Source organism: Diceros bicornis, chromosome 35 (assembly GCF_020826845.1).
Source record: "Diceros bicornis minor isolate mBicDic1 chromosome 35, mDicBic1.mat.cur, whole genome shotgun sequence".
In the NCBI taxonomy this organism is placed as follows: domain Eukaryota; kingdom Metazoa; phylum Chordata; class Mammalia; order Perissodactyla; family Rhinocerotidae; genus Diceros; species Diceros bicornis.
In genome coordinates, this window is record NC_080774.1 from 18,501,774 (window position 1) to 18,607,527 (window position 105,754).

Here is a 105,754-nt window from a genome sequence, read left to right on the forward strand (position 1 = left end):
AGGAAGGGCTGGCGCTGTGTCTCAGCAGACAGCATCCACCTCCAGGATTTGGTTCACATGATCCTTTTCCCCATCACGAAGGCAGGGAACCCAGGGAAGCAGGGAGGAAGCTGCCGGAGCCCAGAGAAGGCCAGAGAAGACTGACCCTCTGCTTGAAGTAAACATGGCGAGGAAGCCAAATGTCTACGTTCATCTCTTATTAAAACATATTGGTGATGGACATTGCAAGGGTCCAAGTTTGTTCATTGGTCGCAAAGTCCTAGTGACAGTTCAGTGTAATGGTCTTGCCAACTTTGTCCAGCCAGGGTGATCTCAATGCTTTAATGTGCTTTAACATGATCATCTTTCCAATGAGGGGGAAAAGTTGCACAGTTGGCTTCCAACATCATGCCTTTGAGTCTGTTGGAGACAACACTTTCTTCTCATGGTGTGGAGGTCACAATGGGTGACTTCAGGCTCAGGTCCTAGATTGACTGCAAACAGTCCCATGTCCCTGAAATAAGGTCTGCAGCCCCTTCGGCCCGGGCAGTCCTAGGGGAGGCGGCTTGGCAGATCTGCCTCTCCCTGACACCCACACTTCCTTGAAGCCTGAGTGGCTGTGGTTCTAATTATTTCTGGTCTGCTGAGCTCTCCTGGGTAACACAGAATCTTTGCTGTCTTTTTTGCCTTCCAGCTGGCCAGACACTGCTGGATGAGCACATCCACTCCCTTTACCCTCAAATAACCTGGGGGAGCTGGGGGCTGCGGTGGGGAAGGAGTGCTCGGTGGGCAGAAATGTTTTCCAGGGGCTGGGGTAAAGGGGCTCACTGTTGAGGGCTTTCTCTTCTTGAGATAATGGAAGTTATAAACTCTTTGCTTTTTAAATTGCCTGCCCTTTTAAAAAAGTCAATATTATTGGGGCCGGCATGGTGGCGCAAGTGGTTAAGTGCGCTTGCTCCACTGCGGTGGCCCAGGGTTCGCCGGTTCAGATCCCGGGCGCGCACCCACGCACTGCTTGTCGAGCCGTGCTGTGGCGGCGTCCCATATAAAGTAGAGGAAGATGGGCACGGATGTTAGCCCAGGGCCAGTCTTCCTCAGAAAAAAGAGGAGGATTGGCAGATGTTAGCTCAGGGCTGATCTTCCTCACACACAAAAAAATCAATATTATTGAATGATACGAGAGCTGCCACGAAAGTTGCCGAAGCCTCTGAAATACACAGGGCCTTTAGCCGAGGACGTTCGTGTCTAATTTTGAACTATCCAAAAGCTCCTGTTTCTGTTAATAGAAATGTCATCTGTTTCTCCCAGTGTCAGGAAAAATTTCAGAGAATGGCAAAAGATGTTCAATGTAGCCGGGGTTCTCGGGGTTCTTTCTTTCCCTTACTTCAAGTATTCTCAGGAAGACATAAATGGGATGTGTTGGCAATGAGATGAAAGAATACCTTAGGGATGGACTTTGAAATGAAAATGGATATTCATTATTTTTAAATAATGTTAAGCAACAGAGAGCCTTGGAGGATGAGTTCAAGAGTCTCCTTTGGTTACTACTAATAAACATCAAAGGACTGGGATACCTGGAGGCTACCTGGAGGATTAATAATGCCAGTATTAATCCTGGGATTAATCCTGGATTTGCAAGCGGCAGCAAAACCAGTCAATAGTAGCTTAAACCATTAGAATATTAATTTTTCATTTAACAACAAGCCCAGAGTCAGGCAGTTCCAGGGAAGGTTCAGCAGCTCAACGATGTCATCAAGAATGCAGCTCCTTTTTGCCTTTCCTCTCTGCCATCCTCTGTATGTTGGCCATTTGACTCTATGCGTGAAACCTCATGGTTGCAAAATGGCTGCTGAAGTGCCGAGCATCATATTATTTTCAAAGGAGGTAGAATGGGGAAGGAGCAGTCACAAAAGGTTTTCTTTCTAAAGGGTCTGCTGTTTTTGGTTGGGAAGAGAAGTCTTCCAGCAGATTTACCATTGCTTCACATTGGTCAGACCTGGGTCAAATGCCCATCCCAGCAGAGTCCTCCCTAGGGCTGGGGAAAGAAAGGCCTACATCCCACAGGATCAAGGGATACCCACAGCCTCTTGAACACGAAATTGGGATTCTGTTAGCATGAAGAAGGAAAGTGATGGTTGTTGGATGGGGGATGGTTGAGAGGAGCCTGGCCACAGAGTTCTCATCAAGGCTGTTTTAGTTGCAAGGAACAGAAATTGTACTCGGACTAATTCAAATGAAGAAGTACTGCTTTATTATAAGACTGGGGTAGGTAGTTATTTCATACGGGGGCAGCCAGGGAACACAAGTGAGTGAAACAGAGGTGTAAGGAAACGTAGGAAGAGAGGAGGACTGTGCTAGAGTAAGAAGCATAGGCCCTGTCCAGAGCGGGGTGGGCTAGTACTCAGCTCGAGCTGATTTTGTGGCACCGTGGGATCTCCTGATTTTCAAGACAGCAAGCTGGATTTTTATATGAAATCTCCAAATTTTGGTATGTTGGATCAAAAATGTTTAAATGATGTGTGAGCCAAATAAAATTCATCTGCAGGCCAGGTTTGGTTGATGGGCTGCCAGTTTGCAGCATCTGATAGGTGAGAAAGATCTCATAGAAGTCAAGTCCAGCCCGGCCTACTACTTCGGGATGGGGAAATGGAGAGCCACCAGGGCCCGAGGCAGCCCCTCTCTGGATCTGTGGCTCTCTTGTTCAGCCCCTCTCTGCAGACTGGATTCCTTCTGCCTCCTCGTGGCTGCTGCATATCCCTGACCGTGCATGTGGCTTCCGCTCACCCTGGCTCCCTGGCCTTATAACTCAGCTCTGCAAACATATCTGACTCTGCTGTTTGGTGTCCCGCTTCCAAATTCTCAAGAGGAGAAGCTGATTGGTCCAGTTGGTTCCGTTCCCGGTCCAATTAAGTTGGGTCATGGAGGGGTGGGATCAAGAGGTACAGACATGGCAGCTTCGGCCTGCCCCTTTCAGCAGGGTGGCACAGACGATTACTGGCTTGTCTGCAGCCCACAGCCACACATATGTAAACCCTCAAGCCTATTCATCATAACTCTCTATCGTGGATCACGTCATGACATGTGGTCAGAATGCATGGAGTATCCACCATGTATCAGGCAGGATATTCAACACTGAGGATGCAAAAAAGAATAAGACAGGGTCCTTATGTTGATATACCCACAGTGTGGTCAGGGGGACAGTCATAAACAGATCATTGCCATGCAGTGCAGATAATGGCGGATGCAGAGTCTTGTGGGAGGCACAGGGGACACCAGTCCTGAAGCTCTAGAACATCCTGAAGCCCCTTTTTGACTCCTCAAAGATTCAGCGGTTTCAGTCAGACTTTAGTCACTGGTGGTACCTTACTGTATTCTGATTCTTTGACATTTGAACATCCAGAGACCTCACCTAGAATCATTCTCGATTAATCACGAGTATTTGATGATGAGCCACTTCAATACCCCTACCCCCACCATGCCAGAGAATACAGCGCTTTCTAAATTCATCAACAAGAAAACAATCCCACTCACAATAGCATCAAAAAGAATAAAACACTTAGGAATAAATTTAACAAAGGGAGTGCAAGACGTTTACAAACTACAAAACATTGCTTAAAGAAATTGAAGATATAAATAAATGGAGAAACCTTTCATGAGCATGGATCAGAAGACTTACTATTGTTAAGGTGTCAATCAATATTCCCTAAGTTGATCTATAAATTCAACACAATCCCTCTCAATGTCCCAGCTGGCTGTTTGTGCAGAAATTGGCAAGCTGATTGTAAAATTTGTAGGGGAATGCAAATGACCCAGAATAGCCAAAAAAAGAAATCTTGAAAAAGAAGAAGAAAGTTGGAGGACTTACACTTCCTGATTTTAAACTTATTACAAAGCTACGGTAATCAAGGCAGTGTGGTATTAGCATAAGGATAGATAATACAGGTCAGTAGAATAGAATTGGGAGTCCAAAAATTTATACATTTATGGTCAATTGATTTTTGACAAAAGTGCCAAGACAATATAATGAGAAAAAATAACCTCTTCTAAATTCAGCAAACTGCCAAGAATTCATTGACAATACGGTTGTAGATCACCTTCAGGGAAGCGGCAGGAATGTTAGGCAAACGGAACATGTGCCATGTGGGGAATTTCCATGCTTCTTCTATTGTGAATTTCAGGACAGAATCAAAAAGAAGCCACATTGCAAAGTTCCTTACCATCTACAAAAAGAACAGGAGGGTCACTTTGGGTCTGAATGTGGACTTTCCTGGCCCCATATATTTTTGTGAGTCCACTGTGTTCTGAATCCCATAGGGTTCCGGCTGACGACTAACCTTGACCGGTAGGGGTTGCTCTCCCTGGGAAGTTTTAGGTTGGGTAAAGTCAGCACTTTTGTCAAAAACTAAATGCTGTGTTCCATTCTGAGCACCAGGAAGTGTCCCCCCAATCTTGTGAGAGTCCCCCAGTCTTGGCCCAAAGGTGCCAGTGAGGAGGAGAGAGCTAGCTCCTTTTCGATGTGTTTGCAGAGCTAGTTGGGGAAGATCCCAACCGATTCCTTCATAACTGTATATTTTCCCTGCAACCTGGCATTCAGTGCTGTGCAGTGGTTGAAAGTGGTTGAAAGAGGCCCTGAAATCCCATAATTTCTGGCCCTGAATCTCCATTCTACTGCTTCCTAGCTGTTGACCTTGAACTATCTCTCTGTGCCTTGGTCTTCCCACCTGTGAAATGGGAATAATAGCTACTTCATAGGGAGGTGGGGGTTGTGAGGATTAAATGAGTAATGTGTGCAAGACTTGAGCACTGGTACCCAGTTAGAATGCAACAAATTTTAGCTATAATAATAATTACTGAATATTATTATTATTAGGACAGGAAGTCTAACGGATCTTGGCTCTCTCACCCTACTTAGCTTAGGGCCAGCCAAAATCATGGTAGGTGCTTCATGAAGAACCCACCAGGTGAAATGGCATGGGACGGAACAGATAGTAATGGCATGGAAATGGACATGAACATGGCATGGGCCGGTGAGAGACCTCCTCATACCACATAGGGTGCCACTGGTCCCAGATACATGAAGACTTCTAGGCTCTGGTCTCTCACAAAAACCCAGACAGATGAAAATTCAATCTCAGAGCCTGAGGCAGATAATTAGGGATGAAGATGCTAAAGTGCCTTCTAGGCTCATTCAAGGCTTTCAAAAACATCTGGAAGCCTGTTTGCCATCTCAGAGGATGCCAGCCAGAAGATAAGACACATTAAACCTGTCCCCTAAACAAGGAGTGTGCCTGGTGAGTTTAATTCTCTATGAAGGGGTTCCCTGTGGGAGGATCCCTCATCCCACCCCAGTGGTCCCTCCTCAAGAGTCCTAGTGCCCCAGGGGCCACTCAGTGGGCAGCTGATGCCATCTGGAATCCTGGACGTGGAATGGGCATCCTGTGTCGCTAGTTCAATGTCTTGCCTCTCCTGCCTCCTCCACACTCCACACTCCACGCTGTACCCGTCTTCCAGTTCTAAATATAACTTCCTGCAACAAAATTTATCACAGCGATCCCTCACATGCGTTCTGTGGCATTGGTGCTCTGGGCAAAAGGATTCCATAGCCAGACAGGTTTGGGAAGACTGGGTTAAACGACATCAGATGGGTGTCTTTGCTGTAGGACTTTTCAGAACCTTTAACATGTTAGAATAACTCGTCATCAAGTTATTTAAGCTCAACTGTCCTCAATTTTCCGCTTGTCCCTTTGGTTTTCTGAGCTTTCCTTTCTTCTGAGGACTCGTGGAACAACAGCCCCCAGCTGTCTCCATCACATCGGCCCAGAGAGGGCAGAGAGACCTCAGCGACCAGAGGGGCCCAGGTGGGGCCGGATTCACCTCCAGGAATTGACTTGGTGGTTTCTTCTCACATGAGCTCGTGCTTCTTATAGAAAGGAGTCGGGGGCGTGGGGGGCGAGCGACGGCTTGGAGAGGAGCGTGCTGATTAGCTGGCCGAGGGCAGCGGGGGTCCCGGCGGGGGAGGCGGTGGCCACTGGCGTCCTCAGAGGTGGGAAGGAAGCAGCAGCTTCCTTTCTGCCAGGACTTCCCCAAAGAGCTTGGCCGCCTCCAGGGCACAGCCCCAGTGGACGGTGAGCCCATAGCCTCCGTGGCCGTAGTTGTGGATGACCTGGCAGAGGCAGGAGAGAAGGTGCCGGGTCTGCCCTGGAAGACGCAGGAGCTTCCTGAAGGGTCCTGGGCAAAGCACTGAGCTCGTCTCAGCACACCGGCTGGGTGGGGCCCCGGGAACAGCACTAAGGGGGATGGTTTGAGGAGCTGGAGGATGACACCCTAGACTCCTCTTCTGCTTAGGAGATGGACCTGCTTTATGCACTCAGCACAGGAGAAGTAGAATCATCTAGAACTTGAGGTCAGAGATTCCCACCACCCCACATCAAATTGTTTGAAGTTCCCTAAATCACCTTCCTCTTTCACAGCCTGCTCCGGACTGCTGAGCCTCCTGTGTTAACAGACTCTTCTACCCACCTCTGGAGGAAAGAAAAGTAGGGTACCATCTGGGTGGACTCTGGATAATGTGTTAATTCATCCTGCGGACAGAGGCGAGACCCCTGGGGCCTTTTTCAAAGCTAGAACCATCAGCAGGGAATTAAACTCTGTATGTGACTCTCCCTTCTACACACACACATATGACTTTCTACACACAATCCTCTACATACACACATCACACACACACACATGACCTCTCTACACACAAACACACAACCCTCTATACACACACACACACCCCATGCCCAGTTTAAGGGAGGGAGGGTGACCTAGTTAGGGAGATTACTTTCCTGGTGGGATCCCAGCCACCACCTACTCAGATCAGTTCCTTCAGCCCAGGACAACTGCCCAGTAAACCCAGTTCCTACCCCAAGAGAGAGGAGGACATGAGAGGCGACCCCAGAGAGATGATGGGCAGCCACAAAACAGACATCTGGGAAATGGCTCTGGAGTCAAAATCAAACCACATCCCAGCCTTGCCCCTCACCAGTGGTCTGATTTAAGCAAGTCACATCTCCTCTTAGAGCCCCAGTTTGCTCATCCAAAGCATGGGGAGAACAGTTCTTATCCCAGAGAGCCATAGGAGAGATTCAATAAGTCAAGTCATGTGCACAAAGTAGATGTTCACTAAGCACCTATTTCCTTCTTCTCGCCCACAGGCTTTAGCAAATCTCTCTGTAAATGTCCTCTGTGTAACCTTGAGCAGATCTTTTACCATCACGGAGCCTCAGTTTCCCTGTTTATAGAGGAGGGGATATTAGCACCACTGTCTCTGCCTGCCAGGAGGCTGTGTGGAGCTGGATGTCAGGCAAGACTCTTCCCTGGAAATGCCAGCGCCCTCTTAGGAGCAGGGGAGGGCATGGCTTTGCTTGCCAGGGGAGCATACCTCCGTGTTTGAAGGTCCAAAGCGAAGCTGTTCTCTTTCTAGCCGAACCTGGGGGCGTACAGGCCGGAAGCCAGTCCATTCACCAACAATTGCTGCATTCTGGAAATAAAAGTGTTAGTAATTCATCTCTGGATTTTTTTTTTCTGCTGCCATTTTTAGGTGATAGAGAGTTAACTTTTGGAACCTCGTTACCATTACCACCACCACTGACACATCACCGTCACTCTTATTAATCACAGCTACCATCATCACCACATTTATCAGCCACCAGCATCATTACCATCACTACCACCAGCTCACCACCAGTTCTATCAACTGCCCCATCTTTATCAACCAGCACCACCAGCAGTCACCACCATGATAGTCTCAATAGTCACCACCTCATCACCATCATTATCACCATCCTCAGCGTTTTCATCACCATCAACACCAACCACAACTTTTACCCTCTGTTGGAGGAGGTCCACAAGAAGACAGGACTCCCTGTTTGACCCATGAGCTGGACCTGGGCAATTGGAGGCTCCTCACCCCCTCCCCTGTCTTTGGAATGTGCATTCCACTTGCCTTCCCCCCACTCCCTGAAGCTGTCCCAAGGATACAGCCTTGAGATAATGTGGTGATGAGACCATCTGGGCCGTACACGTGACTGAACCCAGATAAGGCCTCTATATAAACTTTTAAGATTCTGTTGGGTAGGTGCAGAGATCTACCCATCTTGCAGCTGCCCAAAACAAGCCTCGTAAGTTCCCTTGCTTATTAAAACTGTTACCTACCGATCTGGAGCGGTCTGCCTCTTTCTCGTTCTCTCCCTGCACTCTGTGTGCAGGGGGGCCAGTTTCAGATTATACCCAGGAAACTCCCGAGGAGGTCGCAAACCATCACCCCCACCCTCATCACCATCACTATCGTCATTGCCACTAGCAGGCAAATGTGAAAACTGAGATCTCTGCAAAAAAATACATCCGCTCTTTGTGAAGACAGACTAAGGTGTTTTAGATATGTCACCTCAAGAGAGAGCAACTCTTAGCCATGGCCATATAAGTTTCGTCAGCCCACAGCAGGACTTCCTTGCACATTATCAAATTCTGGTGTATTCCACAGACCCTTGCTGGAATTAATTTGCCCAATTATCCCCGTGGTGGTATCTTCCCATCCTCGAATGTCCTCATGACCCAGCTGCCAGGACTCTGGTCCAGGGCACTGATACCCCTCCCCCACCGTACCTTCAGCGTGGGCTCCAGTCTGCAGCAGCCCTCCCAGATGGTGTTGTGGTCTTGGATATTGTTGACTTCACTCCAGTTGCCCAGCTGGAAGATGCCTCCAAGAGTCACTGCCTGGATCCTAGATGAAGTGAGGAGGGTCAAGGATGAAGGAAAATGAAACCTTTGAGATGAATGGGGTCATCTCCACGCTCACCCTGACCATCATGTCTACTTAAATCACTACTACCATTACCATTGTCATCCCTGCTAACAACACCGTCAACACCACTGCAATTGCCTCAACAACATCAACCACCATCTCTACCACCATCGTTAACATCACTGTCAACATTGTCATCTCTTCTAATATACAGGATGGTGACTACAGCTAACAATACTGTATTATGTACTTGAAAGTTGCTGAGAGGAGATCTTAAATGTTCTCACCACACACAAAAAAATTGGAATTATGTGAGGTGAAGGATGTGTTAACTAATCTTATTGTGGTAATTGTTTCACAATAAATGCGTATATCAAATCATGATGTTGTACATCTTAAGTGTATACAATGTTATATGCCAATTATATCTCAATAAAGCTGGAAAAAATATTATCTCCATCAACAACATCATCTTCACTCCTGCCTCCCTTGCTACCATTAATATGTCACCACCGTCAACCCTATTCACCATTTCCTCAACCACCATTAACATCATCATTGATATTGTCATCATTGCCACCTCACTAGCATCGCCATCAAGACAGTCAGCACAGGCACACTATTAACATTGCCTTTGAGACTGTCATCTCTGCCACACTATTAACATCATCATTGATGGTGTCATTTCCATTAGCAACAACTACCGCCTCCACTCCCAATCACCACCATCATCAACATTGATCTCATCATCAACACCACACCTCCTCCACTAAAGTCACAACTCCACCATCCTTGTCTCAATCACCACCCCCAGCAACAGAGGCTTCCTGGGGCTGGCCCGGTGGCATAGTGGTTAAGTTCACACATTCTGCTTTGTCACCTGGGCTTCACGAGTTCCCGGGCGTGGACCTACACACCACTCATCAAGCCATGCTGTGGTGGCGTTCCACATACAAAATAGAGGAAGATTGGCACAGATATTAGCTCAGGGCCAATCTTCCTCACACACACAAAAAACAGAGACTTCCTCATCAATGACAATACTATCTCTAATACCACTATTCCACTATCAACAATATTGTCATCCCATCAACACCACCACCATCTTCACCACTACCATTAATATCATCATCACCACCAACCCCATCACTACTCCCATTAGTGCCATTCACATCACCTCTAGTGTCACTGCCATCACATCCACTACTTTTGTCTCCAGTATCACCACTACTGTCACCCAAAGGGATGTTCATGGTAGAGCCCAATCCAGGCTGAGTCCTGCCTTCCTGTTTAATGGCTCAATCTCACTTAAAAACACTGGAAGAAAAAACCTGCAGCGACTAAGCCGAGGTCCTGGAGCAGGCAGCAGGGGCATAAAGAGGGCATAGAAGTGCCTCCTCTTCTGCCCTAGGATGTCAGATTTTTACCCTGGGATGATGTACGGGGACTTGTAGATGCCTCTCTCTGGGTCATGGGTGATAATGAAGTGCTTCATCCAAGGGGCATCCACCTGTTGATGGAGGATGGAGAAGTCTCGTCAGGGGAGCTGGACCAGTGGGCTCCCCTGTCCTGCTCCCCTCTATGACCAGATGTTCTGACGAGAGTGGCAAGGTGGGTTCCTTAGCCCTCCCATGACCCCTCTGCCACAAGTCTGCACCTGACTGCTTGCTGTTGGTTGAGAGCCACCCCCACTTCCTGACACATTGCACAGAAAAGCCCCACATATCTGTAAATGCACACACACATTAGCCTACATCAGGAACACACACGCCTATGAATGCACACGTGTACACACACACAGGCACACACACGCACATAAGCCCGCAAATAGGCACGCTTCACACACATGCACACATACACAGTGAGAGGCGGTGTACACACCGCCTTTAGGAGCTTACACACCCAGGCTCCTAAACCAGGTTGCCTGGGTTCTAATCCCAATTCCTCCACTTACTACTGTGTGAACTTGTGCATGTTACTTAATTCCTCCGTGCCTCAGTTTCCCCATGTGTAAATGGTAATAGTGATATGATAGACCCCATCTCAAAGGGTTGTGGACAGGATTGAATTAATTAACACAATGAAGTGCTCAGGCTTAGTAAACACTCCATAAATGTGTGCTCTTTTTATTACATTATGGGCATATGCAGCTCCCATACATGTACAAACATATACACACATGCTTTGCTATTAAGAAGAAATTCCAAAAGAGAATGTTTAGGAGGGTCGTGTCGGTTCTTCTTGTTTGTCTAACATGTCAATTCCCTGAAGTCTGGGGTGCTTTTCTAACAGATGTCCCCGACGTGTCCTCTGTCTTTGGAGACGAAATAAGCAGGCAGCTACAATCTTCCTAGCGACAAAAGCAGGAGGTCTCATCCCTCACCTTCACACTCACCTTAATGATCTGCCCCCGGCCGGGCTGCAGCAGGGGGTCTGGTTGCAGCGCCCCCGCCCACACCCCCGTGCAGTTGATAATCACGTCAGCGCCTCCTCTTGCCACCTGGCAGCAACCAACAGGGCAGGTGGGGTGGGAGGGGGTGAGGACCCTGGTATCCCTGGCCCTTCCCTACCCCCTCCTCCCACCCTGCAGCTCTCTGTTCCCTGTGGAACAACAGGGAGGGGGCTCAACGAGGAACTCATGGCCTGGCTCCAAATCTCCATTCTGCCGTTTACCCGCTGTGTGACCTCAGAAATGTCCTGTCACCTCCTCAAGGCTCAGCTGTCTTAGCTGTAAAATGGGGCTGGTTATATCAGTTCATAGGCTGCTGTGAGGATCCAGCGCAACTCTGGACATAAAAGTGCTTGGAAAGGAGTACTGTGGAAGGGGGGAACCTTCTTGGAACCTTCCAGAAGAAGTCAGAAAGGACGCAGAGATAGTTCTCTTCCTCCTTCTGACTCCTTTTTATTTCATTCTCTTGCTTCTGCTCTGCCAAGACATCTGCAGAAGGCACGTTGGAGCCCCTAGCCCTGTGCTTGTGGGATACTCGACAGCTCAAGGATGTAGCGTGATGGGCACCCAAACTCCCAGCCCAGCCCCACAAACTGCCCTCACAGGTCAGTGATGGGACACACACATCACAAGGCATTGCTGTTGTTCATGAGCCAGGGTTTGCTACACTGGACTGTGAGCCCCTGGGGAATAAGGGCTGTGTCTGAGTCAACTAAGTATCCCAAGTGCCCATCAGGGCTTGACCCAGAGCAGATTCTCATTATATATGTTAGTAGTAGCATGTACCAAGAAACTTCCCTGTGCCAAACACTGTTCCAGATGCCGAGATTGAGTGAAGTCGTATAGCAAAGCTCCTGGTACATAGCTAGTGCCTGTTGGTGGTAGTTGCTACTATCATTATTATTGATGATGGTGTTACTCTGGAGGTGAGTCAGCTGAGGGCCTTGACTTTGTAGAAACATCAACCCAGATGTCAGTAGGAAGCAACCAAATGTCTGGAACTTGAAGGTGGGGTGCAGCTGATACTGGGAAGAAGCAGCCGGCTCCCTGGCCCTAAAACTCACTGAGGCTCAGATATAGATTAGCCCCTAATGGCCACCATGATCCCTCTGTCCCTTTGCTCCTGCCACCAACATCAAGGCAGAATGAGTCCTTCTGAGAGTGAGAAAAGGCCTAGAGTCTAGCATAGGCCTCAAGGGGATCCCAGAAGGCTGAGAAGGGGAACCCAACCCAGCAACAGGAAGCAGAGGCCCCCTCTGTTCTCCCTCCCACACCCAGCCCCTTCTGGCCCTGCAGCTCACCTCCTCAAAAGATTCCACCTTCCTCTGGAAGAATTTCACTCCCCTCTCAGTTAACCTGGGATGATTAGACACATCAAAAAGCCCAGTGTTCAGTTCTCCATCCCATCCCTCCAAGAGGATGGCATGAAGGATGTTTCCCAAAGAACTTCTGCAGATGTTAGCCCCACAGATGCTCCTTGAGAAATGGCTGTGTAGTCATACCAGTTCTTGAGCCCCCTGATGGACTAGTGATTCATGAACTGTCCCTTGGGAAACCTGAGGTGGTCCAAGCCCCTCATCGGGCAAAGGGAGATGGGGAAAGGCCTTGCTGAAGTTCATACGGTGAGTCAATGGTGGTATTAGGACTCAAACTGAGGGATCTTAGTTCGAAATGCTTCCTACTACCACCACATTGCTTTGTGTCATCAAAAGGGATGAGATGTGAGGTGGAAGAGGGTCAGGGTTGGACCGATGATGAGTGGCCCTTTGTCAGAAGCAGGAGATGAGGAGGGAGGTGGACTGGGGACACCCTCCCCTCCGTCTACATGTCCCAGAGGAAAAATATCTGTCACTATTAGAAATATAGCAAAACCTCAAAAGAATAGGAAGTAAACCCTGTAAAGGCTGAAGCATAGCCTCAGGACTATTTCATCTACATAGTTTCCTCAATATAGAAAAACTGGGAGCATACTTTTCTGGAAGAGGCGGGACAGGAGTCATAAGTGTCCCAAGGTTAAGAGAAATAATCATGTTTTAGTACAATGGTTTCCAAACCTGGCTAATAATTAGAATCACCCAAGGAACTTCTAAAAATACAAATTTCTGAGCCTCACCCCAGAGGATCTGATTCAGTAGATATAAAGTGGGGTCTTGAAATCTATATTTTTAAAAACCTCCCCAGGTCATTCAATAGAAGCCACTATCCATTCCAGAGGTTTTAAAATCTTAATAAATTAGTAGTCTATAGAAAATATATGGAATCTTCCCTAATATGAGTGTATGTGAATACAAATATAAATGTATCTCTCAAGCTAATCATGCTAATTTAGAACACTACAAGATTCCTATTAACATCAGTAACAAGACAGGGACATCCACTATCACCTGTGTTAGTTAACATTGTTCTGGAGATACTGGCCACAGCAGTTAGACAAGAAAAAAATCTGAGGTATAAAAATAAAAGGCAACTTATGTTTTGTAGATGATGTAAATAGATCTCGAAAACTTAAGAGAATCCATTTAAAACTATTACACAAACATTACAGATTTTAGTGAGGTTGATAGTAAATATCACATGTAAAAAGCTACCCAGGTGGTTCTGATGCCCAACCAGGTATGGGAACCACTGTCTTAGGGCACAGAAGTGATCAGGACCAAGGACAGCTCCCACCAAGCCTAAGGTTTTCATCAACATTTGGGGTTGGTCAATACAAAGATGAATACCATGAACAACCATCTACTACAACTCTGGTCCCTGGCAGGCACTTGTCTCAAACTGAAGCTGAAAATCTCACCTTTCAGTCAGCCACTGCAGATACCTCCTCCCCTCCAGAATCAGGCTTGTGTTGAACCAGCCATAGCTAGAGTCACAGCGGGCAAAAGGAGGGAATAAAGGATCAGAATCAGAGCTATATTTGGAGGCTGTCAAGTGGAGGTAGGAGCTATCTCATTCTTTGGGCCCCCAAAGGTGGAGCCAGGACCACTGGGTGAAGTCCAAGGGGGGGGTTGTTTTCAGCTCAATGCAAGGAAAAATTTTCTGTCAGACAAAGCCCTCTCTGACATTGGGATGTGCAAGTGCAGACTGGGCATTTGTAGAGGGGATTCAGACATGGGATGGGGTAAGGAGAGACCCAGAGAGGCATCAGGCTCTAGAGAAAAGAATGAAGGGGTTTGGAATCACACAGACTAGGTTGGAATCTCATTTTGGCAACTTGGCTGTGTGACCTGGGGAAGTGACTTAGCGCCTCTGAAGTTCAGTTTCCTCCTCTACAAAATAAGATAGTGATATAGAGCTTATGGACTTGAGATCTGTGATTCTATATCCCCCACCTCCCTAGCCCAAGGCCCAGTTTGAGTGGGCAGATTTTCTGAAGGAGCTGGACAGAGCACCAGGAGACCAGGGTACCAGGGGCTATAGGCCTGGGATGGGACAGGATATTTGATGCCTCCATCTCCTGTTGCATGAATTGTGGGGCCTCAGCCCCTTTGCCCATGACAATAACCTTACCTGTAATCGGGAAACATGTCCATCTCTCTAGGGGTCAGCTTCCGAAATCCCAGAACTATGTCTTTCCAGGAAGGGTCCTGCAGAGGAAGGAGAGAAGGGGGCACAGGGATGAATGAAAGTCAATAATAAAGATAATGACAAAAACTTACATAATGTTCACTGTGTGTAAGGCCATGTTCCAAGCATTTTACTTATACCAATCCATTTAATCTTCACAACCATCCATTAAGGTAGATACTATTCTTATCCTCATTTTACATATGGACCAATTGAGGCTCAGAGAGGTTAAGTAACTTGTCTAAGGTCACACAACTCACAAATGGTGGAGTGAGATTTGAATCCACAAGTTGGACTTCAGAGCCCATGTTCTGGACCATTATGCTATACTAAGGGTGACAGTAATACTGAAGGTAAGTGATAGGATAAACGTCATAAATAGGGGAGAAAAAAGGGGTGACAGTGAGGGTCACCAAAGAGTGAGAGAGGGAGGCAGCAGAGTGTAGGGTCAGATAACCTGGGTAGAGATTTCGGCCTCACCACTGACCACCTTGGACTCTCTGAGACTCAGTTTTCTCATCTGTATAATGGAGTTAATAATCACTCTTGGTCCCACGAAGGTGACAGACAATGTGGGTAATGCCCTTAGCATGGTGCTAAACATTACAAAAACCCTGGAGAGCTGGCTTGGGGTTCTGGATGCCCCACCAGACCACCCCTGCAAGCAACCTGAGAACATCCCCCAAGGCTGTGTCCTTCTTAACACACTGGCGCCATGTGGTCACAGCCTGCCTGGGTTCAAATCCCAGCTCTGCCATTTAAAGCTTTGTGAGCTCAGGTAAGTTACTCATTTCTCTGAGCCTCTATTTTCTCATCCGCAAAGAAGGATGATGACAGCACTTACTTCCAGGTTATTGTGAGAATTAAATGAGTCACTGTTTGTAAAGTAGTTAGGACAATGCCTGGCACATGGTAAGTGCTTTAGAAGTCTATGTCATGATGAGCGTTTTAACCCATCTTGATGAAAAGCCCTGGGCCTTCCAGGGGCTCATGAAACCTTTCGGCTTCGGCACCAAGTGCCACCACTATGGGACGTGTCTGAGTTTTCCCCATACCAATCGAAGTCTGGTCCCCCCCGTTCATCAGGAGATTCCTTGCTGTCTGCCAATTTAATAATAAAATTGGAAACAAAAATAATTTTAAAAGCAAAAATAGGATTTAAAGTAAATCCGTTTTGAATGCAAGAGTCTGTCGCCTACGAGGCTCAAAGTACTCCCCAGACTCGGGGCCCCAGCCCTGGTCTGTGATGGAGGCTCTGCCCACAGTCAAGGACTCCTCACTCACCGGAACAGCTTCACGGAAGAGGTTGTAGCCTGAGATTAGGGCCAGGCCCATGTCTGCAGCGTGGGGAGAATGGAGGTGGCTCAGGAGATAGTCGAAGGTCTGCTGGTTCCAGTGCCTGGAAGGAGCCCCCACAGTCTCGTCACCTAATACCCTGAGCTGGGCAAGAGAGCTCCGAGGGTCGGCTCGCACGGGGCTGTGATCAGGCCGGTGGTGATGTGTCCGAATCCAGAAATTCCCCATGTTCGCTCCTGCAACTCCTCCCCAAATGCCTACAGGTCCTCCCCCTCCCCAGACTTCCCAGTATTTCCTCATTAATAGGATAGAGAAGAGAGGGAACAAAGGTTGCTCCATCAGAACCATTTGGAGCCTAACTCCAGCTTGAGGTCACATAGCTGCTGGGTTTAAATGAAGGCTTTGACCTGCTTTGGGACTGTGAGCCACACGGTTCAGCTCACTCTGGTCACCCCCCATTGGCTGGTGGCAGACAATGGCTCACTGCTCCCAAATACTTTCCTCTTCCTCCTGGGCACATAGCTCAACTACATTTCCCAGACTCCCTTGCAGCTAGGTGTGACCAAGTGACTGCGTTCTGGCCAACGGACCCAAAGAATCTGCACACATGCTCCTCATGCTGTGCTCCTCCCACAGGCGCCGGCCCATGAGAATGGCAATGTCGGAAGCCACGAGGAGGATGGCGGAGCCATGAGATGGAAGCAGCCTGGGCCTCTGAATTGCTACCCACTAATCAGGAACATTCGTTTGGGAATTTACAGGAGTGAGAATGAAACTTTTGTTCAAGCTGTTATTCATTTGAGGGTTCCTTTGTTGAAGGAGCTGGCAGTTTCTAAACTAAGATAACGACCTTTGCAAATTCTTTGCTAAACCTGAGCACTTACCCGCTTAGAAGCATTCCTGATTCACAGATGAACGTGGCATCGACAGCCACCCGGTTTAGGGGAGGAATGGGGACAAAGGCTCTATCTGTCTGGCACACGTTGCTTCTCAGCCTTTTTATTAGATCAAGGGTAGCAACTGTCTGGCACAGAGTAGGGGCTTCGTATTTATTAGTATTTTATTCACACCATGCCAGGCCAGAGCGTCCACAAAGGGCTTTTTCTTGGTGACAGGAACCCTGAGAGGGGGCATCTCCTCTGCAGACTCAGCCCCTCCACCCCCCCGGCCACCCTCTGGGACTGTCACTCACGTCTCCTGCGGGTTGCTGGGGTTGGAGAGGTAGGGCTGCCAGAGGCCAGCAGCCACGTCGGTGTTGGTGAGCGGGGTGAAGCGGTCTGCGTAGACCTTCACCTCCAGCGACTGCAGCGCTGGGCGGTAGCGGTCATGGATACAGAGGGCGGTGGAGAGCCCAACGACCCCCGCTCCGATCACGACCACGCGCATTGTGCCAGCCTGCAGGAAGGAAAAGTTGAGGCGTGCCATCATCACCATCATCTCCATCATCATCACCACCATCGCCACCATCCCCTGAAGGCTTAGGAAGCACCGGGCACTGCCAAGGCCTTTTATACTTGATCCTCTCAGTGACCCTCACGCATGGAAAAACTGAGGCATGGGGAAGCAAAGCGACATGCTCAAGGTCGCACAGCTGGTAAGCGATGCAGCTCTCTCCGGGGACCCTCCCCGAATACCCTGTCCCCAGGCTGGGAATATAAAAAGGGCCTAGCCGAGCACCTGCCCAGCTGGAGGCTGGAGAGTCTAGTGGTTAGGACAATGGGCTCAGATCTCAGCTCTGCCACCTACTGGCCATTGACCTTGGGCAAGATGCTTCAGGAGCCCCAACTTCTTCTGGAAAATGGGAAAAATAACTCATGCCTCAGAGAGTAGATGGAAGATTTACCAAGATGGCAAATGTAAAGAGCCTAACAAGGTGCCTAGTGCAAAAAAAGTGATTTACCGACACTTGTGGTGCCCCTACTGTGTGCCAGCCCCAGTGCTAAGTGCTTTCCATGTACCCTTTCATCTAAGTATCCCAACATTCTAATGAGGTAGGGACTGGTATTACTGGCCCCATTTTACAGATGAGGAAACTGAGGCTCAGAGAGGTGAAACAACTTATCCAAGGTCACACAGCCAGTAAGTGGTGCTGCTGGGACTTAATTTTCAATTCAAGCAAACTCAACACACACTTATTGCACACCTACTGTGTGCCAAGCTGGCAGCTAGTGGATGCAGCTGTGAGAACACTGGATGGAATGTCTGGCCTCAAAACTCAGGTTTCCCAGCACACCCCCTCAGGACCTGCCTTGGGATGCTGGGCTGGCGGGTCCTCAGAAGTTTAGATGGCCCAGCAGCTTTTGACTTTGAAACTGCTTGGACCTGCATGGCAGGGAAATATTCTGCCGGCTCCTGCTGAGGCAGAACAAGGGGACTTTTTGTGCCCAGAAGGGCCAAATTCAACTTTCCCTCCTCTCTACTCACAACTCTCCTGCCACAGCCCTTGGCTCCTGGCAACTGGGGCCTGTGGCCCCGCACAGCAGGACATTCTCAATATGGCCTAGTTTTGTGATGGGGGAAATGGCTCCAGCCCACAGAACTGGACTCCGTTGGAGTTTCAGCAGCCAAGTTGAAGATAAAACCGAAAAATGGAAAGGCATCGTTGCTCTCGGCGATCTCCCTCCAGCTGCGAGCCTGGGCTTGGTTGCGGGGGCAGACCCTCTCAGGGACCCCTAGCCTCCGCCCGTCCCTCCTCCCCCATACTTCACCTCAGGAGATGCAATCTTCTCATCTGTAAAATAGGGGTAACCCTGTCCCATGGGGTCATCCTGAAGATTAAATGACTAGCTCGGTGACAGTCCTTGGTATGGTGCCTGGCACAGAGTAGGCCCTCAATACATAGCGGCCTCCTTCTGTCCCCCAGCACCTTGAAAATAACAATGGAAAAGAACATTGGATGTAGAGGAGGAGAGAGAAAGAATGGAGGGTCAGACCTGGCTTTGCTTCTGGCTTGCTGTGTGACTGTGGCCAAGTTACTTCCCCTCTCTGGGCCTTCAGACTGTCTGCGTAACCTCTGGAGAGTTGACCACTTTTGTACATTAACAATAAGAAAGCAGGAACAGGGGCCTTTCCTGTATTTTCCAGTTCCTTGTAATGAATCCGGGAGGTGGCACAGAACAGGGAGGCGGCAGCGACAGCCCACACGGGGGGTCAGACATACCCCGGTTCACAGCCTGGCTCTGGCACACACCAGCTGTGTGACTGAGCGAGAGTTACCAACCTCCCAGATTCCCCAGGACTGAGGGTGTTCCTGGGATGTGGATGTTGAGTGCTAAAACCAGGAGAGTCAGGGAGCAAACTGGGATGAGTTGGTCATCCTAACTGAGCCTCGGTTTCCTCTTCTAGAAAATTCTAAAAGTTAACAAAGCTTAACAAAGCTTCCTGCCTGTTATCTCCCCATCAGAATATCACTCCAGGAGGGGAGAGACTTTTGTCTATTGCTCTATCCCCAGGGCCTAGAATAGTGCCTGGCCCACAGCAGAGACCCATGAACGAATGAATGAATGAACGAATGAATGAATGAATGGAGTTCTTATGAGGATCAAAAGAGAAAACACTCGTAAAGTGCTAGGGAGCTCCTAAATGACAGCAGTGATTGTCATCGTCCCCAGTTTACAGATGAGGGAGCTGATGCTGGAAGAGAGCAAGGCACGTTATTCGAGGTCTTAGCAAGAGTCGGAGGGAGGGCGAGGGTGTGAACCCAGCTCTGCCTTCTCCAAGGCCCTTGCTTTTTCCATTCTCACGCCACCGAGAAAACCAGCAAAGGACTGAGGAAAAATGGAGCTGCTTACATCATAGAAACATGTGAGGTAAGGCAAGGAGAGAGTTTGAAAACCCTTAAGAGATTTCTGGGCAGGGAGAAAGGGGCTTTGGACCGAAGCAGAGCTGTCACAGGGCACATCGTTTCCAGGAACAAGGCTGGTCAGGCATGGCAGAGCCTCTGGTTGGGAGCGGTGGCACATGCCGGAGAGCAGAGCGTGAGGGAGGACCCAGAGAAACTTCTGGAACCAACTGGCCGAGATAAAGAGAGACAAGTAACAGCGTGGGCCTCAGTTTCTCCAGTGTGTAAAATTCTAGAGATAAGCTAGATGTCGTCACACAGATGGCGAAACTGAAGCCCAGAGAAGAGGAGTAACTCAGCCAAAGTCATGTGTTTGTGATAAAAGGGTTTGCGGGTCTTGGGGTTAAAAAGTCTCTGTGAAAGACTGGAATAGGGGCCGGCCCCGTGGCGCAAGCGGTTAAGTGCGCATGCTCCACTGTGGCAGCCCGGGTTCGCCGGTTCGGATCCCGGGCGCGCACCGACGCACTGCTTGTTGAGCCATGCTGTGGCGGCGTCCCTTATAAAGTGGAGGAAGATGGGCACGGATGTTAGCCCAGGGCCGGTCTTCCTCAGAAAAAAAAAAAAAAAAAGAGGAGGATTGGCATCAGATGTTAGCTCAGGGCTGATCTTCCTCACAAAAAAAAAAGAAAAGAAATGCGATCTTTGGGCCGGCCTGGTGGCTTAGCAGTTAAGTGTGCACGCTCAGCTACTGGCAGCCTGGGTTCGGATTCCGGGTGTGCACCGACGCACCGCTTCTCCGGCCATGCTGAGGCCGCGTCCCACATACACCAACTAGAAGGATGTGCAGCTATGACATACAACTATCTACTGGGGCTTTGGGGGAAAAAAAAAGGAGGAGGATTGGCAATAGATGTTAGCTCAGAGCCGGTCTTCCTCAGCAAAAAGAGGAGGATTAGCATGGATGTTAGCTCAGGGCTGATCTTCCTCACAAAAATAAATAAATAAATAAATAAATAAATAAATAAATAAATAAATAACTGTAAAAAAAAAAAGACTGGAATAGATGGAGTCAAGAAAAAGACTGTGGAGGTTACAACAGCAGCTGCTAGTTTTTCAGCTCTTACTATGTGTCAGTCATTGTGCTTAGAACTTTATATACATTATCTAGTTTAATCTTCTAACAACCCTCGGGGTTATCATTATGCCCATTTTACAGATGAGGCAACTGAGGCTCAGACACCCAGCTAGTGAGAAGCAAAGCCCAGGCTGGGCAGACTCGCAAGTCCGTGTGCTTAAACACCATGCCAGGCTGGCAAATCACACGATTTGAAAAATCGGAGGGTCAAGCAGGTGAAGAGAAGCAGCTAGTGTCTCCGAGTCCTGCATTGGAAGAACCGTAAAATACGACTGTAGGAATTTTTAGTGTGTTGGTGATCGGAATAGAACTGAAAAGGAAAGTGTGTGCCCTAAGTCAGTTATCTTAATCAACTCTATGAATCAAATTTGATACTGATTAAAGCAACTGGGCGTGTGTGTTAAAGTGCAATATAAATGCACGAGGCTCTTGTTAGGAGCGGGAGCCAGACTGTAGGAGCTGGCAGACGCAGCCTCAGGTGAAATCATTCATGCGTGTGGGCAATGAACTTCTGGACTCGCCTGTACACAGCTCAGTTATGAAGTCAGCTGTTTTCTCATTTTTACTGATGTTTTTATTACTGATGCAGTTTTATGCCATTACTTCAACCAAGCGCACTGGGAGTGTGCATCCAGAAAGGTGCAAACGGCTGGGGTAATTACATTGGTCTGTGTGTGTGTGTGTGTGTGTGTCATTATAATGTCTGTATAAGAGCAGAGCAGGAAGGGAACCAACACACCCTGCCGTCTGCCACTTGCCAGAATACACATGTCGATGCAGTACAGACATCCTCTTACTTAACCCTCTCAACCGCTCTAGGAGGTTCTACAGATGTGGGACTGAGGTTCAGGGAAAGGACACCACCCTCTCAAAGCCACACAGCCCGCGTGGGGCATCATTCGTATCCGGGCCCAGTTCTATCTGCGCTTTCTGCCCTGTGCCATCAAGCTATTTAGGCAGCCAGTAATGAGTTGGCACCTGACACGTATTCTGCTCGCCTTTTAGTATTGTATTTGCTTGCTTCTAACCTCCCTTTTCCCCAAAAAGAAATTTGAGGCAGCTTATGCCTTTGATTGCTACATAAGCTTAGCAAGGAATAGGAAAGGATTGTTCTAGAAAAACCAAGTCACCGGCGAGGTATTTGAATGAACGTAATCAGCTCTTCTAGGTTGCCTCATACAGTAACTTTTTTTTTTTTTTTTTTTTTAGTGAGGAAGATCAGCCCTGAGCTAACATCCGTGCTAATCCTCCTCTTGTTGCTGAGGAAGACCGGCTCTGAGCTAACATCTATTGTCAATCCTCCTCCTTTTTTTTTTTTTTTTTGCCCCAAAGCCCCAGTAGATAGTTGTAGGTCATAGTTGCACATCCTTCTCGTTGCTACATGTGGGACGCGGCCTCAGCACAGCCGGAGAAGCGATGCGTCGGTGCGCGCCCAGGATCCGAACCCGGGCCGCCAGTATTGGAGCTCGCGCACTTAACTGCTAAGCCACGGGGCCGGCCCATGCGGTTACTTCCTATGAAGCTGATATTTTCAGAGTTTATCTTTAAAATGGAACAAATTCTATAAACACTTGACAACCAGGATCCCAGCTCCCCGCCCCCAAAATAATAATAATTACCATTGACTGAGTACTTGCTGTGTGCCCAGTTCTGTGCTAAGCTCTTTACATTCATCACCTCTTTTCACACTCAGGTAGACCCTGTGAGTCGTGATCCCCATCTTCCAGATGAGGAAGGTGAAGGTGCTTACCTGCGGTCCCTGCCCAACTCCAAGGCTGTCACTTGCCTCAAGCTCTGGCGTGGAGCCGTCTCTGTTGACACTGGGAAGATGCTGGGTTCTGCTGCGCACTTCTCTCTGCACACACACACCTGGTGAGCCTAACTTCTGGAGTCAAGCAGAAGCTGCTGTGGATGCAGGGTCCTGTCTCCTGATGGCAGGCTCCTGATTCTGGGGTGTCCTGTCCTCGCTCTCTGCCCACCAGCCGGACTGGAGCTCAGGGTCAAAGTCTGGAGTACAGACAGGGCACAGCGAGGGGTGGGGCTCAGCGTTGTGCTGCTCACAGGGGCTGAACCCGGGCCAGGCCAAGAGACCTCACTTCCCCTCGCTTTGGTCCCTGAAAAGTTGCCTGACTTTTCTGGCTGAACTAAAGCCCCTGACAGGCCTCGGGGGAGGGAGGGAGCGACAGCGGGGGTTCTTGGAGGGCTGATGGGCACAAGGCGGTCTGTCTCCTGGGCCAGCTGGAGAGGATCCTCTTTCTTCCCTCTTCCTGCTGCCGCCCTGGGGGAGGGGAGGGTCATTCCCTGAACAACTGTGGGCCTGCAGAGTGGGGGTCGTCAGCCTGGCAGCTCCCGAGGGGAGGCCAGAGGTACAGGACAGGGGCTTGGGGGCCAGCTGACCAGACGAATGCCATTCTGGGACGCTGGGTGGATGAGGCCAAGGAGAGGCTCAAGGCGACGCCTGTTTGGACCATAAGGATGCGTGGCTCTTTGCTCCCGTATCCCAGAGACACAAGGGGCAGGACTCCAGGGCTCTCCTCTGCCAGGGCTCGACCTGGAGCTGTGATTATTCAAGCCCAGAGATCACCAAGCGCCTCGCTGATGGGGAGGCGGAGGCCCAGAGAGAGGGACCAACCAGCCCTGGGTGAGGCATCTTTTGGGTCAGTTTTGAAGGTCTGGCTTCCACTTCTCCACCTTCAGCATCGTTAAATAAAAAGGTGAAGATGAAATGAGAAAATGCGTGTAAAATATTTGATGCATGGTATTTTTCTTTTTTTCTTTTTCCATGTCGTAAGGAATTTATTATCAGGTTTAGAACAATTTATCTATGAGAGAGCGTGTAAATGATAAAGCAAATAAAGTAAAATTGTAACAATAGGTAAATTTGGGGAAAGGGTAGATGACTATTTTTTGTATTATTTTTATTCTTGCAATTTTTCCATGAATTTTAAATTATTTCTGACCCCCCTCCTCCCAAATACTAAATTGTCTAGAGACCCTTACACAGTTCTCAACTATGTTTTGAAGTAGATGTGAATATCTCCAGAGCTGGCTTTAGATCTTTTTTTGGGACCAGGGCTTTGTCCCAGTGTGGTTCCCGGTCTTCATTCTCACTGATCTCTTGTTCATTCTATTATTGTTTATAAAGGGAAGTGGAACTACTGTTTCCTCTAGTTCCACCTGGTTCATTTCGAGGGGCAAAATATATCCCTTACTCATCTCTCAAATTCCCAGTGTCTAAAACACAGGTGCTAGCTCAATTCTCATTTACTAACTTGAAAGGGATTGAATGAGCCCAGATTGTTCTAGCATCTGAAGGTTTTGTGTGGCGGTCTGGAGAAAAACTTCTTCAAAGTCGAGGAGAGTATTCTAGTCAGCAGTATCTCCAAGATCTCCCATTCTGGATCTGGTGAAAGTGGTATAAACAGAGCAGGGTGCAGAGTTTAGTGGAAAAAGTGGTTGTGGTAGGCTCAAAATGCCCCCTTCCCTGCAGAGATATCCACATCCTAATCTCTGGAACCTGTGAATGTTACCTTATATGACAAACAAATGACTTTACACATATGATGAAATTAAGGACTTTGAGATGGGGAGATTATCCTGGATCAATGCAGTCACATGTATCCTTATAAGAGGAAGGCAGAGATTTGATACCCACAGAAGAGAAGAAGGCAACATGGCCATGGAGGCAGAGACTGGAGTGATGTGGCTGCAAGCCAAGGAATGCTGGCAGCCACCAGAAGTTGGAAGAGGCAAGGAAAGATTCTTTCCTGAGCCTCCAGAGGGAGTGCAGCCCTGCTAACCCCTTAATTTTGGCCCAGTGAAACAGCTTTCAGCCTTTTGGTCTCCAGAAATCCGAGAGAGTAAACTTCTGCTGTTTTTTTTTTTTTTCTTTTTGTGTGAGGAAGATCAGCCCTGAGCTAACAACTGATGCCAATCCTCCTCTTTTTGCTGAGGAAGATTGGCCCTGAGCTAACACCCGTGCCCATCTTCCTCTACTTTATATGGGACGCTGCCACATAGCTTGACAAGCGGTGTATCGGTGTGCGCCCAGGATCCGAACCTATGAAGCCCGGGCCACAGAAGCGCAGCGCAAGCCCCTAACCACTACGCCACCGGGCCAGCCCAGATTTCTGCTGTTTTAAGCCATCAAGTTTGTGCTAATTTGTTGCTGCAGCCTTAGGAAACTAATACAGTGGTGGAAATGGAAATTTTTTCAACTTCCACCCTCAACCGCAGCTCAGACACATGCTTTCAGGAAGTTATGTTCTCTCTGAGCCTTATTGCTTTTAATTTATAACATAGAAAAATTGAGTATGTAGGGATTCTGTGAGTAAAGGAGCAGAGGTCTGAAAAATACAACCTCTTCATGCAAGCCTTGCCTTTCTCTAATACCTAAAGGTAGGTGGTATTCTTGCCTTCTTTCCCTGATCCATTCAGACATCTCAATGGATGAGATTGATTCAAATCAACTATACGAATAATTCTACCTGTTATCGTTTTCTTTTTTAAATCATTGTTTGGCTGAGAAAGGATCCAATTCAGAGTTTTAAAAGAAAATTCAATTGCATACTGATTAGTCATACTTTCCTTAATTAAATTCAATATACTTAAACTCCTCATCAGTAGTAATAATAATAAAATAGTATAAAATAGTATTATATTATTAGTAATAATATAATGTAATATATAATAGAACATTGGCTAGCTAATATTTATTGACTACTTACAATGGACTGTGCTATGGGCTTTTTTATTCCTTGCCTCATTTAATCCCCATAATGTGGTTAGGCAGATTTATTAATATTGTTTTACCCATGAGGAACCTAAGGATATGACTGTACAGATTGTGACATGTGACTTTCTGATAAGTTACAGCAGGACCGCAATTTTCAGGGGAGTTCTGTGCAAGCAGGGGTACCGTGGCCTGGACACACATTTTGTCCAGCTTACTAGGATGATTAACAAATATGGCAGAAGTTCAGAGATGGTGAATCTCCACGGAGGCAAACTGCAAGTGGACAGGGCTTGTGGAGAGGAATCCAGCGGAGTTTGGGGTCTGCTGAGTCATCATCGCTTCCAACATAACTGCTAGTTTTAAGTGTATCAGTGCTCGAGGGTGTTGGCTCAAAGTTCCAAACATCTCCGGCATCCTGTGGCTTTGAGAGAGTCCAGGACAGGAGTTTTCTCAAATGTAGATCTTTCCAACTTGGCTCTGAAGATTCCAAACCACCTGCACTCTCTACTGGGTAAAGCATAGAATTTCTAACATTTGGATGTGATACTAACCATGTAGCAAAGAACAATTCAAAAATGCATGGATGGCACTCCTGCTTATACTTCAGTCTCAAGTCTAATTGTAATGTTCTGGGGCTGGCCCGGTGGTGCAAGCGGTTAAGTGTGCACGCTCTGCTGCGGTGGCCCTGGGTTCGCCGGTTCGGATCCCGGTGCGCACTGACGCACTGCTTGGCAAGCCATGCTGTGGTGGCGTCCCATATAAAGTGGAGGAAGATGGGCATGGATGTTAGCCCAGGGCCAGTCTTCCTCAGCAAAAAAAGAGGAGGATTAGTGTATGTTAGCACGGGGCTGATCTCCTCACAAAAATAAAAATAAAAAAAAAATAAATAATTGTAATGTTCTGGCTTTCCTCCTTGATGTAAGTAGTTGCTGGTACCATAGAAAGATGATGGGATGGATTCTAAGTAGAATGGAGTGACAGGGTTAGTGCCGAAACTCTTAGGTAAGTCATTGAAACGTTGGATAAATCTGTTTCCTCATCTTTAAAACGGGGTAGTATTTTTCTTCAATTAAAAAAAAAGGGTGGAATGAACTCCACCTTTTATGCTATATACTTCCATTTCATTTGATTTTTTTTTTTTTTTACAATAGTCATGTACCATTTTTATATCATACTACCTTAGGAAAATTCCTTGTGCCTCTAGTTCATCATGGGAACACTTAAGTTAAAAGTTAGCTGGATATCTTCATGGTCCCCCCACTCCCATCTTAGCAATGATTTCTGTTTTGTGAATTTCAATGTGCCAGTTTTAAGTACTTTACCTGGATTATCTCATTTAATCTCACAATAGCCCTATAAACTAGGTGCTGTTATGCTCCTTTCAATTCAAAAACTTGCTCCCAGTATCCACTAAAGCTAAATATGCCTATCCTAAAACCAAGCAACCCTCATCTTATGTACCCACCCAAGAGAAATGAAAACATACATCAACCAAAAGGCTCGTATGAGAACATTTGTAGTCCCAAACTGGAAACAACCCAAATATCTATCAGCTAGAGAATGGATAAACAAATTGTGGTGTTTTCAGACAATTCACACTGTGGAATATTATACAGCAATGAAAAAGACAAATACTGCTACACACGACAACTGGGATGAATCTCAGAGTCATTACGTTAAGCAGAAGAAGCCAGACGGGAAAGAGGCCACACTGCAAGCTTTCATATGTATGGCATTCAGGAAATGTTAATTGACGAAGCTAACTGACAGTTATAGAGAACGCGGGAAGAGTTGTTACCTCTGGGGGTGGCACTGACCAGGAAGTGACATGAGGAAATTTTCTGGGATGCTGGAAATGTGCCCCTTAATTTGGGTGGTGGTTACAGGAGTGTATGCATATGTAAAAAGTCATCAAGCTGCACATTTAAGATTAAGAAGAAAGAAAGAAAGAGAAGGAAGCAAGGAAGGGAAGGAAGGAAGGAAGGGAAGAAAGGGAGGGAGGGAAGGAAGGAAGGGAAGGGAGAGAAGGGAGGGAGGGAAGGAGGGAGGAAGGGAGAGAAGGGAGGCAGAGAGGGAGGAAGGAAGGAAAGAAGGATAGCAACACGGCCTCCTAGCAGCTCTGAAATACACTCAGGCCAGGGCGAGAGGATCATTTACTGGGAGAATTCTCTGCAGGAGGCAGAACTCCAAATGTTAACATAAACACACTTGAGCGACAAAAACGGGATCATGTTATGCATGCTGTTTCATCTCCCGTTCTGTTCACTTATCAATGTGGCGTGGCCTGAACATCTTTCCATATGACTACAGAACAGTAGCATCCATTTCAGGGGATACCGTTGTATCCTGGATGTAACAGTTTTTAAAGTCAGTCCCTATGGGGACTGTTCCTGTAATTTTTTGATATTACAAACAAATATCCTGGACATGTTTCTTGGCACACTTATCTAATTATTTCCTTAGGGCCAATTCCTAAAAATGGAATCATTGTGCCAAAGAGTTTTCGCATTTTAAATACCGATCCATTTTGCCAGATGGCCCTCTGGAAGGGCTCTATCAATTTACAGATTTAAGGAGGCACCCACCCTCAGGTGCCCGCCCTGTACTTGCACCATCCTGCAAGTACAAGCCCCTTTAAATTTGGCACCCCCTTCCCCCACTTGCCTCACCCTAGTTCCAGCCCTGCTAATGAGACCACAAATCTTTTTATACATGGATGGGTCTTTTGGTTTATTTCTTTATAAAGTGCCTGTTTGGGGGCGGGGGGGACATTTTTCTTTTGAAGTGTTGGCTATTTTTTCAATGTCAATGCAAATAATCAATTGCAAAAGGAAAGAGTTTTATTTGAGCCAGAACTGGGGACTATAGCCCAGGAGCTGCAGACTTGGCAAAGGAAGAAAGTACTTAGGAGAAGAGCAATTTTCAGCACAATTTTATACCATTTCTAAACAAAGAGATATACAGCAGGCATGACAGGGACACATTCTTTCAAAGGTTCAAGGAGAAGTTTGTTACAAATTAGTATGTTCACAGCAAGTCAACATGACCCTGGCATCATGGGAAGGGAGATGGAGAGTCACAAGAAAGGAGGCATTAATTCTTATATTCATGAGTACATTCCTTACTTTAAGGTAATGATTAAAGAAGATGTACAATGTCTGTTCAACAGGCCGTAGTCAAGCTTCTTTGGTTCAAATAAAAGTCAGGCCAAATTGAGTTTAAACCAGAATGGCTTTCCCATATACTTGAAAATATAAAAATTTCTTATATAATTTCTCCCTTTTGATCAATAATCTTTCGATAGAAAACACTGATGATCAAAGTATTGTCCCTTGAGGCCAGGGTGATTGCTTCCTGCCCTGGGTCCATCACGTCCTTCAGAGCTGGGTTTTATTTTAATTGACCTCCCTAGTTATCCACACTGGGGGGAAATGGCCAAATATAATTGCCAATCAGAGAGATATGCACTGACAAGGGAAGTGTTTTTATAGGTTATATGTGTTTTATCAATTAAGTCAAATTGTTGCAAAAACATTGTATGTGTGCTTTTGTATGACCCTTTGTGATTACACTGTTTATAACATTTATAGAACAGGTAGAGTAAGGATAATAAGAAACCAATCAATAACATTTGAAGTAGCCAATGAGGAGTAGGCATGGATTTAAAGAGACAAGAGAAGCCAAAGAATCCACCACAGGTATTTTGGTAATTTTGCACTAATTTAAGTATCTGTTTGCCTCCTTTATCCACTGTTATGTGTACTTTATGATAAGTTTGGGCAGACTGATTTAATATAGAAATAAGATCTTCAGTTTGCCACTTGCAATAATTTTTCAAGCCAGTTAGATTCTACTTAAATTAGCACATCTAAAAGCCCTTGTTGAGTTAAAATATATGCTCTTTCTCATTGTTGGGTATGGGCATTTCCTGTCATAATACATTCAGTTTGCTCTAATCATTTTTTTAAATTAATTTATTTTTTGAGGAAGATTGGCCTTGACCTAATATCTGTTGCCAATTTTCCTCTTTTTTTTTTTCTTTTTTCTCCTCAAAGCCCCAGTACATAGCTGTATATCCCAGTTGTAGGTCCTTCTAGTTCTTCTATGTGGGATGCCGCCTCAGCATGGCTTGATGAGCGGTGAGTAGGTCCACACCCAGGATCCCAGCTGGCGGACCCTGGGCCACCGAAGCAGAACACGTAAACTTTACCACTGCACCACCAGGCCAGCCCCTAATCATTTTATTAATGGTAAATTATCAGCCCAAGCAGATGTCCATCTTTTGCCTTCTTCTTGGAATAATAGTCTTTCTTACTTACCTTTTTGTATTACAATTTTTTTTCTTTTGAGTGTCTTTCTTCACTAAAAGGCAAACTCATCCTGTCCAAGAATACCTAGCCCTGATCCTATAGCTCCTAAAGCTCTCTTCCTTCTGGGGCCAGTGCTGATTAATCCACCCAATATGTTGTTGCCATCTCAGGCTAACAGCTTTCTTACAATTCGGATAAAGATTTTGGACCCAAAAGTGTTGAGTTTCTCAGACTAATATGAAATGGGTAGTAGTAAAACCTGAATATAACTTTGTTTGGGTGAGCCATAAAGCTTCCCATAGTCTTCCCGGTCTTATAGTAAGACTGAATTTAGGAAGGGGGATAGACAAGTGTGTCCAATAATATCCAAAATATCAGGAGTAATAAAATGGAGGAAAAGTAAGAATACAGGCCTGCTCCTGAGTCTTGGGAGGAGCTATCTGCCTCAGATGTCGGCAGCTTTTCTTCCCAGTCAATTTGATTTGGAGGTCTCCAGCGTTTGTACAGGACCAGATGTCAGGTGGAGATTTCTTTAGCTGTGAGATGTATCTCCAAGGTTAAATGTCTTCTAGTTCTGCAGCAGTGCCAGTGGTTAAGAACACTTGGTACAGTCCTTTGCAATGGAGCTCAAGGGCTATCTTCTTCTGATGTCACTTCCAGAATCCCCAGTGACCAGGCTCTGGACTGTGACCAACAGGATCCTTTAAATTGGAATCCAGGAAATCTTCTTTAACTTGTTGATGATAGGCTTGAGTATAAGACACTAGAGACTTACAGTAGCTGGTCATACTAGCATAAGACAAGAAGAGATCAGCAGAAGGTTGTGTACCAACAGACACTGATCTGCCGGTGACCATCCCATGTAGGGCTAGCTCATGTTTTCCAAGGAGGGCACTGTGAGCAGTTGGTGAGACCAAAGGCAATACCTTAGGCCAGGGGAGTCCAGTCTACGGGTATAATAATAAATCCCCAAAGACAATTAACTGGACTAGAATCCAACATCTACAAAGGGGTGACATAATTTTTCTCTCCACAATTACCCTCATTTTTGCCAAAGATAATCACTGCAAAACTAATTTGTTTATATTAAAAACTTGGCATGATTATTTATATAAGTGAAAATAAGAATACTCACTGAGAGTTTCTGAATTCTGGAGGGATCAAGTAGGAAGAAAAAGTAAATATTTCATCTTTGTTCACAAAGGTATATCTTACCAAATTGTTGCTAACTTAAGAGAAAAGATTTCTCTAAATCTAGAGAAACATAACATTCGAGCATCCCCTCTGGTTATGTACTTGTATGTAATTAATATTTGATCTTTATCTTCTGTTGGATGTTTTATGAAGCCATCAGTTTCTCCATTAGAGTTCTGTAATTTCTTGCCCAGTTCAGTTTTATGATCTGAAAGTTTATTAGAAACCTGATTTCTAGAGTAAGTGTCAGATGCCTCACCATGAATCTCTCTGAAGATGAAATATACTTGCAAAAGCATCAGAGTAAAACAATAACTATTTATAGATGACAAAAGATTTAACACTATAATGCAATTGACAAGAAAATTGGTTATTTCTGTGACATAACATTTTAAAATAATAATTAGAATCATGACTGATAACCAGGACAGATCGTAATTTTAGGAATGTTATATAATTTTTAAAACACTACATTAATAACATTTACCCACACAGTATAACCTAAGCAGATTTGTCATTGTTTATTTGACAATGCTTCACATACAATTTAACATGCCAACTAAGCCTAATTAGTTTACTATCTCCCTCTTTATATAAAGAGAGAACAAATTCTTTGAGCAGTCCCAAGGTCCTGCTGGAAATTCTCAAAGTTACATTTAGGTCAAAAGAAAGGCTTTATTTTGGATTTGAATTTTTGGAAGTTTGTCAAAAATATCAAAAGGTTTTAGAACACTTGGTCAAATAGGATTATAGGTCACTGTGAATCAATTTTAGTTATCTATTTAACCAAAGTGACAACAGAAGATGTTAAAGGCAAAGAGAGAGTTAAACAGTTAAAAAACAAAACACGAAACAAAAGAAAAAAAACCTTAAATGTCAGCTTTTTAAACATAGGAAATTATTTTGAAAAACATAGAATTTCTGCCTTTTAGGTAGACTTATCCAAAGGTAATGAAAAACCTTTTATAATCTCTTTATCAGGAGCATATTAAAAGTTCAAGAAAATTATCCTTTCAAGACAGAAAAAAGCAAATTTTAATTTTGCACCACCTTACTTTTGATCTTAAAATTCATTTGTTTAATAAAATTCACTTTAATCTTAGCCAACTTGACCATGCAGAAAACTCTTTCCTTGGGGTTCCTCTTCTACAAAACTTTTATAACTTTCTTTTTATATTCAGAATTTGTCTCATGCCTTCCCTCCTTCCTAGTACTTTAGGATAATTTACTTTCTTAACAAACAAACAAAAATATCTCCACTTCTTATACGTTCTGTACTGAAAACATACATCTTACTTTCCTTGTATATAGAAATGTTTCCCTTATTAATTTTTAGTAGCTTTAATCACATATATTAATTAGAATTCTTAACCCTTAGAAGGCTTAATTTTTAGTGAAAACTAAGAAGTAAGCAACTATAGGGCCAGCCCCGTGGCTTAGCAGTTAAGTGCGCGTGCTCCGCTACTGGCGGCCCGGGTTCAGATCCTGGGCGTGCACCGATGTACTGCTTGTCCGGCCATGCTGAGGCCGCGTCCCACATACAGCAACGAGAAGGATGTGCAACTATGACATACAACAATCTACTGGGGCTTCGGGGAGAAAAAGGGGAAAAAAAGGAGGAGGATTGGCAACAGATATTAGCACAGGGCCGGTCCTCCTCAGCAAAAAGAGCAGGATTGGCATGGATGTTAGCTCAGGGCTGATCTTCCTCACAAAAAAAAAAAGAAGTAAGCAACTATGAATTGTCTTTTACATTAGCATTCTGTGGATTGGAAGACTTATAAATACTTTCTAGAAACGTGCTTTTTCATGGAAAATTTTTCAGCATGACACATAACATATTTATTAGTAAAGCCAAATATTTTTCCAGTTTTTCTGAAATAAGAAACCAAAGGTATGGGGCTGGCCCAGTGGCGTAGTGGTTAAGTTGGTGCGCTCTGCTTTGGCAGCTCGGGGTTCATGGGTTCAGATCCCAGGCACAGACCTACACACTGCTCATCAAGCCATGCTCTGGTGGCGTCCTGCATACAAAATAGAGGAAGATGGGCATAGATATTAGCTCAGCAACAGTCTTCCTAGAGCAAAAAGAGGAAGATTGGCAACAGATGTTAGCTCAGGGCTAATCTTCCTCACAAAAAAAAAAAAAAGAGAGAGAAAAAAATGAAACCAAAGGTAGATAAATCTATGTTTAGTAATTAATTCTACTACTTTATCTTATGTGAAAATGACCTAGATACTCAATAAGTTTCTATCATTTAACTTAATTTAGCAAAACTTTAAGGTTTTAAGTTATCAAAAGGTTTTGAAGTTATTTTTAAGTAATTATTGTTAAAAAGTTCACCCCAAAATTTTTGTCTTTTTTACATCTATTTAGTTTACTTGTTCCCAATAATTATGCTTAGATTGTCTACAAAAACTTCATGCGACATTAGACAAAATCAGCTATTATTCTTATTTTTGCTGACAAATTTTGTAACAGAGATAACATGTCTGCATCATATCCAATGTTGATAACTCTGAAAATATGCTTATTTCAATCAAACCAACAAACTCAAATAAGCTTTCATTTACCAAATATTATTTTATATCATGTTAACTTGGAAAACATTTGGGTTCATTTCTATTAACATTTAGAAATAATTTATATAAGTGCTTACTTTAAGCCAGTTAAATAGAGCTCTTTTAGAAATTTTACCATCTGGAGGTAGAAAAATATCACATTTATGTAACACATATCTAGACATACATAGATAAATAGAGAGACACAAGCAGAGACCTTAAATAGTTTTCATTACATTTTTGCTATGAATCAGGTACAATACAAAACTCACCAATTTATAAAAGAATAGTTGGATCCAAACTGTATTTCCAGCAGATAGAATAAGCTAAGGTTATCTGCTTAGGAATTGGTGATGGTCCAGATAACCATTCCCTGAGAGGTCACAAGCTTTTTGAGAAAATATGAGATGTTTTGGGGGTTGGTGAAAGGGAATGGGTGAAGTCAGAACTGCCTTTAGAGCTGCATTTCCAGTTTTGCAAATAGTTGTAAGATAAGGACAGCTGCTCTCAATTCCTCAGAAATTGGATAGTAACTTAAATGACATCAGGTTGATTTACCCATCCACTTACATCATCCCTAATTTGCTTCTTTTCCTCTGGGTACATAGTTTTAGGGAAGAAGGACTACATAAAAAATTCCTGTCAGCTTCCAGTTCAGCCAAATTTCTGATCATAAGTTGCTAAATTCTTTTAAATAGCTTGTCAGGTTTCAGCTGGGACAAAGAGCAAATATCTCTGGGGGTATTAACTCTGTTAACTTTTAATTTTAGTTTCCCCTTGACTGTTTAAAGGAACAAAGTAGCAGTTTCCCAGAAAATTTCCCAGAGTCTCGTTAACTCAGAGAGGGGCTCATACGGGGTCCTTCTTCACAGGTAGCTATAGGGGTGTCTGTAAAGCTGTAACTTAATCGACTTTATGGTCTTTTCTTTTAGGTACCTCTTATATATTAATTTTTCACTAGCTTTTGCAACGAGACTTTCAACAGGACTAAAGGTGATTTTTATTTTCTTCTTTCGATCACCTGTACTTTTTTCAAAATGTTTTACAATGATCTGATTACATGTAAAGGTTATTATTATTATTTTTTTTGGTGAGGAAGATTGGCCCTGAGCTAACCCCTGTTGCCAATCTTCCTCTTTTAGCTTGAAGAAGATTCGCCCTGAGCTAACATCTGTGCCAGTCTTCGTCTATTTTGTATATGGGACGCCACCAAAGCATGGCTTGATGGCCACAAAGCAGTGTGTAGGTCCACACCCGGGATCTGAATCCATGAACCCTGGGCTGCAAAGCGAGAGCATAAACATAACCACTACACCACCGGGCTGGCCCCTTGCCTGTTATTTTAATGTCAAAATGAGTTTATTCAGGAATAGCCAAAAGAATTGCAATTCAGGACGTGCATGCTATGGCAAACCAGAGGCAAGTCCAGAAAACAAAGGAGGAAAGTTGCTTTTATAGAGAAAAAGGGGGAGTAGGGAGGGGCTGTTCTAAATGAAAATCCATTGGGGGAAAGTAACAGTTCAGGGCAACAATGGCTTCTCATTGGCTAAGCTGCAGTGTTCCTCATTGGCTGGGCTGTTGCCAGGTGAAGAGAGAAATCTTCCTTCAGCAGTAAAATAGTTTTACTTCCAGGGGAAGGTGCAAGTCTCACTCTCTCCCTGGTTGGTGTAGTTGACAATGTGTGATACAGCGTGAGAGCTCCCTGTACAGGCTTTCCTGACTCCAATTTAGTCAAGGTTTCTTTTATTAATTTCCACATTGTCACAGAACACAATGCACAGTATATGCCTAATAAATGTGTTAAAAAACAAAATTCAACCGAGTAAAATTTTAAAGGTCTTTTTGGCTTTATTCAATAAGTCATGAACCAGGTGGCATCCAATCTAGCAGATAGAAAGGAGTTCCGGGGGCTATACAAAATGAAAGACTTTTATAGGCAGAAGGGAACAGGAACAAGGAAGTTATACTAGGCAGAAAAGTGAGTTGATTATTACAAGGTTACTTTCCTTTAGGGCATGATGGGCATCTATCAGGCAGATTACCTAACTAGTGCTGATCAGGGGATTCCTGATTGACTGGTTTACGATTCCATTTCTGGGAGAGTCAAAACTATAATTAAGTCTCCGTTTGGTGACATGGGGCTTAGCATAAACAACTCCATTTTGGGCCTGTTGTTTTGTTTTTAACAATTGTTAGCTAGGTCAGTTATCTCTAATCATGGCCCCTTACACCCCCAAAAATCAGGTTGAGATTTTCATTATAATTGCATTTAATTTAATTTAGAGAGATTGATAAATCTATTATATGGGTCTTTCCATCAAAAACAAAGCTTCTCCATTTTTCCATTTATGCCTTCTTTTTTGTTCTTTGGTAGAGTTTTGTAACTCTAAATATTTGATTTCCAAAACTGGATCTTATTGTCATATACTGTTTGGTGGCCTATTTTATTTTTTGCCCTCACTTAATATTTCATGAAAATCTTTCTGCGGTAGTGCATTGTTTTATAACGTATTTCTATATGGCTGCTGTATTAGTTTTCTATTACTGCATTACAAATTACCTCAAAATCTAGCAGCTTAAAACAATAAACACTTATTTTGTCATACATTTTCTGTGGGTCTGGGATCTGGGAACAGCTTAGCTGGGTTGTTCTGGCTCAGTGATTCTCATAAGGTTGCAGTCAGGATATTGGCCATGGCTGCAGTCTCATCTGAAGGCTTGACTGGGGCTGGAGGATCCACTTTCAAGGTGGTTCACTCACACAGCTGGTAGGCTGGTGTCGGCCGTTGGCAGGAGGATCTTTCTCCATAGGGTTGTCGAGTGTCCTCATGACATGGCAGCTCGCTTCCCCCAGAGTGAGTGATCCAAGAAAGCAAGATGGAGGCCTCAGTGCCTTGTATGACCTAGCCTCAGATGTCACATGCTGTCATATCTGTGATATCCTAGTGGTTACACAGGTCAGCCCTATTCATTGTGGAGAGGGCTCCACAGGGCATGAATGCCAGGAGATGGGGATCATTGAGGGCCATCTTATGCACGTACCCAAATTTATCTAACCAATCCCCTCTCGTGGGACATTTAATGACTCCACCTTACAAGCTGAGATTCCAAGGCCCAGCAAGGGTCATTGTGTTGCCTGTGGTCAAACAGCAAGTTAGAGGTAGAGTCAGGCTAGCCCAAGTCCTGTGAGCACACCCACTGGAGAGGTGAGGGGAGGCATGGAGGGAGGCAGAGGCTCCCTACCTACCAGGGAAAACCCACGAGACCAGGTTAAATCAGGGGGTGGGAAGTGGAAGGGACTTTTAGCCAACTCTGCACAGGAATGCGGAGCTCTAGGCTGCCTGGCTGCTGGTGCCCATCGACCTCCCCAGAGAGATGCCTTGGCAGGAGCCCTGGATACCAGTAACTACCAGATCCATCCCTGGACACCATGCCCAGCGGCCAAGGCTTTGAATTCTCAGAACACCATTCCCTGCACAAGGGGGTATATCCAAAGTGTCACCTCTCGGGCTAGAAAGGCTGACAACCTGCACGTGGGTCCTGGGGTCTGGTTCAAATCCTAGCTCTGCTCTGAGCCTCAGTTTCTGCAACCAAGGAAATGATAATATTAGGTATATTCGTTTCCTAGAGCTGCTGTAACAAAGTACCGCAAACTGGCTGGTTTAAACAACAGAAATTTGGTACCTCACAATTCTAGAGGCCAAAAGTCTGAAATCAAGCTGTCAGTAGGGCTGGTTCCCTCTGAGGGCTGTGAGTTTCTGTTCCGTGCTTCTCTCCTAGTTCTGGTGGTTTGCTGGCAATCTTGGGTGTTCCTTGGCTTGTGGGAGCATAACTTCAGTCTTCACATGGTGAGTTCCCTGTGTCTCTGTCTCTGTGTCCAATTTCCTCTTTTCATAAGGACACAGTCATGTCAGACTAGGGGCCACCTTAATAACCTCATCTTAACCTGATCATCTGTATGGACTTTATTTCCAAACAAGGTCACATTCACAGGTCCTGGGGGTCAGGACTTCACATCTTTTGGGCGGACACAATTCAACCCAACACATTAGGTAACGTTCATGAGCAGGATGGTATGCTATGACTTGCATGAACATTATTGTGTTTAACCCTCACACCCAACCCATGAGATGTGTTCTCTTCCTTGTTCTCATTTTACAGAGAAAGCAAGTGAACTTCAGAAAAAGGAAGTGCTTGACCCAGAGCCCCACAGCTTCTAAATCAGGACGCCAGTTTGAATGAGGTGGATCCCAGGGTCTCTACACCTCCCTGGTGTGGTTGTCATGGTGATTCCTCCGTTCAACGCCACCTTGTCCAGAGGTTCCCCTGACCACTTGCCTAAACTACCCCCTCCATCACCCTCTCCCCTTAGCCTGCTTTTTCTCAAGCCCTTTTCACTACTTGACATCATATTTCATTTATTTGACACTTATCTGTGCCTGTCTTGTTCTAAAACCTTGACTAACATTAATTCATTTCAATACAACATATTTAAATATGCACATATTACATGCATATGTTAGCATATATTAAATATATTTGCTTATATGTTGTTTGGCTATATCCCCCACTTGATTGGATGCCCTCCAAACTCAGTGACTCTGTTTCCTTCACTAATGGACCCCAAACTCCTAGGCTAGTGCCCAGCAGAGCATAGGCACTCCATAAATGTTTGTTGAATAAAGTGAGTGAATGAGAAAATGATACAATGTCCAAGAAGTGTCTGGAACATATTGGATTATGACATTGCAATGATTTGTTTTTAACAGTATATGTGTAGGTGGGTTTTTATATTCACTTTCTACGGCCGCTATAACCAATTACCAGAAACTTAGCGATGTAAAACAAAAGGAATTTATCCTCTTGTAGTTCTAGAGATCAGAAATCTAAAATCAAGGTGAGGGCAGGGTGCATTCTTTCTGTAGGCTCTGAGGGAGAATTCATCCCCTTGTTTTTTTCTGCTTTAGAGCCTGCATTCCTCGGCTTGTGGCCTTCCTCGCATCACTCCAGCCTCTTCTGTTGTCACATCTTCTACTCCTCACTCTGATCCTTCTGCCTCCCTCTTATAAGGACCGTTGGGATTATATTGGGTCCATCTGGATAATCCAGGATAATCTCCCCATCTCGACATCCTTAACTTAATAACATCTGCAAAATCCCTTTTACCATGTCAAGTAACATATTCATAGCTTCCAGGGATATAGACATCTTTGGGGGCCACTATTCAGCCTACCAGAGCTTTATTACCTCTGAACTTCGTTTCAAATAGTTAAGGAAGAATTGCAAATTATTTGCTCTAAAAAGGGAACTGTCAGTATAGCTCTCTTCCCTTACCCCCTCCTAGGCTGTCCTGGAAGAACCTGCCTTTTGTCTGAATTCTAAAGTAGAAAAACATGGGTTCAACTACCAGCTTCACCACTCCCTAGCTATGTGACCTTGGGCATGTGACTTAACCACTCTGTGCATCAATTTCCTCATCCATGAAATGAGAATCACAACAGTGTGACAAAAATAGATAAAGAGGCCCAACCCAGCAAGAGGCACAGAGGCTGCAGGAGCACAGATAATGGACACCCAATCTAGCCTCAGGTCAGAGAAGGCTTCCTGGAGGAGGTGACCCTAGAGCAAGAGTGGGGGACATTCACAGATTAATAAACCGTGTCCCCAATACACTTGCAAATCACTTTGTGTAACGCCTAGCAGACAGCAAATAACTCAATAACTTGCTGTTTTTAATAGTTGCAAAACTGAGCTGAGACTACAAGGATGAGATCAAAGATGATTAAATAAATTATCGTGAAAAAAATTGTGATGATACCAAATAGAAACAGCCCTTCTGAAGACAAGAAATCTTCGGAGCTGCGTCTTCCAGTTGGTTCCGCTCTTCCATTCCTGAGGTTCCTTGAGGCCCAGACTGAGGCCAAGGGCCTTTCACTTCTCTTTCCCGCCCTCCCTTACAGGCCTCAGAGTCAAGCCCACAGGTCGTTGTCACAGAAGGGTTTAGAATGACCAAAATTTTAAATAAAGACAGGGTCAAATCAAGGCAGGATCAATAAAAGCGTCTTGCTGTGTCCTACTGAAGCCTGAGGCAAAAGAAAAAATCAAAAACACAGTACCAGTCCTGTCTTTATTTAAAATGCTGATATGTCATTCACTGTGGATTTTTTGCATTAATTTTGATTCTCTAAAATGTTGCATTAAAATATTATTTCTCTTGGTTATGGAGGATTTTTTGTTTGTTGTTTTTTTTTGGTCTCTCCTTAAATTTTGTGCCCTCACCCTGGTCCCAGCCCTGCTCCTGAGGTTTTCCTTAGGAACCATGTGACAAGACAGAGAGATAGTTATGACAATGCGGAGTGACACTCGCTGTGTGTTTAGGGGTAGAAGTGGGGGGGGAGGACTATGGAATCTTGGAAAGAACACTGAATCCAGCCTTGGAGCTTTTGGGAGGTGGTGTCCAGCAAGAGTTAGTTGCGGGAGGGAAAAGAGCCTCTCAGCTCGAGGAGGAAGTGAGGAGGGGAGGCCAGAAAAGTGGGGGAGTGGGTTTAGTGGATTCAGGGTGACAGGATCAGATCTTGGTATAAAAGAGAACGGAAGGAAGACCAGTAAGGAGGCCTAGGCGTTTGTGCAGACAGTGGTTCTCAAACTGTAGTCTCCAGACCTGGACCATCAGCATCACCAGGGAATTTGTGAGAAATGCAAAATTTCCAGCCTCCCCCAAAACTTAGTGCATCGGAAACTCTAGAGGGTGGGACCTAGAAGTATGTGTTTTCCCTAGGGTATTCTGCAACACTTGAATTTGAAAACCGTTGGCCTAAGATTCTCAACTCTAAAAACCCACACCGCTTTTACGAATAGTTTGTAATGATTACTAACCAGAAACAAAATTCACAGACAATAAAGCCCACCTCCACATGTAATCTAAAACCTCCAAACTATAATGCCCTAACATCAAAGAAAAATAAATCATAACATGCATTGGACATGCTTGGGCCCAACTCCCCCAGGGGACATAGGAAAGTCTCAGAAGTGTGTGTCTGCTTTTACTGAATGTGTTCAGATTTGAGAAGTAACATATTCACTATTCAACTGAATATTGTCCATAATTTTGTCTTCTATTTGACGTTTTAAAATAAGGGTTAAATAAGTATGGCCGTATGCCCACCAAGATCGCAGCTGCAAGAGCACGCATGTGGGGTCGACTGCTCTAGTATTAGGAGTGGTGACGCCATCTAGAAACTCCTTTCCCCAAACAGTGAACAACTCCTGACAAAGCTCTCAAATAAAACAAAGTATATTCTTCCCTCTATTCAAACATAGTTGCATTTCTCAAAACTCAATGAAAAATACTTGGTGTTGATACATAAAATGGAGTTAGGTTCTGGCTTCAGATAATTAAGAGCGGGTTTTTCACTTACACAGGAGTCTTGTGGGAATGGAGCAATTCGTCTTTGGGGGGACTGTCCAGTGCATTGCAGGACATTTAGCATTCCTGCCCTCTAAACGCTGGTAGCGCCAGTAGCTCTCCCCACCCCATCTGCGAGACAACCAAAAATATTCCCACAAATTTCCCAAAAAACACTCCATAGGGGCTATAGCGACCCCATTAAGAACCACCTTTGAGATGAATGGTGCTGAGGGCCAGACCCCAAGAATACGCAGGGGGCCCAGTTCCTGGATCTGGGGGAAGCAGGCGGAGGGATCCAGCAGGCCGCCTGGGTTGCTGGTTGGGCACTGAGATGGATGGTGGAGCCCTTCTGTAAGACGGGAGCCGGACTGGACCAGTGCATTCGGGGGTGCTGTGCCATGTGCGCGTGAGACAGAGGTGAGACGGGATTTTGGATGAGAGAGAAGCTTCCTATTACTGAGGCAAGACAGTACCGCCTTCTTGGTATCTTCCTCCACGTCCTTCTCGGCATCTCCCTACTGGTCCCCTCTCCCCAGGACAACAGCAGCAGCCCCGTCCCTGGTCTCCCTTCATCCCTCTGCCCCACAGTCCCTTCTCCACGCAGCAGCCAGAGCTTTCTAGAGCGCACCCTGACTCAGGCCGCTCTCTCCCTCCTCACTCCCTAGGGGCCAGCAGACAACCTGCTTCCAGGAACAACCTCCTTCCAGTTCCTGGGTCTTCGTGCAGCCCCTACCTCCACCTCACTCCAGAGCTGCCTCTTTTCCCTTCACTGGCTAATGCTGTTCCCTGGTCAGGCCTCAGAGCAAATGCCCCTTTCTAGAGAAGCCTTCCCTGACTTCCCAAGGCGTTGGCTGGGTTTCTGGACACACAGAAAGAATTCATATTGAAAGATTAGCAAAACAACTTTTAAAACGTGCCTCCCAATTTGATTTATCTCTGTAAATCCTGAGGGCGGGCTTAATCTATTCTGCTCACTGTTGACTACTGCGTCCTGGCACTCAGTAGGTGCTCAATAAATAGCTCAGGGCAGAGGAATGCGCGCACGGGGCTCACGGCGCAGGGGCCCCGAGGTCTGGCTTCCCCGCCCCGCGCAGTCTTGACCGCGCGGACGCCGGGCCTCAGTCTCCCGCCCGCGGGTCCCCGGGCGGCAAGGCCGCCGCACGAGGACGTGACCGACCAGGGTGGCCTCCGGCCGCCGCTCCGGCCGCCCGCCCCGCGCACGCGCCCCGCCCCCTCCCCGCGCTCAGGCCCGGCGCGCCCCGCCCCCTCCCCGCGCTCAGGCCCGGCGCGCCCCGCCCCCTCCCCGGCTCAGGCCCGGCGCGCCCCGCCCCCTCCCCGGCTCAGGCCCGGCGCGCCGGCGCGGGGGGCGGGGGCGGGGGCGGCGGCCGCGAGGGGGAGGGGCGGGCCCGGCCCGGCTCGGCCCGGCCGCCCGCGCGCGGCTCCTGGAGCGCCCCGGGCCCGGCCCGGGCGGCGGCGGCTCTAGCGCGAGGCCTCGGCGGCCCCCGCGGCTGCGCCGCAGCCATGGCGCTGGTGACCCTGCAGCGCTCGCCCACGCCCAGCGCCGCCTCCTCCTCCGCCAGCAACAGCGAGGTGAGCCCCGGGCCCGCGCCCGCCCCGCCGTGCAGCCCTGCGCCGGGCCCGGGCCGCGAGGGCCGGCGGAGCGCGCCGGGGCCTGCGGGGACCCCGCTGTACGACCCCGCCTGGGCAGCCGGACTGGGGTGACTGCGGGAGACTGTGTGTGCGGGTGTGACCCCCGTCTGGCGGTGACTGTACGTATGTGTGACCCCTGTCTGGGGGTGACTGTGTGCGGGTGTGACCCCTGTCTGGGGGTCACTGTGTGCAGTATGATCCCTGTCTGGGGGTGACACTGTGTACGATGTGACCCCTGTCTGGGGGTGAGTCTGTGGGCAGTATGACCCCTGTCTGGGGGTGGCTGTATGCAGGTGTGACCCTTGTCTGGGGATGACTGTGTGCGGGTGTGACCCCTGTCTGGGGGTGACTCTGCAGTATGACCCCTGTCTGGGAGTGACTCTGTGTGCGATGTGACTCCTGTCTGGGGGTGACTCTGTGGGCAGTATGACCCCTGTCTGGGGGTGACTGTGTGCAGGTGTGACCCCTGTCTGGGGGTGACTGTGCAGTGAAACTTTGACTGTGACCCGTGTCTGGGGGTGACTCTGTGTGCGGTATGACCCCTGTCTGGGGGTGCAGGAAACTGTGTGTGACAGTGGCCCCATCTGGGGGTGACTGCGGGAGACTGGATGTGTGACTGGAACTCCTAATTGGGTGACTGTGCGTGAGACGCTGGTTCTGAGATTTGTGACCCTGTAGCTGGTTTAGGCCCTCTCCCTGTGTGCCTGGCTGTGCGTCTGTGAGACTGTGTGACTTTCCTGTGTCTGACAATGTGGCCTGTTTGCTGGCAACTGCCTGTGTGATGCTGGGAGAGAGGCCGCCCAGGGTGCCCCTGTGAATGTGTGAGATTGTTTCCCCGATGGCACGCCCCTGGAGTGCTGGCTCTTGGTGTGAGTGGCTGTGCCTCTCGCGTGCCCGTGTCACTGTGTGACAGTGACTGAGTGAGCTCAGGGTGCTCTGTGACTGTGTGTCATGTCTTTGTGTGCAGCTGAGTCTGGGTTTTTCCTTTTTGAACTGTTACTCGGGGCTGCGTGTTGATGTGCATCTGGCTGTGTGGCCAACGCCGATTCTGGGGTTTCTGTGGTTGCACGGGTGCATTCTGGGGCTGATAGGGCATGGCCGTACTGCGCGGGTTTCTGTGTGTGACCAGGCCTGTGTTTGGCTGGCTCCTTGCTTTGGGGTCACTCGGGGAATTGGTCCCCTGAGTCTGCAGTTGGGCTGGACTGTGCTGGGCTGGGACCTCAGGCCTCTGAGCCGGCAGCTGCAGAGCCACCCTCTTGTCCCCCACCCTCCCCCACCTTCTCTTGGAGAACCGGTTAAGGCCTCTGGTCTAAACTCATTTCCATGGCAAAGCTGCGTGTTGACCTGAAGACAGAGCAGCTGGAGGAGGAGACAGCGAACTGTTTAGAGAAGGGAGAGAGAAGGCGGGAGGAGGAGCCTGCAGGCCCAGGAAGGGGCCCGCCAGCATCTGTGCGATTCAGGCCCCTTCTCTGGGGGAGGGCATGGAGGAAGTTGACTGATACCATGGAAAGGTCTGTGTGTGTCTGTGAGAGACAGAGACAGACCTGTAGTTGATGTAGCAGCCGTGTCTGCCTCGCCGGCTCCTGGCAGGGTGGCTCTTCGGCCTGTTTTGCTGGGACTGGCAGAACATTCTCAGAGTGGCTGCGAAGTGGAGCCTCACAGCCCTTCCTCTGGAGGAGAGGCCGTGAATGAGTTGTCTTGTCTACAGACAGAAGATTCTAGTAATCCTTCCTCTGCATGCTGAGAAAGAACGTTGGTGGCCAATTGCCTGCAACTGAGAAGTTAGGCTGCTGGCTTCCCTTCTCCCCACAGAGACATCTGTTCTCCTTCATCCTTCCTATTACTGCTGTTTTGCAATTTACAAAGCCCTTCCATGCACTTAATCCCATGTTCCCTTCTCAAAAACTGTGTGGGATGAGCTTCAGGAAGGGGTTATACAGAGGGCCTCTCTGTATACAGAGGGTCTCTGTATACAGAGACCAGGTCTCTGACTCTAAACTGCACATTCTCTGTTACTTAGACCTGGTCTATTCTTGCCTTAGACAGATTTTTTAAAATTTTATTATTATTATTATTTTTTGCTGAGGAAGATTGGCCCTGAGCTCACATCTGCTGCCAATCTTCCTCTTTTTGTATGTGAGCCAGCACTGCAGCATGGCCACTGACGGACGAGTGGTGTAGGTCCGTGCCTGGGAACCGAACCCCAGACCGCTGAATCGGAGCATGGAAACTTAACCACTAGGCCACTGGGGCTGCCCCTGTTATTTTTTAGCTGAGGTATAATTCACATGCCATAAATTCATCATTTTAAAGTGTTCAGTTCAGTGGCTTTTAGTATATTCACAAGGTTCTGCAACCATCACCACTATCTAATTCCAGAACATTTTCATCACCCCAAAAAGAAACCCCACACCCCTTAGCCATCACCCCCCAACCCCTGCCCCACTCTCACTAACTCTAGGCAACCACTAATCTGCTTTCTGTCTCTATGGAGTTGCCTGTTCTGGGCATTTCATATAAGTGGAATCATACACTATGTGGTCTTTTGTGACTGGTTTCTTTCCCTTAGCATGATGTTTTCATGGTTCATCCATGTTGTAGCATGGGTCAGGACTTCGTTCCTTTTTATTGCCAAATAGTATTCCATTGTATGGATGTACCACATTTTGTTGGACGCTTGGGTTGTTCCCACTAGACACATTTTAAGTTATTATATAAAGCTTTATTTTCACAAAGTGCCAGTGACCTGATAAACATAGAATAAAACTCAGCCACCTTTTATTTGACTTGAGTAAATCAACAGCATTCGTCCACCCAGTGAGCGAGCAGAGGCCGAGATGTTCCCTGGAAGGCGAGGCTGTCTTCCAGATGGGGTGAGACGTGAAGAAGCGAGGTGGCACGGAGAGAGCAAGTGCATGCGCACAGAGTCGGAGACGAGGGGCCAGGCCGGCTCTGCCTCGGGCCTGACCTTCCTCGGGTTACTTCCCCTCTCTGGGCCTCAGCCTGTCCTGCTGCTCGGCGTGGGAACTCAGGGAAATCACAGCCTGACCGGCAAAGCAACGCTCTTGATTTTTGTCCCTTTTTTCCCCATCTTTCAATCTCATTTATGTCATTTTACTGTTACCCATATCTCATTCCTTTGTGAGAACAGGCAGAGAGCGCAAGAACAGATAAATCAGTAACTTTCAGGAATGGATCGTAACATTGTTATTTTTGACAGTCGTTTAGTGTGACTGATTTTTATGGGCAGGTTTTCAGTCTCTTCTTCTGGGTTGGATCAGGGTTTCTCAACCTCGGTGCTGCTGACCTGGGGACCAGAACCTTCTCTGCTGTGGGGGGCTGTCTCTGTATTGTAGGATGTTTAGCAGCACAATGTCCTCCACCCACTAGATGCCAGTAGCACCCTCCAGACGGTGCCCTGTGTCCCTTGTTGAGAAAAATTGCCTGGTTGGGAACCACTGGGTTAGACCCAACATTCTCTTCTAAGTTTGTTGTTGTTGTTGTTGTTGTGTGAGTTGTTTTGTGTATGTTTCATTTGGGGACCAAGGCTCATGACTCTGTGGTCAGCAGATCCTTCCCCAGTTTTTCCACTTCTCCTTCAGTGTAGGGCAGGGAGCGTGAGAACTAACTGATTGGCCCCACTGTATGCCTCTGCATGACACTATACATACATTGTCTTAATAAAATTTAGGGACTCCGGGACCCTCTGGTGTACTCATTCCTTGTTGAAATTGCCGCCTCTGGTGTGTGTCCCTTGCTGCCCAGGCCCCCCCCCCACCCCCGCATTAGCTCTGTACCCTTTTCTCATCGCCATTGGCTTCTGTCTGGTTTCTCTCCTCCATCAGCCTTGCCTCTCTCCCAGCTGTCACTGCTTTCCAGGTTTCTCTTACCCATTCACTGGGCTCCTCTGTGTAACACACAAAACACGCCAAGACCCAGGAGTGCAGAGTTATGTGTGTGTGTGTTTTGGGGGGGGGGGGCTGTGTGTATGTTTTCTTCTCATTTCACTTTTCTCCTTGAAAGAAAAAAAGGAAAAATTATAACTGGGCCTTAAGCCATGCTTACTTTTGGAGCCTAACCCTCTTATCTTTTTAACTTTTAGAAAATATTAAATATCCCCTTCTTTCCTTTATGTCAATAAACCAATAGCAGAGGAAGTTTTGTATCAAACATTTAAGGCTCTTTTGAGAACCACTAAGAGCTTTTGAGACCCACAGACAGACAGCCTGATTCTGGCCACCTTCCATCGTGCAAGACTTGCCTGGAATGGTTTTTTTTTTAAACCCGTGTGTCGGGGCTTAAGGTGCCGTTGATCACTCAGCCATTGCCTAGCTTGAAGGAGGAAATGGATTCTCTTAAAACATAGCCCCCCTCCCCTTAAAAAAGAAAAACAGGATAAGATCCTAAACAACCCTGGAAAGTTGAGAGCTGAGAGCCAAACGGGTGTGTTGAGCAACGATGCCAGATAGGAACGTTCAGTTACGGGAATCAATACACAATATTGTGGAAGGCATGTGGGTAAACCTTGGGAAACCTGAAAATTTCCCCCTGGAAGTTACTCAGAGGAACAGCAGAGCAGGATTGGTGAGGAAAGGGTGCGGCCTTTCAGAAATAGCCAGGTTTCCTGGACGTCTGTGTCTTTTTCAGACACCAGAGGCGAGAATGTGAGACTAGTATCTGGGGCTCGTTGCTCGTGGTATCTGTGGTGTGACATTCTCTCTCTTTCTCTCTAGTTGGAGGCTGGCAGTGATGAAGATCGAAAGTTAAACCTCAGGTAAGCAGACTTGTCATTTTCGTTCTTACGGCTTTCTTCCAAGCAGGTAAGAAATACTCTTGTTCCTTTCCAAAAGGGAGAACCCTCAAAAAAGAGTACACCACCTTTGTAGTAGTGCTTTAAAAATTATACATCTCTTTAACTATAAACGGCTTTAATAACGTTATATAACATTTAGAAAGAAGGAAAATAATTACCAGTATTCTGCCACCCTTGCTTTACCAGTATGAGCATCTTTATGAACTTCTTTCCAGATTTTACCTGTGCTTTTTAAAAAACTAATCATTGTAATATGCTCTCACTCTTCCATCCTGCTTTTGGTAAGGTATTCCTTTTGAGGTGAGCACGTTGCTGATTTGAAACAGAATTTCAACCTCCAAGTTTTATGAATTCAAGGTGTTTTTTGTGCTTGTGAGAAATCTTTAGCTATGCTCATTTAAAAAATTCCTTACGCTGGAGCCCTCAGTTGCTATACTCACGAGTGGACACCAGAAGCACTTCTGTTGTTCTTTGCCAAAAATTAAGGCCTTCTCTGTGGGTATTTTGTTGGTTTACAGATTTGGCACTGCATTATATAATGTATCCCTCTGTACCAAGGACCCAGGCTTAAACTCTGACTCTCAAAGTTTAAAAAAGTAAACAGAGTTCAAGGATATTGTTCTTTTAAAAAAAAAAGTCTGTTTCATCTTGTAAGGAGGAGGAAAATTAATTGGAAAAGGAAATATGCGTTCAGAAACTGGGGTCAACCATTCATTCCCCAGAGCAGGACGTTCTCTTGGTTAAACCCACATGCAGAAGTGGTGGAAATATGCCTGGCCCGTCTTTGAAGTTTGTGTGTGTTTGAATGAAGGGAGGGGATATATTCACTTTTATTGTGGCACCCATTATTTCTCAAGATCATGTCTGTGAGGAAATAGTTGCCTGCAAAAATCAAAGGGATGTCTTATTCAATTGCCAGGCCCTCATTTTAATGTTACACCCCAGGAAGAGCCAGCGGCAGTGACAAATTTTCTCTTTCTCCTGGGGTTGTGGGTTGCTCAGGGTCTGGGGCAGGGCTCTAAGGCTGGAATCAGCCGAACTCCAAGTGGGGGCAGTAATGGGCCGTGTTGTAGATCAGACTCGCATTGGGCTGGGTTGGGGGAGTGGAAGTCTGCTCTTTGGAAACTCCGGGGGAGGGAGAGCTGGGAGGAGGGCCTGCTGACCGCTGTGTGGGGCTCTGAGGCCGTGGGCGCCGTCCCCGCGCCTGAGCTTCTCTCCAGCCCCTACCTGGGGATGGAATCTCTTCTTTCTTTCAGGGCTCTTGTCCAGGAGTTAGTGTTTAGCGCTCTCGCCTCGATTGTCTTTGGGGCGAAGAACTATTTTTTTTTTAAATTGCCTTTCATTAGCGGACAGCATAGTGTTTCGAATTGTTTCAATTAATAAAGAACTCAAAAGTAGTGGTGATATGGAAATGTGTATGTACCTTTCTGGCCAATAAAAGGCCCCTTCCTCTGCACACTTGGGGCTGGAGAGGACCTTACAAAGGGACGGGAAGTAAATCACGGCAGCTCTATGGACTGCCGTGTTTAATCCTCACAGCGACCCTATGAGGGGGCATTTCCCAGTTCACAGGTGGTGAACCCGAGGCCCAGGGTGGCATGTGGGACGCATTGTATTCAAAGCGAGACCTCCGTTGCCGCTAACACTCGGGTTATCCCCGCCGCCTCTCAGGAGCCCAGTTTAGTGGTTTAGTTGAATCTGCTGTCTCGCATGCACAGGTGAGGGGACTTGCCTCAGGTTACCCAGGTGTAGAGGCGGCGCCAGAGTTGGAACCGTGGGCCCCCTTGCACTCGTGGTGCTGCCTCCCAGGAGGGCAGATCGCTCTGACCCCTGTGAGCCCCTGCTCACCGCTCGCGGCAGGCCCCCGGCGCCATCGTGCGCACTGGGGGACCCTGGGCTGGAGTTGGGACCTGGCTCTGAGCTTGTCCCCTCGGGTCCCTTTTCAGTCCCTCTTCACTCAGCTGACATTTCACTCCCCTTTTTAGCCAGAAGATACCGTCCTGCTTTCTAGAAGCCGAACAAGAAACATTCTGGTGTCCTGGTTTAGGCTTTGACTGAAACTCATTCACATCCATGGGTTAATTTGCATTTCCAGGCTTTCTCTCTCTAGGCCTCTCCCAGAGAAAAAATGTATGGAATAGTCCGTTGTTTTGCTTGTTGGGGTGGAGGAGAGTTAGGGAGAGATTTCTCTTTGCTTCAAATTGATCCTGAAGGCAAACTGCCGTGATTTAGTGTCTGAGGGGTGCTGGTCGGCATAGAACCTGGGGACAGAGAGTAGTCCTCTCTCCTCCCCTCTCCCCTCTGTCTACCCTTAATTGATGGTTTCGTCTTTCGGGTCATCCAGGAAGTTACCTTTGGCTGACCCGTAGCCAGTCCATTGCTGGAACACATGGACTGGATCTTCTGTGTCACCTGCCTGCTTGTTCCCCAGTCCCCCTGGTGGCACCACCTTCGGGCCCTTGTACTTTCCCTCAGGGAGGTTCCGTCTCGGGGCTACCCACCTGCCCCTCCCTCTACCTCCCTGTCATCCCCACTCTCAGATGGACGCTAGTCTTGAGGTGCCCATGCTTCCTGCTCGCGGTCCCCAGTCTTTCACATCCCGCCTCACCCTTTGTTGCTGGCTGTTCCTCTCCCTCCCTCTTGCTTTTTCCAGCAGGACAGCTCCCTGCTCCCTGACCATGCTCTTTCTCTAAGCCAGTTCCTCTTCAGCTGGCTGCAGTCCTCATGGCCAGCTCAAAGTGCTCCCACCCCAAACGTTTGTGACCCCCTCTTCAGAGGAAGCAGGTGGCTCTTGTTCTCTCCCTCTATACCAGGTACCACACCTGCCTTCCATTGCACTACATGTGCTTTGTCTCCTCCCTAACTGTTGGCGCTTCCCTGAGTGTCACGGCCTTAGTTCTCTGCCTACTTGCAGCATTACAACAGTTTAAATATGTTAACTTTGTTGTGAGCCTGTGGTAAATTGCATACGTGTCCGAGAGAGAGCAAGGTGTAGAGGAGAGAGCGAGGGGTTCAGAGTCGGGCAGACGGAGCTTCAGATTTGGGCTCCTGCACTAGTGGCTGAGTTCCTTTACCTCTGTGGGTTACTGCACCTCTGTGGGTCTCATCTGTAAAACAGAGATAAAACCACCACCTTTGAGGGTTGTCAGGTAGTTTACTTGGGGCTCCTCGCACAGAGTCCGGTCCACGAGGGGCTTGGAGGACACTTGCTACGTTTGGTCTTCGTAAGATGTTGCTCATATCGGTGTTAGTTCACAGTGTAGAATTAGAGGGTTCAACTCCCTGCAGGTGCTGTGTCCACCATGTCATGCTGATCCGGCCGTGAGAGGGGCCGTGGATGCTCTGACTTGGAGCAGCCCACACCCTTACCTGGCTACACCCCTCCACGATGCAGATAGGAAGGCACGCTTTGCAGAATCAGTGTCGTCATTCAGACGGTTTCTCTGAAGACCTTCTGGGGAACGTCTCAAGACCTGACCATCTCCTGCCCAGAATGAAGCCGACTGACGCAGAGCATATAGATCCTGTTCTCTCCCTCCTTTCCCTGCTCTCTGTGTGTGCACGCTGCTGCCGGCCTCCAGCAATGCCCTTTTGGAAGCTGTGCTGTTCAGACTGTGGGAATTGGTGAACAGATGGCCTTGCTGGCAGCAACTCCTGGCTCCATCGCCATCCTGGGAGCCGCCTCAGTCTGGCATGAGAAGTAAGTGGTTGTGTGCCAGGCAGGGCCCCGGGAGAGAATACGGTTGTGTTGTCTCCAGAGTTTGGATCAGGAGTAAATGTTGTTTTTTTCATCCAGCGTTTCCAAGTCAAGAGCATGAAAATGTTTGTTAGCCTTCCTTTAGACTTTTTCTTGCCTGCCCGAGCAAACGTTTGGGCCAGAGCATCAGGATTTTGTCTCCTCTGTTTCACCTGGTTTCAGTGGTAAACTGTAAACTCCCTTACATCTCTGCCTTTCGCTCCACACTCCTTTCCCCTTTTGGTCTTGACCTGGAATTCCCCAGAGGACTCCTTTCTCCTTATCACCTTCTGAAGATGCCTGTGCCTTCCCTCCCTCCCCCACAGCATCAGGGAGGGGTGGGGTTGGCATGTCCTTGCTCTGCAGACCACGCTTCCCCATCTCTATCCAGCACCTCTTCTTTGACTCCTGTCCACTCTTTGGGGTTCCTCTCTGCCTTTCTTGACGATTTCTTAGTCTGGACTCTCTTGTCCCTGTTGAGAGTCTGTCCAGTTAAGTCCTGCCAAGAGGTGTGGAGCACCTGCCGCATCCAGGCTCCGTGCAGTTATCTGTTGTGTGTAATAAGCTTCCACGAACTCGGGTCCAAAACGGCACCCAGTTATTATGTCGCAGTTCCCATGGGTCTGGAGTCCGGACACGGTTTAGCTGGGTCCTCTGCTTGGGGTCTCACCTGGCTGCAGTCAGGGAGTTGGCCAGGGCTGGGGTCTCATCTGAGCATTAGGTCCTCTTCCAAGCTTACAGTGGTTCTTGGCAGAATTCATTTTCTTGCAGCTGTAGGAGTCACGGCAGCTTGCTTCTTCAAGGCCGACAGGAGAATCTGCTGCTATGGAGTCTTGTAACGGAATGCCGTCATGGGAGTCACCATTCATCACTTTCCTGTATAGCATAACCTCATGAGGGGAGCAACTACCCCATCCCGTTCCCTGGCCCCACCACACTCAGGTTAGGGGCTCACCCTGGGCACCTGCGCCTGGGGCTGGGATCTTGGGCCGTCTCAGAATTCTGCCCACCAGGATCAGTGTGTGTGAGTTCTCGCGATGCCCCAGTCTAACGTAGAGAAAACAGACAGGCAAACAAATAGGTTTCCATTTAGTGTTAGAGATGTAGCAGGGGTGCATCACGTACAGGTGATGCCAGCTGAGGGGTGCTCAGTCCTCCTGGGAGGAGGCCCGGAGCACCGGGGAGCCCGCAGGGTTTGAGCACCGTGCCAGTGCATGGCACGTTTTCTCCACTCCACACCCACACGCTTGTTCACACTTCCAGGCTGGCATCTCTTGGATTCGCCCCCACTTTGAATATTCTGCCCTCTGAAATACCACCTCTGTTGACCCTTGCATTTTCTCCCTGAGCCTTGGCCTTAGGGAGGGATGGGCCTGGGTTTGGCTCCCACCTCTGTCACCTCCCTAGGCTGTTATATGACTTTGGACGGGCCTCAGTTCCAGTGGGCATAATCACACGCAATGTGTAGGGTGGTTGTCAGAGTTAAATGTGATACTTACATGAATCTCTTCTCCCATGGGAGACATTCAGCAGATGCCCCTGCCTGCGCCTCCTTCAGGGACCAGCTGCTGTAGGAAGTGGTTTTTGACTCTTCCTTTTTCTTCCCACAGGCATTTTTCTCTCCTTGGGACTTGGGACTTGCTTTGTAGTGTATTTACTTCAGTACGTAAGTGTTTCCTACTAGCATGAGCAAAATGAAAATTGTGGAGCCCCTTGTTAAAAAATGGTTAAGAATTTCAAGATGGCAGCAGCAGAGCATTCCCCAAGCTCGGGCCCTCCTGAGCTTTTGGCCTTAAGCACCTGCATGGGGCGCCTGCCCACAAAGCCGGCCCTGCCCACCTGACTGTGAGCCCACCTGAAGGACAGGGCCTTCCTGGCCTCCACCTTCATGGCTCCTGGTGTGCACTGGATGGGCCGTCGAGGTCTCATAAATTGAGTTCTCTGTGTTCCCTTTCACGTTGAGGAACTCCAAATGGTCTTGGACGACATTCGGGAAACAAAGGGCAGGGAGATTTTTCCTGCAAGTTTGCCCTGCATTTTGGCAGTACAGGCAATGTTAGATCAGTCTTGCTCCTGTCTGTCCTAATCTGTCTGCTTATGCCCCATTCATTCAGCAAATATTTCCTGTGCGCCTGCTGTGTGCCAAGCACTGTTTAGGGGCTCGGACAGAGCAGTGAACAGAACCAACAAACTCGCTGCCCTCACGGCTGCTGGGGGAGACAAGACAGCAGGTCGATACACAGGTGCATTCATAGTGCGTTAGCAGGTGCTTAGGAGAAAACTCCAGCAGGGACAAGGATACGGGAGTGAGCACTCAAACGGGCTCCACTCTGTGAGCCGCCTCACGTGTGTCATTTCTTGTAATCTATGCAAAAGTCCTGTAAGGAAGGGGCCCTTTTTATTCCCATTCTCTGGATGAGAAGACTGAGCCTTGGAGAGGTAACTGGCCTGATTTTATTTAGCAAGAAGTGGTAGAGCCAGGACCCTCACGCTCCATGTCTCTTTGCCTCGAAAACCTGTACTCTTAACCCCAGAATTCAAGAGCTGTCTCTACTAACCCTCCTCTCGGTGGTTCAGATCTCTCACGAGGGGCAGAGTGGATTTGTGGGGAAGAACTGAGGCTTTGCGGTCCCACCATGAGTGTGTGCTTTAGGCAAGTCCTGTTGCATGACCTCCCTGAGCTCTACTCAGAGCAAGAATTACACTGTGTCCCCCTTCCCGTGAGGTCCCCTGGGCAGAGCACCCAGGAATAATAACACTGTCTACTGCCTCTGACTACTGGGTGCCTTTAGTGCAGGCCGTGGGCTTGGACCCGTGTGCACTGATCTCATTTTGTCGTCACCACAAGCCTGCTCCGTGGTGCCTGCCTCATTCCAGGAAACTGCCGGTCAGAGGGGCCCGGAGAGGCCGGAGCCGGGGTTTGCACGAAGGTCCCTGTGACTCAAACCCATCTATGTCCCTTCCTTTCTGCCCCGCTCCCTCACAGGAGACGTGCAAATTTGTGTTCAGCTCGTCCCGTCCTGTCACCACCTCTGTGCCTTTATAGTCAGGGGCGTCCCATTGACTCCCAATTTTAAATATTAGAGTACACAAACGTTTAAAATTCTGGGGCTATTATACTGTTTTGCTGTTCCTTTCGATTTAACTCAGGTATAACTTCTAACGATTTGTTGAAACGTTTGATTTTAAAGTCAGAGTTTACTTTCAGTATGTGTTAATTTTTTGTTGTTGTTGGAAAACTCACCCTACAGTGGGGACAAATGAGGACAGAGGTGAAGAGTTAATTTGATTCTGTTGTAGCTTAATTAATCTTATTGAGGTTAACTCAAAATGGATTTTGCTCAGAGTCTAGTAGGTTTCATTAAACTTTTGAAATACTGGTACTTAGACTTCAGAAGAATGCCTCAGGGCTCTGGTCTCATTCTTCCCATGCACTTAGTACACCAGGGGAGCGTGCGCGCACACCAGGAATGCTCGTGCCAGCTCTTTCTTCATTGGTGACTTCATAGGTCCCAGCGATCACCCTCCTGGTAAATGGAACAAAGTTGTGAGAAGGGGTCAGAAAACCTAGGTTCTATCCCGAGATGTGTCTGCTGTGCAACCGTAGGCAAGTCCCTAAACATCTCTGGACTCCCACTTCCTCCTTTATAAAGTGGAGAGACCAGATGAGATTATGGCTTCCAAATCGAGAAAGAGTGCTCAGAGCCCCGGTCTAGTTCTGTGTTATATTGTACAGGTCATTCGCTGTAGATTTGTAGCAGACTGTTGAGAGTTTCTTCTTTTTTCCTAGGCTGAGAACAGGGTCATACGTTTGTGGGCCGTCTAGCTGGGTCAGGATTATGGTCTGACTCTGAAACGGAAAAAACTAGTGTGGCCATTGAGGGGACCTGGACCCTTTGCCCGGACCCACCTCCCCCTCGGCTGAACGTGGAGCCGGTCACGCTCCGCCCTCAGGAGCGCACACGGCAGTGGCCGTGTAGGAAGAGAGGACTCCCGCCTTTAGAGCCCGCCTTTGGCATATGTTATGCTGCGGTCAGATCTCTGGATTTGGACAGCTTATTAGAAAATTCCTGAAACTGGGGGAATATCCAAATGAGTCCTTCTGCTTCAAGGAAGGCAATAAGAAAGCAGGATCAATCAGAACAGGATCAATCAGAACAGGATTAATCAGAACAAGGAGGAGCCATTTTCGAGGCGTGCTGAGTGATTGGGCTGGGGGTGAGGGCAAGATGCGTGTCTGGCCTGCGGGGCTCCACTGTGGGGGCGTGGCCAGTCCTGGCGCCTGGGGAGGTGGCGCTGGGGAGGTGGCGCCTGGGGAGGTGGCGCTGGGGAGGTGGCGCTGGGGGAGGTGGTGCTGGCCCGCCTCACCGCGTTGGGGTGAGAAGCACAGTGAGATGCGTGACACTGCCGGGTAACTGACAGAGGTGGCGCAGGCCGCCTGTGCCTGGACAGAGCCGGGCCTCCCGAGGGGGTACAGGCCCTGCCACCCAGCCACCTGCGTGACTGTCAGCTTGGGCCCGCCTCCTGCCCCCCCCCGCCACCCCCCCCCCGCCCCGAAACTGAGGAAAGTCTCCTCCCTCTCAGGGCCCTGGTGAGGCTTAGCGAGTCTTGTCCTGTGTGTGGTGCCTGGTGCTGCCGGATGCGGTCCTGTCACCGTCCTTGATGTAGTTGTGAGAGCCCCCCCCCCCCCCCCCCCCCCCCCCCCCGCTGCCCTTCCTGACTGTCTTCCCCTGCAGCGGTGGACCTCAGGCAGTTTCGCCACAGAAGGCCAAAGGTCAACCACGTGCAGCCTAAGAGGAAAAGCAGCCAGTGCCTGACCTCCTTCCCTCCAGTCCCCTGATCCTGTACCCGACTTCTGTCTGGGCACCATCGTGTCTTGTGTGCCTTTATTTTTACAGATTTCTGTTTCTTTACTTTTTATTTGAGTGACTACTTTTGGAGCTATTTTTAAAAAGACTTCTGTTTCAAAGAAGGCGGTCGGAGGCCCTGTGTAAGGAATTGCCTGGTGCTCTCCTGGTTGGGAGCCACCCTGCACTGGCAGAGCTGACTCCCAGTCAAGGCTTGACACATGCTTGCCAAGAGTTCTCAAGGCGTTCTTCCCCACATCTGGGCCCCGTCAGAGTTCCCACAAGGGAGGGGCCTGTTGTGGTTTGGAGAGAGCCAGGCCGGCTGCTGCCTCTGGAAACGACTTGTCACTTCCGGAATGTCCTTGTCACTTCCGGAATGTCCGGGCCTGCCTGTTCCGTGCCAGGCCCGTTGCAGGTGGAAGTTAGGGAGTGGCTCATTAGGTCTGGGGTTGAGATCACTGCCCCCTATGGCGAGAGGGCTCCCTAAGGAGCCTGCCCCCCAGGCCCTGGGCACTCCTGTGCAGACCCCACCATGTGGAGTGGGAGGGAGGTGTCTCTTGTGAGGCAACCTGGTAACGGAGGCAGTTTTTATGTAGAGTTTTTTGCTTTATTTATCAATTCAGCCAGCATTTATTTAGTGCCTGTATATGTATTGAGTTTGATGCTGAATACTGAGGATTCCATGTTACATGAAAAAAGAGAATCCTTACCCTCCAGAGGTAACGTGTGTGCTGTGTCTACCGTAGTTCTGTCTGAAACAGATTTGAAACAGCTTATAAAATTCACAGAAAATAATATAACTTAAAATTGGAAAAATGGGACATGGGGACAGGAGGGGAAAATAAGATGAAGTCAGGGGAAGGTTTGTATGTGGAATGCAGGCATAATGTTGGTACAGTTACCAGAGTTTGGCTGCAGATCTGACTTTGAGCTTCCTAGTAGTCAAAGCAAAGAGAGAAACAAGATCAGTTGCTTGATTCATGGTGTCCTTAAAATACCTCCAGGTCAATTCCTCTGAAGAACTCATCCTGATAGATGTCTGTGGGTGCTCATGAGGAGACCCAGTGTGGTGGGCAGACAAGTAGATTGTCTTAGGTTTGGCCCTGAGGCCCACAGGGAGAGCTGATGCTGTGGGCCCATCCCACCAATTATTGGGTATTTGTGGTCTTGAGAGATGAAGTCAGCGGCAGTGCTTGGTGCCAAAGCTGCAGGCCGCCCCAAACTTTGAAAACAGGATGCTGAGTCACATCCTGCAGGCCTGCAGCATCCTGACTTCGAGTCCCCTTCACAATGGGAGGCTCGCATGGGCAGGTTGGCCCCCCACTGTTTCAAAAGTGTGGTCTCAGAGCAGGAAAATGCTAAAATTAGGTTTTCGTGGTCCAGGGCTATGTGTGTGTGAGGCCCTCAAAATCTGGACACACAGAGACGAGGAGGACCTGAGAGGGCGGAGTTTCCCATCATTCTCCACTGCCTCCTGCTTCCATCCTTGAAGACGCAAAGAGGGAGAAGGGTCCGCAGGCAGGGAGAGGTCTCATAGTTGGTAAGGGTAGTAGCATCCAAAAGACGGAAGGGGAGAGCCGTGAAGACCACCAGAGACAATGACCAGTAAAATGGTCTTACGCTTTTATCACCTGCCAACAAAGAAAAATTACTAGTAGTGTTTTACCAAAATCCATTTAAGTGGGGATTTTTAAAAATAATTTTTTAAATTTGAAACAATTTAAAACTTACAGGCAAGTTGCAAATATACACCACAGAGAACTTTTTTCTGAACTGTTTGAGAGTGAGTTCCCAGCCTGATGCCCTTTGAATACAGGCAAGGGCGTTCTCCCACAGAGCAGACCCTTGACCAGTGACCATTGGCCTTTGACCCTGATACATTACTGCCATCTAATCTGCAGACCCCGTTCAAGGTCCGCCATTTGATTCAATAACGTCCTCTGTAGTGAAAGGGTCCAGCGTAGGATGGCCTGTTGCAGGTAGTTGTCCTGTGTCTTGAGTCTCCTTCAGTCTGGGACATTCCTCAGTCTTTCTTTGACTCTCTTGACCTGGACACTTGAAGGGGACAGGCCCGTCATTTTGTAGAATGTCCCTCAGTTTAGGTTCGTCTGATGTTCTCTCGCGATTAGATTTGTCTCATGTATCTGGCAGGGACAGCACAGGAGCAATGCTGTGTCCTCACTGTATCCACGAGGTGGCACGTGATTTCCGTTTGTCCTGTTACTGGTGATGTCCACTTTGATCACCAAGGTGGGTTTTGTGTGGTTTCTTTACAGTTATTCCTTTCCCCTTTATCATTAAGAAGTATTTCTTGCGGGGATACTTTGAAATTATGTTAATATCCTGTCCCCCGTCAACTGTTCTATTTGTTTATATATGTATGACTCATGTTTGTCTGTTTTATTCAGTGGCTTATGATCTGTTAATTGTATTGTTGACTTTGAAGTTCAGATTGCCCCTGAATTGGCCAGTGGGATCTCATTCAGGCTGGCTTCTGTGTCCCTTGACGTGTCCACATCATCCTTTAAGCGCTTCCTTGCGCTCTGACACCAGATGTTCCAGGCCTCATCTTGTACTTTCCGTACCTCATCTCTGGAGTCAATCATTTCTCCAAGGAGCACTGGTTCCTTTCAGTGGAGAATGGAATTTAGAAGCCGAGGTAGGTGTGCTCATTACGCTGGGGTGTTGCTATCCTCAGGCCCTTTCAGTGGGCAGAATTAGGGACTATGTGTATATACATGCATACACACACACACACACACCTGTATTTATTTCTCTGTTTATTTAAGTATGTTGAAAACCATGCGTTCAAACTGATCCCTTCAGTTCTGATCCAACACCTCAGGGTTCATTCTAGAAACTCCCTTCTCAGACAGTAGGAAACCTGGATCCTGTTGTCCATCAAGTACTTACTTGTTTGATCAACGCCCCATCTGTAACCAACCTCCCATCTCTGCAGCCGCCTCTCCCCTGCGTGGATGCCCTCCTTGCTCACACCAGACACCCCGCTTTAGGGTACCACACCCCCACCCAAACTCAGATGCCTGCCTCGCTCTGCCCACCAGGTGGTTTTACGTCTGAATTGTTGGGGGGACGCTGTGTTTTCCCGAGGTGTCAGTTCAGCAGAGGCACAGGGCTTCGGACTCAGACTCCTGGTTTCCTCTCCTGGCTTCTCCACTTCTCAGCCATGTGAACTTGGGCAAGAGACTTAACCTTTCTGAGCCTCAGTTTAAAATACTCACAGATGAGTGCTGAGGATTAGGTTAGTTAATATATGTAACGTGCTTAGCATGACACTCGACAAAGATGTTACTATTACATTGCGTGCATTGAGTGCATGCTCTGAGGGATCCAGAGACGGAGGAGTCGTAGCCCTGGCTCTCAAGACTCAAAGTGGGATGTGAAGAACTGGGTTGTTGTGTTGTTTGAAGCACTTGGTTATCAAGAGGACCCGACTGCCGGGTGACTGTACCTCCACTCACAGCATTTCTGTCATGAGTCTTATTTGTCCGGTTCGTTCTGGTGTAGCGAGCACCCCATGTTCCAGCTGCTCAGGGATTCCCAAGGTGCGTTAGCCATGCAATGCTTTGAGACTGGAGAGGACGACAGCTTGGTCAGTTCGTGTACGAGTATTTACTTAGAGTCCACTCTGTGTCAGGCAGACAAGGAGATGTAAAAATTACATGTGTTCTGGCCCTCGAGTTGCATTGTGAAGTTAAGATATACTGCCGTAAAGATATCCACCACCAGTTAGAGGGTAGATAGGTCCAGGAACAGTTTGGGAGTCGGGGGCCTTGGGCTCCTATCACTTTCTAAGTATATGACCGTGGACAAGTGACTTAACCTCTACGCTTGTTTCCTCACTTGCAAAATGAGAGAGGGTGCTAGAAGACGTTGAAAGGGCAGAAGCATGGCTTGCAGCTCGGGTGGCGAAGGAAGGCTTTCTGGAGAAGGTGTGAACATTGGAACGTGGGCACGGCGTGGGGAGGCAGGCAGGAGAGAGAAGGCTGTGAAGAGAGACCCTGAGTAGGAGTTTATGAGGACAGTGACGTAGACAGGGATAAAGCAGAGACTACGTGGAGTGTAGGAGAAATAGCATGAGAGGTAATACGAGGAAAGCTTCTATTATAAGGCACTTTTTCTAATTGTATTATAAGCTCCTTGAGGTCATAGGAGTTTATATGAGGTCATAGGAACTTATCTATAGAGTCCACACAAGAAGTATGGACTCTCTAGATAATGTTGCATGCTGGAAAGTTCTGGAGCTGGGAAATAATAGAACAAGACAGTGTTAGGAACTGTGCAGGGTACATAGAGGCCAGGAGTCCCTGCCCTGGTTCTCATTAGGCTGAAAGCCCCCCAAGTGGTGCTGTCCTGTACCTGAGCTGCCAGCCACATGTGGCTCATTAATATTTAATTTAATTATAACTGAATAAAGTGATAGATTCAGTTCATCGGTCACACCGTATTTTAAGTGTTCAGCAGGCGCCTGTGGCTGGTGGCTGCCATACTGGACAGCATGAGTAGCGACCACGTCCATTCTTTGGACAGCACAGCCCTCAGGGACATTGTGAGGACCCAGCATGGAGCCAGGCACACAGTGGGGCCCAGAGCATGTCGCGTGGCTCTCGGGTGAGGAGGGCCAGAGCTGGGGTGGTGACTGAGGGACTGGAAGGAAGGGGCCCCTGGAAGGTTAGGACTTGGCGACCAGTGGATATAGGATGGGGCTGCATACCAAAGAAAGGGCTGAGAACCTGGGACAGTTGAGACAGTCTGTTCTTGGAATTTTTGAGTTGTTTCAAAAACATTTCCTTCGTGTGCCTGTTATTTCTGGCCGGCTGGGTTGCCTTTGCTGCCATTGCGTTTCTCGCACAATGCAGCCTTTATCCCTTCTGCCCTCATTAAGGGGGTACAGATCCCGGTATACCAGGTGTACAGGGGAAGATAGCACTAGCTGTCCACGGACGGGGCTGGAGGGCTCTTGGACGGCCATCAAGGAACTATCCTAAGGTTGTCGAGCCAAGTCAAGGCACATCATTCTCTGTCTTATTTATGGGGGAAAATCCGGCTTTTTCGAGCTTGCTGATATATTCAGCTGCTTGCTGCGACCCATTGGTATGAAGGAGAGCTGTGTAGCTGGCTTCAGAAAATGTCTCTTAGTGTCCGAAATACTTCTGGACATTCCTTCTCTCTGAGAAAAGCCTACGCCTTCTAGCCAAACAATACATGCCCCAGCAGCAGAGACATTTGTAAGGAGCCCTGCCAGCATTTCTTGCCTGTGACCCTGTTCCCTGAGTATAATGCCCTGCAAAGCTGGAATTTCCCTGTTCTCAGCATGATGTGTTCAGGGGAACCATTTGGGCGCTCTCGCTGATAGGTGTGACAGGCGAGTGACTTGTTTTCTTGTGCTCTGAAGAATGGTGTTTGGAACAGCGCCCTGCCAAACTGCACTGCAAAGCACAAAGTAGAAAACGAGTTATCAGTACAACTCGGGGTCTTTGTGAGTTTTGAACATGAGTTCAAAGCAAGGCAAGAACCCGTGGGAGAGCGGCGGAAGGAATTTTCCGTCTTCACCTGTAGTCTTCGTAGCTTACTCTAAATAGTAATCTTCGATCTCTTCCACATCTTGATGAACTTTACTTCGCCAGCAGTGGGGTTCTAAATCTGTCTAAACCATCACCAGCAGTGGTTTCGAGGTAGATCTGTATCCATCCAGCTTTACCTGCCGCCGCGTTGCTGCAGGTCAGACCGTCCTGCCCTCTGACCTAGGGGTTCTGCAGGAAGAGCGCCTCAGAGCCTCTCAGTCCAGTTCTGCCCCTATTACTGTGTGACCACAGACAAGTCATTTATCTTCTCTCTCTCGGTTCTTTCAGCAGAAGGATGAAATGGTAAGAGTCAAGTGGAAAATGTGGGGCAGGCTCTCTGTAGGCCGTAAAGCACCGTTAAGATTGAAGGTATCATTTCCTTATTTAGAACAACACCCCTTGAGTGCCTGTGGCGTACCAGGCGTTCAGGTGCTGAGAACTTGTTAGGTTGACAGCTTGATGGCTCAGCCACAAGCCCAAGGTTTGGTTCTTAGCTTTGCATGTTCTGAAACTTGAATTTATTGGTACACTCAGAGATGATCAAGTTCTGAGAAACCAACTTATGGTAACTAGACTTATAAAGAACTGACTTATAAACCAGAATAGACATTTATGAATTCACAGTGGGGCCTTTAACAACAGAGACCAAGTCCTCTGTTCACTATTATTTATTTGGCGAGGAAGACTAGCCCTGAGCTAACATCCGATGCCAATTCTCCTCTTTTTGCTGAGGAAGATTGGCTCAGGGCTAACATTTGTGCCCATCTTCCTCTACTTTGTATGGGACGCCGCCAGGTCATGGCTTGACAAGCGGTGCGTCGGTGCGTGCCCGGGATCCAAACCTGCGAACCCCGGGCCGCCACAGTGGAGCATGTGCAGTTAACTGCTGCGCCACTGGGCCGGCCCGCACTGTAGAGTAGTTTTAACATAATGTTTTGGCTGACCTGTGCCCTGGTCCTCTCCTCTTTGTGTACTGATTCTTCAAGGCCCAGCTTGGCGCGCTCTCTTCCAGGGAGGTTGCCGTAGACCCCTAGACTGGGCTGGGCATCCCTCCCGTGTGTGTGTGTGCGTGCGTGCGTGCGTGCGCTTCTGCAGCACCCTGTACATTCCTGTGCTGTGGAACCTGCTGCCTTACACTGCAGTTACTGTCCTGTGTCTCTCTGACCCACTAGACTGTAGTGTTGCTCCGGGGCAGGAGCCATGTCTGTCTCATTTCTAAATTCCCAGGGCTTAGCACTGGCCAGGAACAGTGGAGGCACAGAAAATATTTGTTAATCTCAATGGAATTAGTGGAACGTCCTCTTGGGAGTGTTCGTTGGCACTCACCTTTCCTGTGGTGACAATTTTAAATTCATTCCACTTTTTTCCTAGAATTATCGTCAAGTCCACTGGATGAAACACAGTCCACACAGTAATCGCTGTGCAGAGCCGGGTGAAACTGAGGGTTAATTCTATCCATATATAAGTAGTTAGGTTCATTTCCACCAGTCCAGTCATTTCGGGACCTTTTCAGAACCTATATTTTAGGCTCCTATTTTTGCAAGATGTAGCATCAGAAATCCTAAAATCATACCATTTAAATAACTTCCCGTTTCCTCATCATTAAAATGAGCATAATCGTGCCTGCTCAGTCTGCCTCCAGGAGGTCCGTGAAGATAAATGAGTTGACATTAGCCCGGGTGCTTTGTCAGCAGCAGAGCTTGTCAGAGGTCTGATCTGTCATGTTGTCATCGGTGTCGTTTGGCATCCTTGTAATGCAGGGATGCCTTGCAAGGGCAGGGGCACTTGTGACTCTGAAAGTATTTGGTAGAAGATGAGCACGCACATTTATCTGCTAACCTGTTTGGCTGCTTCCAAGGAGGGTATTATTTTGTTTTTTGACCTAGCATGACCTCCCTTCATTGTCCCTAATCGTCCCTCTCCTGAGAGGACCATGCTTTTTGTTGGTGTTATCTTTCACCAGCAGAAAACATTTATCGCGTACCTACTACGTGTAAGGTATTTTTGTGAAGCCCATGGGGGAAGCCAGTTTTCTCTGTCTGTGTTACTGTCACGTTCAGGGGTTCTTAACCCTGGTTATGCTTCAGAAGCACTTCTGGAGCCTTTAAAAAAGCAGATGCCTGGACTTCTGGCAGACTTTTCAAATTAGAATCCGCTGAGGTTAGACCTGGGCATGTATATGTTTTAGAAGTTTCATAGGTTCTTCAGATGTATAGCCAGAGTTGGAAGTCAGGGGCATTAGCATAAATATTCTGTAGTGTGGTGTTTCTATACCTAATAGTTCCATTCTTCAAGGAATTATGTTTCCAGGTGACATGGCACACACCCAGACCACCCAGACACGCACCCATCCCTTAAAGAGGATCATAACCTTTGCCCTGTCGACACTTGGGCAGGCTCAGCTTAGCACTGTACTCGTTTGTCTGCAAATATTTGGCTATTTGAATGAATGACCAGAACCCTGTAAGTGAATATCGGAACGTAGATACAGCAGAACATAAATTAGAGCCCAGAAATATGGATTCCCAGACCACTGCATTTTATCTTCTTAAACTTCGATGTGCACCAGAATCACTAAGGGAGTTTGTTAAAAACGAGGCTGCCCTGGCTGTCCCTGGAGACTATTACAGGAGCTTGACTTCTTCCTTCCTTTGTCACATGAAGAGAATGGTGCCTGCCCGCAGAGCTGTGGGAAATAGAGGCCCCGGCTGAGTGGAGCCCCTGGACGGTCTCTGCCACCCAGCAGGTGCTCAGTGGAGGGCAGGCCGTGCATGAGAAACCTGCCGTGAGAGCAGCTTCTTGGCCAGCGTGGCTGTGCCGCTCACAGAACTCCTCCCCAGGGTTCCTGCTCAGTCCAGGAGGTCCCGTGACCATCATGGTGGCACTGGACAGGGTGGTTACGATGGTTCCCCCAAGCCTTCTGCTTGCCCCCGGGGCTGGTGAAAGAACTCTGACCCCGGGTCTTCTCTTTCAGAGGTCCTGTTGCCCGGAATCGTTCCTTCTCTCTGTTTCCCACACATGAAGCTTTCTCGTGCTGGGAAGAAGACCTGTCCTTCTGATTTCTCTGTGACGCCTGCTTTCGCAGAACCAAAGCCGCGCATTGCAGTTAGCGTCAGGGCAGGGGTGGGCAGAGGTGACGGCAGGGTGACGGCTCTGATTTCACTCTGGACACGTAGGGACGACAGACGTTCCAGGGGTTAAGGTGGGCGTGGGACAGCGAGATTTGGGTCTAGTCCCATCTTGTAAAGATGTATACTCCTGGGGAAGCTGTAGCTTCCTCAACTGCAAAATAAGCATAATTGTAGTGTGTGTTTTGCTTAATCCTTTTGTGAGGATTAATCAGTCATTGTGAGCTGGAGGAAGCTTCCAGACTGAGGCCCTCCCGGAAGTCTCTACTCAGAGCTGCCTCCTTCATGGAGTGTTCCAGAATCCACCAGTTAGATGCTCTCTTATCCCTGTCTAAACCCTCGAGGGGCTCCTTTCTCAGGTACTTATCCCATCCTGCCCTGCGTCATGGTTAGGCGTATGCTTGATTTATTTCACCTGCTAAAAGAAGCACTAAAAACACAGACTGCTCCTGAGTGGCTCCTGCCAGGTGGGTTTTGGGCTCTGTGCTGGGTCCTCAGCTCCTCCTGGGTGTGCACACGCACTTTCCTCTACCTGGAACGGCCCCCTGCCCCCCATCCGCCTCCTCAAGTAGCGATTAGCATAACTGAAGAATTTTCAGAATGTAAAGTGCTTTGAAAATGTGAATAACTGTGGCAGCTGCCCACGGTCACTGTTGGGTGAATGGACGGTGATTTGAAAGAAATAGAAATCCTTCAGTATGTCAATTTTAACAAGAATGGGGTCCTCATCGCTTGGGATTTGTTACTTGGGGGCCAGCTGTTTCCCTTACAATTTCTGATACACACGCTATTGCTTGTTCCTAAGGCCTACAAAAAAGCCGTAGGAGTACAGTGATTAGAGGAACTTTAGCTGTTTTGCTCCCTCTGAATGGCCCTCTTTCATCAGGATATGCAGGGACAAGGGCCTTTTTAAACCCAAATATCAGGGGAAGACAGAGTTCCACAAGGGCCATTTGCTCCCTGGGTGGGACTCACATCCGACTAGGAGGACTGCTCTCTGACGGACTCTAGCCTCTTCCTCATCTTTCATCTTTCTCCAGAGGGAGTGGAAGGCGGGAGCTCGGGGGCAGTTGAAGATGTGACTATGGCAGTCACGAACCTTATTTATTTTACTGACTTCTGCGTCTCCCTTCAGCCAACTCACTACCTCTGCTCTTCGGAGGTCTCCAGCCCAAATTAGTACGTATCACCACCACTGGTTTCTCTCTTCTTACCGGGTACCGGTTTCTGGGTGACACTGGCTGTTTATGCTCTGAGGGCTGGGGGGTTTTGAGGAGCATCGACTGAGGTTTCCATCTGTCTTCAGTGCCTTGTAGAAACTTGAATCTTCTCTTGTAACCAGTGCCTGAGAATGTATTTGTACCATGGAGATAAAAGCGTGGAAGATGGGGGTAGGGAGGGCAGGGGCTGGACTTGTTTTTAATTCCCTGTCAAGATTTTTCTTAAAGTGACAGAGGAAGACAGTTCAGTTTTGTTTGTCTGGGTCAGACCTTCTGGAACTTTAGTCTAGTGTCCTCTTTTGAGGACACCAGCGTGTTTTGGGAGAAGGCTGGTTTTTCTGTAGCTGGGATGGGTGGTTTGTGCGTTGGTTTCCCTGCCCTGAGAACCTAGTAAAGTGCGTGTGCCATCACCGGGATGGGTTTCTTACCGTACATCCCCAACGGGGCGTCTTGAAACTCGGATGAATTTCAAGACGGGTACCATGCCTCTTGGTAGAAGCCTGGCAGAGAGAACCCCACAAAGCCCTGGCCGTGGGCTCTGGTGTTCTCAGCCATGCAGACGGCGGGTGAGGCACTGGGCCTGGAGTGAGCTCAGAACGGAAGACGGAAACGGGGTCATGAAGAATATCTACGTCTTGTTTTCATAAATCCTACGACTGCTCATGCTGTGCGGCCTCCCAGCCCTGAGAGTCGTCTTGTGTGGTTGTCCTTGTGCTGTATTCGTTCAGTCTCCCCAGACGCAGGGCCACCTCACATTATCTCTTGGGATAATGTGTTCTCTGGGCTTCCCTGCAGCTTCAGATCTGGCTCTGGACAGTAAACGCCTGAGATTGATGGCCCTGAGTAGGACAGGGCCGCAGTGCAGACAGCCTCCTGACTTCACGTGTACATGGGGGGCTCTGATTCTCTGTCGATCCCAGGAACACTGAGGAACGACTGGCCTTGTAAGCGATCACGGGATAAAACCAGCCTATTTTGCATTGTTCCCTTTTTTTTCCAAAGGAAATGTAAGGGAAACCAAGGGGAATTTTTGCCCATGATTTCCAAGGCAAAGGTCACTGCTAATGGCTGGCTGTTTCCAGAGTGCTCGGGTTTCTAGTCAGTATGGATTTTTTTTTTTTCTTTTTCTTAAACTCACGAACAAAAGAGGTTGATGTTGACTTGCAAAGGTTTTCCCCAGCTGCGTCGATGACCTGGTTGTTGTTTTAAGGTTCATGGATTTTGGAGTCTCTTGGGCAGCTCTTTCAAATTTTGATGAGAATAACTAGTAAATGATCTGTGTCTAAAACAACATAGTTTTGAAAACAAACGTCCTTATAAAATTTTAAGGAAGGAGAAGGTGACGGGTTTTAGGGGTAGAAAAGTGTTGGGTGATTCTGCAACCTGCTAAAACAAGACAACCCGGGTTTTAAATTGGCCAGATGGGTGCTAAGGAGCTTTTTGCCTCCTGTGGGTGAGAGGGAGACTGGAAAGAAAGGATGCTCCTCATTTCTTCTATTATTTATAATCCTGGGCTGTTCAGTACTTGAAACTTGGAGCACAATTATACAACTGATAGAGTGGAATGGACGACTTGGCAGTACCTTTGTGATAATAGATGAAGTGCTGTACAGATATAACGTATTGGTATTATGAAATGTATAAAACCAGTTGTCAGTAATTCGAAGGCCCAAATAAGAGAGGCAGAACTAACCCTTATTATAGGATATTTGAGCAGTCACTATTTTTAGCGTGAGAATTCAACCAGAAAAACCAACAGTTTTTATTATAGGCTTAATATTATAGAAGATAACCTTTTTCGTGGTTCCAAGAGCTGCTGACTTAAATCCTAGTTCACGTGGTGAGTTTTCTTAACTCCTAGAGTTACATTTAGACTTAGCTGAGTTTTTTATTCCAGGATTAGAATGTTTAACTACTAACATTAGATGTCAGGGGCAAAGGTGATTTGCATTTTTATATTACAAGGAACGTCCTTGTATTTCTATCAGGAATTGATTTACTTTCTATTAAAAAAACGTGCTGCTGGGCCGGCTCCGTGGCTTAGCGGTTAAGTGCGCGCGCTCCGCTACTGGTGGCCCGGGTTCGGATCCCGGGCGCGCACCGACACACTGCTTCTCCGGCCATGCTGAGGCCACATCCCACATGCAGCAACTAGAAGGATGTGCAACTGTGATGTATAACTATCTACTGGGGCTTGGGGGGGGTGGGGGAGTGCTGCTTTTTTGTAGAAATTTTCTCTTCAAATCATTTATGTGTTAATTGGTTGGTCAAGAGAGAATTAATGATTTTTCTAGTTCCCTCTAACTTGAACTGTGATCTTCTTTTACAAAATTAATAAAAATCAAATGGTTTTGCTTTAAAGTATAGTACGTTTTATATTACTTTTTAATAATCACTTTAAAAAGTTAATGTTTGCTCCAAATGGAAAATTTGGAAGTAGAGAGACGATAATTGTAGGTGGTCCAACCGCCCCCCACACCCCCCAAAATAACCACTGTTAATCGTTTTGGTGTATTTTATGGATAATTTTCAGAGTTGACGGTATTTTAGAATAATTAGTGGTAATTAATAGCTAATCCAGTCTATCAATGTATACAGTCTTAATTTCTGCATAAGCTAAAGATTTTGATAGCCAAATCATGAGAGTGAAAATTTCTTTAATTGTAATTTTCTGTTATAGGTTGAATGTAAATGTTACTGCTAGTTAAAATAACAAAGACCAAAGAGTCATCCTGCTGAGAAATTCACTGGGTGAACTTGAGGCTTTCTGCAGGAAGAGTGGACACAGCGGCCTCTGCTAAGTGGGTCAGCAGCCGCCTGCTTTTCTTAAGATGCAGACAAAGAGCGAGCGCCATTTCCTCTTCCTCTGTTCTGTGAAGGGGAGACACCCAGGGTCAGTGAGGTAGTTACAGGTCAGGGAGTTAGAAACAAAGATCACCAGCAAGGGTATGAGAAAGGCACAGAGTCACCGTCCCCTGAGCAGAGAGTTGGTCTCTGTTTTTAGAAGATGCTGTATTACAGTGAGATCCCCTTATAATGTCCTGCAAAAGGGGCTCTTGGCCCCCGGAGAGCCTACAGAGAACCTTGGGTGGTTTAACAGAAGCGTCGTTTCACCATGCAAACTCTCCAGCAGCAAGCTTTTAGCAAAGGTCTGGGAAGAGTACTGCGTGACATTATCACAAAGGCTGTTTTATTCCATTTGCATTTTACATGCCGTTTGTCCGCTGTTAAAGCTTGTCCTCTGCGGCACATCCGTCTCCACTTTCCTCTCTGGACTCCAGCCTGACTGTACTCTGGTTTTATTCTTCCCAGCTTAAGTGAGAGCTTTTTCATGGTGAAAGGAGCAGCCCTCTTCTTACAACAGGGAAGCAGCCCTCAAGGCCAGCGGAGTCTTCAGCATCCCCACAAGCATGCAGGTAAATTGAAGTTCGGACACTGGAACCTATTTTCTGTGCAACAGAGGAACCTTCCATTACTGGTGGTGAGCAGTTTGCAGGTTGTCAAGGCCAGAGAAATAGTGGAACACAGGTTTGTAACTGGTGCAGGTAGAAGCTCTTCCCTCGAGCGGACAGGCTGTGCGTGTTTTCCAGGTGGCACTGGCAGCTGGCGACCCTTTTGAGCACGTGTCTACGTGAGAAGTAAGGTGGTCAGCCACGTTCTGTGTGGATGTAAAGATGTACTGCTGACGGTTTATGAGTTCACTGCAGGTTTTAAGTTCCAGTATGACTTTTTGTTGTTGTTTTTTGTGAGGAAGATCAGCCCTGAGCTAACACCTGCCAATCCTCCTCTTTTTGCTGAGGAAGACTGGCCCTGGGCTAACATCCATGCCCATCTTCCTCCACTTTATATGGGACGCGGCCTCAGCATGGCCTGACAAGCGGTGCGTCGGTGCGCGCCCGGGATCCGAACCCGGGTCGGCAGCAGCAGAGCGCGCACACTTAACCACTACGCCACGGAGCCAGCCCCCAGTATGCCTTTTTAACAAATGCTCTATAACAATATGTTATAGCCACGTTATATGTTATGCCTTAAGCATAACCACCTTGGGGTGCTGTATACCTGGTGTGGGGACTGTTGTCATTTCTCCAAGCGTTTGGAAAACTCACTTGGGGGATTTCTTCACGAGCTTTCGGCACGCACTGGGGTGGGAAGTCTTTATTCTTTGACGGTGGATTTGGTTTTTGGAAGTAGACAAAAGTGATAAAGTGGGGATCAGACCGAGTATTAATTTAGGTCCAAAAGCAGACAAATAAGAAATGCCTTTATATAAAGTAATAAGATTGGTTTTCTTAGGTGACTTGACTCTGAAGCCGAAGGCAGTTTGAAAAGAGGAATTCAGAAAACATTTGCATACAAGTGAATCTTGGTCATAGGTGGACAGCCTCTCCAGGCACTTCTGGGATGGGCCGCCCAGGTCTGAATGTGAGCTGGAATGGCCTCTGGCTCTCAACAGCAACCAGCAATTGGGGCCAGTTTTCTTGTCATTGGGATCATTTTGCTTGTTTAACCTCAAGTCACCCAGCCTCATTTTGGATCTGAGTGCCTTGGTTAAAAGTTCATATCTTACAATTGATAGCAAACCCCAGACTCATTCAATATTTTCACATATTGATATTTGTAATCAAGATTTAGGTCTGTTTTATTTTTTTTATTTTTATTTTTTTTAAAGATTTTATTTATTTATTTTCCCCCCAAAGCCCCAGTAGATAGTTGTATGGCATAGCTGCACATCCTTCTAGTTGCTGTATGTGGGACGCGGCCTCAGCATGGCCGGAGAATCGGTGCGTCGGTGTGCACCCGGGATCCGAACCCGGGCCGCCAGCAGCGGAGCGCACACACTTAACCGCTAAGCAACAGGGCCGGCCCTAGGTCTGTTTTAAAGCTAAGAAAATAGTCATCCTGCACGAGGAGGCAGTGTGGTTTGGGGAAAGAATATTTGCTTGGGAGCCAGTCAGACTGGCTTCTGATCCCAGTTATGCAACTTCCTGTGCTGTCATAGTCGACCTCTGAGCCTCAGTTTCCTTGTCCTTACAATGGGCATCAAATACCAGTACCTCAGACGATACAGAATTTTAAATTTTTGCAAGTAACATGCTTACGTCATAGGTGCTCAGCGTAGGGTAGCTATGATTATTACTACAGTGACTTCTATTACAATAAAACTATAAACAGAACCTTCATTCTTGAATTCGCTAATGGTTCTGCCCTGCTAGGAATTTAACCATTGTTCCTGTCTTAACCATAACACATACAACAAAGTGAATGCTCAGGCTTTGTTCACTGAGTATAAAATATAAAATGCCTCCTCCCTTTAATTCAAACAGTATTTTCATACTGTGTGTGAGCTTGGGGAAGTAAGTGCAACACCATTTTGTAAAAACCCTAAGTCAAGCTGCTTCATGCATCTCTGGAATGTACACGAGAGTAGGAGGAAGCTGCTGGCTTGTTGGCTCTTTCTGCCCCTGAGGTCTGGAATGGCGGGTGAGCTGACAAAGGCAGAGGGACCACAGACTGTCCACGGATGCTCAGTAAATGACCCTGCGGCAGGCACAGACTAGACTGTATGTCACTTCCTTTTTTTCTGGAATTACTGTCCAGTCCCCTGGATGACCCACCGTCCTGTCAGTAATCACCATGCAGAGCTGAGTACAATTGCGGGTTACTTCTGTCCCTGTAAAAGTAATTCCGTTCGTTTCAGCCCGTCCAGTCAATCTGAGACTCTTTCTGGGGCCTATGCTGTAGGCTCGTAGTCTCTGATTGTTTTGCAAGTGCTCTGTGAACGCTTCAAAGACTGCAGATGCTGTGCTGGAGCTGGGGTGTCTGTCTGTCAGCAGTCCCACTGACAGGAGTCTATCTGTGTGGAAAATGTCCTCTTCATTTAGGCATTCATTTCATTAGGCATTCATTCATTCATTCATTTCATTCACACAAGGGGCTTGGTTTTGCTTTCATCTGTGTGCTCCTGTGACTGGGAGTGGATGGTGGTAGGGCCCAGGCAAGCCGAGAACCGGCCGAGGTGGTTGTGTGCTGTCATGGCATAGGTGACACAACAGGGGAGGGCGCTGTTAGGCTGAGGAAGGGGATGGGGAGCTCCATGTCCTTCTTTAAGGTGAACCATTGCCTCCAAAGCTTTCCTTCTAGAAAGCGGTGCCTATGTAGGTTGTTTTACACAGTGAATCCTATAGCGGAGAGAACAGGCAAGGGGCAGGCTTCTAACCACCTGATTCCCCTCTGAGGCAGGAAGTGCAATTTGGACGTCAGTCTGCCCTAAAATTTAAAAGATGCTTCTGCAAAAGGAATGAATCCAATGTATTGATCCTTCTGGGGTTCTAATTGTGATCTATAGGGTAATTTTTTTTTTTTTTTTTTTTGTGAGGAGATCAGCCCTGAGCTAACATCCGCCAATCCTCCTCTTTTTTTTTTTTGCTGAGGAAGACAGCCCTGGGCTAACATCTGTGCCTATCTTCCTCCACTTTATATGGGACGCCGCCACAGCATGGTTTACCAAGCAGTGCGTCGGTGCGCGCCCGGGATCCGAACCAGCGAACCCCGGGCCGCCGCAGCGGAGCGCGCGCACTTAACCGCTTGCGCCACCGGGCCGGCCCCTATAGGGTAATTTTTTTTAAAAGATAATTCTGTTTCTTTGGGGTGTTACACAAATCGAAATTAATACAGATTTTTCCGTGAGTTATTCCTTGCACTTTCTTCTAGACAAGCATCTTTACAGATGCGCCTTTTCTTCAGGAAGAAACCCATGCAAACATTTTAAAAGTACAAGCTAGGAAAAAAGTCGTGGTAGGGTCACACTTGCTACTCACTAATTGTGCAGCCCAGTGAGGCGGCCCCTCTGCCTGGAACGCACAGCCTTTCCTCAGCCAGGTTGATCCTGCATGGCCGTGGGGACTTGCCACCCCTGAGAAACTGTCCTCCCCTTACTCGAGCACAGGACGCCCCCTGGACCCTGGGACCACTCAGAGAGGTTCAAGAGCTGACTCTGGATTGATTACTGCCTCTTGTAAATAACCAAGGGAAAATGAATAATACATAATTTTTAGCAAGAAAAGAGAAAATGACAGATTGCTGTCTACTCAGGTTATTTCTCTGGGCACCTGACACGCACCTGCTGTCTGTAAAGTCACTTAAACATGTCGCCTCCTGGTTATAGAAGTAATATCTGTCTCTTATGGGAGACGCAGAAGAATTTAAAGAGGAAAAATGACACCCAGTCCTTTTTCTGTCAGACCAACTCTTAGCAAATCCCCTACTCCAGCCATGTCTGGTTTCTGCTGCCCCAACCTGCAAAGTAACGTTTGCTTAAATTTCGTAACATTTCTCCTCTAGGTTTGTCTGTTTTCCAAGTTTTGTGTTAAAAAACCCATATTGCAAGTATTTCAGAAAATAAAAGCAACATTTAAGAACAGTAAGCTCTGTCTTAGCCATCATTGTCATACAAGGACGTTCAGGAGTGGAGTAAGAGAACTCGAGACTTGGTGTTTGTGATGTTTCTCCTGTGGTGGAGGTAGAGAGATTTTAACTTCTAAGTCTTCTTCCAGGCCCTTAAAATCAGCCTCTCATAGGATTCTGCCTGGAAAGCAGGTAGGTGACCTTTTAAACATCTTTCATTGGTCCAACAGGTGACTTGCCCCAACATCTTCAAGTAATGATCAACCTTCTGCGTTGTGAAGATAGAATCAAGCTGGTAAGAAGAGACGAGAGTGGCAAGTTTTAATTTTTAATTGTGGAATTTGGTAGGGAATTATCCATGAGCAATGATGGGGTGGGCGTGGTTATGTTATAGTAAATTCTCCCAAATTGCTCACAAAAGCCAAAGCCAGGTTTGCGCCTCAGTCCCCAGAAGGTCCAGAGAAAGGATGTGTCAGGCCTCTGTCAGTCTGGCTAAGTTGGAATATTCATTCTCTGGATTTTATTTGTTCACCCATTGAGCACCCTGCGGGGGTCTCCTCTGAGCCAGGCGTTGTCTCTTGTGCTGGAGATAAAAATGAGACGTGGCTCCTGCTCTTAAGAATCTCTTCTTAATCCCTAAACCCATGGCGGGGGGGGGGGGGGGGGGGGGGGCGGGTAGAGAACAAGAGCCCTTCATCTTGGTTTGGTGAAGGAAGGGCCGCCACCTCGAGAGGCAGGCCGGTGACGGCCTCTTTGCCCATCTAGGCTGTGCGCTTGGAGAGTGCCTGGGTGGAGCGGGTCCGGTACCTGGTGGTGGTGGACAGCAGCGGGCGCCAGGACACGGAGGAGAGCATCCTGCTGGGCGTCGACTTTTCCAGTAAGGAAAGGTGAGTCTGCTGGGACAGTGGGTCCTTCTGCAGTGGGGACAAGAGTTGCTGCTGGAGACAGGTTTCCGTGGTCCGGTATCCACGGGAGATGGCGGTGGGATGCGTGATGGTAGGTGGCAGGATGATCAGGCACTGGGGACAGTAGAGCACGCCATATCAGCTCTTGTGTGCCGGGAGCTTGCTAGATCCAGTGTCTGCTCAGAGAGCTCAGGGTCTGCTGAGAGGGTAGAAAAGTTACACTGTGCTCAGAGGGTGAACACTGGGTCCTGTCGAGGGTGCTCTGGAAGAGGGCACCTTAGCCAGGAGGACTTTCTGAAGGAGGTGACGGCTGTGTGAACACCCAAGGACGGGCAGGAGCCAGCGAAGTGAAGCAGGGAGGACGCCTTCCCGGCGGACGGGCGTGTATAGAAGTATGTGATTGATGGGGGTCGCACCAGGCACCTCATCCAGTATTGATCCCCCATGGATTCCCAGGTGCTTGTTGACAGGTCCTGGGTCAGAGGCTTGAAGAGAGGTTTGGAATTTCCCCATAACTGGAGGCCAAGTTAGTTGTATCACAGGCCCTATTATGTGTGGGAAATGAGGGTGAACGGCTTAATCTAGGATACGTTAATGCAGTGAGATCATTGCAAAACCTGAATTTGTTAAAAGTGGATTAAAGTAGACTCCCTTTCTTCATCATTTGTTGATCTACTCATTCATTAAGCAAACAATCGATTTGCATGTTCTTGCATATGAGGCAGGAGGCTAGGCCCAGGTAAACAAAGCAGCAACAGTACACACAGTTCCCGACCTCAGGGAGCCCCTAAGCTCAGCAAGGAAGAGAGTCAGAACCAGATATGGGGTGATGGGCTCAGTGATGGAGAGACGCGCGGGGGTTGTGGAAACACAGGAGAGGGCTGGACGTAGAGAGGGCAGGCCAGAGGCCTTCTGGAGCACGTGACAGCTAAGCCGAGTCTTAAGGGATGAGTGGGCAGCTGGGCAAGTTCAGGTAGGGGAGAGCAGGGGGTTGCATTTGAAGAGCATTTCAGGCAGAATTGATAGCAGAAAAAAAGAGCCACAGCAGCGATGAATTCCTGTGGGAGAGCTGCTGTTAGTCACACGCTAGTGACCAAGACTTTGTTGCTCGTTACAAGTAAATGACTAAAAAGGGAGGACCTTGCTTTTATGACTTTCTTCCTGGTAGGTAATAGCATGAGAAAGTTTTCTGCGGCATGCTGGGAGATAAGTATGAGCAGGCATCAGAGGCCTTGGGCTGGTTGGGACATCTGGGTCTGGAAGAATATGTAGCAGGACATGTCCTGGGAGTTGAGCTCCGAAGAGCTGCCTCGGAACCTGGAGGGCCCGGTACTTGATGTCGGGGTACCCCCAGGCAGATGCTCTCAGAAAAGGGCAGCCCCATCTTTTGGGCCGTTATCAGTGTGGCTGTGAGGCAGAGAGGCGTGGAGTGTTCGACAGTGTTGCAGGTATATTTTTTCTGCAAGTGATTCTCCAGCCTTTCTGCGTTCTCTAGGGGCAGGGACTTCCCTCACCAGTGTGGTCCATTCCTATAATGCTTTCTGGCCCCGAACTGAAATCTGCCTCCCTCTCGAATGTGCCCATCATCTCAGCCCGAACTGCTGGAGCCTCGTAGAAATCTGACCCCCTCCCAGTCATCTCTGTGGCTTCAGTTGGAGAGCACAGTGCAGTTAACAAAATACCTCAGTAATGTCTCATTTAACCCTTAAATTGCCTTGTGGGGTCGGTCGCCCTACCTCATGTTTTACACATGAGGAGTCAGAAGTTGAAGTGGTTACACCAAGGCCATCCTAGTAGCAGAGCTGGGACTCACAGTCGGGGCTGTGACTGCAGACCTGCAGTGTAGACCCCACGCACTCGTTCCCTCTCATGGACATGCTGTGGTTCTCCATACCCACCATTCATTAATTCATTCATAGACCTGTTAGCGCTTTCTGTGTGCCAGGCACCCTGCCAGGTGCTGAGGCCGTATCCATGAGAGAGACCAACCTGTCCGAGCTCATAGTCTAGAGGTTGTGGACGTGGCATTAGACCGAACACACGCACTCCAAGTTCATTGTTTACCAACCAGAGTAGACAGATCCAGGTGCGCAGTGTCTCCTGCACTCTGAGCCGCCCTGCCCTGCCTTTGCCACCCCCCAGCACCTGCCTTCGGTTCTCCCGGGGCGCCCTCTCCCTGGGGTCCTCTTGCCTCCGCTGCATGCTCTGCTCTGAGGCCAGCGTCCCCTCCACTGTCCGAGCCTGAGCCACCGCCTGCCTGCGGGCGCCAACCCCGAGGCCAGTGCTGGTGTCCTGTGGTTGGGGAGGTGGGTCGAGGAGCTGCAGAGGGTGTGTGGGGCGTCAGGGGAGTGGGAAGTGAGTGGACCTTCCTGCTGGGCCTGATGCAGCTGTCCTCTGCGCCCAGGCGTGTGGGGGCTGGGCCTGGGCGTTCTTCTGCAGCTTCCACACGCCCAGGCTCCAGGGGCTTCTGTTCATCCCTGCCTTGAAAACAAAGCCCTGGTCGTTGCTGAAGCTTTTGGCCTGCTGAGAGCATGATATACTTGTTTTTCTAAATTCCTGCCGAGATTTTGTTTCTTTATTCCAAAAAAAAAAGAAAAGACAGAGAGATGAGCATTGCCCCCGGAGGGCGAGTTCAGTGGCTTCCCGGTGAGAGGGAGCCCAGGTGCGGTGTGAGAGCGCGTGTCAGATGGCCTGGCCGCAACAGGGGCAGGGTTCTCATGTCCATACCTGCTTCCTTGGGAGACCAGAGCAGCCACTCCGCAGGTTCCTTCCTGGATTGATGTATTGTCCGATTCGGAAACACTCTGGGTGCCGCGAGCTGTCCTTTCCGTGTTGGTGTTTTGTGGTCTGTAAAGGACTTCCACGGTGCGTCTCCTGCCTGCACCCCGAGTCCTGACGCACCTTCTCTGTCCCTGCTGTGCCAGCCCCAGGGGCTTGGCACTGCCGTCTTCTCCTAGAGTTGCCCCCACCCACTTGATCCTTCAGGGTCATTCTTCCTCTAGAAGACCCAGCTCCCTGACTGCGTATCCCTTCCCTGCTTCCCATCTGTGTAGACCCACAGGCCCTCCTTCATTGTAGAAATTTCACTGTTAATTGCTACAGGACTAGTAGAGACGCAAAAATACAGATGAGGGGACGGTAGGGAACTTGCAGAGTTGTTACAGTCACGTCGTGCTCCCTGCCCCGTGCTCTATGACTCCGGGGTGAGACCCTGCATGGAAGTCCTCCACGGGCTTCTGCCCGCCGCGTGTGGCACTCAGGCTCTCCCCTGTCCCTGCGATCGGGGAAGCCAGGTTAGATGCGGCCTTTGTTTCATCAGGACAGTTTCGTCTCTGCCCCCTTGGCCTCCGCCTGCCCTGGAAGGACCCCTACTGCCCTGGGCCTTTGGCCGCCCAGTCCTGTGCTCCTTGGAGCTCTCTGTGCCAATTCTTCTCCCCTCTGTCAGTCCCTGGCGTGGGTCCCTGGGCTTCCTGCCTGTCGGTTTGGGGCTCTGAGGGCCCCTCCTTGCCTCTCCCCAGTGCTGACACAGCCGAGTACCTCTGTAGCTCTGAGTCTCAACATGAATCTCATTTTGCAGCTCTACAGAGGAAATGCATCAAGAATGGATAGGAGTGCAGGGTGGGACCTAAGAATTTGCCTAACACAAAAGGCGTCTAATTTGACCCGAAGGGCCTGAAACTACCTTCCTCACAGATACAGAAGCAGAGGGTGGAAAAGAGTCCCACGTGGCTGCATGGCCGCCAGTGCCCTGGAGGAAGAGCTGTTCTCTGAGCCCCAGAGCTCCCGTCTGCCCAGGCACACGCTGGGCAGTTACTCCCTGGGGGGGCTTAGGTGGCGGCAGAGATGTAAGCTCAAGATCCCTGGAGGTTGTCGGAGCTGGCCGTGGCAGTCAAAGCGGTTTCTCACAAGCTGACTCGTTCTTAAGTGCCTGAAGAATTGTCATAATAATCTGAGGAGACCTCCTGATACAGCCCTTTCCTTCCCGCTGTGTTTTTCAGCGGTGCCAGTCTCTAAAGTTAAGTATCATTTCACTGTCAGGATGGGCAAAACAAATAGACTAAGCTAGTTTTTAAAACGGCAGCTGCATGAAAGGTACAGATCCAGAGGTCAGAACTGAACTCCAGTAATGGCCTTGGCACAGTCCCCTCCCCCGTCATCCCAGGACAGGAGCCTGGAGTTGGCTGCCACTACTCACCTGTGTCCCCCAGAGTGCATGCGGTCTGTGCCAGGAGTGCGCCAGCCATCAGCGGCTTTACCCCCTGCTGCAGTGTGGGCGTGTGGTCAGCCAGTTGCGCCTCGTCCCCTGAGAGCCGCAGCTGAGACCTGGTGTTTGTGGAGCTGCTTCCACACCAAATGGTGGGGTCAGAGGACCCTGTGACTGTCTCCAAGTGGAGGTCACTGGTGACTCTCTCTAGTGGCGCCATCCCAGACCCGTCTCTTCTAGAATTCAGTGGTCAGCGGGCCCTAGAGACAGCCTGAGAGCTTCTCTCAGATACTCACTCACCAGCCGGACCCTGGTCAGGTGGTGGTCCCCATTGTGAGCTGGAAGACGCAGGGGGAAGACGGTGCTTGTAAGTGGGTGGACCCTAAATGTAGACTTCTTCTGTCTTCCCTCATAGTAAAAGCTGTACCATTGGGATGGTTCTCCGACTGTGGAGCGACACGAAAATCCACCTTGATGGAGACGGGTGAGCAGATGTCGTTAAAAGATTCTTTTCGGTGTAGACTTTGAAACACCAGTTGGGTTTGGGCGTCGTTGGATAATCATTAGTAACACAGTCACACGTGTGACTTGTGTATTACGTCAGGAGAAAGAAGATTGCCCTCCACTGAGCCACACGAGGAAGGGCACGTTGTGGGCATTCTATAAGGGAATTTGGGTCGCCGAGTATCAGCTTAAGCGTTGTAGGAGATCTGCTGTGTGAAGTTCAGGAACAGCAGTAAACTGGCATTCGTTCATTGACCTTCATTTGTTCAGTGGATATTCACTACCTGCCCTCCGTATGGGGCTGGCCCCTGAAAATTCACAGATGAACATGACACAGCAGGAGCTCGCAGCACTTGGGGGGTGTGGAGAAGGACATGCAAGCGACAGGAACAACAGTGCTTCAGGAGCAAAATGTACATAACAGAACTTTGGGAGCTGCGGTTTGGCCTGGGCAGGTAGACAAGAGACGAAGGGCCATCCAGATTCCACGTGCCTTTGCTTCTGGGGGTTGGAGGAGGCAGGGTACTGCCAAGAGTGGAAAGAAGCAGAAAAGGAAATTGTCCCTCCACTAGGATGCCAACAGTAAAAGTTATGTTGCCTCGTAGCTAGAATTGGGAAGGGAAAATAAAAATTTGATTTATTAAAGATGTTTTGATTTATTGAGATTATGGTCATATTTTTCGTTTTCCATTAGTATATTTCCCATGCAATTATAAAAACACAGATGGGATATATGGGGTGGGAAGTGGCGGGTGGGCTGGGATTGTTGCAGGAACCTAAAAGAGATGGTGTCTCATGCTCTTGGTGCTTTCGCATCTGTTGGGTTTCAGTTTTTGGTAGACCTCGCCTTGCTGGGTTAACAACAAGTCTTCCGGATTTGAGAACATCGTTTTTTTGCTTCTGCCAGTGTCTCTGACACAGCGGGCCTGTGGTCCTTCATCAGACAGCATGAGATACACTCGTCCTTAGGGTGTCCTGCCCCCGTTGTCTCCCGGATGTAGTTACGGGGTCTGATGTCTCCCCACGGGACCTTTCTTTCTGTTTGTCTTTCTCAGCGGATTCAGCGTCAGCACAGCAGGAAGGATGCATGTCTTCAAGCCCGTGTCTGTCCAGGCCATGTGGTAAGTGTGGTTTTAGGGACTTTTAACTCCTTAGAAATGTTTTCCTAGCTGACGGCACGAATAGAAAAACCCCCTTCTACTTAGAAGCTTATTTAGGTGTGTTTATTTTGTGTGTAAGGCAAAATATACATAACAAAATTCGTCATTTTAACCATTTTTAAGTGTATGATTCAGTGGCGTTAAGTATATTCACATTGTTGTGCAACCATCACCACCATCCATCTCCAGAACTTTTGCATCATCCCAAACAGAAACTCTGTCCCCATTAAACACTAACTTCCCATCCCCTCTCCCCGCAGCCCCTGTGAACCTCTGATCTGCTTTCTGTCTCTATGAATTTGCCTATTCTAGGTCCCTCATGTAAATGAATTCATATTTCTCCTCCTGTGTCTGGCTTTTTTCACTCAGCATAATGCTTTCAGGGTTCTTCTGTGTTGTAGCTTGTCAGAATTTTATCCCTTTTTAAGGCTGAATAATATTCCATTATACAGATAGACCAGTTTTTGTTTACCCACTCACCTGTTGATGGACACTTGGGTTGTTCCCCGCTTTTGGCTATTGTGAATAGAGCTGCTATGAACGTTGGTGAGCAAAGTGTCTGACTGCCTGCTTTCAGTGCTTTTGAGTGTATACCTAAAAGTGGAATTGCTAGATCGTATGGTAATTCTGTGTTTAACTTTTTGAGGAACTACCAAGCTGTTTTCCACAGAGGCTGCACCATTTTGCCTGCCCCCCAGCGGTGCACAGGGGTTCCAGTTTCTCCACATCCTAGTCAACGTTTGTTATTTTTCGTGTTTTTTGTGATAGCCAGCTTCATGGATGTGAAGTGGTATCTCGTGATGGTTTTGATTTGCGTTTCTCTCATTACTTAACGCTGAGCATTGCTTTGTGTGCTTGCTGGCCATTTGTGTGTCTGGAGAAATGTCTGTCTTGTCCTTTGGTCACTTAATTGGGTTGATTTTTTGTTGCTGAAGGTGTGTTGTGTTTACATATGTACGGTTCCTCTTGACAATGTCATTCCAGCATAAATTCACTTACTCACTGTACCTGGCACACGGTAGGCATTCAGTTCGCTCCCCGAAGGGGAACAGCACTCTGCTAGGCACTCAGCATCTAGGGAGGCATCAAATGGACGTAATTCCTGTCCTCGTGGGGTTTAAAGTCTTTTGAGGGAGGTGGCCGTAAACACACAAGCAAAGTCACATGTTGGTGACACCGAGGGGAGCTGGGAGGGCGTTCCCACGGGGTGCCAGGCCTGGGATACTCACTGCAGGTGCAGGGGCCTGGGTAGGGGTAGGGCCTCCCTGGACATTCTGCTTTAGGGGTGAGGTAGAGGCTGTATTGGGTGAAATAAGTCACATCCAGAGCTTCTCGAACCCTGGCACACACATTTCAGAGCCTTCCTTGTCCCTGGAGGTTGCACACACCACTCATGCAGCAAACCCAGCACAACAGTCTCTCTCGAATCATCTGGAAAAGACTCAGGAGAAAGCTGGTGGTGTCTGATGAGAAGCATTCTGCCCAGTGTTTCAAAATGATTACTCTTTTCTCTGGAAGAGTGTGAGTTATGCAGAATTCTCCCACGGGCCATGAGTTAATATCATGCTTCATTTTTCCCTCTGTTGCTCCACGCTGCAGTCAACTCAGGATCATTTTGAGCAAAATCATGGAATGAGAATTCTCTAGATGTCCCGGGTGTTTCTTTCTGGCCCTGGATAATTTGGTATCTCTTTCTCTACAGGCGAGTAAAAAATAGGCCCACGTGGTTTTCCAAAACTTCAGAACCAGGACTAAATTTAGTAAACGTTCAGCTCAAGTTTGTTCCCTCAACCAGCCTAGAGAGAGGACAGATATGTACGACGGGGAAAAGTGGAGTGGACGGCAGGTTTTTATACCATTGTTGAGCTGCTCTCTGATAACTCCATCCCAGGCTTCACCGACACCTAATTCACCGAGAAATTTTCAGCCTCTATTTTTGTAAAAAGAAATGAAACAAGGATGACTAAATTGCCCATTACCATGTACTTTTTCTGTATTGTTTCTTCTGACCCACTCGGCCTCCCCAAACCTCTTCTTCATTTAGTTCATCTATTAAAATGAGTTTCTAGAATTCCTTTCCTTAGGAAATCTAAGCACCTGAGCTATTACAGCATTGATGGGAGCAGGTTAGAAAGTAAGTTATTTAAAATGCAGTACAGTGTCTCTGCTGCATGTTGAAGACTCTTTCCTCCTAACTGCTAGGCCTCGTCGTGGTTCCTGCGTTCAAGGTGACCACGTCAGGAGTAAATCTTAATTCTTGGGAGTGAATGGATGGAATGTACAGTGGCATGTGAACCAGCTGGGTGGGAGGGTTGTGAAGTTTTTTGTCTCCTTTTTGGGAGTGGGGAAGGATGTTCTGTCTGCTCTTGGGTTTAGTGCGTATGTCCCGGAGACCAGCTGTGTCACCTAGCAGGCTGCCTTTGTTCCCCCTCATGACTTTTTAGGTAAGACCCTCTCCAGTAGCGAGTCCTTTATGAACTGCCCTTCCCCGCCCTGTTTTAAACCCTTTGTCGAGGGGAAACCCAGCCCTCCTTGTGCATCCCCAGGCCTTGACCGTCTCCCCCTCCTCACCCCAGGTCTGCCCTGCAGGTCCTTCACAAGGCCTGCGAAGTGGCACGAAGGCACAACTACTTCCCCGGGGGCGTGGCTCTCATCTGGGCCACCTACTACGAGAGCTGCATCAGCTCCGAGCAGAGCTGCATCAATGAGTGGAACGCCATGCAGGACCTGGAGTCCACACGGCCCGACTCCCCGGCCCTGTTTGTCGACAAGTAAGTTCGGCACCTCCTCGCCCACACCCGCGCTCGCCCCGTGCCCGCCCCTGCATCTGCACAACATCACACCTTCCCTGTAGCCCTGTGACTGAGGGCGACCTCTCAGAACCAGCATTTCGAGCAGGGGTTCCTAACCTGCAGCCCATGGGTAGTCTTTGGCTGGGGGAAGGGTCTGTGCCCACCACCCCCCTTTAAAAATCGTAGACAAATTTGGGTGTGAATGCCTTTCTGGGGAACAACTCCATACCTTCCATCAGATTCTCAAAGGAATATGTGGCCCACGTACTTCACCAGCTCTTGGGCAGTGCTCTGGGATCTGGCCTTGCCTCTTTGGGTTGCCAAAGACTTAATCTCCAAAGCCTCTTCCTGACCGCTCTTGGGAGCATTATGAACATGACGCCTGGTTCTTTGGATCCCAGAACACAGCTGTACCAACACAGGCCAAGGGCAGTGCAGTGGTGGCCGTAGAGGTAACAACAGTGAATCAAGTGGCCTGTGTCACAGGCTCACCAACAGAGACCCTTCTTCCCCCAGAATGTTTGTTCCTCTGGGACACTGCACTGAATGAGGAGAGGACCAGAAGCCTCAAAGAAATTTATGAGAAGGATGGGGAGGAATGATAGTTGTCTTTGAGTATATGAAGGGGCGTCATGTGGAAGGATTGCCTGGGTCCGTGTGGCCCCTAAAAGTCAAACCAGGGCTGATGGGTAGAAGTTTCAGGGAAATACATACATTTTCCATGTAAGAAGGAGATAATGGGAGCTGGACACAGTTGGGACTAGGGGCTGCCTCTGTACGCAGTGACGTCCTCACGCCCAGACGTGTTCAAGCAGAGACAGAGGGTCCAATGGCATGGTGGTGTTTCACTGGCGGTCCCAGCATCCTGCCCCGAGAGTCTGGTTCCTGCAGGACCTGAAGGAGGAGTGTGCTTCCCAACCGTTGTTTGTCCTCTTGACCTGCTCTCTACTTGATGACTCCTGTGGAGTTCTGGACACAGGGGACTTCTCTGTCCCTGTCCCTGTCCCCTACCCCCAAGAACATGCACACCAACAAGTCAGCTCTCTGAGTCCAAGCCGTGTTGTGTGTAGCCCAGGAGCATCTGGTGTTTGTGTGAACGTTGACCTCAGGCTTCCTGTAGTTCGCGTTCCTGAATGCCATTTCTTTCCAGGCCAACCGAAAGGGAAAGGACCGAGCGCCTCATCAAAGCCAGACTCCGGAGCATCATGATGAGCCAAGACCTAGAGAATGTGACCTCCAAAGAAGTAAGAGAACTCTTCCCCTCTTAGCAGGCCAGAGGCCCCGCGGTGGTCGTTGGTCTTGTTGCCCAAAGAGCAGCAGAGGGCTTAGCGGGAAGAGCGCAGGCCTTAGAGTCAGACTCCAGGTTGGATCCAGTCCTGCTGGGTACCAGCTATGAGGCCTTGAACAAATTTCCTGACTCTGAACCTTTATGAGACCACAGATGCACCGAGAAGCGTCTCTGGTTAGCGCTCTCTCCTCTGCCCCCATCTCCTTGTGTTCTACTTTGGATATAGCAGCCTCTTATTTCTGACAGGATCACAACTTACCAGCAGGTTACTAACCCTGGACCGCCTTCCATCTGCCTTTTAATGTTTTTCCAGATCACTTTTTTTCTTTTTTCAGTTGCTTTTTGTTGAAAAAAATACAATGAATTATAGTAATAGCTTAAAGTAAATAGATCTAAGAAGTTAAAGTGGCCATTTAATTTTTACTAGTTAATACACTTAAAAAATCATATTGTTACCTTCCCAAAGCAAGATGAAACCGATTCTGCGTTTTCACTGTGATGTGTTTGATATTTAATTGTAAAAGTACAGGTGCCTTAAACGCAACAGAAAAGATCCCATGGGAATCAGATTCCTTATTTGGAATGAACTTCCCCAAGTCAGAATTCCTTGGAGGCTGAGTAGCCTGCATTCCCGCCACCCACGCATGTGCGCTGCGTGTGTCTAAATGCATATGTGCTTACTCGTGGTTGAGGGAGTTGGGGAGGGGTGGGAGACACCATTTTGAAAACGGCCACGGGTCGTGTTGTGACTTGACTTCTTTGGAGGAACTATTTAGCAAATCACTTTTCCTAATATTTTCCACTCCACAGATCCGCAATGAATTAGAGAAACAGATGAACTGTAACTTGAAAGAATTCAAAGAATTCATAGACAATGAGATGCTCCTTATTCTGGGACAGATGGACAAGCCCTCCCTTATCTTCGATCATCTTTATCTTGTAAGAGGCACAGCGCATGGCCGCGTCTGGTTTGGGGGACATAAATCAGACCCTGATAGTCTGGAGCTTGCAGCAAGTCATGGGGGAAGGAATCTGAGTTACCACTGCAGCCTCCATCCTGACTATTATGGGAACTCCCCTCTTTGACCCCTTTTGGCCTGCAGCCTACTGGTTTGGAGCCTACTCCAGCCTGCTGGAGACGTGGCTCCCAGCTGAGCTGCAGGGATTGTTTGAAAGCTGTTTGGCACAACTGGGCAACCGTTTTCCGACTCACCGCCTTTTGTCTTCCTCAGTCACCGACACAGGGGCCCCATCCACTTACCTCCAAATGGTTTATGGGCTAAAAACCCCAGTCAGTAACTGCAATTACCCCACGCTCGCCAAGCCCCAGAATCATGCCTAGGCGTCCTGAGACAGGAGAAACGGTAGGGAAGATGGACCAAACACCTGACCGGTGGCTTCGCCTCTGCCTGTGCAGACAGCTGCTCTGTGCACTGCTCCCAGAGCCCATTGAAGGAACAGGCCCTAGTAATACAACTGTGGCGGGTTGTGGGCGTTCCCTTCACCTCCATCTCTTGCTCAGATTTTCTTAAAGCTGTAAATCTCCCTAGAAGGCAACTGGCAAGTTTTCAGTCAGAGAGACTGTAGAGGAAGGCCCGTTACTAAAGTTAGAGAGGCAGCGTGATGTAATGAAACTCATCGCCAGCCAAGTTCCCACTCCCCAGCCTGACCAGCTGTGTGACTGGGAGCAAGTCTCTGCCTCTTTTTGCCTTTATCCTATATCTCCGGGAATGATGACAGGATTAAATAAAATACATGTTTAAAGCACCAAGTGCAGTTTCTATAGGCACTCATCGATGGTATAACCGTCGTTAGAGCAGAAATCACTTCCGGGGAAAGTTGAGGAGGTGTATTTGCTGCTGAAGGCATGAACAATTTTGTTTTCTGCCTGTAGGAAGTAATTAATAATTCTCCAAATGTCATGGTATATATTTAATATATTAAATTAAATATATTTGATATATTAAATATATATTTAATGTATTTATGTGTATCAATCTCTCTCTCTGTTTAATGTGTATGTATTACAATGTATATAAACATGTGGGTTTGAAGCCTGGGATTTGAAGCCTGGGGTCTGTCTTCTCCCTGGGATAGTGACGTTTTGTTTTCCCTGTTGGAAATGAACAGCAGGCACTTGGGCCTGTCTCTCCACTAGGTGGTGATCGTGGCCGGAGGACACTCACAGCTTTAGTGGGGCTTTCTTATTTTTTCAGTGTGGTTTGGTGCTTTATGTCACTTTTTCCATGAGAGATACTAAAGGAATGTTAATGTTTGAGCCTCTCCCTCCAGTGTGAAAATACAGCGAGCACCCACACGTTGCCAGCTCCATTGCGGCCCCTGTAGCCCTGTGTCCTGAGGGGTCTGCCCTCCCGGGAAAGGAAGTGTAGGGGGAGACTAGGACCATCCCTTTGCTCTTTGTGACTCTGTTGTTTGCATTTCCTACAAGCAAAGTGGTAGGTTTTTCTCTGTTTTTTCCCTTCCGTGTCCTTTTCATGCTCAGATATGGAGGGTTTGTTTTTTTAATATCATTTTAAAAGTATTCATTTAAACATGTTATAGGAAATTAGGAAATATAAGTAAGTCTAAAGAAGAAAATTAAAAGCATTCCCAATTTCACAAATCTAGAGGTAGTCACCATTAACATGTTGATTTATTTATTTTTCTATCTCTTGTTTTTTTTAATGCATAGGTATCTTCTTTAAAAAGAAAGAAAGAAAAGGAAAGAAACATACTGTTTATGTTTACATATTTTTGTATCTTTTTAAAATTGTTTTCATTATGTGGTGTTTCCCTGTGTCATTCAATATCCTCCAAAAGTATGATTTATTTTAGTGGCTCCGTCATATGGACCCATCAGCGTTTATTTTACTGATTTCCTCTTGTTGGGCCTTTGGGTTGTTTCCACTGTTTTGTTATTACAAATAACCGTAAATATCTTTGTACATAGATCTCTGTGTGAATTCCGGGTATTTCCTCAGGGTGGCTTTTTGTCAGTGGAATTTCTGGGTCAGAGGGTGGAAACTTTTTAAATACTGCCAAAATACTTCCCAGAAAAGGTAGACTGATTCCTGCTTTACCTAGTGGTGTGTGAAAGTGCCCTTCCCGAGTGGGAGGGTGGAGGTCACTGCCTCTGGTGACAGGACCCTGCTGGCCTCTGAGGAGAGGAAGCTGGGAGAGGGGAGCAGGTTTTCCTGACTTGCTCTTCCCCGGTTCTGCTGACGGTGCCGTGAATGCCTGGGGCGCCTGCTTTGACGTCAGCCTTTCTCAGTTCCCTCTGCTCTCTGAGGCCAGGGGCCGGTGAAGTAGCCATCACTCTCAGGGCCAGCGCACACCACCGGCATCCCGTAAGCAGCTCTGAGGCTGACGTGTGACACTCACGGGGGTTTGTGTGATCTGTCCCCCAGGGCTCTGAATGGAATGCGTCCAATCTGGAGGAGCTGCAGGGCTCAGGGTGAGTCTGCTCCCCTTGTGTTCCCCTGTCCTTCCAGGCAGTGTCGAGGCCCTCTGCGCTGCCCTTGAGGGCGAGCCCTGTGCGGCCGCCTGTCATTGCTGCACCCCGTTTCCAGAGCCGCTGCTGGGCTGATTTGCATAGCTAAACAGCCGTGCTTCAGAATGCCACCTCCTGAATAATTCATGGGCTTTTAGATTTTACTGGGGTTTGTGTGATTGTGTCTGTCAGGGAGAATGATTCTAAATCACAAGTCAAATGGTCTAGGGCAGCCTAGATGCTGACAGGCTCCACGAGCCCCCTCCCACCGCCCACTGCCCAGCAGAGATGCTGCGAGTCTGAGTGTGGACACGTGTTGTTGGGCCAGTGAGCAGCTCTGATCCCCGGGCCACTCCAGGTCTATCGGAGGTTATACTTCTGGGCCTCGTGGGAATCTTGCAGCTAAATACTCGGTGTTGGCCAGAAACATATGCCTGTCTTAGCCTGAGAGATGCTTAGCAGCAGGCATAAAAATGTTTGAATCTAGACCTTCAAGAACAGATGTCTGGACACAGCCACAAAATCACCGTTCTGTGGGTCTGACATGATGGCATTCTTGAATTGCTGCATTTAAAAATCAAGACTAAACAAATCTTAAAATATATCTTGAGAACTACTGGTTAAAGATGTGTTCTTTCAACAGAAGGTATTCTTTTATGTAAGAAAGTATTCTTGGGGCCGGCCCCATGGTCTAGCAGTTAAGTGCGCGTGCTCCACTGCTGACGGCCTGGGTTCGGTTCCCGGGCGTACACCGATGCACCGCTTGTCAGGCCGTGCTGTGGCGGCATCCCACATAAAGTGGAGGAAGATGGGCACGGATGTTAGCTCAGGGCCAGTCTTCCTCAGCAAAAAGAGGAGGATCGGCATGGATCTTAGTTCAGGGCTGATCTTCCTCACAAAAAGAAAAAAAAAAGTATTCTTAAAATGCAGAGTAATACTGACCGTGCTTTCTGCCTTGCAGGGAGTAAATAAATGATTTTAAAGGTATTTTTTAAAGCGTTTATAAATATTCTCTTTATGAAATCTATTTGAGGTGTTTTCAAACTCCTGAAGTTATTTTGGTCTTCCAGGAATATAAGTATTAAGTTTAGAAAACTATAGAACCTGGGTTAGCAGACTGTCTCAACTATTTAGTTATTTATAGCCTGCCTTGTTGCAAAAAGGATTTAAGACAGTTTCCAAGGGCATAAATAATGGACGGATATATTCTGCTTTTTAACTATTTAAAAGTGGAGACTTTGTTTTTTCTAAAGCCTCTGTATGCTCATAATAGTTATGAATTTTAAAACCTGAAGAGAATTTAAAAATGTATCCAAGTAATACATATGTTTACCTTCCAGAATTAACATTGCTTAGCAGTGCTTTGAACTTGCTTATGTTTTTTATAAAGAAATTTGTTTTTTATTATAAATATAATACATTCTCGTTGTATAGAGGGCATTTAGAAAGTACACACACAAAAAATTACTATTAAGGAAAAACAAAAGTCCCACCACAAAAACATACCTTTTATTTCATGTGCATTTCATTTTTTCTCTGCCCAGTTTTTTGTTACTTTGTTTTTTATAGTTGCTCATTCTGAGTCTCCAAATTTGTTCTTTATTTTTTCTCCTTGCAGTGTTGACTACATTTTAAATGTCACTAGAGAAATAGATAATTTTTTTCCTGGCTTATTTGCATATCACAACATCCGAGTCTACGATGAAGAGACAACGGACCTTCTTGCCCACTGGAACGAAGCATACCATTTTATAAACAAAGCCAAGTAAGTGGGTAGGGAAGCCGTAGAAACCGGTCTGAAGAGGAAATTGACCGGCAGGCCCTGGGTGGGCAGACGTTGGTGGCGGTCCCAGACCCAGGTGTCTCCTGGTTTGAGGAGCCTGTGGTGTCTGACAGACCTCTGATTTTAGACCACTGGACCCCACACACCAACAAGGCCAAGTTGTCGATCTTCTCCAGGTGGGGCCCGAAGGAGCTTGTTCTCTCCCACCTATCGTTGATTGTGACATCTGACCCCAGTTTCGTTGACTGTGACATCTGATCCCAGTTTCGTGGTCAACACTGGTTCCAGACAAGGCTCCAGTACCAAGTGGACACTCTTGGGAGCTGTCCCCATGGGGAGTCGCTGAGCCAAAGGAGGGAGGAGAGGGGGCTGGGTCGTTCATGAGCTTAGAGCACTTTTGGGGCTGCTTGTCCAAAGAAACCTACTCCTGCAGATGCCCTGAGCTGTGGCCGCCTTCTCCACCTAAGTCAGTGTGGCTTTCAAGTAGAATGGGACAGACCGTCAGAGGTCCCCCAAGCCTGTCGCTAGTGTCACGCATCTTTTGTCCTCACCTTATTCTGTAGAACAACTCTGTCTTACTGAAGTCAGGAATGGAAAGAGATGACCCTTTGAGATGCTATCAAGAGAGACCCCATCTTCGGATTTGCACCCTTCTGGATCAAAGCTACATAATGTGTCCTGACCAAATCTTAGTTCTCTTGCACTCCCGGCGGGTAGACTTCAGACCAGCAGTCCTCCCCTAAAAAAGCACTGAGACTGGGGGGCGCGTTTAAGGCCTGGGTTATAGGAAACGAGCTGGGTCCCACCTGACAGGCAGGCTGGTGGGCCTACCTCTTGTCCAAATAGAGTTGCATAGGTGCTGCCCTTTCCAGCCTGGTGTTCCCTCCCATTCTCGAGCAGGCAGTACCAGAGAGACACTGTTCCCGGCCTTGCTGTATCTGTTAAATCAGCCACGCCCAGGCCAGCACTGCCTCCTTAGAAACAACCTGCCAGCCCATCTTCTTCCCCTGGCTGCTTTCCATCTTGGCTGAGTTGGGTGCTGCCGTCCTCGCTCTGGCTTCTTGACCTTCCTGTCTGCCAAGTATCTCGCTCTCCCAAGGGCCCTGCAGCTTTCGGGTCACTGACCCCATTTTTCCGCAGTAACCCATTCCTGTCTCCATCTGCTGGAGCAGCTGAGTAGCTTTTGCAGGGAACCCTTTAGCTGCCCACTTGTTTCCCACAAAAGGGGGTTTTGGTCTCCTGGCTGATCTGGCGATGTGGAAAGACTCCCACTTGGTTCCCGAGGGCACCCGATTTGGGAGCCCTCCCTGTAGAACTTGGCAAGGCAAGGACAGGTTTATCTCGATTTCCCATTGTGCACTGATTGATTTTGCAGCGAAGTTATTTCCTTTAGAGGGTGTGTGGCCATCTGCTGCGTAAACATCAGGATATAGGAGGATTTGGGCAAGGAGATCACTGCAGGGTTTAAAACAGTCCGTGGGGTAGAACCTGAGAGAAGGAAGTTGTTTAAGCTCTTTAAACGCCCCCCACCTCCCACCCCGGCCCCTGCAGGAGGAACCATTCCAAGTGCCTGGTACACTGCAAAATGGGCGTCAGCCGGTCCGCGTCCACAGTCATAGCCTACGCGATGAAGGAGTTTGGCTGGCCTCTGGAGAAGGCGTACAGCTATGTGAAGCAGAGGCGCAGCATCACGCGCCCCAACGCGGGCTTCATGAGGCAGCTGTCTGAGTACGAAGGCATCTTGGACGCGAGGTGAGTGACCATCTGCAGGAAAGGAGGCAGAACTGGGCTGGAGAAGCCATGCCGCCAAGCCCGCCGGGGCCCCCGTCCGCAGCCAGGCGTGCTCCCACTCGGTCTTCAGTGGCTTCCACAGCCAAAACCCTGCCCCTCAGGGGGAGCCAGTCTGAGAAAAACAACTATTGTTTGGGGTTTGATTAGTGGTTTCCAGGAGGGATCTGTTTTGATCTTGTTGGCATGCACAGAGAGCTGTTTTGCTGCCGGAGAGAACCATGCACGACTTCTAGTCCAAGGCACAACTGGGCAATGTGGGCACGTGGAGTCCACTTCCTGAGCGTTTGCTCTGGGCCGAGCCCGGAGCCGGACTTCGCGGAGGGCAGTTCCCAGGGCTGCACAGGCAGACTGGGCCCCGCCACTGACGAACTGGCAGCCTAGGGCAGGCTCATCAGTCTCCTGCAGCCTCAGTTGCCTCTTCTGAGTTAAGAATTGACCCACCTGGTAGGGTTGTGAGATTTACATGAGCACCATACACGTTTACCTTATAGATCCGTTGCTAGACCTGGCTCGTGGTAAATCATAACATAGCTTCTTTTTAAATCTCTAACCCCCACCTGGAAAAGGTCTGCACAGTACAGGTCATCTTCCGTTCACAGGGGAATAAGGAATTGACATGGAGGTTAACTTGTCCACGTCACACAGCCAGTGGACGGCAGAAGGGAGCACATGCCCGGGTCTGTCGGGCCGCAAGGCGCTGGTACAGGGAGGCCCCAAGGTTACCCTTCCCCCTAGAGGGCCCAGTGACCCCAGGCAGATCGCAGCTGGGCTCCGGGACTCACTTTCTGCCTGCTCCCTTTCTGTTCCGTCTGCCCGAGGCCTCCCTGCATTATTCTGACTGGCGTTGTGTGGGAGCCGCAGGCTAAGTCCACCGGCCTCTTGGCCACGTTTGGGAAAGCAGGAGTGCCTTGACAGGGCTGATCAGGGTTCCGAGACCAGCTCCGGACATTCTGGACTCCTTCACTGTCAACCAGAGTGTGCTGGACAGATCCCCAGGCAGAGCCCAAGGAGGAGGGGGGCAAGACCCATCCTGCTCTCCCCTCCTTTAGCCCTTTGGTCCCTCGCTGCCGTGAGTGGTTTGCAGCCTACCCTGGGGTTCCAGGCTGGGTTCCCAGCAGCTCGGTGTTGACTGAATTGCAGCCCCCCCCCCCCCCCGAGGGCCCTCTGACCTCGCCTGGAACATGCACACGGAGCAAACAGTCATGAGTGATCGTGACACCCCTCGCATTGAAGAACCACAGCAGATCCTGAATTTACACCATCCTTTGACATTTACTTCTCTCCTCTTAACCCTCACAGCCCTGGGATGTTGGTGTTGCTCTGTCTGAGGTTCATGGAGGTGACTGACTTACCTTATTTCACTATAAGCCTTTCTCTTTTTTCTTTTTTAACCCTTACATATTAAAAGTATATTATAAAGATAATACTACGGTATTAGAAGACATATTTTAGAAACTGACCTGTAATCCCTCTGACCTAAACAAATTTGTCCAATTTTCTGGGATCCTCCCTACTTTTGTGCATTACCTGTTTAAGTAGTTGTGTCAGTGTGTGCAAATCTTGACTTACTCTCTGCTTTGAACCCCAGTATTTCCCTACAATACGGGTAGGAGAAGATGATTATTATTTGACAGATGGAGAAACTGAGAGACAAAACATTGAGTGATGTGACTCAGTTCACCAGATGGGATGGGACACTGGGCTCATGGTAGTATTTCAGGTCTCGACTCCTTCCTGTGTCTGCCACATCGTCATCACAGGACAAGAAAGTCACTTAAGACTTTTTGTGTGAGCAGTGATGATCTAGGATTTAGGGTCTTAGTGCTGTTTCTGTCATCCTTGCATTTCTTGGGGACAAATGAAAAAGAGAGGCTTTACCCAGGTGAGCCCCTGGCGTCCACCCAAGCCTTGGGCTGTCCCGTGCTGGCTCACCCCCGCTCCTTTTACCAAGACCCCCTGGGCACTGGTCTCTGCTGACCTTCCTCTGCCCTTCCTCCCCCCAGCAAACAACGGCACAACAAGCTGTGGCGCCAGCAGACCGAGAGCTGCCTGCAGCAGCCTGTGGATGACCCTGCAGAGCCCGAGGACTTCTTGCCAGAGACCCTGGATGGCACCCCAGAAGCCCAGTTGCCCTGCTTGGACGATGCCGCCCAGTCTGAGTTCCCAGGCAGCAGGGACCCAGGAGGACCCCCTCTCCCGTGCTGTTTCCGGCGACTCTCAGACCCCCTCCTGCACTCCCCCAGCGACGAGACTGGCAGCTTGGTCCAACTGGAGGATCTGGATAGGGATGCTCTGTTGGAGGAAGCAGCCCAGCCAGCAGAGGCGCACAAGCCAGCCAGACATCCCCAGGAAGGCTCTGGACCCTGTGAGAAGGAAGTGAAGAAGAAACTGGAGTTTGGGAGCCCCAAAGCCCGGGGTGGCTCCTTGCCGCAGGTGGAGGAGATGGAAAGGGAGGAGGCCCTGGGAGCAGGGAAGTGGGGGCGGCCCCCAGCCCAGCTCGATAAAAACCTGCTCAACCGGGAAAACCTAAATAATAACAACAGCAAGAGGAGTTGCCCGGATGACTTTGAGGTAGGCATGGGACCAGCATGCAGGGGCAGCCGTCCTGGCCCCCAGAGCAGCCCCCACACAGCCGCCTCTGCCGCTCGGCTCTGCCAGCTCAGCAGTTCTCACCCCCAACCACCAGTGGCTTTCTTTCAGCGAGTGGCCTCGGGCGGACTGGGACTGTGGGCACATAGTGGACCAGGGATCTGCAGGGATAACGCTTTAATCCCTGCGTGCCCTCTTCACCCCACCGCCTCATTCCTCATTCATGTCTTCGGGCGGGGCTGCCAACTCTCTTTATTCTGATGTAAAATGTAAATCATAGAGCTTATCACCCGGCTTCAACATTTATCAATATGTGGCTGTTCTTACTTCATCTCACCCCACCCACTTTCCCACACCCTGGATTATCTTGAAACAAATCCCAGATATATCCTTCATTCACAAATGCTTCAGTATATAACAACTACCATACCATCACCACCTTTAAAAAATTTGACAGTAATTCCCCAACATCCTAGATATTTATTTAGTTTTCCAATTCAGATCTAATGCTTATCTCTCAGAACTCAGATTCTAATGCTTAACCCCCTTAGTCCCTTGAGGCTGCCGTGTTGGGTGGGTTTCTGCAACAAGGTTTCAGGAAGCTGGCACCAGCTCAGAAAATCCTTACTTCCACCAGCCTTTCCCCACTCTGAGTGGCAAGGAGCGGAGGGTGGTTTTCGTGGAGGAGTGTGCTGTGCTGCCTGGTCTCGGCACAGCACTCCCCCCTCGCTGTGCGCTGCCTCCCCATGGTGGGGGGAAGGAGCTTCATTTCCCCTGGCCTCACCACCCATCTCCCGGGACAGCTCTGGTTCTCAAGTGAGAGCCCGCGGAAAGCTGGCAGATGCATTCCGATATACGGAGGGTTTGTCATTATCGCCTTATAACAAACAAAACTGGGAAGTTAGATCCACCGACCTCCCAATCATAAAATGTATTCCAAACCAAATGCTAGTTAGTGATGAATTTCCCCCACCACTACCCTTCCCTCAGAGAGCAAATACTCATAAAGATGGATGACATAAAACCTCTTGGTCAGGATGGTGGTGCCTTAGTCTGAGATGACGTAGCCGTGAGTGGTAGAATAATCAACACAAGAGAAGCTCGGAAAAGAGGGTAAATGAAGGACGCCTTCCTCTCCTGGCCAGACTTTGATTGGATGGGGGACGTTACCTAGGGAATAGAACCTAGAGACAAGCATTCATTGTTCAGCTTGTGATTACTAACTGCGGTGCAGGTTGGTGAGGGGGCACAGCTGTAAGCTAGCTCGGCACACATCGCTTCCAGGGGGAGATGTGACGGTAGACACGTAAGGATGTAACAAAGAAGGCAAAACAGGTGGTGCTTGGTGTGATGGCGGAGATAAACCGTGGCACGGTGGAGAATAACGTACAAAGGGAAGAGACAGAAAGAGCTGGCCTTGCAAAGAGCAGGAGGAGAGGCTTGTGGCTCTTCACCCCCGAGGGTGAAGAGCCTGGCGTGTGAGGGGGACGGCAGCTGGATGCAGTGGTTGAAGGGCTGTGGTCTGAGGCGGTTGGACAGGTGGCCAGGGCATGCGGGGCCTCGTGGCATGATGGCAGGGCTCTGCACATTGTTCCCTGGGCACTGGGAAGCCACGGGAGGGCTTTAAGCAGGGGGATGACAAGGCCTACTGGCTGTGGTCTGAAGGGAGACATGGGGTGGGAGCTGAAGCAGGAACCTGAGATGACGGCACCTCAGAGGACAGGGCAAGGACAGAAATGCACAGCGTGGGAGGCGTTTGGAGGCAGAGCCCTTCCTGCCTCAGTCTCTCCAGCGTGCACTTCTGTGCGTGGGCCCTTCTCCCCCACTTCCTTTACACTGCTCCTTCCTGTGTCCGTGGTGCCTTCTCTCCTCCCCTTTGCCCCATCAACACCTGCTTGTCCCAGAAGTCTCAGCTGGGGTGTCGATTCCTCTGGAAGACTTCCCTCTGTGGAAGACTTTGTGCCCATCACCCCCCCGTCCGAGCACTTTTCACATGGTTTTCTGGTCCCTTCCCACCAGTGGACAGTGGGCTTCTTGAGGGTGGGGACTGTGTCTTGTTTGCAGCCCCTGCACCTGATGCATGTCCTGGCACAGGACAGGTGCTCCCTAAATCAGAGTTGGGTGAACGATTCTGTCCCACCCTAGTGCCCTGTGGGCTCTGAAAGGAGCTCTCAAATCTCCCTCCTTGGTAGATTTCATCCTGTTTTAGAACATGAGGTTTTAAAGATTGAGAAGAAATGAACACGTGGACATTTTGCTTAGAGCTTCAGAAAAACTTCTGGGTCAAGGGTTCAGGCCTTACCACGAGGGTGAGCAGGTCTTACTGCTCGACCTGGAAGCCAGCCCAGGAGTCCTGACTGGGATAGGATTCTGGCGGAGTCCCAGCCTCCCGCTTCCCCGCACACGCTCCCCTGCGGCCCCCAGGAATCACAGCTGCGTTTCGTTTTGATTCCTCACCTGGCAGGACCTCAGTCTGCCACACAGGGTGCTGTTAATCCCTGACAGTCACGGCCAGCGGGACCCCCAGGCTTCCCTGGGCAGGAGAAACAGCATCAGCCCTTTGCCAGGAAGGCTTCCCTTTAGACCAGCTTAGGAATCTCACAGAAACAGCTCTCGGGGGAGAGGGTCGGCTCCCCCTGCCCCGGCTTCTGCTGTTCTCCACTCGGTCTCAGCCCCGATGAGCAGCCCTGGTGCCTGTCGGTGGGCACAGGAGGGAGGCGGACGGTGCCCTGCCCATCGGGAGGGCGGGGGTGTAGAGGCACGTTCCCTTAGACGCCCTAGTGACCAGCAGGTGATTTTCCTTGGGAAACAACACAAACGTGTTTCCCATGGGCATATAAAACCCCCCTCAGCCTGGCTCCCTCACCGGGGCTGTGGGCGCTGTGTTTGGGTCTACATTGGAGTCTTTCCCAAACCTTTTTCGCCCTTTGCCACCTCTGAGGAGCTAGATGCTGGTTCTTTGGAGCCAATCTCTATTCGTGCTAGACGGGAAGGGTTCCGTTTTCAGGCTACAGACTCCCGAAATGCAGATTCTTTCTGAAGGAGAAAGAAAGGGTTGAGGAACCTGCTGTGCCAGAAACGGCTGTTTCGTTTAATTCTCAGAATGCTGTGAGGTCAGAGTTACCCTCCTTCACCTGAGACCGAGGCTCGGGGGAGGATTGCATGGTGCAGGCGGCGGAGGCGGCTTGAGAAGGGAGGCCCTGCTTCTGACCCTGCTGGCCGTGTGGCCAGAGGTGTGCCCGGGATCGTGGCCGCGTGCCTCCTGGACAGCTTGCTTCAGCGTCTCTGACTCGTCGCTAACCTCTGTCAGTGCTGCCCCGTGGGTTCTGAGAGGCCTCTTCCCGCAATGGCAGGAGTGACGCGCTGCCCCTCCAGGGCCCGCCCCCGCCCCGCGGCTCTGGTCGTTGGCCCCTTGCTGCACGCTCACGGTGTTCTTGTCTCCTTTCAGCACGATGCTATCTTTGGGATCCTTAACAAGGTGAAGCCTTCCTACAAATCCTGTGCCGACTGCATGTACCTTACAGCCAGCGGGGCTCCTGAGGCTTTTGGGGAGCGATGTGAGAACCCGGCTGCTCCCGCCATCTGCACCCAGCCGACCTTCCTGCCCCACCTCACGTCTTGCCCCGTGGCCCACACATCCAGCCGGTCCCGAGCTTATGAGAAGCTGACCTCTGGCCCGACGGAAACTCCCCCATTCCTACCACCAGCAGGCTCGAGGAGGCCAGACACTGGTGACTCTGGGGCTGGTGCTGCCACAGAGCTACCAGCTAGCCTTTTGGAACCTTCCAGAGAGACCCCAAAAGTCCTGCCAAAGTCCCTCCTTTTGAAGAATTCTCACTGTGATAGGAACCCTCCCAGCATGGAAGTGGTGAAGGAAGAGTCGCCGCCCAAGAAAGATCTAAAGCCGTCCAAGGACCTGCGGCTTCTGTTCAGTAAAGACTCTGAGAAGCCGACCGCCAGCAGCTACCTGATGCAGCACCAGGAGTCCATCATTCAGCTGCAGAAGGCCGGCCTTGTCCGCAAGCACACCAAAGAACTGGAGAGGTTAAAGGTCACGCCGGCAGACCCAGCGTCTGCCCTCAGGGACGGCACCACCAGCAGGCTGGAGGCCAGCGTAGCCGAGGAGAGCCAGGACCTGGCTCCTGTCCCCCAGCCAGGGCACCCGGCTTTGCCCAGCCAAGCCGGCAGCGAGGAGAAGTCAGAGGCCGCGCCCCCTCCGTTGGAAGGAGCCTCGCTGAAGAGCCCCACTCCCTTCCTCTGCCGCCTGGATCACACCAGTCATTTCTCAAAAGACTTCCTGAAGACCATCTGCTACACCCCCACCTCGTCTTCCATGAGCTCCAACCTGACCCGGAGCTCGAGCAGCGACAGCATCCACAGCGTCCGCGGGAAGCCGGGGCTGGTGAAGCAGCGGACGCAGGAGATCGAGACCCGGCTCCGGCTGGCGGGCCTCACCGTCTCGTCCCCCCTGAAGCGCTCACACTCTCTCGCCAAGCTCGGAAGCCTCAACTTCTCCACAGAAGACTTGTCCAGCGAGGCCAACGTGTCCACCATCGCCGACTCCCAGGACACCAAGTGGAGCGAGTCTTCCTTTTTGCATGAGCCCCAGGCAACCCCAAGGACCCCAGCCACAACCTCCAAACCGTCAGGGAAATCTGCCCCCGAGAACTTGAAAAGCCCCTCGTGGGTGAGCAAAAGCTGACCCGCCTTTTGCTGCGTTTGGACTTATATTTTCACACGGTCCCTCCAGTTCCACTATGGATTTTGGTCAGCCCCTTATGTCTTGATTTCTCTTACCCAATTGGCATTAACCTAACTTTTCCCCCTCTTGCCATAGAGAGGAGGAGAAGACACAAAAATAATTGACATACAGCACAAGAAGAAAGGGTATCAGTCGTGTGGCCTGGGAAAACCAGAAGCTGTTGGCCAGTAGACTGATCCTGAGTCCTGTGTTTTCAAGAAGAATCATGTTTTCAGAAGAGCCCATACAGATATGCCCACACATTGAAAATATTCCATTTGCAGCATGCAAAAGAATAGTTGAGGAGCGCACGTCCCTAGGCCGTTTGGGGCCTCATGGGAAAAGTCTTGGATGGCAATATAAGTCCTACCTCTGTTCGTGCTGTGCTTTTTATTTTTAAAATACAATAATGACCAAGGCTCATTCCAGGGAATAACGCTGTGTCAGAAAAAGGTTTTCCAAAAAGATTTTTTTTTTTTTTTTGGTTAGGACCCCAAAAAGGGTTAAGATTTCTAACGCGACTGCAGCCAGCACTGCTAGGTAAGGTCACAGGGAGGCGTCGAGTGCTGTTGCTGAACCAGCTCGGTGGTGTGTGGAGGTCGTCTGTGCAGTTGAATTCTCTGTCCTGGTGTGCTGTTACGGCGGAGTGATGTGTGTGTGGCCTGCACGAGGGTCGGGCGGGGGGAAGTGTGTGTGGTGTTCTCCGTCGTTCCTCATGGTGAAGTTTACGTTGCCTCCCGCCTGGCAGGAAGACCCGCAAAGCCTTGTTGAGTCGCAGCTGCTGAATCCAGTGTGGTTGTGTCGAAGTGTTGAAAGCCCCCGAGTCCTGGCAGGGGCGGTGGTTCTGAGATGCGGATCATCCTGCCCAGAGCCCTGGCACGCAGGTTCATGAGGTCACGTCTGCTCAGGTTTGGGGAGGAAAAGGTGATTTTGGCGGAGAGAAATCTCTCAGTGCCTCTCCAGGAGCCTGCTTGCTGCAGCTTCTCTGGGAGAAGTGGGCCTGTGGAGAAGCTTCACAGATGTAGATGCTTGCCCCTTCCCACAGTGAGAACACTGCTTCCTGCTCTCTCGGGCTCTTCCTGGCGGTGAGGACGGAGTGAAGGAGGGGTCTGTCGTCCTGGCCTGGGCTCTGTGGGTGCCCCCTTAAGAGTCAGGTGGCTCTGGGGTAAGTAGAGGGACTCCTCTGGTGTCCCTGAGCAAGACAGGATGTTAAAATATCTTGAAGAGAGAGAAGGGGCTTGGTTAGACAAGTTTAATTCAGAGGTCAGCAAACTGCAGTGTACGGCCCCGTGAGCTAAGAACGGTTTTTACATTTTTAAGAGGTTATAAAAAAACATAAACTAATATGCGACAAGACCATGTAGGCTGCAAAGCCTAAGGTATTTACCATCAGGCCCTTTATAGACAAAGTTTGCTGACCCCTGGTTTTATTTGACAACACAGGGCTGCCTAGTGCCCTCCAGGAAGAAACTGGGCAGATGGAAGGCCTCGCTTGCCTCTTCAACACCTTGGGCCAAACCCTTCCCTCCTCCCGGCCCAGACCTTGCCAGCCCACCCGCAGCGTGTCTCTCCTGCAGGGTGAGGGCTGTGTACATGGAGGGCACGGCTGGCTGAAGCTTCCCACACTTCCAGCGTGCCCTCAGCTGGGTCAGCCAGGTTAATTCAGTGAAACTAGAAAGGCTTCAAGGGCCAGTCAAACTCTGGAAGTGGGAATGAGTCGCCATCTTACAGTGGCCAGAACTGGCCCCCTGAGAGCAGCCATTCTAGAGGGTGTTCAGGAACAAAGCTAGGCCATATTTCAACTAGTGGGTTGAGTTTTTGCAAAAACACTCTCTCCAATCTCCAGGAATTTTTTCTCCCTGATGTTATTTTTTTTTAAATATACGTTATTTTACTTTATAGGAATTTGTTTTCCCACCACTGTCAATTGAAATTACTTTAAAAGGTGATTATCCACTTATTCCTGAAATTTCCCCCTCTCCCTCAGCCAACAAAAGCATATTCTCAAAAAAAACAAAAAATCAAGTTCAGTATGTTTTGCCAAATTAAATTTTATGTGGTGGATCAATTTTTGTGTCAAAATAATCCTTTAGATGTGTGATGACAGGCTTATGTTGGTTTTTTTTAACCATGTCTGTGTATGAGAGTGATATATTTTTGAAAACTTTAATTTTGAAAGCCATAATTTTTCTTATCCAGTTTAAGCATGGGAAGAAGATTACAAATATGAGTGGGTCTTTGAGTTTTCGCAAACTTTATCCATTCGTTTTCAGAAGCATAGTTAGCATATCAACATCAAAACAGACCAGGGCCCAGGGCCCCATCATCAGAGCAAAGTGAAGCGTTCTTGATTTGATGGATAACACTCTGGCCTGGAGAAAAGGATAAACATTTTTCTCTAAGACCCAGATCAGCTGTGTGTAAACATATGGCAGATTGCTGTTTGAAATCTTATGCTAACAAGACAAGACCATTCTGCCAGGCTTGGGGGCACCTTGGCAAAGACAGATTCATGCTGGTCTCTGAAAAGAAAGTTTGCCCCATAAGATATGCCATATCTTGACTGATGCTTTGTCTGTAATGTTAGCTGATGGGGAACATTCCTAACATGAGTGGCACAAGTGAGGCAGGGGTTTATGCTGTGAAAGTCATCGGTTCTGGCGACTGCCATTTTCACAGAATGCCTTTGTCAAATTAGGAGTGAACAAAAATTTTCTAAATCGGCTTGATACCCTGTGTATTCAGCTGCATTTCATCTTCCATCTCACCTTTCCCTCACTTGAATTCATATGGCATGCCAAAAGTTAGACTGAACTCGATCTTCATCTTGCATTGATACAGAGAGGTCTTGTCGAGTTTTGTTTAGTCTTAAGGGGAGACTGCTCACAGAGAGAGGAGACACCGTGCACCGTGCTGCCCTCTGATCCTGCTGTGATAATGCCAACTTCCATTTCTTTGTCTTCTGGCTATTTCAGGGTCTTGGACCAATGTCCATTGTTGCGTGAACTTCTTAAGAACAAGATTCTTGCTCTTGGTATTCTCTGCCTCCTTGGTCTCAGTGCGGGGACTCATGCCGACCTCTGGGCTTCCAAACAGCTCTCTGCTGGGTAGTGGCACCCTGTCCATTAGGCATGCAGATTACTCACCAGGTGCTCACAGGCGGCTGCACTGGCCAACCCCTTTCTGCTCCAGCCTGCCCTCTCTAGCCAAAGACCATTCCAGTCCATTCTAAAGCCTTTTCCCTCATGGGTCAGCCCAGAGAATGCCACAAGATAGAGCCAAATTTGCAATAGAATGAACACCTTCAGGACCACCCTGTACTTCTGCACTTTGTCTCTCCACCTAGGCCTGATCCCGAAAGGTTGATAAATCCCCCCGCTGCCCGGCGGCCATTTCTCCCTAGTGAGAACAAATGCTGCATCGGTTAGTCAAGATCAAATAAGTAACTTCGCCCGAGGTGTCCAAAGAGGGCCTTGCTCTCTGCTGGCAGGCAGTGCTTGGTGCCAGAATACATTTCACTCAACCCTACTCTCTGGCTTGCCACATAGCTGGCCTTCCCCCAGGCACACGCGCAGTGAGGGCAACCACTTCACCTTTGGCAAGAGAGCTAGGTGGGCTGGGGAATTCGTGACATCTGGACAGCACGGGGCAGGGTCACCTGCTCTGGTCCCCACCCCACCCCCTCACAAGTTCTTGCCAATGCTGCATGCCAAATGAAGGTAGTTGATTGACCCCCAGGCTCAGCTACTTGGATTTTTTATTGTGTGCTCTGCAGTTGAATACCTGTGTGTACGAGTTCGCTCTGCATATACATATTTGAATATATATGTAACTTGAATCACATCATCATGTGCATCACTTCTCTCGTCCGCACCCATGCTGGCTTCCGCGCTGTGAAGCAGATCACCAGAGCGATCTGGAGTGTGCTGTGTAGCGCTGCCCTCGGGAGCTGGGAGATGGGGACGTGACTGCCTTGTTTTTGTCTTGCAGTAGGTGCTGTGGCCCTGGCTTCAGTCAGTCTCTTAAACAGGAGTCTTTATAACCAGACCTCCAGGCCTCTGCTGTCTTGCTGTCGGCTGTGCTGCACGAGAAGATGGCTGCTTCCTCCCTCTTTCCTACACTGTAATTATTGTTTTACAATTGAGTGCCTTAATAATAGTTTACAAATACTGTGTATTTATGGGAAACTGTTAAGCTCTCACCTTCTGTGATTGGATACTTTGCCTTGTCAGTGGTGGTTGGCATTAGGGCCGGCGCTTGCCCTGCCCCATACTTGAGCTCATCTGCTGTGCGGTCTCACACATGCGCCCACAACCGCCCAAGGAGCATTGCTCCCGACAGCGCTGGGCGGTCCTGCAGGCGAGGCAGGCGCTGGCTCACGTTGCGTCCCAGAGTAGCGAGGAAAGAGCGGAATTGGGTTTGCTAGCCAGCTGGGGGTGGCGCAGCCCAGCGCCTCGCCCGTTCCCCCGTCACACAATCGTACTCTTGTTTAATAGAGATCCTATTACCACCTAGACCACCCTATCTTCCTCTTTGCTGGTGTCCTGAGCTCTTTGCAATGAAATGCAGGTACAGACCGCCCCTGCCTCAAAGTCAGGAGCTCCGCAAGATGGGCTGCCCTTTGGTTTTTAGAAGCTGCCAGTGGGTTCCAGTGTTGTGAAATATCAATGATTTTTTTTATTACATTGTTTTTCTTGTTTTTTTTTTACATTATATATTTAAAAGGCAGTATCTTTTGTACTGTGAATTTGCAGTAGAAGATGCATAACGCACTTTTTTTTTTTTTACTTCTGTTGGTGTGTACTGTATAGTCTGTGTGCTTCTTGTGATGGAAATAAACTTTTTCTTTATAAATGCCTGATGACCTGTGAACTTGTGCAAAAGGAAACTGCCTCTTCAACTATGGCCAAGGCAGTCAGACATATCTTCATCATCGTGATGGCCAGGCTTGACTGGGCACGTGCTGTCTGCTAGGCCCCATGCTGACAACCTGGACAGGTTAGACCAAAGAAAGAACTAAGGGAAGAGATGTGAGCTCCTCCAGGAATCGCCTCTTTTCCTCCTGATTTTGCCAGTAAGGAAGAGCAGGCCCATTTGTGGGTGGTCATTTGTATGCCAAAAAAACTGTGCCCACCAGGGTGAGACCTGGACTTTGGGTGGTGTCTCTTCCCGCACAAGCAGAAAATGTAAAACTAGAGGTGTGCTCACAGCAACCCCTAAGCTGCTCACACCACATCGTGGGAGAGGGGACCGTGGAGGCTAATTCTTGCTGACGGCCAGGGCAGGAATCCCAGCGAACCTTGGTCCCTGCACACGGTGAAGGCTTACCTGGGGCTCAGGTCACACTCTGCTGCCAGTGAGGAGCTTTGGGTGCCTCTCCTCCCTGGGTAACTAGCAAAGCTGGCTGCTTCCATCATAAAACCCTGCCCTCTTAGAGTTCTTTGCTTGTAGCTCCGCAGTCAGAGGAAGGAACATGAAGACTCACATTCACTCATCTGCCTTTGTCTGGGTGCCATATGTTACACCTAGTCACATTCCAGTGGGCAAGACCTAGTCTCATGGCCCTGCCCCAGCTGCAGGGGGCTGGGAGGTGTAAGGTGCACACATATGGGGGGGCACTGACTGTACACCACAAGTCCATTGGCGTGACCACTGAATTCCAGGGCCTGCAGATGTGAAAATACTTTGTTCAGTTCACCTAGACTTGCCCTGTCTCTCACCTGGACTCACAGGAGACTGAGGGATAAACCCGAAGGCGAGCTTACTAACTTACAACAAGAATTATAGCTGTTGACAGGCCAGCTTACTCTCACTTGCCATTAGCACATTGAGTCCTAGACAAATCTCAATTTGAAGCCAAATTATGACTAGGAATTGCTTATGGATTGTGAAATCAAAGCGAAAGGTTAGTAGGATGACCCTGATGGTTAGTGCAGTCGAGCTGTAATGCAGCCTTTTCTGGAAGATGTTTCTGAAACTGAACGGCTGAGGGTCACCGTTCAGGACCGTCTAAACTGGCACGGCCGGAGACGCCCACCAGATTCTCTGCAGGCTCCAGACGTGGATCAGAGCCTGGGGATGGGGCCCGGCGCTCATTCCCTGGGAATTCTGATGGCCAAGTTTGGAAACCATGGAAGTAAGAATGTGATGCAATCAAGCAGGCCTCCACTTTGCTAGTTACAATCACATTCCACACATGCTTTCTGGAGACAACACCCACATCACCCTCACAGAAGACGGGTGTTCCCAGCTAGTCAGATGCTCATTGACCAGGGCCCTAGGAGAACGTGCCTATAACTGGCTGCTTGTACCCTGACTTTCTCCTCAGAGCAGCCGTCGCGAGGTGGAGTGTGGTCCTGGGTCACATCTCCCGTGGGGGTGGCTTTGCAGGGGAGGACCCGCATGCTTGCTTGTGTGTACGCCTGGGGAAGCCCCTCTTGGCAAGATGCTCAGAAGAGGCTCCAGAAGGCAGAGCTTGGAAGAGGACTGGGCGTGTCAGAAGGATTCACTTCCTGGTAGGGAAGCCCTTTCTAAAAGAGATGTCCACCAACAGTGCACAAAGTGAGCCCAGCCCAGAACCCCTCCCCCATCCCTGCACCCAACCCGGGGGAGCAGAACTATACTTCTCCTGCGCCTTCCATGTACCCAGCGCGCAACATGAGGAATCCCTTTGAATCCTCCAGACGGCTCTGTTGACTGTTACCTCAGTTCACAGATGAAGAATCAGGCCTGCGGAGTGTGAGTCATTTGCCCAAGTTTAGATCTAAAAAGTGGTGAATCCAGACAGGTCCCGCTCCTTCCCCTCATGAAGCCCTTCCCAGAGCTATCCCCCACCCCGGAAGTAGAAAGAAGCAAGCTGAAGCCGCATCTTGATCTCCCTTTAGGCATCATCAAGAAAACACAGGAGTCAGAAATGAAGCCTCCAG

At 48.6% G+C, this 105,754-nt stretch overlaps 2 protein-coding genes across 5 annotated transcripts; one reads left to right on the plus strand and one right to left on the minus strand.

The window, feature by feature from the left end:
* Positions 1-6,016: 6,016 nt before the first annotated feature.
* Positions 6,017-17,471, minus strand: DAO (D-amino acid oxidase). 2 transcript variants are annotated; one of them, XM_058532281.1, is made up of 10 exons: positions 17,269-17,471; positions 16,065-16,179; positions 14,724-14,800; positions 14,011-14,076; positions 12,518-12,572; positions 11,163-11,267; positions 10,195-10,277; positions 8,629-8,746; positions 7,406-7,504; positions 6,017-6,142 (listed from the first exon to the last, which is right to left on the minus strand). In XM_058532281.1, the coding sequence occupies exons 1-10, from the start codon at positions 17,460-17,462 to the stop codon at positions 6,017-6,019; spliced, it is 1,038 nt and encodes a 345-aa protein (XP_058388264.1). In that variant the 5' UTR covers positions 17,463-17,471. The 2 variants fall into 2 exon arrangements, with proteins under 2 accessions (XP_058388264.1, XP_058388263.1); XM_058532280.1 differs by lacking the exons at positions 6,017-6,142; positions 8,629-8,746 and having other exon boundaries at positions 7,410-7,504; positions 17,269-17,462.
* Positions 17,472-42,661: 25,190 nt separating this feature from the next.
* On the plus strand, positions 42,662-103,689 carry SSH1 (slingshot protein phosphatase 1). Of its 3 annotated transcripts, XM_058531644.1 has the most exons (16): positions 42,663-42,788; positions 47,582-47,622; positions 69,490-69,593; positions 73,812-73,876; positions 74,347-74,468; positions 79,106-79,174; positions 80,250-80,315; positions 82,931-83,125; positions 84,297-84,390; positions 85,245-85,373; positions 87,842-87,888; positions 89,543-89,689; positions 91,259-91,459; positions 93,502-94,069; positions 97,536-99,368; positions 102,819-103,689. In XM_058531644.1, exons 1-15 carry the CDS (start codon positions 42,720-42,722, stop codon positions 98,787-98,789), a joined length of 3,171 nt encoding a protein of 1,056 aa, XP_058387627.1. In that variant the 5' UTR covers positions 42,663-42,719; the 3' UTR covers positions 98,790-99,368; positions 102,819-103,689. The 3 variants fall into 3 exon arrangements, with proteins under 3 accessions (XP_058387629.1, XP_058387627.1, XP_058387628.1); XM_058531646.1 differs by lacking the exons at positions 79,106-79,174; positions 102,819-103,689 and having other exon boundaries at positions 42,662-42,788; positions 97,536-99,256; XM_058531645.1 differs by lacking the exons at positions 42,663-42,788; positions 47,582-47,622; positions 102,819-103,689 and adding an exon at positions 65,784-66,136 and having other exon boundaries at positions 97,536-99,256.
* The last annotated feature ends 2,065 nt before the right edge of the window (positions 103,690-105,754 follow it).

Excerpts from the sequence above, each read along its gene's own strand:
- DAO (XM_058532281.1), bottom strand. The coding sequence starts at position 17,462 with ATGCGCGTGGTCGTGATCGGAGCGGGGGTCGTTGGGCTCTCCACCGCC. Across the intron at positions 16,180-17,268 it reads CCCAGCAACCCGCAGGAGAC|GCACTGGAACCAGCAGACCT; the intron begins GTGAGTGACAGT and ends GGCTCCTTCCAG. Across the intron at positions 14,077-14,723 it reads GACATGTTTCCCGATTACAG|CTATGGCTGGTTCAACACAA; the intron begins GTAAGGTTATTG and ends CTGTGACTCTAG.
- SSH1 (XM_058531644.1), top strand. The coding sequence starts at position 42,720 with ATGGCGCTGGTGACCCTGCAGCGCTCGCCCACGCCCAGCGCCGCCTCC. Across the intron at positions 80,316-82,930 it reads GTGTCTGTCCAGGCCATGTG|GTCTGCCCTGCAGGTCCTTC; the intron begins GTAAGTGTGGTT and ends TCCTCACCCCAG. Across the intron at positions 83,126-84,296 it reads CCGGCCCTGTTTGTCGACAA|GCCAACCGAAAGGGAAAGGA; the intron begins GTAAGTTCGGCA and ends ATTTCTTTCCAG.